The following is a 144,179-nucleotide window of genomic DNA, read 5'->3' as shown; positions in this document are numbered from 1 at the left end:
AGCATGGGAACTCACAAAATGTAATAGAGCCTGGAAACATGGAAACTCACCCAATGTAATAGAGACCGAGAAAATGGAAAGTCTGCCAATGTAATAGAGACTGAGAAAATGGAAACTCGCCCAATGTATTAGAGTCAGAGAACATGGGAACTCTCCCAATGTAATAGAGTTAGAGAACATGGAAATCTGCCCAATGTAATTAAGTCAGAGAACATAGAAAATCAGCCAATGTAATAGGGTCAGAGAACATGGAAACTCACCAATGTAATAGACCCCGAGAATTTGGAAACTCACATAATGTAATAGAGACCGAGAACATGGAAACTTACCCAATGTAATATAGACCGAGAACAAGGAAACTCACCCAATGTAAAAGAGACTGAGAACATGGAAACTCGTCCAAAGTAATAGAGACTGAGAACATGGAAATTCACACAGTGTAATAGAGACAGACAACATGGAAACTCGCCCAATGTCAAAGAGTCTGAGAACATGAAAACTCACGCAATTTAACAGACAAACAACATGGAAACTCACACAATGTAATATAGTCCGAGAACATGGAAACTTGTACAATGTAATAGAGTCCGAGAACATGTAAACTTGTCCAGTGTAATAGAGACTGATAAATTGGAAACTCTCCCAAAGTAACAGAGCCAGAGAACATGGAAACTCTCCCAATGTAATAGAGTCAGAGAACATGGAAACTCTGCTAATGGAATATAGCCCGAGAATATGGAAACTCACCCAATGTAATAGAGTCTCAGAACATGGAAACTCACCAAATGAAATGGTCCGAGAATATGGGATCTCTCCCAATGTAAAAGAGTCAGAGAACATTAAAACTCGCCCAATGTAATAGAGACCGAGAACATGGAAACTCACCCAATGAAATGGTTCGAGAATATGGGATCTCTCCCAATGTAAAAGAGTCAGGGAACATTAAAACTCACCCAATGTAATAGAGACCGAGAACATGGAAACTCACCCAATGTAATAGAGAACATGGAAATTCACCCAATGTAATAGAGACAGAAAACATGGACACTCTCCAAATGTAATAGAGCCCGAGAACATGGAAACTCACCCAATGTAATAGAGACAGAGAAAATGGAAAATCGTCCAATGTAATAGAGCCAGAGAACATGGAAACTCTTCCATTGTAATATGGTCCGAGTACCTGGAAATTGTCCTAATGTACTAGAGTCTGAGAAAATGGAAAGTCTCCCAATGTAAAAGAGCCCGAGAACAAGGAAACTTGCCCAATGTATAGAGTCAGAGAACATGGAAACTCGCCAAATGTATAAAGCCCGAGAACATGGAAACTCTCCCAATGTAATAGAGTCTGAGACCATGGAAACTCACCAAATGTATTAGAGCCCGAGAACATGGAAACTCAATCAGTTTAACAGAGCCCGAGAACATGGAAATTTGCATAATGTAATAGAGCCTGATAACATGGAAACTCATCCAATGTAATATAGCCAAGGAACATGGAAACTCACCCAATGTAATAGAGACCGAGAACATGGAAACTCTCCAAATGTAATAGAGACCGAGAACATGGAAACTCACCCGATGTAATAGAGACCGAGAACATGGTATCTCGCCCAATGTAATAAAGAACGGGAACAAGGGAACTCGCCCAATGTAATACAGCCTGGGAACATGGAATCTCACCCAATGTAATAGAGACTGGGAACATGGAAACTCACAACATGCAATAGAGCCTAGGAACATGAAAACTTGCCCAATGTAATAGATTCAGAGAACATGGAAACTCACCCAATGTAACACTCAGAAACATGGAAACTCACCCAATGTAATAGAGACTGGGAACATGGGAACTACCCAAAGAAATAGAGACAGGGAAAATGGACAATCTCCAAATGTAACAGAGTTGGAGAACATGGGAACTCTCCTAATGTAATACAGTCAGAGAACACGGAAACTTGACCAATGTAATAGATTCCGAGAACATGGAAACTTGCCCAATGTAATAGATTCCGAGAATAGGGAAAGAGTCAAAATGTAACAGAACCCGAGAACATGCAAACTCGCCCAATGTAATAGAGCCTGGGAACAAGGGAACTTACCCAATGTAATAGAGCCTGGGAACATGGAAACTCACCCAATGTAACAGAGTCAGAGAACATGAAAACTCGCCCAATGTAATAGAGCCTGGGAACATGTGAACTCACCCAATGTAACAGAGCCTTGGAACATGGAAACTCACCCAGTGTAATAGAGACCAAGAACATGGAAACTCTCACCATGTAATAGAGTCAGAGAACATGGAAACTCGCCCAATGTAATAGAGACAGAGAACATGGAATCTCATCCAATGTAATAGTCAGAGAACATGGAAACTCATCCAATGTAATAGAGCCTGGGAACATGGGAACTCACAAATAGTAATAGAGCCTGGGAACATGGAAACTCAATCAATGTAATAGAGACCGAGAACATGGAAACTCACCCAATGTAATACAGACTCAGATCATGAAAACTCGTCCAATGTAATAGAGACTGAGAACATGGAAACTCGCCCAATGTAATAGAGACAGACAACAGGGAAACTCGCACAATGTCAAAGAGTCCGAGAACATGGAACCTCACCCAATGCAATAGAGACCGAGAACATGGAAACTCACCCAAAGTAATAGAGCCAGAGAACATGGAAACTCTCCCAATGTAATAGTGTCTGAGAACATGGAGAATCTCCCAATGTAATAGAGTCTGAGAACATGGAAACTCTGCCATTGTAATAGAGCCCGAGAATATGGAAACTCACCCAATGTAATAGAGTCTGAGAACATGGAAACTAACCCTATGTAATAGTCAGATAATATGTGAACTCTCCCAATGTAAAAGTGTCAGAGAACATTAAAACTCGGCCAATATAATAGAGACCGAGAACATGGAAACTCACCCAATGTAATAGAAACTGAGAACATGGAAACACCCAATGTAATAGAGACCGAGAACATGGAAACTCATCCAATGTAATAGAGACTGAGAACATGGAAAATCACACAATGTAATAGAGACAGACAACATGGAAACTCACCCATTGTCATAAAGTCTGACAACATGGAAACTCACACAATGTAATAGAGCCTGGGAACAAGGGAACTAACCCAATGTAATAGAGCCTGGGAACATGGAAACTCACCCAATGTAATAGATCCTGGGAACATGGGAACTCACAAAATGTAATAGAGCCTGGGAACATGGAAACTCTCTCAATGTAATAGAGACCGAGAACATGGAAACTCTCCCAATGTAACACAGTCAGAAAACATGGAAACTGGGCCAATGTAATAGAGCCTGGGAACATGTGAACTCACCCAATGTAATAGAGCCTGGAAACCCGGAAACTCACCCAATGTAATAGAGACTGAGAAAATGGAAACTCTCCCGATGTAATAGAGACTGAGAACATGGAAACTCACCCAATGTAATAGAGCCTGGGAACATGGAAACCCACCCAAAGTAATAGAGACAGGGAAAATGGTAAGTCACCAAATATAATAGGGTCTGAGAACATGGAAACTCGCCAATGTAATAAAGTACGAGAACATGGAAACTCACATAATGTAATGGAGTCTGAGAACAAGGAAACTTTCCCAATGTAATAGAGTCAGAGAACATTAAAACTCGCCCAATATATTAGAGACAGAGAACATGGAAACTCACCCAAGTAATAGAGCCAAGGAACATGGAAACTCACCCAATGTAATAGAGCCTTTGAACATGGGAACTCACCCAATGTAAGAGAGACTGAGAACATGGAAACTCACTCAATGTAATAGAGACCGAGAACATGGAAACTCACCCAATGTAATAGAGACCGAGAACAAGGAATCTCTCCCAATGTAATAGAAACTGGGAACATGGAAACTCACACAATGTAATATAGTCTGAGAACATGGAAACTTGTCCAATGTAATAGAGACCGAGAACATGGAAACTCTGCCAATGTAATAGAGCTTGAAAATATGGGAACTCTCCCAATGTAAAAGAGTCAGAGAACATTAAAACTCACCCAATGTAATGGAGACCGAGAACATGGAAACTCACATAATGTAATAGAGACAAACACCATGGAAACTCTCCCAATGTCATACAGTCCGAGATCATGGAAACTCACACAATGCAATAGAGACAGACAATATCGAATCTCAAACAATGTAATAGAGTCTGAGAACATGGAAACTCAACTAAAGTAATATAGCTGGAGAACATGGAAACTAACCCAATGTAATAGAACCTGGGAATATGAGAACTCACCCAATATACTCGAGCCTGGGAACATAGAAACTCACCCAATGTAATAGAGACAGAGAACATGGAAACTGACCCAATGTAATGGAGACGGAGAACATGGAAACTCACTCAATGTAATAGAGACAGAGAACATGGAAACTAACCCAATGTAATGGAGACTGAGAACATGGAAACTCTCCCAATTTAATAGAGTCAGAGAACATAGAAACTAGGCCAATGTAATAGAGCCTGGGAATATGTGAACTCTCCCAAAGTAATAGAGACAAAGAACATGGAAACTCACCCAATGTAATAGAGACCGAGAACATGGAAACTCTCCAAATGTAATAGAGACCGAGAACATGGAAACTCACCCAATGCAATAGAGACCGAGAACATGGAATCTCGCCCAATGCAATAGAGCCTGGGAACTTGCCCAATGTAATACAGCTTGGGAACATGGGAACTCACCCAAAGTAATAGAGACAGGGAAAATGGACAATTTCCAAATGTAACAGAGTTGGAGGACATGCGAACTCTCCCAATGTGAGAACAAGGAAACTTGACCAATGTAATAGATTCCGAGATTATGGAAAGAGACAAAATGTAACAGAACCGAGAACATGGAAACTCGCCCAATGCAATAGTGCCCGAGAACATGGAAAGTCTACCAATGTAATAGAGCCAAGCAACATGGGTATTCACCCAATGTAATAGAGCCTGGGAACATGGTAACTCACCCAATGTAATCAAGACCGAGAACATGGAAACTCACTCAATGTAATAGAGACCGAGAACATGGAAACTCTCCCTATGTAACAGAGTCAGAGAACATGGAAACTTGGCCAATGTAATTGTGCCTGGAACATGTAAACTCACTCAATGTAATAGAGCCTGGGAACACGGAAACTCACTCAAAGTAATAGAGTCTGAGAAAATGGAAACTCTCCCAATGTAATAGAGCCTGGGAACATGGAAATTCACCCTATGTAATAGAGACAGAGAACATGGAAACTCATCCAATGTAATAGTCAAAGAACATGGAAACTCACCCAATGTAATATAGCCTGGGAAAATGAAAACTCACCCAATGTATTAGAGCCTGGGAACATGGAAACTCACAACATGTAATAGAGCCTTGGAACATGGAAACTTACCCAATGTAATAGAGTCAGAGAAAATGGAAACTCACCCAAAGTAACAGAGCCTGGGAGTATGGGAACTCACAAAATGTAATAGTGCCTGGAACATGTAAAACTCGCCCAATGTATTAGAGACCGAGAACATGGAAACTCACCCAAGTAATAGATCCAAGGAACATGGAAACTCACCCAATGTAATAGAGCCTTTGAACATGGGAACTCACCCAATGTAAGAGAGACCGAGAACATGGAAACTCACTCAATGTAATAGAGACCGAGAACATGGAAACTCACCAAATGTAATAGAGACCGAGAACATGGAAACTCTCCCAATGTAATAGAAACTGGGAACATGGAAACTCACACAATGTAATATAGTCCGAGAACATGGAAACTTGTCCAATGTAATAGAGACCGAGAACATTGAAACTCTGCCAATGTAATAGAGCTTGAAAATATGGAAACTCACCCAATGTAATAGAGTCTGAGAACATGGAAACTCACCAATGTAACAGTCAGAGTTTATGGGAACTCTCCCAATGTAAAAGAGTCAGAGAACATTAAAACTCACCCAATGTAATGGAGACCGAGAACATGGAAACTCACACAATGCAATAGAGACAGACACTGTGGAATCTCAAACAATGTAATAGAGTGCGAGAACATGGAAACTCAACTAAAGTAATATAGCTGGAGAACATGGAAACTAACCCAATGTAATAGAACCTGGGAATATAAGAACTCACCCAATATACTCGAGCCTGGGAACATAGAAACTCACCCAATGTAATAGAGACAGTGAACAAGGAAACTGTCCCAATGTAATGGAGACTGAGAACATGGAAACTCACTCAATGTAATAGAGACAGAGAACATGGAAACTGACCCAATGTAATGGAGACTGAGAACATGGAAACTCTCCCAATTTAATAGAGTCAGAGAACATAGAAACTAGGCCAATGTTATAGAGCCTGGGAATATGTGAACTCTCCCAAAGTAATAGAGACAAAGAACATGGAAACTCACCCAATGTAATAGAAACCGAGAACATGGAAACTCTCCAAATGTAATAGAGACCGAGATCATGGAAACTCACCCAATGCAATAGAGACCGAGAACATGGAATCTCGCCCAATGTAATAGAGCCTGGGAACTTGCCCAATGTAATACAGCTTGGGAACATGCAATCTCACCCAATGTAATAGAGACTGGGAACAAGGGAACTCACCCAATGTAACAGAGTCAGAGAACATGGAAACTTGGCCAATGTAATTGTGCCTGGAACATGTAAACTCACTCAATGTAATAGAGCCTGGGAACATGGAAACTCACTCAAAGTAATAGAGACCGAGAAAATGGAAACTCTCCCAATGTAATAGATCATGGGAACATGGAAATTCACCCTATGTAATAGAGACAGAGAACATGGAAAATCATCCAATGTAATAGTCAGAGAACATTGAAACTCACCCAATATAATAGCGCCTGGGAAAATGGAAACTCACCCAATATAATACAGTCTGGGAACATGGAAACTCACAATATGTAATAGAGCCTTGGAACATGGAAACGTGCCCAATGTAATAGAGTCAGAGAAAATGGAAACTCACCCAATGTAACAGAGCCCTTGAGCATGGGAACTCACAAAATGTAATAGAGCCTGGAAACATGGAAACTCACCCAATGTAATAGAGACCGAGAAAATGGAAAGTCTGCCAATGTAATAGAGACTGAGAAAATGGAAACTCGCCCAATGTATTAGAGTCAGAGAACATGGGAACTCTCCCAATGTAATAGAGTTAGAGAACATGGAAATCTGCCCAATGTAATTAAGTCAGAGAACATAGAAAATCAGCCAATGTAATAGGGTCAGAGAACATGGAAACTCACCAATGTAATAGACCCCGAGAATTTGGAAACTCACATAATGTAATAGAGACCGAGAACATGGAAACTTACCCAATGTAATATAGACCGAGAACAAGGAAACTCACCCAATGTAAAAGAGACTGAGAACATGGAAACTCGTCCAAAGTAATAGAGACTGAGAACATGGAAATTCACACAGTGTAATAGAGACAGACAACATGGAAACTCACCCAATGTCAAAGAGTCTGAGAACATGAAAACTCACGCAATGTAACAGACAAACAACATGGAAACTCACACAATGTAATATAGTCCGAGAACATGTAAACTTGTACAATGTAATAGAGTCCGAGAACATGTAAACTTGTCCAGTGTAATAGAGACTGATAAATTGGAAACTCGCCCAAAGTAATAGAGCCAGAGAACATGGAAACTCTCCCAATGTAATAGAGTCAGAGAACATGGAAACTCTGCTAATGGAATATAGCCTGAGAATATGGAAACTCACCCAATGTAATAGAGTCTCAGAACATGGAAACTCACCCAATGTAATAGAGTCTCAGAACATGGAAACTCACCCAATGAAATGGTCCGAGAATATGGGATCTCTCCCAATGTAAAAGAGTCAGAGAACATTAAAACTCGCCCAATGTAATAGAGACCGAGAACATGGAAACTCACCCAATGTAATAGAGATCGAGAACATGGAAACTCGCCCAATGTAATAGAGACAGAGAACATGGAAACTCGCCCAATGTCATAGAGCCAGAGAACATGGAAACTCTCCCATTGTAAAATGGTCCGAGTACATGGAAATTGTCCTAATGTACTAGAGTCTGAGAACTTGGAAAGTCTCCCAATGTAAAAGAGCCCGAGAACAAGGAAACTTGCCCAATGTATAGAGACAGAGAACATGGAAACTCGCCAAATGTATAAAGCCTGAGAACATGGAACCTCTCCCAATGTAATCGAGTCTGAGACCATGGAAACTCACCCAATGTATTAGAGCCCGAGAACATGGAAACTCAATCAGTGTAACAGAGCCCGAGAACATGGAAATTTGCATAATGTAATAGAACCTGATAATTTGGAAACTCATCCAATGTAATATAGCCTAGGAACATGAAAACTCACCCAATGTAATAGAGACCGAGAACATGGAAACTCTCCAAATGTAATAGAGACCAAAAACATGGAAATTCACTCAAAGTAATAGAGATCGATAAATTGGAAACTCTCCCAATGTAATAGAGTCCGAGAACATGGAGAATCTCCCAATGTAATAGAGTCTGAGAACATGGAAACTCACCCAATGAAATGGTTCGAGAATATGGGATCTCTCCCAATGTATAAGAGTCAGGGAACATTAAAACTCGCCCAATGTAATAGAGACCGAGAACATGGAAACCCACCCAATGTAATAGAGAACATGGAAATTCACCCAATGTAATAGAGATCGAGAACATGGAAAATTGCCCAATGTCATAGAGTCCGAGAACATGGAAACTCACACAATATAATAGAGACAGAAAACATGGACACTCTCCAAATGTAATAGAGCCCGAGAACATGGAAACTCACCCAATGTAATAGAGACAGAGAAAATGGAAAATCGTCCAATGTAATAGAGCCAGAGAACATGGAAACTCTTCCATTGTAATATGGTCCGAGTACCTGGAAATTGTCCTAATGTAATAGAGTCTGAGAAAATGGAAAGTCTCCCAATGTAAAAGAGCCCGAGAACAAGGAATCTTGCCCAATGTATAGAGTCAGAGAACATGGAAACTCGCCAAATGTATAAAGCCAGAGAACATGGAAACTCTCCCAATGTAATCGAGTCTGAGACCATGGAAACTCACCCAATGTATTAGAGCCCGACAACATGGAAACTCAATCAGTGTAACAGAGCCCGAGAACATGGAAATTTGCATAATGTAATAGAGCCTGATAACATGGAAACTCATCCAATGTAATATAGCCAAGGAACATGGAAACTCACCCAATGTAATAGAGACCGAGAACATGGAAACTCTCCAAATGTAATAGAGACCGAGAACATGGAAACTCACCTGATGTAATAGAGACCGAGAACATGGAATCTCGCCCAATGTAATAAAGAACGGGAACATGGGAACTCGCCCAATGTAATACAGCCTGGGAACATGGAATCTCACCCAATGTAATAGAGACTGGGAACATGGAAACTCACAACATGCAATAGAGCCTAGGAACATGAAAACTTGCCCAATGTAATAGATTCAGAGAACATGGAAACTCACCCAATGTAACACTCAGAAACATGGAAACTCACCCAATGTAATAGAGACTGGGAACATGGGAACTACCCAAAGAAATAGAGACAGGGAAAATGGACAATCTCCAAATGTAACAGAGTTGGAGAACATGGGAACTCTCCTAATGTAATACAGTCAGAGAACAAGGAAACTTGACCAATGTAATAGATTCCGAGAACATGGAAACTTGCCCAATGTAATAGATTCCGAGAATAGGGAAAGAGTCAAAATGTAACAGAACCCGAGAACATGCAAACTCGCCCAATGTAATAGAGCCTGGGAACAAGGGAACTTACCCAATGTAACAGAGCCTTGGAACATGGAAACTCACCCAGTGTAATAGAGACCAAGAACATGGAAACTCTCACCATGTAATAGAGTCAGAGAACATGGAAACTCGCCCAATGTAATAGAGACAGAGAACATGGAATCTCATCCAATGTAATAGTCAGAGAACAAGGAAACTCATCCAATGTAATAGAGCCTGGGAACATGGGAACTCACAAAATGTAATAGAGCCTGGGAACATGGAAACTCACCCAATGTAATAGAGACCGAGAACATGGAAACTCACCCAATGTAATACAGACTCAGAACATGGAAACTCGTCCAATGTAATAGAGACTGAGAACATGGAAACTCGCCCAATGTAATAGAGACAGACAACAGGGAAACTCGCCCAATGTCAAAGAGTCCGAGAACATGGAACCTCACCCAATGCAATAGAGACCGAGAACATGGAAACTCACCCAAAGTAATAGAGCCAGAGAACATGGAAACTCTCCCAATGTAATAGTGTCTGAGAATATGGAAACTCACCCAATGTAATAGAGTCTGAGAACATGGAAACTCACCCTATGTAATAGTCAGATAATATGTGAACTCTCCCAATGTAAAAGTGTCAGAGAACATTAAAACTCGGCCAATATAATAGAGACCGAGAACATGGAAACTCACCCAATGTAACAGAAACTGAGAACATGGAAACACCCAATGTAATAGAGACCGAGAACATGGAAACTCATCCAATGTAATAGAGACTGAGAACATTGAAAATCACACAATGTAATAGAGACAGACAACATGGAAACTCACCCATTGTCATAAAGTCTGAGAACATGGAAACTCACACAATGCAATAGAGACAGACAACATGGAAACTCACACAATGTAATAGAGCCTGGGAACAAGGGAACTCACCCAATGTAATAGAGCCTGGGAACATGGAAACTCACCCAATGTAACAGAGTCAGAGAACATGAAAACTGGGCCAATGTAATAGAGCCTGGGAACATGTGAACTCACCCAATGTAATAGAGCATGGGAACATGGGAACTCACCCAATGTAATAGAGACCAAGAAAATGGAAACTCACCCGATGTAATAGAGACAGAGAACATGGAATCTCATCCAATGTAATAGTCAGAGAACATGGAAACTCACCCAATGTAATAGATCCTGGGAACATGGGAACTCACAAAATGTAATAGAGCCTGGGAACATGGAAACTCACTCAATGTAATAGAGACCGAGAACATGGAAACTCTCCCAATGTAACACAGTCAGAAAACATGGAAACTGGGCCAATGTAATAGAGCCTGGGAACATGTGAACTCACCAAATGTAATAGAGCCTGGGAACCCGGAAACTCACCCAAAGTAATAGAGCCAGAGAACATGGAAACTCTCCCAATGTAATAGAGACAGAGAAAATGGAAAATCGTCCAATGTAATAGAGCCAGAGAACATGGAAACTCTTCCATTGTAATATGGTCCGAGTACCTGGAAATTGTCCTAATGTAATAGAGTCTGAGAAAATGGAAAGTCTCCCAATGTAAAAGAGCCCGAGAACAAGGAATCTTGCCCAATGTATAGAGTCAGAGAACATGGAAACTCGCCAAATGTATAAAGCCAGAGAACATGGAAACTCTCCCAATGTAATCGAGTCTGAGACCATGGAAACTCACCCAATGTATTAGAGCCCGACAACATGGAAACTCAATCAGTGTAACAGAGCCCGAGAACATGGAAATTTGCATAATGTAATAGAGCCTGATAACATGGAAACTCATCCAATGTAATATAGCCAAGGAACATGGAAACTCACCCAATGTAATAGAGACCGAGAACATGGAAACTCTCCAAATGTAATAGAGACCGAGAACATGGAAACTCACCTGATGTAATAGAGACCGAGAACATGGAATCTCGCCCAATGTAATAAAGAACGGGAACATGGGAACTCGCCCAATGTAATACAGCCTGGGAACATGGAATCTCACCCAATGTAATAGAGACTGGGAACATGGAAACTCACAACATGCAATAGAGCCTAGGAACATGAAAACTTGCCCAATGTAATAGATTCAGAGAACATGGAAACTCACCCAATGTAACACTCAGAAACATGGAAACTCACCCAATGTAATAGAGACTGGGAACATGGGAACTACCCAAAGAAATAGAGACAGGGAAAATGGACAATCTCCAAATGTAACAGAGTTGGAGAACATGGGAACTCTCCTAATGTAATACAGTCAGAGAACAAGGAAACTTGACCAATGTAATAGATTCCGAGAACATGGAAACTTGCCCAATGTAATAGATTCCGAGAATAGGGAAAGAGTCAAAATGTAACAGAACCCGAGAACATGCAAACTCGCCCAATGTAATAGAGCCTGGGAACAAGGGAACTTACCCAATGTAACAGAGCCTTGGAACATGGAAACTCACCCAGTGTAATAGAGACCAAGAACATGGAAACTCTCACCATGTAATAGAGTCAGAGAACATGGAAACTCGCCCAATGTAATAGAGACAGAGAACATGGAATCTCATCCAATGTAATAGTCAGAGAACAAGGAAACTCATCCAATGTAATAGAGCCTGGGAACATGGGAACTCACAAAATGTAATAGAGCCTGGGAACATGGAAACTCACCCAATGTAATAGAGACCGAGAACATGGAAACTCACCCAATGTAATACAGACTCAGAACATGGAAACTCGTCCAATGTAATAGAGACTGAGAACATGGAAACTCGCCCAATGTAATAGAGACAGACAACAGGGAAACTCGCCCAATGTCAAAGAGTCCGAGAACATGGAACCTCACCCAATGCAATAGAGACCGAGAACATGGAAACTCACCCAAAGTAATAGAGCCAGAGAACATGGAAACTCTCCCAATGTAATAGTGTCTGAGAACATGGAGAATCTCCCAATGTAATAGAGTCTGAGAACATGGAAACTCTGCCATTGTAATAGAGCCCGAGAATATGGAAACTCACCCAATGTAATAGAGTCTGAGAACATGGAAACTCACCCTATGTAATAGTCAGATAATATGTGAACTCTCCCAATGTAAAAGTGTCAGAGAACATTAAAACTCGGCCAATATAATAGAGACCGAGAACATGGAAACTCACCCAATGTAATAGAAACTGAGAACATGGAAACACCCAATGTAATAGAGACCGAGAACATGGAAACTCATCCAATGTAATAGAGACTGAGAACATTGAAAATCACACAATGTAATAGAGACAGACAACATGGAAACTCACCCATTGTCATAAAGTCTGAGAACATGGAAACTCACACAATGCAATAGAGACAGACAACATGGAAACTCACACAATGTAATAGAGCCTGGGAACAAGGGAACTCACCCAATGTAATAGAGCCTGGGAACATGGAAACTCACCCAATGTAACAGAGTCAGAGAACATGAAAACTGGGCCAATGTAATAGAGCCTGGGAACATGTGAACTCACCCAATGTAATAGAGCATGGGAACATGGGAACTCACCCAATGTAATAGAGACCAAGAAAATGGAAACTCACCCGATGTAATAGAGACAGAGAACATGGAATCTCATCCAATGTAATAGTCAGAGAACATGGAAACTCACCCAATGTAATAGATCCTGGGAACATGGGAACTCACAAAATGTAATAGAGCCTGGGAACATGGAAACTCACTCAATGTAATAGAGACCGAGAACATGGAAACTCTCCCAATGTAACACAGTCAGAAAACATGGAAACTGGGCCAATGTAATAGAGCCTGGGAACATGTGAACTCACCAAATGTAATAGAGCCTGGGAACCCGGAAACTCACCCAATGTAATAGAGACTGAGAAAATGGAAACTCACCCGATGTAATAGAGACTGAGAACATGGAAACTCACCCAATGTAATAGAGCCTGGGAACATGGGAACTCACCCAATGTAATAGAGCCTGGGAACATGGAAACCCACCCAAAGTAATAGAGACAGGGAAAATGGTAAGTCACCCAATATAATAGGTCTGAGAACATGGAAACTCACCAATGTAATAAAGTATGAGGACATGGAAACTCACATAATGTAATGGAGTCTGAGAACAAGGAAACTTTCCCAATGTAATAGAGTCAGAGAACATTAAAACTCGACCAATGTAATAGAGACTGAGAACATGTAAACTCACCCAATGTAATAGAGCCTTTGAACTTGGGAACTCACCAAATGTAAGAGAGACCGAGAACATGGAAACTCACTCAATGTAATAGAGACCGAGAACATGGAAACTCACCCAATGTAATAGAAACTGAGAACATGGAAACTCACACAATGTAATATAGTCCGAGAACATGGAAACTTGTCCAATGTAATAGAGACCGAGAACATGGAAACACACCAATGTAATAGTCAGAGTTTATGGGAACTCTCCCAATGTAAAAGAGTCAGAGAACATTAAAACTCACCCAATGTAATGGAGACCGAGAACATGGAAACACATAATGTAATAGAGACAAACACCATGGAAACTCTCCCAAAGTCATTGAGTCCGAGATCATGGAAACTCACACAATGCAATAGAGACAGACACTATGGAATCTCAAACAATGTAATAGAGTCCGAGAACATGGAAACTCAACTAAAGTAATATAGCTGGAGAACATGGAAACTAACCCAATGTAATAGAACCTGGGAATATGAGAACTCACCCAATATACTCGAGCCTGGGAACAAAGAAACTCACCCAATGTAATAGAGACAGAGAACATGGAAACTGACCCAATGTAATGGAGACTGAGAACATGGAAACTCACTCAATGTAATAGAGGCAGAGAACATGGAAACTGACCCAATGTAATGGAGACTGAGAACATGGAAACTCTCCCAATTTAATAGAGTCAGAGAACATAGAAACTAGGCCAATGTAATAGAGCCTGGGAATATGTGAACTCTCCCAATGTAATAGAGACAAAGAACATGGATACTCACCCAATGTAATAGAGACCGAGAACATGGAAACTCTCCAAATGTAATAGAGACCGAGAACATGGAAACTCACCCAATGCAATAGAGCCTGGGAACTTGCCCAATGTAATACAGCTTGGGAAAATGGAATCTCACCCAATGTAATAGAGACTGGGAACATGGGAACTCACCCAAAGTAATAGAGACAGGGAAAATGGACAATTTCCAAATGTAACAGAGTTGGAGGACATGCGAACTCTCCCAATGTAATACAGTCAGAGAACAAGGAAACTTGACCAATGTAATAGATTCCGAGATTATATAAAAGAGACAAAATGTAACAGAACCGAGAACATGGAAACTCGCCCAATGCAATAGTGCCCGAGAACATGGAAAGTCAACCAATGTAATAGAGCCAAGCAACATGGGTATTCACCCAATGTAATAGAGCCTGGGAACATGGAAACTCACCCAATGTAATCAAGACCGAGAACATGGAAACTCACTCAATGTAATAGAGACCGAGAACATGGAAACTCTCCCAATGTAACAGAGTCAGAGAACATGGAAACTTGGCCAATGTAATTGTGCCTGGAACATGTAAACTCACTCAATATAATAGAGCCTGTGAACATGGAAACTCACCCAATGTAATATAGCCTGGGAAAATGAAAACTCACCCAATGTATTAGAGCCTGGAAACATGGAAACTCACAACATGTAATAGAGCCTTGGAACATGGAAACTTACCCAATGTAATAGAGTCAGAGAAAATGGAAACACACCCAAAGTAACAGAGCCTGGGAGTAAGGGAACTCACAAAATGTAATAGAGCCTGGAAACTTTGAAAATCACCCAATGTAAAAGAGAATGGGAACAAGGGAACTCACCCAAAGTAATAGAGACAGGGAAAATGGAAACTCTCCCAATGTAACAGAGTCAGAGAACATGGAAACTTGGCCAATGTAATTGTGCCTGGAACATGTAAACTCACTCAATGTAATAGAGCCTGGGAACATGGAAACTCACTCAAAGTAATAGAGACCGAGAAAATGGAAACTCTCCCAATGTAATAGATCATGGGAACATGGAAATTCACCCTATGTAATAGAGACAGAGAACATGGAAAATCATCCAATGTAATAGTCAGAGAACATTGAAACTCACCCAATGTAATAGAGCCTGGGAAAATGGAAACTCACCCAATATAATAGAGTCTGGGAACATGGAAACTCACAATATGTAATAGAGCCTTGGAACATGGAAACTTGCCCAATGTAATAGAGTCAGAGAAAATGGAAACTCACCCAATGTAACAGAGCCCTTGAGCATGGGAACTCACAAAATGTAATAGAGCCTGGAAACATGGAAACTCACCCAATGTAATAGAGACCGAGAAAATGGAAAGTCTGCCAATGTAATAGAGACTGAGAAAATGGAAACTCACCCAATGTGTTAGAGTCAGAGAACATGGGAACTCTCCCAATGTAATAGAGTTAGAGAACATGGAAATCTGCCCAATGTAATTAATTCAGAGAACATAGAAAATCAGCCAATGTAATAGGGTCAGAGAACATGGAAACTCACCAATGTAATCGACCCCGAGAATTTGGAAACTCACATAATGTAATAGAGACCGAGAACATGGAAACTCACCCAATGTAAAAGAGACTGAGAACATGGAAACTCGTCCAAAGTAATAGAGACTGAGAACATGGAAATTCACACAGTGTAAAAGAGACAGACAACATGGAAACTCGCCCAATGTCAAAGAGTCTGAGAACATGAAAAATCACGCAATGTAACAGACAAACAACATGGAAACTCACACAATGTAATTTAGTCCGAGAACATGGAAACTTGTACAATGTAATAGAGTCCGAGAACATGTAAACTTGTCCAGTGTAATAGAGACTGATAAATTGGAAACTCCCCCAAAGTAATAGAGCCAGAGAACATGGAAACTCTCCCAATGTAATAGAGTCAGAGAACATGGAAACTCTGCTAATGGAATATAGCCCGAGAATATGGAAACTCACCCAATGTAATAGAGTCTCAGAACATGGAAACTCACCCAATGAAATGGTCCGAGAATATGGGATCTCTCCCAATGTAAAAGAGTCAGAGAACATTAAAACTCGCCCAATGTAATAGAGACCGAGAACATGGAAACTCACCCAATGTAATAGAGAACATGGAAACTCACCCAATGTAATAGAGATCGAGAACATGGAAACTCGCCCAATGTAATAGAGACAGAGAACATGGAAACTCGCCCAATGTCATAGAGCCAGAGAACATGGAAACTCTCCCATTGTAAAATGGTCCGAGTACATGGAAATTGTCCTAATGTACTAGAGTCTGAGAACTTGGAAAGTCTCCCAAAGTAAAAGAGCCCGAGAACAAGGAAACTTGCCCAATGTATAGAGACAGAGAACATGGAAACTCACCAAATGTATAAAGCCTGAGAACATGGAACCTCTCCCAATGTAATCGAGTCTGAGACCATGGAAACTCACCCAATGTATTTGAGCCCGAGAACATGGAAACTCAATCAGTGTAACAGAGCCCGAGAACATGGAAATTTGCATAATATAATAGAGCCTGATAACATGGAAACTCATCCAATGTAATATAGCCTAGGAACATGAAAACTCACCCAATGTAATAGAGACCGAGAACATGGAAACTCTCCAAATGTAATAGAGACCGAAAACATGGAAATTCACTCAAAGTAATAGAGATCGATAAATTGGAAACTCTCCCAATGTAATAGAGTCCGAGAACATGGAGAATCTCCCAATGTAATAGAGTCTGAGAACATGGAAACTCACCCAATGAAATGGTTCGAGAATATGGGATCTCTCCCAATGTAAAAGAGTCAGGGAACATTAAAACTCGCCCAATGTATTAGAGACCGAGAACATGGAAACCCACCCAATGTAATAGAGAACATGGAAATTCAACCAATGTAATAGAGATCGAGAACATGGAAAATCGCCCAATGTCATAGAGTCCGAGAACATGGAAACTCACACAATATAATAGAGACAGAAAACATGGACACTCTCCAAATGTAATAGAGCCCGAGAACATGGAAACTCACCCAATGTAATAGAGACAGAGAAAATGGAAAATCGTCCAATGTAATAGAGCCAGAGAACATGGAAACTCTTCCATTGTTATATGGTCCGAGTACCTGGAAATTGTCCTAATGTACTAGAGTCTGAGAAAATGGAAAGTCTCCCAATGTAAAAGAGCCCGAGAACAAGGAAATTTGCCCAATGTATAGAGTCAGAGAACATGGAAACTCGCCAAATGTATAAAGCCAGAGAACATGGAAACTCTCCCAATGTAATCGAGTCTGAGACCATGGAAACTCACCCAATGTATTAGAGCCCGACAACATGGAAACTCAATCAGTGTAACAGAGCCCGAGAACATGGAAATTTGCATAATGTAATAGAGCCTGATAACATGGAAACTCATCCAATGTAATATAGCCAAGGAACATGGAAACTCACCCAATGTAATAGAGACCGAGAACATGGAAACTCTCCAAATGTAATAGAGACAGAGAACATGGAAACTCACCCGATGTAATAGAGACCGAGAACATGGAATCTCGCCCAATGTAATAAAGAACGGGAACATGGGAACTCGCCCAATGTAATACAGCCTGGGAACATGGAATCTCACCCAATGCAATAGAGCCTAGGAACATGAAAACTTGCCCAATGTAATAGATTCAGAGAACATGGAAACTCACCCAATGTAATAGAGACTGGGAACATGGGAACTACCCAAAGAAATAGAGACAGGGAAAATGGACAATCTCCAAATGTAACAGAGTTGGAGAACATGGGAACTCTCCTAATGTAATACAGTCAGAGAACAAGGAAACTTGACCAATGTAATAGATTCCGAGAACATGGAAACTTGCCCAATGTAATAGATTCCGAGAATATGGAAAGAGTCAAAATGGAACAGAACCCGAGAACATGCAAACTCGCCCAATGTAATAGAGCCTGGGAACAAGGGAACTTACCCAATGTAATAGAGCCTGGGAACATGGAAACTCACCCAATGTAACAGAGTCAGAGAACATGAAAACTCGCCCAATGTAATAGAGCCTGGGAACATGTGAACTCACCCAATGTAACAGAGCCTTGGAACATGGAAACTCACCCAGTGTAATAGAGACCAAGAACATGGAAACTCTCACCATGTAATAGAGTCAGAGAACATGGAAACTCACCCAATGTAATAGAGACAGAGAACATGGAATCTCATCCAATGTAATAGTCAGAGAACAAGGAAACTCATCCAATGTAATAGAGCCTGGGAACATGGGAACTCACAAAATGTAATAGAGCCTGGGAACATGTAAACTCACCCAATGTAATAGAGACCGAGAACATGGAAACTCACCCAATGTAATACAGACTCAGAACATGGAAACTCGTCCAATGTAATAGAGACTGAGAACATGGAAACTCGCCCAATGTAATAGAGACAGACAACAGGGAAACTCGCCCAATGTCAAAGAGTCCGAGAACATGGAACCTCACCCAATGCAATAGAGACCGAGAACATGGAAACTCACCCAAAGTAATAGAGCCAGAGAACATGGAAACTCTCCCAATGTAATAGTGTCTGAGAACATGGAGAATCTCCCAATGTAATAGAGTCTGAGAACATGGAAACTGTGCCATTGTAATAGAGCCCAAGAATATGGAAACTCACCCAATGTAATAGAGTCTGAGAACATGGAAACTCACCCTATGTAATAGTCAGATAATATGTGAACTCTCCCAATGTAAAAGTGTCAGAGAACATTAAAACTCGGCCAATATAATAGAGACCGAGAACATGGAAACTCACCCAATGTAATAGAAACTGAGAACATGGAAACACCCAATGTAATAGAGACCGAGAACATGGAAACTCATCCAATGTAATAGAGACTGATAACATGGAAAATCACACAATGTAATAGAGACAGACAACATGGAAACTCACCCATTGTCATAAAGTCTGAAAACATGGAAACTCACACAATGTAATAGAGCCAGGGAACAAGGTAACTCACCCAATGTAATAGAGCCTGGGAACATGGAAACTCACCCAATGTAACAGAGTCAGAGAACATGAAAACTGGGTCAATGTAATAGAGCCTGGGAACATGTGAACTCACCCAATGTAATAGAGCATGGGAACATGGGAACTCACCCAATGTAATAGAGACCGAGAAAATGGAAACTCACCCGATGTAATAGAGACAGAGAACATGGAATCTCATCCAATGTAATAGTCAGAGAACATGGAAACTCACCCAATGTAATAGATCCTGGGAAGAAGGGAACTCACAAAATGTAGTAGAGCCTGGGAACATGGAAACTCACTCAATGTAATAGAGACCGAGAACATGGAAACTCTCCCAATGTAACACAGTCAGAAAACATGGAAACTGGGCCAATGTAATAGAGCCTGGGAACATGTGAACTCACCCAATGTAATAGAGCCTGGGAACCCGGAAACTCACCCAATGTAAAAGAGACTGAGAAAATGGAAACTCACCCGATGTAATAGAGACTGAGAACATGGAAACTCACCCAATGTAATAGAGCCTGGGAACATGGGAACTCACCCAATGTAATAGAGCCTGGGAACATGGAAACCCACCCAAAGTAATAGAGACAGGGAAAATGGTAAGTCACCCAATATAATAGGGTCTGAGAACATGGAAACTCGCCAATGTAATAAAGTATGAGGACATGGAAACTCACATAATGTAATGGAGTCTGAGAACAAGGAAACTTTCCCAATGTAATAGAGTCAGAGAACATTAAAACTCGCCCTATGTAATAGAGACTGAGAACATGGAAACTCACCCAATGTAATAGAGTCTTTGAACATGGGAACTCACCAAATGTAAGAGAGACCGAGAACATGGAAACTCACTCAATGTAATAGAGACCGAGAACATGGAAACTCACCCAAAGTAATAGAGACCGAGAACATGGAAACTCTCCCAATGTAATAGAAACTGAGAACATGGAAACTCACACAATGTAATATAGTCCGAGAACATGGAAACTTGTCCAATGTAATAGAGACCGAGAACATGGAAACTCTTCCAATGTAATAGAGCTTGAAAATATGGAAACTCACCCAATGTAATAGAGTCTGAGAACATGGAAACTCACCAATGTAATAGTCAGAGTTTATGGGAACTCTCCCAATGTAAAAGAGTCAGAGAACATTAAAACTCACCCAATGTAATGGAGACCGAGAACATGGAAACTCACATAATGTAATAGAGACAAACACCATGGAAACTCTCCCAATGTCATAGAGTCCGAGATCATGGAAACTCACACAATGCAATAGAGACAGACACTATGGAATCTCAAACAATGTAATAGAGTCAGAGAACATGGAAACTCAACTAAAGTAATATAGCTGGAGAACATGGAAACTAACCCAATGTAATAGAACATGGGAATATGAGAACTCACCCAATATACTCGAGCCTGGGAACATAGAAACTCACCCAATGTAATAGAGACAGAGAACATGGAAACTGACCCAATGTAATGGAGACTGAGAACATGGAAACTCAATGTAATAGAGACAGAGAACATGGAAACTGACCCAATGTAATGGATACTGAGAACATGGAAACTCTCCCAATTTAATAGTCAGAGAACATAGAAACTAGGCCAATGTAATAGAGCCTGGGAATATGTGAACTCTCCCAATGTAATAGAGACAAAGAACATGGAAACTCACCCAATGTAATAGAGACCGAGAACATGGAAACTCTCCAAATGTAATAGAGACCGAGAACATGGAAACTCACCCAATGCAATAGAGACCGAGAACATGGAATCTCACCCAATGTAATAGAGACTGGGAACATGGGAACTCACCCAAAGTAATAGATACAGGGAAAATGGACAATTTCCAAATGTAACAGAGTTGGAGGACATGCGAACTCTCCCAATGTAATACAGTCAGAGAACAAGGAAACTTGACCAATGTAATAGATTCCGAGATTATATAAAAGAGACAAAATGTAACAGAACCGAGAACATGGAAACTCGCCCAATGCAATAGTGCCCGAGAACATGGAAAGTCAACCAATGTAATAGAGCCAAGCAACATGGGTACTCACTCAATGTAATAGAGACCGAGAACATGGAAACTCTCCCAATGTAACAGAGTCAGAGAACATGGAAACTTGGCCAATGTAATTGTGCCTGGAACATGTAAACTCAATTAATGTAATAGAGCCTGGGAACATGGAAACTCACTCAAAGTAATAGAGACCGAGAAAATGGAAACTCTTTCAATGTAATAGAGCCTGGGAACATGGAAATTCATCCTATGTAATAGAGACAGAGAACATGGAAACTCATCCATGTATTAGTCAGAGAACATGGAAACTCACCCAATGTAATATAGCCTGGGAAAATGAAAACTCACCCAATGTATTAGAGCCTGGGAACATGGAAACTCACAACATGTAATAGAGCCTTGGAACATGGAAACTTACCCAATGTAATAGAGTCAGAGAAAATGGAAACACACCCAAAGTAACAGAGCCTGGGAGTATGGGAACTCACAAAATGTAATAGAGCCTGGAAACTTTGAAACTCACCCAATGTAAAAGAGACTGAGAAAATGGAAAGTCACCCAATGTAATAGAGACTGAGAACATGCAATCTCGCCCCATGTAATAGAGTCAGAGAACATGGGAACTCTCCCAATGTAATAGAGTTAGAGAACATGGAAACTCACCAATGTAATAGAGCCCGAAAACAAGGAAACTCACATAATGTAATGGAGTCTGAGAACATGGAAACTTGCCCAATGTAATAGATTCAGAGAATATGGGAATTCTCCCAATGTAATAGAGTCAGAGAACAATAAAGCTCACCCAATGTAATAGAGACCGAGAAATTGGAAACTCTCCCAATGTAATAGAGCCTGGGAACATGGAAATTCACCCTATGTAATAGAGACAGAGAACATGGAAACTCATCCAATGTAATAGTCAGAGAACATGGAAACTCACCCAATGTAATATAGCCTGGGAAAATTAAAACTCACCCAATGTAATAGAGCCTGGGAACATGGAAACTCACAACATGTAATAGAGCCCAATGTCAAAGTGTCCGAGAACATGGAAACTCACACAATGCAACAGAGACAGACAACATGGAAACTCACACAATGTAATATCGTCCGAGAACATGGAAACTTGTCCACTGTAATTGAGACCATGAGCATGGAAACTCACCCAAAGTAATAGAGCCAGAGAGCATGGAAACTCGTCCAATGTAATAGAGACTGATAAAATGGAAACTCACACAATGCAATAGAGACAGACAACATGGAAACTCACACAATGTCATAGAGCCCGAGAAAATGGAAACTAGATATCGATAAATTGGAAACTCTCCCAATGTAATAGAGTCCTAGAACATGGAGAATCTCCCAATGTAATAGAGTCAGAGAACATAGAAACTCTGCCAATGGAATATAGCCAGAGAATATGGAAACTCACACAATGTCATAGTGTCCGAGAACATGGAAACTCACACAATGTAATAGAGACAGAAAACATGGACACTCTCCAAATGTAATAGAGCCCGAGAACATGGAAACTCACCCAATGTAATAGAGAGAGAGAAAATGGAAAATCGTCCAATGTAATAAAGCCAGAGAACTTGGAAACTCTCCCAATGTAGTATGGTCCGAGTATATGGAAATTGTCCCAATGTACTAGAGACTGAGAATATGGAAACTCATCCAATGTGATAGAGTCTGAGAACATGGAAAGTTTCCCAATGTAAAAGAGCCCAAGAACAAGGAAACTTGACAAAAGTATAAAGCCCGAGAACATGGAAACTCTCCCAATGTAATCGAGTCTGAGACCATGGAAACTCACCCAATGTATTAGAGCCCAAGAACATGGAATATCTATCAATGTAACAGAGCCCGAGAACATGGAAATTCGCATAATGTAATAGAGCCTGATAACATGGAAACTCACATAATGTAATATAGCCTAGGAACATGGGAACTCACACAATGTAATACAGCCTGGGAACATGGAAACTCACCCAATGTAATATATCCTAGGAACATGTGAACTCACCCAATGTAATACAGCCTGGGAACATGGAAACTCACACAATGTAATAGAGCCTGGGAACATGGTAACTCACCCAATGTAATAGAGATAGAGAACTTGGAAACTCATCCAATATAATAGTCAGAGAACATGTAAACTCACCCAATCTAATAGAGCCTGGGAACATGGAAAATCGCCCAATGTAATAGAGCCTTGGACCATGGAAACTCACAACATGTAATAGAGCCTTGGAACATGGAAACTTTCCCAATGTATTAGAGTCAGAGAACATGGAAACTCTGCCAATGTAATAGTCAGAGAACATGGGAACTCACAAAATGTAATAGAGCCTTGAAACTTGGAAACCCACCCAATATAATTGAGACCGAGAAAATGGAAAGTCAACCAATGTAATAGAAAATGAGAACATGGAGACTCACCCAATGTAATAGATTCAGAGAACATGGAAAATCACTCAAAGTAATAGTGTTCGAGAACATGGAAAATCGCCAATGTAATAGAGTACGAGGACATGGAAACTCACATAATGTAATAGAGTCTGAGAACATGGAAACTTGCCCAATGTAAAAGATTCAGAGAATAAGGGAACTTTCCCAATGTAATAGATTCAGAGAACATTAAAACTCACCCAATATAATAGAGACCGAGAACATGGAAACTCACTCAATGTAACAGAGACAGAGAACATGGAAACTCACCCAATGTAATGGAGACCGAGAACTTTGAAAGTCTCCCAATGTAATAGAGTCAGAGAACATAGAAACTCGGCCAATGTAATAGACCCTGGGAACATGGGAACTGTCCCAATGTAATAGAGACAAAGAACATGGAAACTCACCCAATGTAATAGAGACTGACAACATGGAAACTCTCCAAATGTAATAGAGACCGAGAACATGGTATCTCGCTCAATGTAATAAAGCCTGGGAATATGGGAACTCACCCAATGTAATACAGCCTGGGAACATGGAATCTCACCCAGTGTAATAGAGACTGCGAACATGGAAACTCACAACATGCAATAGAGCCTAGGAACATGAAAACTTGACCAATGTAATAGACTCCGAGAACATGGAAACTTGCAAAATGTAATAGATTCCCAGAATAAGGAAAGAGACACAATGTAACAGAACCTGAGAACATGCAATCTCGCCCAATGTAATAGAGCCCGAGAACAAGAAAACTCGCCCAATGTAATAGAGCCTGGGAACATGGAAACTCACCTAACGTAATAGAGACCGAGAACATGGAAACTCACCCAATTTAATAGAGACCGAGAACATGGAAACTCACTCAATGTAATAGAGACCGAGAACATGGAAACTCTCCCAATGTAACAGAGTCAGAGAACATGAAAAACTCGGCCAATGTAATTGTGCCTGGGAACATAACTCACCCAATGTAATAGAGCCTGGGAACATGGAAACTCACCCAATGTAATAGAGACCGAGAACATGGAAACTCATCCAATGTAATAGTCAGAAAACATGGAAACTCACCCAATGTTATAGAGCCTGGGAAAATGGAAACACATCCAATGTAATAGAGCCTGGGAACATGGAAACTCACAACATGTAATAGAGCCTTGGAACATGGAAACTCACCCAATGTAATAGAGACCGAGACAATGGAAAGTCAACCAATGTAATAGAGACTGAGAACATGGAAACTCGCCCAATGTATTAGAGTGAGAGAAAATGGGAACTCTCCCAATGTAATACAGTTAGAGAACATGGAAACCTGCCCAATTTAATTGAGTCAGAGAACATAGAAAATCACCCAATGTAATAGGGTCAGAGAACATGGAAACTCACCAATGTAATAGAGCCCGAGAACATGGAAACTCACATAATGTAATGGAGTCTGAGAACATGGAAACTTGCCCAATGTAATAGATTCAGAGAATATGGGAATTCTCCCAATGTAATAGAGTCAGAGAACATTAAAACTCACCCAATGTAATAGAGACCGAGAACATGGAAACTTACCCATTGTATTAGAGACCGAGAACATGGAAACTCACCCAATGTAATAGAGAATGAGAACATGGTATCTCGTCCAATGTAATAAAGCCTGGGAATATGGGAACTCACCCAATGTAATACAGCCTGGGAACATGGAATCTCACCCAGTGTAATAGAGACTGCAAACATGGAAACTCACAACATGCAATAGAGCCTAGGAACCTGGAAACTTGCAAAATGTAATAGATTCAGAGAACATGGAAACTCACCCAATGTTAAGGCCCCCATACATCAGAGAAGGATTGCAGCAAACGTGCAATTTGCAAATGATTGTGTATCAAAATCTGCAATGTATGGGCTTCACAGATCGCAGATTGCAACCAAAATGTGATTGGAATTGTTTAATCAGATTGTCCAACATTTTGGATTTCACAGATGGGTTGGGGCTGTAGATTGCTAGAGTATGGACATAATCAGCTGATTTGCAGACTGTTTCTAGCAAAATGATGGGCCTTTCAAGATTGCCAGATCTGTGTTTGCTGCAAGCGATCTGCAAATCACTGAAAAAGATCTGAAGTGTATGGGCGCAGATTGCTCGATTGGGAAATCCTAAGATCAGGCAATAAATCTTCAAATTGTTCATTTGTGGTTTTCAGATTGCTGATGTATGGGGGCCTTAACAGTCAGAAACATGGAAACTCACCCAATGAAATAGAGACTGGGAACATGGGAACTCACCAAAAGTAATAGAGACAGGGAAAATGGACAATCTCCAAATGTAACAGAGTTGGAGAACATGGGTTCTCTCCTAATGTAATACAGTCAGAGAACAAGGAAACTTGACCAATGTAATAGATTCCGAGAACATGGAAACTTGCCCAATGTAACAGATTCCGAGAATAAGGAAAGAGACAAAATGTAACAGAACCTGAGAACATGCAATCTCGCCCAATGTAATAGAGCCCGAGAACAAGAAAACTCACCAAATGTAATAGAGCCTGGGAACATGGAAACTCACCTAATGTAATAGAGACCGAGAACATGGAAACTCACCCAATGTAATAGAGACCGAGAACATGGAAACTCACTCAATGTAATAGAGACCGAGAACATGGAAACTCTCCCAATGTAACAGAGTCAGAGAACATGAAAAACTCGGCCAATGTAATTGTGCCAGGGAACATGTGAACTCACCCAATGTAATAGAGACCGAGAACATGGAAACTCATCCAATGTAATAGTCAGAGAACATGGAAACTCACCCAATGTTATAGAGCCTGGGAAAATGGAAACACACCCAATGTAATAGAGCCTGGGAACATGGAAACTCACAACATGTAATAGAGTCTTGGAACATGGAAATTCACCCAATATAATAGAGACCGAGACAATGGAAAGTCAACCAATGTAATAGAGACTGAGAACATGGAAACTCGCCCAATGTATTAGAGTGAGAGAAAATGGGAACTCTCCCAATGTAATACCGTTAGAGAGCATGGAAACAAGCCCAATGTATTAGAGTGAGAGAAAATGGGAACTCTCCCAATGTAATACAGTTAGAGAACATGGAAACCTGCCCAATGTAATTGAGTCAGAGAACATAGAAAATCACCCAATGTAATAGGGTCAGAGAACATGGAAACTCACCAATGTAATAGAGCCCGAGAACATGGAAACTCACATAATGTAATGGAGTCTGAGAACATGGAAACTTGCCCAATGTAATAGATTCAGAGGATATGGGAATTCTCCCAATTTAAAAGAGTCAGAGAACATTAAAACTCACCCAATGTAATAGAGACCGAGAACATAGAGACTTACCCAATGTATTAGAGACCGAGAACATGGAAACTCACCCAATGTAATAGAGAATGAGAACATGGAAACTCGTCCAATGTAATAGAGACTGAGAACATTGAAACTCGTCCAATGTAATAGAGACTGAGAACATGGAAACTCACACAATGTAATATAGTCCGAGAACATGGAAACTTGTCCACTGTAATAGAGACCGAGAACATGGAAACTAACACAAAGTAATAGAGCCAAAGAACATGGAATCTCTCCCAATGTAATAGAGTCTGAGAACATGGAGAATCTCCAAATGTAATAGAGTCAGAGAACATAGAATCTCTGCCAATGAAAAAGAGCCAGAGAATATGGAAACTCACCCAATGCAATAGAGTCTGAGAACATGGAAACTCACCCTATGTAATAGTCAGAGAATATGGGAACTCTCGCAATGTAAAAGTGTCAGAGATCATTAAAACTTGGCCAATGTAATAGAGACGTAGAAGATGTAAACTCACCCAATGTAATAGAAACCGAGAACATGGAAGCACCCAATGTAATAGAGACCGAGAACATGGAAACTCATCCAATGTAATAGAGACTGAGAGCATGGAAACTCACACAATGTAATAGAGACAGACAACATGGAAACTCGAACAATGCCATAAAGTCCGAGAACATGGAAAGTCACACAATGCAATAGAGACAGAAAACATGAAAACTCACCCAATGTAATAGAGCATGGGAACATTGAAACTTGCCCAATGTAATAGAGACAGAGAACATGGAATCTCATCCAATGTAATAGTCAGAGAACATTGAAACTCACCCAATGTAATAGAGCCTGGGAACATGGGAATTCACAAAATGTAATAGAGCCTGGGAACATGGGAACTCACCTAATGTAATAGAGACAGAGAACATGGAAACTCACACAATGTAAAAGAGCCTGGAAACATGGGAACTCACTAAATGAAAAAGAGCCTGGAAACTTTGAATCTCACCCAATATAATAGAGACCTAGAAAATGGAAAGTCACCCAATGTAATAGAGACCGAGAACATGGAAACTCGCCCAATGTAATAGAGTCTGAGAACATGGAAAATCACCCAATGTAATAGGGTCCGAGAACATGGAAACTCGCAAATGTAATAGAGTACGAGGATATGTAAACTCACATAATGTAATGGAGTCTGAGAACATGGAAACTAGCCCAATGTAATGGATTCAGAGAATATGGGAACTTTCCCAATGTAATAGAGCCAGAGAACATGGAAACTCACCCAATGTAATAGAGACTGAGAACATGGAAACTCGTCCAATGTAATAGAGACTGAGCACATGGAAGCTCACACAATGTAATAGAGACAGACAACATGGAAACTCGCCCAATGTCAAAGAGTCCGATAAAATGGAAACTCACACAATGCAACAGGGACAGACAACATGGAAACTCACACAATGTAATATTGTCCGAGAAAATGGAAACTCGCCAATGTAATAGAGTACCAGGACATGTAAACTCACATAATGTATTGGAGTTTGAGAACATGGAAACTAGCCCAATGTAATAGATTCAGAGAATATGGGATCTTTCCCAATGTAATAAAGCCAGAGAAGATGGAAACTCTTCCAATGTAATAGAGATGAGAAAATGGAAACTAACCCAACGTAATAGACCCTGGGAACATGGGAACACTCCCAATGTAATAGAGACCCACAACATGGAAACTCTCCAAATGTAATATAGACAGAGAACATGGAAACTCATCCAATGTAATAGAGACCGCGAACATGATATCTCGCCCAATGTAATAAAGCCTGGGAACATGGAATCTCACCCAATGTAATAGAGACTGGGAACATGGAAACTCACAACATGCAATAGAGCCTAGATACATGGAAACTTGCCCAATGTAATAGATTCAGAGAACATGGAAACTCACCCAATGTAACAGTCAGAGACATGGAAACTCACCCAATGTAATAGAGACTGGGAACATGGGAACTCACCCAAAGTAATAGACACAGGGAAAATGGACAATCTCCAAATGTAACAGAGTTGGAGAACATGGGAACTCTCCTAATGTAATACAGTCAGAAAACAAGGAAACTTGACCAATGTAATAGATTCCGAGAACATGGAAACTTGCCCAATGAAATAGATTCCGAGAATATGGAAAGAGCCAAAATGTAACACAACCCGAGAATATGGAAACTCACCCAATGTAATAGAGCCCGAGAACATGGAAACTCACTCAATGTAATAGAGCCAAGGAACATGGGAACTCACCCAATGTAATAGAGACCGAGAAGATGGAAACTCACTCAATGTAATAGAGACCGAGAACATGAAAACTCTCCCAATGTAACAGCATCAGAGAACATGGAAATTTGCCCAATGTAATTGAGTCAGAGAACATAGAAAATCACCCAATGTAACAGAGCCTGGGAGCATAGGAACTCACAAAATGCAATAGAACCTGGAAACATGGAAAGTCACCCAATGTAATAGAGACTGAGAACATGGAAACTTGCCCAATGTAATTGATTCAGAGAACATAGAAAATCACCCAATGTAATATGATAAGAGAACACGGAAACTCACCAATGTAATAGAGCCCGAGAACATGGAAACTCACATAATGTAATGGAGTCTGAGAACATGGAAACTTTCCCAATGTAATAGATTCAGAGAATATGGGAATTCTCCTAATGTAATAGAGTCCAAGAACATTATAACTCACCCAATGTAATACAGACCGAGAACATGGAAACTTACCCAATGTAATAGAGACCGAGAACATGGAAACTCACCCAATGTAATAGAGACCAAGAACATGAAAACTCTCCCAATGTAATAGAGCATGGGAACATGGGAACTCACAAAACGTAATAGAGACAGAGAACATGGAATCTCATCCAATGTAATAGTCTGAGAACATAGAAACTCACCCAATGTAATAGAGCCTGGGAACATGGGAGGTCTCAAAATGTAATAGAGCATGGGAACATGGAAACGCACCCAATGTAATAGAGACCCGAGAAAATGGAAACTCACCCGATGTAATAGAGACTGAGAACATGGAAACTCACCCAATGTAATAGAGCCTGGGAACATGGGAACTCACCAAATGTAATAGAGCCTGGGAAAATGGAAACTCACCCAATGTAATAAAGACAGAGAACTTGGAAACTCGCCCAATGTAATAGAGCATGGGAACATGGGAACTCACAAAATGAAATAGAGCCTGGAAACTTGGAATCTCACCCAATAAAATAGAGACCTAGCAAATGGAAAGTCACCCAATGTAATAGAGGCAGAGAACATGGAAACTCGCCCAATGTAACAGAGTCTGAGAACATGGAAACTCACCTAATTGTGATAGGATCATTGGTAAAGTGGTCTGTGGCTGGTACATTTGTCCCAGATTCCTGTCTTATGTGTATTAAACCCCCAGGAGAAAGTCTGCATTGTAGCAGGCTTGAGTCTCAGCTTTTTGAAAAGCCGGTTTGGGACCTGGGGGTTGTGGGTGAGAGGAGAGGGAGGGCTCCACCCATGGCCACTCCAGGTTTTGGTTCTTGCAGCCTGGTAACAGGCTTGTTAGGGTTTCCACCTGAGAGTGGCCAATATAAGCCTAGTGTGTTGAGGGCTGATTGTCTCACCTGGGAGAGCAGACAGGGAGTTTGCTCAGAGACACTTGAAAACCTAACTGTAAGTGTTGTGCTGTGCCCTTGTTGCTGTTGAGGTCATTAGGCCCTGCCAGGTTCTGGTAGAGAGGGAACTACCTGTGAAGTTAGTGCCCCGACAGGGCTAGGATTTATGTTTATATTTTCATTATGTTTGTTTCTGACATTGTACAATAAAGACTGGTGCCGACCAGATTGTACTTGCATCCAGTCTGGCATACTGTTTCCCAGCTGCTGTGTGTGAAAGGAAGGAGTCCTCTACCCAGGAGATGGACCACCTAACCATTCTGTGTCACAATGTAATAGAGACTGAGAAAATGGAAACTCACCCGATGTAATAGAGACTGAGAACATGGAAACTCACCCAATGTAATAGAGCCTGGGAACATGGGAACTCACCAAATGTAACAGAGCCTGGGAACATGGAAACTCACTCAATGTAATAGAGACAGAGAACATGGAAAATCACCCAAAGAAATAGAGCATGGGAACATGGGAACTCACAAAATGAAATAGAGCCTGGAAACTTGGAATCTCACCCAATATAATAGAGACCTAGCAAATGGAAAGTCACCCAATGTAATAGAGACAGAGAACATGGAAACTCACCCAATGTAACAAAGTCTGAGAACATGGAAAATCACCCAATGTAATAGGGTCCGAGAACATGGAAACTCGCCAATGTAATAGAGTACGAGGACATGTAAACTCACATAATGTAATGGAGTCTGAGAACCTGGAAACGAGCCCAATGTAATAGAGTCAGAGAAAACTGAAACTCACCCAATGTAACAGAGCCTGGGAGCATAGGAACTCACAAAATGTAATAGAGCCTGGAAACATGGAAACTCACCCAATGTAATAGAGACCAAGAAAATGGAAAGTCATCCAATGTAATAGAGACTGAGAACACAGAAACTCACCAATGTAATACAGCAAGAGAACATGGAAACTCACAAAATGTAATGGAGTCTGAGAAAATGGAAACGTTCCCAATGAAATAGATTCAGAGAATATGAGATTTCTCCCAATGTAATAGAGTCAGAGAACATTAAAACTCACCCATTGTAATAGAGACTGAGAACATGGAAACTTACCCATTGTAATAGAGACCGAGAACATGGAAACTCACCCAATGTAATACATACTGAGAACATGGAAACTCGTACAATGTAATAGAGTCCGAGAACATGGAAACTCACACAATGTAATATAGTCCGAGAACATGGAAACTTGTCCACTGTAATAGAGACTGAGAACATGGAAAATCACCCAAAGTAATAGAGCCAGAGAACATGGAAACTCTCCCAATGTAATAGAGTCTGATAACATGGATAATCTCCCAATGTAATAGAGTCAGAGAACATGGAAACTCTGCCAATGTAATAGAGTCTGAGAACATGGAAACTCACCCTATGTAATAGTCAGAGAATATGTGAACTCTCCCAATGTAAAAGTGTCAGAGAACATTAAAACTCGTCCAAAGTAATAGAGACGGAGAACATGGAAACTCACCCAATGTAATAGAAACCGAGAACATGGAAACTCGCCCAATGTAACAGAGTCTGAGAACATGGAAACTCACCCAATTGTGATAGGATCATTGGTAAAGTGGTCTGTGGCAGGTACATTTGTCCCAGATTCCTGTCTTATACGTTTTAAACCCCCAGGAGAAAGTCTACATTGTAGAAGGCTTGAGTCTTGGCTTTTTGAAAAGCCGGTTTGGGACCTGAGGGTTGTGGGTGAGAGAAGAGGGAGGGCTCCACCCATGGCCACTCCAGGTTTTGGTTCTCGCAGCCTGGTAACAGGCTTGTTAGGATTTCCACCGGAGAGTGGCCAATATAAGCCTAGTGTGTTGAGGGCTGATTGTCTCACCTGGGAGAGCAGACAGGGAGTTTGCTCAGAGACACTTGAAAACCTAACTGTAAGTGTTGTTCTGTGCCCTTGTTGCTGGTGAGGGCATTAGGCCTTGTCAGGTTCTGGTAGAGAGGGAACTACCTGTGAAGTTAATGCCCCAACAGGGCTAGGATTTATGTTTATGTTTTCTTTATGTTTGTTTCTGACATTGTACAATAAAGACTGGTGCCGACCAGATTGTACTTGCATCCAGTCTGGCATACTGTTTCCCAGCTGCTGTGTGTGAAAAGAAGGAGTCCTCTACCCAGGAGAAGGACCACCTAACCATTCTGTGTCACAATGTAATAGAGACCGAGAAAATGGAAACTCACCCGATGTAATAGAGACTGAGAACATGGAAACTCACCCAATGTAATAGAGCATGGGAACATGGGAACTCACCAAATGTAACAGAGCCTGGGAACATGGAAACTCACCCAATGTAATAGAGACAGAGAACATGGAAAATCACCCAAAGAAATAGAGCCTGGGAGCATAGGAACTCACAAAATGTAATAGAGCCTGGAAACATGGAAACTCACCCAATGTAATAGAGACCAAGAAAATGGAAAGTCATCCAATGTAATAGAGACTGAGAACACAGAAACTCACCAATGTAATAGAGCAAGAGAACATGGAAACTCACATAATGTAATGGAGTCTGAGAAAATGGAAACTTTCCCAATGGTATAGATTCAGAGAATATGAGATTTCTCCCAATGTAATAGAGTCAGAGAACATTAAAACTCACCCATTGTAATAGAGACTGAGAACATGGAAACTTACCCAATGTAATAGAGACTGAGAACATGGAAACTCACCCAATGTAATACAGACTGAGAAAATGGAAACTTGTCCAATGTAATAGAGACTGAGAACATGGAAACTCACACATTGAAATAGAGACAGACAACAGGGAAACTCGCCCAATGTCAAAGAGTCCGAGAACATGGAAACTCACACAATGTAATATAGTCCGAGAACATGGAAACTTGTCCACTGTAATAGAGACTGAGAACATGGAAAATCACCCAAAGTAATAGAGCCAGAGAACGTGGAAACTCTTCCAATGTAATAGAGACAGACACCATGGAAATTCGCTCATTGTCATAAAGTCCGAAACATGGAAACTCACACAATGCAATAGAGACAGACAACATGGAAACTCACACAATGTAAAAGAGCCTGGGAACAAGGGAACTCACCCAATGTTACAGAGTCAGAGAACATGGAAACTCACCCAATGTAATAGAGACCAAGAACATGGAAACTCTCAACATGTAATAGAGTCAGAGAACATGAAAACTAACCCAAAGTAACGGAGCATGGGAACATGGAAACTCGCGCAATGAAATAGAGACAGAGAACATGGAATCTCATCCAATGTAATAGTCAGAGAACATGGAAAATCACCCAATGTAATAGAGCCTGGGAACATTGGAACTCACAAAATGTAATAGAGCCTGGGAAAATGGAAACTTACCCGATGTAATAGAGACTGAGAACATGGAAACTCACCCAATGTAATAGAGCCTGGGAACATGGAAACTCACCCAATGTAATAGAGACAGAGAACATGGAAACTCACACAATGCAAAAGAGCCTGGGAACATGGGAACTCACAAAATGAAATAGAGCCTGGAAACTTGGAATCTCACCCAATATAATAGAGACCTAGCAAATGGAAAGTCACCCAATGTAATAGAGACCGAGAACATGGAAACTCGCCCAATGTAACAGAGACTGAGAACATGGAAATTCACCCAATGTAATATGATAAGAGAACACGGAAACTCACCAATGTAATAGAGCCCGAGAACATGGAAACTCACATAATGTAATGGAGTCTGAGAACATGGAAACTTTCCCAATGTAATAGATTCAGAGAATATGGGAATTCTCCTAATGTAATAGAGTCCAAGAACATTATAACTCACCCAATGTAATACAGACCGAGAACATGGAAACTTACCCAATGTAATAGAGACCGAGAACATGGAAACTCACCCAATGTAATAGAGACCAAGAACATGAAAACTCTCCCAATGTAATAGAGCATGGGAACATGGGAACTCACAAAACGTAATAGAGACAGAGAACATGGAATCTCATCCAATGTAATAGTCTGAGAACATAGAAACTCACCCAATGTAATAGAGCCTGGGAACATGGGAGGTCTCAAAATGTAATAGAGCATGGGAACATGGAAACGCACCCAATGTAATAGAGACCCGAGAAAATGGAAACTCACCCGATGTAATAGAGACTGAGAACATGGAAACTCACCCAATGTAATAGAGCCTGGGAACATGGGAACTCACCAAATGTAATAGAGCCTGGGAAAATGGAAACTCACCCAATGTAATAAAGACAGAGAACTTGGAAACTCGCCCAATGTAATAGAGCATGGGAACATGGGAACTCACAAAATGAAATAGAGCCTGGAAACTTGGAATCTCACCCAATAAAATAGAGACCTAGCAAATGGAAAGTCACCCAATGTAATAGAGGCAGAGAACATGGAAACTCGCCCAATGTAACAGAGTCTGAGAACATGGAAACTCACCTAATTGTGATAGGATCATTGGTAAAGTGGTCTGTGGCTGGTACATTTGTCCCAGATTCCTGTCTTATGTGTATTAAACCCCCAGGAGAAAGTCTGCATTGTAGCAGGCTTGAGTCTCAGCTTTTTGAAAAGCCGGTTTGGGACCTGGGGGTTGTGGGTGAGAGGAGAGGGAGGGCTCCACCCATGGCCACTCCAGGTTTTGGTTCTTGCAGCCTGGTAACAGGCTTGTTAGGGTTTCCACCTGAGAGTGGCCAATATAAGCCTAGTGTGTTGAGGGCTGATTGTCTCACCTGGGAGAGCAGACAGGGAGTTTGCTCAGAGACACTTGAAAACCTAACTGTAAGTGTTGTGCTGTGCCCTTGTTGCTGTTGAGGTCATTAGGCCCTGCCAGGTTCTGGTAGAGAGGGAACTACCTGTGAAGTTAGTGCCCCGACAGGGCTAGGATTTATGTTTATATTTTCATTATGTTTGTTTCTGACATTGTACAATAAAGACTGGTGCCGACCAGATTGTACTTGCATCCAGTCTGGCATACTGTTTCCCAGCTGCTGTGTGTGAAAGGAAGGAGTCCTCTACCCAGGAGATGGACCACCTAACCATTCTGTGTCACAATGTAATAGAGACTGAGAAAATGGAAACTCACCCGATGTAATAGAGACTGAGAACATGGAAACTCACCCAATGTAATAGAGCCTGGGAACATGGGAACTCACCAAATGTAACAGAGCCTGGGAACATGGAAACTCACTCAATGTAATAGAGACAGAGAACATGGAAAATCACCCAAAGAAATAGAGCATGGGAACATGGGAACTCACAAAATGAAATAGAGCCTGGAAACTTGGAATCTCACCCAATATAATAGAGACCTAGCAAATGGAAAGTCACCCAATGTAATAGAGACAGAGAACATGGAAACTCACCCAATGTAACAAAGTCTGAGAACATGGAAAATCACCCAATGTAATAGGGTCCGAGAACATGGAAACTCGCCAATGTAATAGAGTACGAGGACATGTAAACTCACATAATGTAATGGAGTCTGAGAACCTGGAAACGAGCCCAATGTAATAGAGTCAGAGAAAACTGAAACTCACCCAATGTAACAGAGCCTGGGAGCATAGGAACTCACAAAATGTAATAGAGCCTGGAAACATGGAAACTCACCCAATGTAATAGAGACCAAGAAAATGGAAAGTCATCCAATGTAATAGAGACTGAGAACACAGAAACTCACCAATGTAATACAGCAAGAGAACATGGAAACTCACAAAATGTAATGGAGTCTGAGAAAATGGAAACGTTCCCAATGAAATAGATTCAGAGAATATGAGATTTCTCCCAATGTAATAGAGTCAGAGAACATTAAAACTCACCCATTGTAATAGAGACTGAGAACATGGAAACTTACCCATTGTAATAGAGACCGAGAACATGGAAACTCACCCAATGTAATACATACTGAGAACATGGAAACTCGTACAATGTAATAGAGTCCGAGAACATGGAAACTCACACAATGTAATATAGTCCGAGAACATGGAAACTTGTCCACTGTAATAGAGACTGAGAACATGGAAAATCACCCAAAGTAATAGAGCCAGAGAACATGGAAACTCTCCCAATGTAATAGAGTCTGATAACATGGATAATCTCCCAATGTAATAGAGTCAGAGAACATGGAAACTCTGCCAATGTAATAGAGTCTGAGAACATGGAAACTCACCCTATGTAATAGTCAGAGAATATGTGAACTCTCCCAATGTAAAAGTGTCAGAGAACATTAAAACTCGTCCAAAGTAATAGAGACGGAGAACATGGAAACTCACCCAATGTAATAGAAACCGAGAACATGGAAACTCGCCCAATGTAACAGAGTCTGAGAACATGGAAACTCACCCAATTGTGATAGGATCATTGGTAAAGTGGTCTGTGGCAGGTACATTTGTCCCAGATTCCTGTCTTATACGTTTTAAACCCCCAGGAGAAAGTCTACATTGTAGAAGGCTTGAGTCTTGGCTTTTTGAAAAGCCGGTTTGGGACCTGAGGGTTGTGGGTGAGAGAAGAGGGAGGGCTCCACCCATGGCCACTCCAGGTTTTGGTTCTCGCAGCCTGGTAACAGGCTTGTTAGGATTTCCACCGGAGAGTGGCCAATATAAGCCTAGTGTGTTGAGGGCTGATTGTCTCACCTGGGAGAGCAGACAGGGAGTTTGCTCAGAGACACTTGAAAACCTAACTGTAAGTGTTGTTCTGTGCCCTTGTTGCTGGTGAGGGCATTAGGCCTTGTCAGGTTCTGGTAGAGAGGGAACTACCTGTGAAGTTAATGCCCCAACAGGGCTAGGATTTATGTTTATGTTTTCTTTATGTTTGTTTCTGACATTGTACAATAAAGACTGGTGCCGACCAGATTGTACTTGCATCCAGTCTGGCATACTGTTTCCCAGCTGCTGTGTGTGAAAAGAAGGAGTCCTCTACCCAGGAGAAGGACCACCTAACCATTCTGTGTCACAATGTAATAGAGACCGAGAAAATGGAAACTCACCCGATGTAATAGAGACTGAGAACATGGAAACTCACCCAATGTAATAGAGCATGGGAACATGGGAACTCACCAAATGTAACAGAGCCTGGGAACATGGAAACTCACCCAATGTAATAGAGACAGAGAACATGGAAAATCACCCAAAGAAATAGAGCCTGGGAGCATAGGAACTCACAAAATGTAATAGAGCCTGGAAACATGGAAACTCACCCAATGTAATAGAGACCAAGAAAATGGAAAGTCATCCAATGTAATAGAGACTGAGAACACAGAAACTCACCAATGTAATAGAGCAAGAGAACATGGAAACTCACATAATGTAATGGAGTCTGAGAAAATGGAAACTTTCCCAATGGTATAGATTCAGAGAATATGAGATTTCTCCCAATGTAATAGAGTCAGAGAACATTAAAACTCACCCATTGTAATAGAGACTGAGAACATGGAAACTTACCCAATGTAATAGAGACTGAGAACATGGAAACTCACCCAATGTAATACAGACTGAGAAAATGGAAACTTGTCCAATGTAATAGAGACTGAGAACATGGAAACTCACACATTGAAATAGAGACAGACAACAGGGAAACTCGCCCAATGTCAAAGAGTCCGAGAACATGGAAACTCACACAATGTAATATAGTCCGAGAACATGGAAACTTGTCCACTGTAATAGAGACTGAGAACATGGAAAATCACCCAAAGTAATAGAGCCAGAGAACGTGGAAACTCTTCCAATGTAATAGAGACAGACACCATGGAAATTCGCTCATTGTCATAAAGTCCGAAACATGGAAACTCACACAATGCAATAGAGACAGACAACATGGAAACTCACACAATGTAAAAGAGCCTGGGAACAAGGGAACTCACCCAATGTTACAGAGTCAGAGAACATGGAAACTCACCCAATGTAATAGAGACCAAGAACATGGAAACTCTCAACATGTAATAGAGTCAGAGAACATGAAAACTAACCCAAAGTAACGGAGCATGGGAACATGGAAACTCGCGCAATGAAATAGAGACAGAGAACATGGAATCTCATCCAATGTAATAGTCAGAGAACATGGAAAATCACCCAATGTAATAGAGCCTGGGAACATTGGAACTCACAAAATGTAATAGAGCCTGGGAAAATGGAAACTTACCCGATGTAATAGAGACTGAGAACATGGAAACTCACCCAATGTAATAGAGCCTGGGAACATGGAAACTCACCCAATGTAATAGAGACAGAGAACATGGAAACTCACACAATGCAAAAGAGCCTGGGAACATGGGAACTCACAAAATGAAATAGAGCCTGGAAACTTGGAATCTCACCCAATATAATAGAGACCTAGCAAATGGAAAGTCACCCAATGTAATAGAGACCGAGAACATGGAAACTCGCCCAATGTAACAGAGACTGAGAACATGGAAATTCACCCAATGTAATAGGTCCGAGAACATGGAAACTCGCCAATGTTATAGAATACGAGGATATGTAAACTCACATAATGTAATGGAGTCTGAGAACATGGAGAATAGCCCAATGTAATAGATTCAGAGGATATGTGAACTCACCCAATGTAATAGAGACCGAAATCATGGAAACTCACCTAATGTAATAGAGACTGAGAACATGGAAACTCATCCAATGTAATAGAGACTGAGAACATGGAAACTCACACAATGTAATAGAGACTGACAACATGGAAACTCGCCCAATGTCATAGAGTCTGAGAAAATGGAAACTCACACAATGCAACAGGGACAGACAACATGGAAACTCACACAATGTAATAGAGTACGAGTACATGTAAACTAACATAATGTAATGGAGTCTGAGAACATGGAAACTAGCCCAATGTAATAGATTCAGAGAATATGGGAAATCTCCCAATGTAATAGAGACAGAGCCTGGGAACATGGAAACTCACCTAATGTAATATAGTCTGAGAACATGGAAACATGGAACATGGAAAGCAAGAGAGAAACAGATGTAGACACAGAGTAGGAGCTTGAGAGAAACAGAAGTAGACGTGGAGGAGCAGGATTGAAACATATGTAGACACAGAGGAGGAGCAGGAGAGAAAAAGACGTAGATACAGAAGAGCAGGAGAGAAACAGACGTAGACGCAGAGGAGCAGGAGAGAAACAGTCATAGGCAAAGAGGAGGAGCAGGAGAGAACCAGACAGACACAGAGGAGGAGCAGGAGAGAACACCCATAAACACAGAGGAGCAGGAGAGAAACTGATATAGACACAGAGAAAGAGCTGTTAAGAAACAGGCGTAGACACAGAGGAGGATCAGGAGAGAAATAGACTTAGACACAGAGGAGCAGAAGAGAAACAGATGTAGAAACGGAGGAGCAGGAGGGAAACAGACATAGACACACACAGAGGAGGAGCAGTAGAGAATCAGATGTAAATACAGAGGAGGAGCAGTAGAGAATCAGACGTAAACACAGAGGAGGAGCAGGAGAGAAAAAGACATAGACAAAAAGGAGGAGCAGGAAAGAACCAGACATAGACACAGAGGAGCAGGAGAGAATTAGATGAAGACATGGAAGAGCATGATAGAAATAGATGTAGAAACAGAGGAGGAGCAGGAGAGAAACAACCGTAGACACAGAGTAGCAGTAAAGAAATAGACATAGACACAGAGGAGCAGGTGAGAAACAGATGTAGACAACAAGGATCAGGAGAGAAATGGACATAGACACAGAGGAGCAGAAGACAGACATAGACAAAGAGGAGAAGCAGGACAGAAACAGATGTAGAAACAGGAGGAGTAGGAGAGAAATAGACCAAGGCACAGAGAAGAAGAAAAGAAACAGACGTATGCGCGGAAGAGGAGCAGGATAGAAACACATGTAGACACAGAGGAGGAGCAGGAGAGAAACAGACGTAGACACAGAGGAGCAGGAGAGAAACAGACGTAAATGCAGAGCAGCAGGAGAGAAACAGACATAGACAAAGAGGAGGAGCAGGAGAGAATCAGACGCAGACACAGAGGAGGAGCAGGAGAGAAACAGACATAGACACAGAGGAGCAGGAGAGAAATAGACAGACACAGAGGAGGACCAGGAGAGAAACAGACGTAAATACAGAGGAGTAGGAAAGAAACAGATGTAGATACGGAAGAGTGGGATAGAAACAGATGTAGACACAGAGGAGCATTAGAGAAACAGACATAGACACAGAAGAGGAGAAGGAGAGAAACAGTCATAGACACAAAAGAGGAGCAGGAGAGAAATAGACGTAGACACAGAGGAGCAGGAGAGAAACATACGTAGACACAGAGGAGGAGTAGGAGAGAAATAGACAGACACAGAGGAGGACCAGAAGAGAAACAGATGTAAATACAGAGGAGTAGGAAAGAAACAGATGTAGATACGGAAGAGTGGGATAGAAACAGATGTAGACACAGAGGAGCATTAGAGAAACAGACATAGACACAGAAGAGGAGCAGGATAGTAACAGATGTAGACATAGAAGGAGCAGGAGAGAAATAGATGTAGACACAGAGGAGGAGAAGGAGAGGAACAGACATTGACACGGAAGAGGAGCAGGAGAGAAACAGACGCAGACATAGAGTAGCAGGAGAGAAACAGATGTAAACACAGAAGAGCAGAATAGAAACAGACGTAGACACAGATGAGCAGCAGGAGAGAAACAGATGTAGACACGGAGGAGGAGCAAGAGAGAAACACGTAGACACAGAGGAGGAGCAGGAGAGAAACAGACATAGACACAGAGGAGGAGCAGGAGAGAACTAGACAGACACAGAGGAGGAGCAGGAGAGAAAAAGACGTAGTCACAGAGGAGGAGGAGCAGGAGAGAAAAAGAAGTAGACATGGAGGAGCATGAAAGAAACGGATGCAGACAAAGAGGAGGAGCAGGAGAGAAACAGAAATAGACACAGAGCAGTAGGAGGTGAGAAACAGATTTAAACACGGAAGAGCAGGAGAGAAACAGCCTTAGACACAGATTAGGAGCAGGAGAGTAACAGACGGAGACACAATGGAGGAGCAGAAGAGAAACAGACGTAGACACAGTGGAGGAGCAGTAGAGAAACAGACGAAGACACAGAGGAGGAGCAGTAGAGAAACAGACGAAGACACAGAGGAGGAGCAGGAGAGAAACAGATATTGACATAGAGGAAGAGCAGGAGAGAAACAGACATAGACATCGACGAGGAAATGGAGAGAAACAGACGTTGACAAGGAGGAGCAGGAGAGACATAGACGTAGACACGAAGGAGGACCAGGAGAGAAACAGACGTAGACAGAGGAGGAGCAGGAGAGAAACACACGTAGACACGGAGGAGCAGGAGAGAAACAGACAGACACGAAAGACCAGTAGAGAAACACACGGAGACACGGAGTAGCAGGAGACAAACAGTCGTAGACACAGAGTAGGAGGAGAGAAACAGACGTAGATGAGGAGCAGGAACGAAATGGGCGCAGGCACAGAGGAGGAGCAGGAGAGAAACAGACATAGACACAGAGTAGGAGCAGGAGAGTAACAGACGTAGACACAGAGCAGGATCAGGAAGGTATCATACACAGAGGAGGAGCAGGAGAGAAACAGACGTAGACTAGGAGGAGCAGGAGAGAAACAGACGTAGACTAGGAGGAGTAGGAGAGAAACAGACAGATACAGAGGAGGAGCAGGAGAGAAACAAACGAAGATACAGAGGAGGAGCAGGAGAGAAACAGACGTAGACGCGGAGGAGCAGGAGAAAAACAGACATAGACACAGAGAAGGAGCAGGAGAGAAACAGAAATAGACACAGAGGAGGAGCAGGAGAGAAACAGACGTTGACAAGGAGGAGCAGGAAAGAGATAGACGTAGACACGAAGGAGGAACAGGATAGAAACATATGTATACAGAGAGGAGGAGCAAGAGAGAAACAGAAGTAGACACAGAGGAGGAGCAAGAGAGAAACAGACATAGACACAGAGGAGGAGCAGGAGAGAAACAGACATAGACACAGAGGAGGAGCAGGAGAGAAACAGACATAGACACAGAGGAGAAGCAAGAGAGAAACAGACATAGACACAGAGGAGGAGCAGGAGAGAAACAGACATAGACACAGAGGAGGAGCAGGTGAGAAACAGACATAGACACAGAGGAGGAGCAAGAGAGAAACAGAAGAAGACACAAAGGAGGAGCAAGAGAGAAACAGACATAGACACAGAGGAGGAGCAGGAGAGAAACAGACATAGACACCGAGGAGGAGCAAGAGAGAAACAGACATAGACACAGAGGAGGAGCAGGAGAGAAATAGACATAGACACAGAGGAGGAGCAAGAGAGAAACAGACATAGACACAGAGGAGGAGCAGGAGAGAAACAGACATAGACACAGAGGAGGAGCAAGAGAGAAACAGAAGTAGACACAGAGTAGGAGCAGGAGAGAAACAGACGTTGACAAGGAGGAGCAGGAAAGAGATAGACGTAGACATGAAGGAGGAACAGGATAGAAACAGACGTAGACACAGAGGAGGAGCCGGAGAGAAACATACGTAGACACGGAGGAGCAGGTGAGAAACAGACGTAGATATGAAAGACCAGTAGAGAAACAGACGCATACACGGAGTAGCAGGAGACAAATAGTCGTAGACACAGAGTAGGAGGAGAAGAAACAGACGTAGACACAGAGGAAGAGCAGTAGAGAAACAGATGTAGATGAGGAGCAGGAACAAAATGGGCGCAGACACAGAGGAGGAGCAGGAGAGAAACAGACATAGACACAGAGGAGGAGCAGGAGAGTAACATACACAGAGTAGGAGCAGGAGAGAAACAGACATAGAAACAGGAGGAGTAGGAGAGAAACAGACCTAGACACAGAGGAGCAGGAGAGAATCAGACGTAGATGCAGAGGAGGAGCAAGAGTGATACTGAAGTAGACACAGAGGAGGAGCAATAGAGAAACAGACGTAGACTAGGAGGAGTAGAAGAGAAAAAGATGTAGACACAGAGGAGGAGCAGGAGGGAAACTGATGTAGACGAAGAGGAGCAGGAGAGAAACAGACAGACACAGAGGAGGAGCAGGAGAGAAACAGATGTAGATGAGGAGCAGGAACAAAATGGGCGCAGACACAGAGGAGGAGCAGGAGAGTCACAGACGTAGACTAGGAGGAGTAGGAGAGAAACAGACAAAGACACACAGGAGGAGGAGAGAAACAGATGTAAACATAGAGGAGGAGCAGAAGAGAAACAGATGTAGACACAGAGGAGCTGGAGAGAAACAGACATAGACACGGAGGAGCAGGAAAGAAACAGACGTAGACACGAAAGAGCAGGAGAGAAACATACGTAGATGCGGAGTAGAAGGAGACAAACAGACGTAGACACAGAGGAGCAGGAGAGAACCAGAAATAGACACAGAGGAGGAGCAGGAGAGAAACAGAAGTAGACATGGAGGAGCATGAAAGAAGCGGATGCAGACAGAGGAGGAGCAAGAGAGAAATAGACGTAGACGAGGAGAAGCAGGAAATAAACAGACATAGACACAGAGGAGGAGCAGTAGAGAAACAGACAGACACAGAGGAGGAGCAGGAAAGAAACAGACGTAGACACAAAAGAGCAGGAGAGAAACATACGTAGACTCAGAGTAGAAGGAGACAAACAGACGAAGACACAGAGGAGCAGGAGAGAAACAGACATAGACACAGAGGAGGACCAGGAGATAAACAGAAATAGACACAGAGGAGGAGCAGTAGAGAAACAGACAGACACAGAGGAGGAGCAGGAAAGAAACAGACGTAGACACGAAAGAGTAGGAGAGAAACATACGTAGACTCAGAGTAGAAGGAGACAAACAGACGAAGACACAGAGGAGCTGGAGAGAAACAGACATAGACACAGAGGAGGACCAGGAGATAAACAGAAATAGACACAGAGGAAGAGCAGAAGAGAAACAGACATAGACACAGAGGAGGAGCAGGAGAGTAACAGACGGAGACACAGAGGAGGAGCAGGAGAGAAACAGATGTAGACACAGTGGAGGAGCAGGAGAAAAACAGACGTAGACGCGGAAGAGAAAGAGAAGAGAAACAGACATAGACACGGAGGAGGAGCAGGAGAGAATCACACATGGAGGAGGAGCAGGAGAGAAATAGATGTAGACACAGAAAAGGACCAGGAGAGAAACAGACATACACACAGAGGATCAGTAGAGAAACAGACGTAGTCACAGAGGAGGAGCAGAAGAGAAACAGACACAGACACGAAGGTGGAGCAGGAGACAAACAGATGTATACATAGAGGAGGAGCAGGACATAGACATAATTGAGGAGCTGGAGAGAAACAGATGTGTACACGAAAGAGCAGGAGAGAAACAGACGTAGATGCGAAGGAGGAGCAGGAGAAAAACACGTAGACACAGAGGAGGAGCTGTAGAGAAATAGACATGAAGGAGGAGAAGGAGACAAACAGACATAGACACAGAGGAGGAGCAGGAGAGAAACAGACGTAGACGCGGAGGAGCAGGAATGAAACAGAAAAAAGACACAGAGGAGGAGCAGGAGAGAAATAGACATAGACACAGAGGAGGAGCAGTAGAGAAATAGACATAGACACTAAGGAGGAGCAGGATACAAGCAGACATAAACATAGAGGAGCAGGAGAGAAATAGACTTAGACACAGTGGAGGAGCAGTAGAGAAACAGACGAAGACACAGAGGAGGAGCAGTAGAGAAACAGACGAAGACACAGAGGAGGAGCAGGAGAGAAACAGATGTAGAAAGAGAGGAGGAGCAGGAGAGAAACAGATATTGACATTGAGGAAGAGCAGGAGAGAAACAGACATAGACATCGACGAGGAAATGGAGAGAAACAGACGTTGACAAGGAGGAGCAGGAGAGACATAGACGTAGACACGAAGGAGGACCAGGAGAGAAACAGACGTAGACAGAGGAGGAGCAGGAGAGAAACACACGTAGACACGGAGGAGCAGGAGAGAAACAGACAGACACGAAAGACCAGTAGAGAAACACACGGAGACACGGAGTAGCAGGAGACAAACAGTCGTAGACACAGAGTAGGAGGAGAGAAACAGACGTAGATGAGGAGCAGGAACGAAATGGGCGCAGGCACAGAGGAGGAGCAGGAGAGAAACAGACATAGACACAGAGGAGGAGCAGGAGAGAAACAGATGTAGACACAGTGGAGGAGCAGGAGAAAAACAGACGTAGACGCGGAAGAGAAAGAGAAGAGAAACAGACATAGACACGGAGGAGGAGCAGGAGAGAATCACACATGGAGGAGGAGCAGGAGAGAAATAGATGTAGACACAGAAAAGGACCAGGAGAGAAACAGACATACACACAGAGGATCAGTAGAGAAACAGACGTAGTCACAGAGGAGGAGCAGAAGAGAAACAGACACAGACACGAAGGTGGAGCAGGAGACAAACAGATGTATACATAGAGGAGGAGCAGGACATAGACATAGTTGAGGAGCTGGAGAGAAACAGATGTGTACACGAAAGAGCAGGAGAGAAACAGACGTAGATGCGAAGGAGGAGCAGGAGAAAAACACATAGACACAGAGGAGGAGCTGTAGAGAAATAGACATGAAGGAGGAGAAGGAGACAAACAGACATAGACACAGAGGAGGAGCAGGAGAGAAACAGACGTAGACGCGGAGGAGCAGGAATAAAACAGAAAAAAGACACAGAGGAGGAGCAGGAGAGAAATAGACATAGACACAGAGGAGGAGCAGTAGAGAAATAGACATAGACACTAAGGAGGAGCAGGATACAAGCAGACATAAACATAGAGGAGCAGGAGAGAAATAGACTTAGACACAGTGGAGGAGCAGTAGAGAAACAGACGAAGACACAGAGGAGGAGCAGTAGAGAAACAGACGAAGACACAGAGGAGGAGCAGGAGAGAAACAGACGTAGAAAGAGAGGAGGAGCAGGAGAGAAACAGATATTGACATTGAGGAAGAGCAGGAGAGAAACAGACATAGACATCGACGAGGAAATGGAGAGAAACAGACGTTGACAAGGAGGAGCAGGAGAGACATAGACGTAGACACGAAGGAGGACCAGGAGAGAAACAGACGTAGACAGAGGAGGAGCAGGAGAGAAACACACGTAGACACGGAGGAGCAGGAGAGAAACAGACAGACACGAAAGACCAGTAGAGAAACACACGGAGACACGGAGTAGCAGGAGACAAACAGTCGTAGACACAGAGTAGGAGGAGAGAAACAGACGTAGATGAGGAGCAGGAACGAAATGTGCACAGGCACAGAGGAGGAGCAGGAGAGAAACAGACATAGACACAGAGTAGGAGCAGGAGAGTAACAGACGTAGACACAGAGCAGGATCAGGAGAGTATCATACACAGAGGAGGAGCAGGAGATAAACAGACATAGACTAGGAGGAGCAGGAGAGAAACAGACGTAGACTAGGAGGAGTAGGAGAGAAACAGACAGATACAGAGGAGGAGCAGGAGAGAAACAAACGAAGAAACAGAGGAGAAGCAGGAGAGAAACAGACGTAGACGCGGAGGAGCAGGAGAAAAACAGACATAGACACAGAGAAGGAGCAGGAGAGAAACAGAAATAGACACAGAGGAGGAGCAGTGGAGAAACAGACGTTGACAAGGAGGAGCAGGAAAGATATAGACGTAGACACGAAGAAGGAACAGGATAGAAACATACGTATACAGAGAGGAGGAGCAAGAGAGAAACAGAAGTAGACACAGAGGAGGAGCAAGAGAGAAACAGACATAGACACAGAGCAGTAGAGAAACAGATGTAGATGAGGAGCAGGAACGAAATGGGCGCAGACACAGAGGAGGAGCAGGAGAGAAACAGACATAGACACAGAGGAGGAGCAGGAGAGTAACATACACAGAGGAGGAGCAGGAGAGAAACAGACATAGAAACAGGAGGAGTAGGAGAGAAACAGACCTAGACACAGAGGAGCAGGTGAGAAAAAGACATAGACACAGAGGAGGAGCAGGAGAGAAACAGACATAGACACAGAGGAGAAGCAAGAGAGAAACAGACATAGACACAGAGGAGGAGCAGGAGAGAAACAGACATAGACACAGAGGAGGAGCAGGTGAGAAACAGACATAGACACAGAGGAGGAGCAAGAGAGAAACAGAAGAAGACACAAAGGAGGAGCAAGAGAGAAACAGACATAGACACAGAGGAGGAGCAGGAGAGAAACAGACATAGACACCGAGGAGGAGCAAGAGAGAAACAGACATAGACACAGAGGAGGAGCAGGAGAGAAACAGACATAGACACAGAGGAGGAGCAAGAGAGAAACAGACATAGACACAGAGGAGGAGCAGGAGAGTAACAGACATAGACACAGAGGAGGAGCAAGAGAGCAACAGAAGTAGACACAGAGTAGGAGCAGGAGAGAAACAGACGTTGACAAGGAGGAGCAGGAAAGAGATAGACGTAGACATGAAGGAGGAACAGGATAGAAACAGACATAGACACAGAGGAGAAGCCGGAGAGAAATAGACATAAACAATGAGCAGCTGGAAAAAGCAGATGTAGATACACAGGAGGAGCAGGAGAGAAACATACGTAGACACGGAGGAGCAGGTGAGAAACAGACGTAGACATGAAAGACCAGTAGAGAAACAGACGCATGCACGGAGTAGCAGGAGACAAATAGTCGTAGACACAGAGTAGGAGGAGAGGAACAGACGTAGACACAGAGGAAGAGCAGTAGAGAAACAAATGTAGATGAGGAGCAGGAACGAAATGGGCGCAGACACAGAGGAGGAGCAGGAGAGAAACAGACATAGACACAGAGGAGGAGCAGGAGAGTAACATACACAGAGGAGGAGCAGGAGAGAAACAGACATAGAAACAGGAGGAGTAGGAGAGAAACAGACCTAGACACAGAGGAGCAGGAGAGAAACAGACGTAGATGCAGAGGAGGAGCAAGAGTGATACTGAAGTAGACACAGAGGAGGAGCAATAGAGAAACAGACGTAGACTAGGAGGAGTAGAAGAGAAAAAGATGTAGACACAGAGGAGGAGCAGGAGGGAAACAGATGTAGACGAAGAGGAGCAGGAGAGAAACAGACAGACACAGAGGAGGAGCAGGAGAGAAACAGATGTAGATGAGGAGCAGGAACAAAATGGGCGCAGACACAGAGGAGGAGCAGGAGAGTAACAGACGTAGACTAGGAGGAGTAGGAGAGAAACAGACAAAGACACACAGGAGGAGCAGGAGAGAAACAGATGTAAACATAGAGGAGGAGCAGAAGAGAAACAGATGTAGACACAGAGGAGCAGGCGAGAAACAGACATAGACACGGAGGAGCAGGAAAGAAACAGATGTAGACACGAAAGAGCAGGAGAGAAACATACGTAGATGCGTAGTAGAAGGAGACAAACAGACATAGACACAGAGGAGCAGGAGAGAACCAGAAATAGACACAGAGGAGGAGCAGGAGAGAAGCAGAAGTAGACATGGAGGAGCATGAAAGAAGCGGATGCAGACAGAGGAGGAGCAAGAGAGAAATAGACGTAGACGAGGAGAAGCAGGAAATAAACAGACATAGACACAGAGGAGGAGCAGTAGAGAAACAGACAGACACAGAGGAGGAGCAGGAAAGAAACAGACGTAGACACGACAGAGCAGGAGAGAAACATACGTAGACTCAGAGTAGAAGGAGACAAACAGACGAAGACACAGAGGAGCAGGAGAGAAACAGACATAGACACAGAGGAGGACCAGGAGATAAACAGAAATAGACACAGAGGAGGAGCAGTAGAGAAACAGACAGACACAGAGGAGGAGCAGGAAAGAAACAGACGTAGACATGAAAGAGCAGGTGAGAAACATACGTAGACTCAGAGTAGAAGGAGACAAACAGACGAAGACACAGAGGAGCTGGAGAGAAACAGACATAGACATAGAGGAGGACCAGGAGATAAACAGAAATAGACACAGAGGAAGAGCAGAAGAGAAACAGACATAGACACAGAGGAGGAGCAGTATAGAAAAAGACGAAGACACAGAGGAGGAGCAGTAAAGAATAAGATGAAGACACAGAGGAGGGGCAGGAGAGAAACAGACGTAGAAAGAGAGGAAGAGCAGGAGAGAAACAGACATAGACAGGGAGGAGCAGGAGAGAAACAGACATAGACACAGAGGAGGAGCAGGAGAGAAACAGAAATAGACACAGAGGAAGAGCAGAAGAGAAACAGACATAGAAACAGAGGAGGAGCAGGAGAGTAACAGACGGAGACACAGAGGAGTAGCAGGAGAGAAACAGATGTAGACACAGTGGAGGAGCAGGAGAAAAACAGACGTAGACACGGAAGAGAAAGAGAAGAGAAACAGACATAGACACGGAGGAGGAGCATGAGAGAATCACACATGGAGGAGGAGCAGGAGAGAAATAGATGTAGACACAGAGAAGGTCCAGGAGAGAAACAGACATACACACAGAGGATCAGTAGAGAAACAGACGTAGTCACAGAGGAGGAGCAGAAGAGAAACAGACACAGACACGAAGGTGGAGCAGGAGACAAACTGATGTATACATAGAGGAGGAGCAGGACATAGACATAGTTGAGGAGCTGGAGAGAAACAGATGTGTACACGAAAGAGCAGGAGAGAAACAGACGTAGATGCGAAGGAGGAGCAGGAGAAAAACAGACATAGACACAGAGGAGGAGCTGTAGAGAAATAGACATGAAGGAGGAGAAGGAGACAAACAGACATAGACACAGAGGAGGAGCAGGAGAGAAACAGACGTAGACGCGGAGGAGCAGGAATGAAGCAGAAAAAAGACACAGAGGAGGAGCAGGAGAGAAATAGACATAGACACTGAGGAGGAGCCGGAGAGATTCAGACGTAGACGCAGAGGAGGAGCAGTAGAGAAATAGACATAGACACTAAGGAGGAGCAGGATACCAACAGACATAAACATAGAGAAGCAGGAGTTAAATAGACTTAGCACAGAGGAGGAGCAAGAGAGAAACAGAAGTAGACACAGAGGAGGAGCAGGAGAGAGACAGACGTAGATACAGAGGAGCAGGAGAGAAACAGACATGGACACAGAGGAGGAGCAAGAGAGATACAGACATGGACACAGAAGAGGAGCAGGAGAGAAACAGAAGTAGACAAAGAGGAGGAAAAGGAGAGAAACAGAAGTAGACACAGAGGAAGAGCAGGAGAGAGACAGACGTAGATACAGAGGAGCAGGAGAGAAACAGACATGGACACAGAGGAGGAGCAAGAGAGAAATAGACATGGACACAGAGGAGGAGCAGGAGAGATACAGACATGGACACAGAGGAGGAGCAGGAGAGAAACAGAAGTAGACAAAGAGGAGGAAAAGGAGAGAAACAGAAGTAGGCACAGAGGAGGAAAAGGAGAGAAACAGAAGTAGACACAGAGGAGGAGCAGTAGAGAAACAGACATAGACACGAAGGAGGAGCAAGAGACAAACAGACATAGACATAGAGTAGGAGGAGAGATACAGACATAGACGCAGAGGAGCAGGAACGAAACGGACGTGGACATAGAGGAGGATCAGGAGAGAAACAGACAGACACAGAGGAGGAGAAAGAGATAAACAGAAATAAACAAAGAGGAGGAGCAGGAGAGAAACAGACGTAGTCGAGGAGAAGCAGGAGAGAAACAGACATAGACACAGAGGAGGAGCAGGAGATAAACAGACAGACACAGAGGAGGAGCAAGAGAGAAACAGAAGTAGACACAGAGGAGGACAGGAGAGAAACAGATGTAGACACAGAGGAGCAGGAGAGGAAAAGACCTAGACACAGAGTAGGAGCAGGAGAGAAACAGATGTAGGCACAGAGGAGGAGCAGGAGAGAAACACATGTAGGCACGGAGGGGCAAGAGAGAAACAGAAGTAGACACAGAGGAGGATAAGGAGAGAAACAGACGTAGACACAGAGGAGAAGCAGGCGAGAAACATACGTAGATGCGGAGTAGAAGGAGAGAAACAGACATAGACATAGAGGAGGAACAGGAGAGAAACAGAAGTAGACATGGAGGAGCATGAAAGAAACGGATGCAGACAAAGAGGAGGAGCAGGAGAGAAACAGAAATAGACACAGAGGAGTAGGAGGTGAGAAACAGACATAGACATGGAAGAGCCGGAGAGAAACAGACTTAGACACAGAGTAGGAGCAGGAGAGTAACAGACGGAGACACAGAGGAGGAGCAGGTGAGAAACAGACGTAGACACAGTCGAGGAGCAAGATAGAAGTAGATGTAGACGCGTAAGAGAAACAAGTGAGAAACAGACACAGATGCGGAGGAGGAGCAGGAGAGAAACAGACATAGACACAGAGGAGAAGCAGGAGAGAAACAGACGAAGACAAATAGGAGGAGCAGGAGAGTAACAAATGTAGACGTGGAGTAGAAGGAGAGATACAGATGTAGACATAGAGGAGGAGCTGGAGAGAAACAGAAATAGACACAGAGGAGTAGGAGGTGAGAAACAGACATAGACACAGAGGAGGAGCAGTAGAGAAAAAGACGAAGACACAGAGGAGGAGCAGTAAAGAATCAGATGTAGACACAGAGGAGGGGCAGGAGAGAAACAGACGTAGAAAGAGAGGAAGAGCAGGAGAGAAACAGACATAGACAAGGAGGAGCAGGAGAGAAACAGACATAGACACAGAGGAGGAGCAGGAGAGATACAGAAATAGACACAGAGGAAGAGCAGAAGAGAAACAGACATAGACACAGAGGAGGAGCAGGAGAGTAACAGACGGAGACACAGAGGAGGAGCAGGAGAGAAACAGATGTAGACACAGTGGAGGAGCAGGAGAAAAACAGACATAGATGCGGAAGAGAAAGAGAAGAGAAACAGACATAGACATGGAGGAGGAGCAGGAGAGAATCAGACATGGAGGAGGAGCAGGAGATAAATAGATGTAGACACAGAGAAGGACCAGGAGAGAAACAGACATACACACAGAGGATCAGTAGAGAAACAGACGTAGTCACAGAGGAGGAGCAGAAGAGAAACAGACACAGACACGAAGGTGGAGCAGGAGACAAACAGATGTATACATAGAGGAGGAGCAGGACATAGACATAGTTGAGGAGCAGGAGAGAAACAGATGTGGACACGAAAGAGCAGGAGAGAAACAGACGTAGATGTGAAGGAGGAGCAGGAGAAAAACAGACATAGACACAGAGGAGGAGCAGTAGAGAAATAGACATGAAGGAGGAGAAGGAGACAAACAGACATAGACACAGATGAGGAGCAGGAGAGAAACAGACGTAGACGCGGAGGAGCAGGAATGAAGCAGAAAAAAGACACAGAGGAGGAGCAGGAGAGAAATAGACATAGACACAGAGGAGGAGCCGGAGAGATTCAGACGTAGACACAGAGGAGGAGCAGTAGAGAAATAGACATAGACACTAAGGAGGAGCAGAATACAAACAGACATAAACATAGAGGAGCAGGAGAGAAATAGACTTAGACACAGAGGAGGAGCAAGAGAGAAACAGAAGTAGACACAGAGGAGGAGCAGGAGAGAGACAGACGTAGACACAGAGGAGCAGAAGAGAAACAGACATGGACACAGAGGAGTAGCAAGAGAGAAATAGACATGGACACAGAGGAGGAGCAGGAGAGATACAGACATGGACACAGAGGAGGAGCAGGAGAGAAACAGAAGTAGACACAGAGGAGGAAAAGGAGAGAAACAGAAGTAGACACAGAGGAGGAGCAGTAGAGAAACAGACATAGACACGAAGGAGGAGCAAGAGACAAACAGACATAGACATAGAGTAGGAGGAGAGATACAGACGTAGACCCAGAGGAGCAGGAACGAAACAGACGTGGACACAGAGGAGGATCAGGAGAGAAACAGACAGACACAGAGGAGGAGCAAGAGAGAAACAGAAATAAACAAGGAGGAGGAGCAGGAGAGAAACAGACGTAGTCGAGGAGAAGCAGGAGAGAAACAGACATAGACACAGAGGAGGAGAAGGAGAGAAACAGACAGACACAGATGAGGAGCAAGAGAGAAACAGAAGTAGACACAAAGGAGGAGCAGGAGAGAAACAGATGTAGACACAGAGGAGCAGGAGAGGAAAAGACCTAGACACAGAGGAGGAGCAGGAGAGAAACAGACATAGGCACAGAGGAGGAGCAGGAGAGAAACACATGTAGACACGGAGATGCAAGAGAGAAACAGAAGTAGACACAGAGGAGGAGCAGGAAAGAAACAGACGTAGACACAGAGGAGAAGCAGGAGAGAAACAGACGTAGACACAGAGGAGGAGCAGGTGAGAAACAGACATAGACACAGAGGAGGAGCAAGAGAGAAACAGAAGAAGACACAAAGGAGGAGCAAGAGAGAAACAGACATAGACACAGAGGAGGAGCAGGAGAGAAACAGACATAGACACCGAGGAGGAGCAAGAGAGAAACAGACATAGACACAGAGGAGGAGCAGGAGAGAAACAGACATAGACACAGAGGAGGAGCAAGAGAGAAACAGACATAGACACAGAGGAGGAGCAGGAGAGTAACAGACATAGACACAGAGGAGGAGCAAGAGAGCAACAGAAGTAGACACAGAGTAGGAGCAGGAGAGAAACAGACGTTGACAAGGAGGAGCAGGAAAGAGATAGACGTAGACATGAAGGAGGAACAGGATAGAAACAGACATAGACACAGAGGAGAAGCCGGAGAGAAATAGACATAAACAATGAGCAGCTGGAAAAAGCAGATGTAGACACACAGGAGGAGCAGGAGAGAAACATACGTAGACACGGAGGAGCAGGTGAGAAACAGACGTAGACATGAAAGACCAGTAGAGAAACAGACGCATACACGGAGTAGCAGGAGACAAATAGTCGTAGACACAGAGTAGGAGGAGAGGAACAGACATAGACACAGAGGAAGAGCAGTAGAGAAACAGATGTAGATGAGGAGCAGGAACGAAATGGGCGCAGACACAGAGGAGGAGCAGGAGAGAAACAGACATAGACACAGAGGAGGAGCAGGAGAGTAACATACACAGAGGAGGAGCAGGAGAGAAACAGACATAGAAACAGGAGGAGTAGGAGAGAAACAGACCTAGACACAGAGGAGCAGGAGAGATACAGACGTAGATGCAGAGGAGGAGCAAGAGTGATACTGAAGTAGACACAGAGGAGGAGCAATAGAGAAACAGACGTAGACTAGGAGGAGTAGAAGAGAAAAAGATGTAGACACAGAGGAGGAGCAGGAGGGAAACAGATGTAGACGAAGAGGAGCAGGAGAGAAACAGACAGACACAGAGGAGGAGCAGGAGAGAAACAGATGTAGATGAGGAGCAGGAACAAAATGGGCGCAGACACAGAGGAGGAGCAGGAGAGTAACAGACGTAGACTAGGAGGAGTAGGAGAGAAACAGACAAAGACACACAGGAGGAGCAGGAGAGAAACAGATGTAAACATAGAGGAGGAGCAGAAGAGAAACAGATGTAGACACAGAGGAGCAGGCGAGAAACAGACATAGACACGGAGGAGCAGGAAAGAAACAGATGTAGACACGAAAGAGCAGGAGAGAAACATACGTAGATGCGTAGTAGAAGGAGACAAACAGACATAGACACAGAGGAGCAGGAGAGAACCAGAAATAGACACAGAGGAGGAGCAGGAGAGAAGCAGAAGTAGACATGGAGGAGCATGAAAGAAGCGGATGCAGACAGAGGAGGAGCAAGAGAGAAATAGACGTAGACGAGGAGAAGCAGGAAATAAACAGACATAGACACAGAGGAGGAGCAGTAGAGAAACAGACAGACACAGAGGAGGAGCAGGAAAGAAACAGACGTAGACACGACAGAGCAGGAGAGAAACATACGTAGACTCAGAGTAGAAGGAGACAAACAGACGAAGACACAGAGGAGCAGGAGAGAAACAGACATAGACACAGAGGAGGACCAGGAGATAAACAGAAATAGACACAGAGGAGGAGCAGTAGATAAACAGACAGACACAGAGGAGGAGCAGGAAAGAAACAGACGTAGACATGAAAGAGCAGGTGAGAAACATACGTAGACTCAGAGTAGAAGGAGACAAACAGACGAAGACACAGAGGAGCTGGAGAGAAACAGACATAGACACAGAGGAGGACCAGGAGATAAACAGAAATAGACACAGAGGAAGAGCAGAAGAGAAACAGACATAGACACAGAGGAGGAGCAGTATAGAAAAAGACGAAGACACAGAGGAGGAGCAGTAAAGAATAAGATGAAGACACAGAGGAGGGGCAGGAGAGAAACAGACGTAGAAAGAGAGGAAGAGCAGGAGAGAAACAGACATAGACAGGGAGGAGCAGGAGAGAAACAGACATAGACACAGAGGAGGAGCAGGAGAGAAACAGAAATAGACACAGAGGAAGAGCAGAAGAGAAACAGACATAGAAACAGAGGAGGAGCAGGAGAGTAACAGACGGAGACACAGAGGAGGAGCAGGAGAGAAACAGATGTAGACACAGTGGAGGAGCAGGAGAAAAACAGACGTAGACACGGAAGAGAAAGAGAAGAGAAACAGACATAGACACGGAGGAGGAGCATGAGAGAATCACACATGGAGGAGGAGCAGGAGAGAAATAGATGTAGACACAGAGAAGGTCCAGGAGAGAAACAGACATACACACAGAGGATCAGTAGAGAAACAGACGTAGTCACAGAGGAGGAGCAGAAGAGAAACAGACACAGACACGAAGGTGGAGCAGGAGACAAACTGATGTATACATAGAGGAGGAGCAGGACATAGACATAGTTGAGGAGCTGGAGAGAAACAGATGTGTACACGAAAGAGCAGGAGAGAAACAGACGTAGATGCGAAGGAGGAGCAGGAGAAAAACAGACGTAGACACAGAGGAGGAGCTGTAGAGAAATAGACATGAAGGAGGAGAAGGAGACAAACAGACATAGACACAGAGGAGGAGCAGGAGAGAAACAGACGTAGACGCGGAGGAGCAGGAATGAAGCAGAAAAAAGACACAGAGGAGGAGCAGGAGAGAAATAGACATAGACACTGAGGAGGAGCCGGAGAGATTCAGACGTAGACGCAGAGGAGGAGCAGTAGAGAAATAGACATAGACACTAAGGAGGAGCAGGATACCAACAGACATAAACATAGAGAAGCAGGAGAGAAATAGACTTAGCACAGAGGAGGAGCAAGAGAGAAACAGAAGTAGACACAGAGGAGGAGCAGGAGAGAGACAGACGTAGATACAGAGGAGCAGGAGAGAAACAGACATGGACACAGAGGAGGAGCAAGAGAGATACAGACATGGACACAGAAGAGGAGCAGGAGAGAAACAGAAGTAGACAAAGAGGAGGAAAAGGAGAGAAACAGAAGTAGACACAGAGGAAGAGCAGGAGAGAGACAGACGTAGATACAGAGGAGCAGGAGAGAAACAGACATGGACACAGAGGAGGAGCAAGAGAGAAATAGACATGGACACAGAGGAGGAGCAGGAGAGATACAGACATGGACACAGAGGAGGAGCAGGAGAGAAACAGAAGTAGACAAAGAGGAGGAAAAGGAGAGAAACAGAAGTAGGCACAGAGGAGGAAAAGGAGAGAAACAGAAGTAGACACAGAGGAGGAGCAGTAGAGAAACAGACATAGACACGAAGGAGGAGCAAGAGACAAACAGACATAGACATAGAGTAGGAGGAGAGATACAGACATAGACGCAGAGGAGCAGGAACGAAACGGACGTGGACATAGAGGAGGATCAGGAGAGAAACAGACAGACACAGAGGAGGAGAAAGAGATAAACAGAAATAAACAAAGAGGAGGAGCAGGAGAGAAACAGACGTAGTCGAGGAGAAGCAGGAGAGAAACAGACATAGACACAGAGGAGGAGCAGGAGATAAACAGACAGACACAGAGGAGGAGCAAGAGAGAAACAGAAGTAGACACAGAGGAGGAGCAGGAGAGAAACAGATGTAGACACAGAGGAGCAGGAGAGGAAAAGACCTAGACACAGAGTAGGAGCAGGAGAGAAACAGATGTAGGCACAGAGGAGGAGCAGGAGAGAAACACATGTAGGCACGGAGGGGCAAGAGAGAAACAGAAGTAGACACAGAGGAGGATAAGGAGAGAAACAGACGTAGACACAGAGGAGAAGCAGGCGAGAAACATACGTAGATGCGGAGTAGAAGGAGAGAAACAGACATAGACATAGAGGAGGAACAGGAGAGAAACAGAAGTAGACATGGAGGAGCATGAAAGAAACGGATGCAGACAAAGAGGAGGAGCAGGAGAGAAACAGAAATTGACACAGAGGAGTAGGAGGTGAGAAACAGACATAGACATGGAAGAGCCGGAGAGAAACAGACTTAGACACAGAGTAGGAGCAGGAGAGTAACAGACGGAGACACAGAGGAGGAGCAGGTGAGAAACAGACGTAGACACAGTCGAGGAGCAAGATAGAAATAGATGTAGACGCGTAAGAGAAACAAGTGAGAAACAGACACAGATGCGGAGGAGGAGCAGGAGAGAAACAGACATAGACACAGAGGAGAAGCAGGAGAGAAACAGACGAAGACAAATAGGAGGAGCAGGAGAGTAACAAATGTAGACGTGGAGTAGAAGGAGAGATACAGACGTAGACATAGAGGAGGAGCTGGAGAGAAACAGAAATAGACACAGAGGAGTAGGAGGTGAGAAACAGACATAGACACAGAGGAGGAGCAGTAGAGAAAAAGACGAAGACACAGAGGAGGAGCAGTAAAGAATCAGATGTAGACACAGAGGAGGGGCAGGAGAGAAACAGACGTAGAAAGAGAGGAAGAGCAGGAGAGAAACAGACATAGACAAGGAGGAGCAGGAGAGAAACAGACATAGACACAGAGGAGGAGCAGGAGAGATACAGAAATAGACACAGAGGAAGAGCAGAAGAGAAACAGACATAGACACAGAGGAGGAGCAGGAGAGTAACAGACGGAGACACAGAGGAGGAGCAGGAGAGAAACAGATGTAGACACAGTGGAGGAGCAGGAGAAAAACAGACATAGATGCGGAAGAGAAAGAGAAGAGAAACAGACATAGACATGGAGGAGGAGCAGGAGAGAATCAGACATGGAGGAGGAGCAGGAGATAAATAGATGTAGACACAGAGAAGGACCAGGAGAGAAACAGACATACACACAGAGGATCAGTAGAGAAACAGACGTAGTCACAGAGGAGGAGCAGAAGAGAAACAGACACAGACACGAAGGTGGAGCAGGAGACAAACAGATGTATACATAGAGGAGGAGCAGGACATAGACATAGTTGAGGAGCAGGAGAGAAACAGATGTGGACACGAAAGAGCAGGAGAGAAACAGACGTAGATGTGAAGGAGGAGCAGGAGAAAAACAGACGTAGACACAGAGGAGGAGCAGTAGAGAAATAGACATGAAGGAGGAGAAGGAGACAAACAGACATAGACACAGATGAGGAGCAGGAGAGAAACAGACGTAGACGCGGAGGAGCAGGAATGAAGCAGAAAAAAGACACAGAGGAGGAGCAGGAGAGAAATAGACATAGACACAGAGGAGGAGCCGGAGAGATTCAGACGTAGACACAGAGGAGGAGCAGTAGAGAAATAGACATAGACACTAAGGAGGAGCAGAATACAAACAGACATAAACATAGAGGAGCAGGAGAGAAATAGACTTAGACACAGAGGAGGAGCAAGAGAGAAACAGAAGTAGACACAGAGGAGGAGCAGGAGAGAGACAGACGTAGACACAGAGGAGCAGAAGAGAAACAGACATGGACACAGAGGAGTAGCAAGAGAGAAATAGACATGGACACAGAGGAGGAGCAGGAGAGATACAGACATGGACACAGAGGAGGAGCAGGAGAGAAACAGAAGTAGACACAGAGGAGGAAAAGGAGAGAAACAGAAGTAGACACAGAGGAGGAGCAGTAGAGAAACAGACATAGACACGAAGGAGGAGCAAGAGACAAACAGACATAGACATAGAGTAGGAGGAGAGATACAGACGTAGACCCAGAGGAGCAGGAACGAAACAGACGTGGACACAGAGGAGGATCAGGAGAGAAACAGACAGACACAGAGGAGGAGCAAGAGAGAAACAGAAATAAACAAGGAGGAGGAGCAGGAGAGAAACAGACGTAGTCGAGGAGAAGCAGGAGAGAAACAGACATAGACACAGAGGAGGAGAAGGAGAGAAACAGACAGACACAGAGGAGGAGCAAGAGAGAAACAGAAGTAGACACAAAGGAGGAGCAGGAGAGAAACAGATGTAGACACAGAGGAGCAGGAGAGGAAAAGACCTAGACACAGAGGAGGAGCAGGAGAGAAACAGACATAGGCACAGAGGAGGAGCAGGAGAGAAACACATGTAGACACGGAGATGCAAGAGAGAAACAGAAGTAGACACAGAGGAGGAGCAGGAAAGAAACAGACGTAGACACAGAGGAGAAGCAGGAGAGAAACAGACGTAGACACAGAGGAGGAGCAGGAGAGAAACAGAAGTACACACAGAGGAGGAGTAGGAGAGAAACAGATGTAGACACAGAGGAGAAGCAGGAGAGAAACAGATGTAGACACAGAGGAGGAGCTGGAGAGAAACATACATAGATGCGAAGTAGAAGGAGAGAAACAGACGTAGACATAGAGGAGGTGCAGGAGAGAAACAGAAGTAGACAGGGATGAGCAGGAAAGAAATGGATGCAGACAAAGAGGAGGAGCAGGAGTGAAACAGAAATAGACACAGAGGAGTAGGAGGGGAGAAACCGACATAGACATGGAAGAGCAGGAGAGAAACAGACTTAGACACAGAGTAGGAGCAGAAGAGAAACATTCACAGACACGAAGGAGGAGCAGGAGACAAACAGATGTATACATAGAGGAGGAGCAGGACATAGACATAGTGGAGGAGCAGGAGAGAAACAGATGTGGACACGAAAGAGCCGAAGAGAAACAGACGTAGATGCGAAGGAGGAGCAGGAGAAAAACACGTAGACACAGAGGAGGAGCTGTAGAGAAATAGACATGAAGGAGGAGAAGGAGACAAACAGACATAGACACAGAGGAGGAGCAGGAGAGAAACAGACGTAGACGCGGAGGAGCAGGAACGAAACAGAAAAAAGACACAGAGGAGGAGCAGGAGAGAAATAGACATAGACACAGAGGAGCAGGAGAGAAACAGACGTAAATGCAGAGCAGCAGGAGAGAAACAGACATAGACAAAGAGGAGGAGCAGGAGAGAATCGGACGCAGACACAGAGGAGGAGCAGGAGAGAAACAGACATAGACACAGAGGAGCAGGAGAGAAATAGACAGACACAGAGGAGGACCAGGAGAGAAACAGACGTAAATACAGAGGAGTAGGAAAGAAACAGATGTAGATACGGAAGAGTGGGATAGAAACAGATGTAGACACAGAGGAGCATTAGAGAAACAGACATAGACACAGAAGAGGAGAAGGAGAGAAACAGTCATAGACACAAAAGAGGAGCAGGAGAGAAATAGACGTAGACACAGAGGAGCAGGAGAGAAACATACGTAGACACAGAGGAGGAGTAGGAGAGAAATAGACAGACACAGAGGAGGACCAGGAGAGAAACAGATGTAAATACAGAGGAGTAGGAAAGAAACAGATGTAGATACGGAAGAGTGGGATAGAAACAGATGTAGACACAGAGGAGCATTAGAGAAACAGACATAGACACAGAAGAGGAGCAGGATAGTAACAGATGTAGACATAGAAGGAGCAGGAGAGAAATAGATGTAGACACAGAGGAGGAGAAGGAGAGGAACAGACATTGACACGGAAGAGGAGCAGGAGAGAAACAGACGCAGACATAGAGTAGCAGGAGAGAAACAGATGTAAACACAGAAGAACAGAATAGAAACAGATGTAGACACAGAGGAGCAGCAGGAGAGAAACAGATGTAGACACGGAGGAGGAGCAAGAGAGAAACATGTAGACACAGAGGAGGAGCAGGAGAGAAACAGACATAGACACAGAGGAGGAGGAGCAGGAGAGAAACAGACGTAGACACAGAGGAGAAGCAGGCGAGAAACATACGTAGATGCGGAGTAGAAGGAGAGAAACAGACATAGACATAGAGGAGGAGCAGGAGAGAAACAGAAGTAGACATGGAGGAGCATGAAAGAAACGGATGCAGACAAAGAGGAGGAGCAGGAGAGAAACAGAAATAGACACAGAGGAGTAGGAGGTGAGAAACAGACATAGACATGGAAGAGCCGGAGAGAAACAGACTTAGACACAGAGTAGGAGCAGGAGAGTAACAGACGGAGACACAGAGGAGGAGCAGGTGAGAAACAGACGTAGACACAGTCGAGGAGCAAGATAGAAATAGATGTAGACGCGTAAGAGAAACAAGTGAGAAACAGACACAGATGCGGAGGAGGAGCAGGAGAGAAACAGACGAAGAAAAATAGGAGGAGCAGGAGAGTAACAAATGTAGACGTGGAGAAGAAGGAGAGATACAGACGTAGACATAGAGGAGGAGCTGGAGAGAAACAGAAATAGACACAGAGGAGAAGGAGGTGAGAAACAGACATAGACACAGAGGAGGAGCAGTAGAGAAAAAGACGAAGACACAGAGGAGGAGCAGTAAAGAATCAGATGTAGACACAGAGGAGGGGCAGGAGAGAAACAGACGTAGAAAGAGAGGAAGAGCAGGAGAGAAACAGACATAGACAGGGAGGAGCAGGAGAGAAACAGACATAGACACAGAGGAGGAGCAGGAGAGATACAGAAATAGACACAGAGGAAGAGCAGAAGAGAAACAGACATAGACACAGAGGAGGAGCAGGAGAGTAACAGACGGAGACACAGAGGAGGAGCAGGAGAGAAACAGATGTAGACACAGTGGAGGAGCAGGAGAAAAACAGACATAGACGCGGAAGAGAAAGAGAAGAGAAACAGACATAGACATGGAGGAGGAGCAGGAGAGAATCAGACATGGAGGAGGAGCAGGAGAGAAATAGATGTAGACACAGAGAAGGACCAGGAGAGAAACAGACATACACACAGAGGATCAGTAGAGAAACAGACGTAGTCACAGAGGAGGAGCAGAAGAGAAACAGACACAGACACGAAGGTGGAGCAGGAGACAAACAGATGTATACATAGAGGAGGAGCAGGACATAGACATAGTTGAGGAGCAGGAGAGAAACAGATGTGGACACGAAAGAGCAGGAGAGAAACAGACGTAGATGCGAAGGAGGAGCAGGAGAAAAACAGACGTAGACACAGAGGAGGAGCAGTAGAGAAATAGACATGAAGGAGGAGAAGGAGACAAACAGACATAGACACAGATGAGGAGCAGGAGAGAAACAGACGTAGACGCGGAGGAGCAGGAATGAAGCAGAAAAAAGACACAGAGGAGGAGCAGGAGAGAAATAGACATAGACACAGAGGAGGAGCCGGAGAGATTCAGACGTAGACACAGAGGAGCAGCAGTAGAGAAATAGACATAGACACTGAGGAGGAGCAGAATACAAACAGACATAAACATAGAGGAGCAGGAGAGAAATAGACTTAGACACAGAGGAGGAGCAAGAGAGAAACAGAAGTAGACACAGAGGAGGAGCAGGAGAGAGACAGACGTAGACACAGAGGAGCAGAAGAGAAACAGACATGGACACAGAGGAGTAGCAAGAGAGAAATAGACATGGACACAGAGGAGGAGCAGGAGAGATACAGACATGGACACAGAGAAGGAGCAGGAGAGAAACAGAAGTAGACACAGAGGAGGAAAAGGAGAGAAACAGAAGTAGACACAGAGGAGGAGCAGTAGAGAAACAGACATAGACACGAAGGAGGAGCAAGAGACAAACAGACATAGACATAGAGTAGGAGGAGAGATACAGACGTAGACCCAGAGGAGCAGGAACGAAACAGACGTGGACACAGAGGAGGATCAGGAGAGAAACAGACAGACACAGAGGAGGAGCAAGAGAGAAACAGAAATAAACAAGGAGGAGGAGCAGGAGAGAAACAGACGTAGTCGAGGAGAAGCAGGAGAGAAACAGACATAGACACAGAGGAGGAGAAGGAGAGAAACAGACAGACACAGAGGAGGAGCAAGAGAGAAACAGAAGTAGACACAAAGGAGGAGCAGGAGAGAAACAGATGTAGACACAGAGGAGCAGGAGAGGAAAAGACATAGGCACAGAGGAGGAGCAGGAGAGAAACACATGTAGACACGGAGATGCAAGAGAGAAACAGAAGTAGACACAGAGGAGGAGCAGGAGAGAAACAGACATAGGCACAGAGGAGGAGCAGGAGAGAAACACATGTAGACACGGAGATGCAAGAGAGAAACAGAAGTAGACACAGAGGAGGAGCAGGAAAGAAACAGACGTAGACACAGAGGAGAAGCAGGAGAGAAACAGACGTAGACACAGAGGAGGAGCAGGAGAGAAACAGAAGTACACACAGAGGAGGAGTAGGAGAGAAACAGATGTAGACACAGAGGAGAAGCAGGAGAGAAACAGACATAGACACAGAGGAGGAGCTGGAGAGAAACATACATAGATGCGAAGTAGAAGGAGAGAAACAGACGTAGACATAGAGGAGGTGCAGGAGAGAAACAGAAGTAGACAGGGATGAGCAGGAAAGAAACGGATGCAGACAAAGAGGAGGAGCAGGAGTGAAACAGAAATAGACACAGAGGAGTAGGAGGGGAGAAACCGACATAGACATGGAAGAGCAGGAGAGAAACAGACTTAGACACAGAGTAGGAGCAGAAGAGAAACATACACAGACACGAAGGAGGAGCAGGAGACAAACAGATGTATACATAGAGGAGGAGCAGGACATAGACATAGTGGAGGAGCAGGAGAGAAACAGATGTGGACACGAAAGAGCCAAAGAGAAACAGACGTAGATGCGAAGGAGGAGCAGGATAAAAACACGTAGACACAGAGGAGGAGCTGTAGAGAAATAGACATGAAGGAGGAGAAGGAGACAAACAGACATAGACACAGAGGAGGAGCAGGAGAGAAACAGACGTAGACGCGGAGGAGCAGGAACGAAACAGAAAAAAGACACAGAGGAGGAGCAGGAGAGAAATAGACATAGACACAGAGGAGCAGGAGAGAAACAGACGTAAATGCAGAGCAGCAGGAGAGAAACAGACATAGACAAAGAGGAGGCGCAGGAGAGAATCGGACGCAGACACAGAGGAGGAGCAGGAGAGAAACAGACATAGACACAGAGGAGCAGGAGAGAAATAGACAGACACAGAGGAGGACCAGGAGAGAAACAGACGTAAATACAGAGGAGTAGGAAAGAAACAGATGTAGATACGGAAGAGTGGGATAGAAACAGATGTAGACACAGAGGAGCATTAGAGAAACAGACATAGACACAGAAGAGGAGAAGGAGAGAAACAGTCATAGACACAAAAGAGGAGCAGGAGAGAAATAGACGTAGACACAGAGGAGCAGGAGAGAAACATACGTAGACACAGAGGAGGAGTAGGAGAGAAATAGACAGACATAGAGGAGGACCAGGAGAGAAACAGATGTAAATACAGAGGAGTAGGAAAGAAACAGATGTAGATACGGAAGAGTGGGATAGAAACAGATGTAGACACAGAGGAGCATTAGAGAAACAGACATAGACACAGAAGAGGAGCAGGAGAGAAATAGATGTAGACACAGAGGAGGAGAAGGAGAGGAACAGACATTGACACGGAAGAGGAGCAGGAGAGAAACAGACGCAGACATAGAGTAGCAGGAGAGAAACAGATGTAAACACAGAAGAGCAGAATAGAAACAGACGTAGACACAGAGGAGCAGCAGGAGAGAAACAGATGTAGACACGGAGGAGGAGCAAGAGAGAAACACGTAGACACAGAGGAGGAGCAGGAGAGAAACAGACATAGACACAGAGGAGGAGGAGCAGGAGAGAAACAGAAGTAGACATGGAGGAGCATGAAAGAAACGGATGCAGACACAGAGGAGGAGCAGGAGAGAAACAGAAATAGACACAGAGCAGTAGGAGGTGAGAAACAGATTTAAACACGGAAGAGCAGGAGAGAAACAGCCTTAGACACAGATTAGGAGCAGGAGAGTAACAGACGGAGACACAATGGAGGAGCAGGAGAGAAACAGACGTAGACACAGTGGAGGAGCAGTAGAGAAACAGACGAAGACACAGAGGAGGAGCAGTAGAGAAACAGACGAAGACACAGAGGAGGAGCAGGAGAGAAACAGACGTAGAAAGAGAGGAGGAGCAGGAGAGAAACAGATATTGACATAGAGGAAGAGCAGGAGAGAAACAGACATAGACATCGACGAGGAAATGGAGAGAAACAGACGTTGACAAGGAGGAGCAGGAGAGACATAGACGTAGACACGAAGGAGGACCAGGAGAGAAACAGACGTAGACAGCGGAGGAGCAGGAGAGAAACACACGTAGACACGGAGGAGCAGGAGAGAAACAGACAAACACGAAAGACCAGTAGAGAAACACACGGAGACACGGAGTAGCAGGAGACAAACAGTCATAGACACAGAGTAGGAGGAGAGAAACAGACGTAGATGAGGTGCAGGAACAAAATTGGCGCAGGCACAGAGGAGGAGCAGGAGAGAAACAGACATAGACACAGAGTAGGAGCAGGAGAGTAACAGACGTAGACACAGAGCAGGATTAGGAGAGTATCATACACAGAGGAGGAGCAGGAGAGAAACAGACGTAGACTAGGAGGAGCAGGAGAGAAACAGACGTAGACTAGGAGGAGCAGGAGAGAAACAGACGTAGACTAGGAGGAGTAGGAGAGAAACAGACAGATACAGAGGAGGAGCAGGAGAGAAACAAACGAAGAAACAGAGGAGGAGCAGGAGAGAAACAGACGTAGACGCGGAGGAGCAGGAGAAAAACAGATATAGACACAGAGAAGGAGCAGGAGAGAAACAGAAATAGACACAGAGGAGGAGCAGGAGAGAAACAGACGTTGACAAGGAGGAGCAGGAAAGAGATAGACGTAGACACGAAGGAGGAACAGGATAGAAACATACGTATACAGAGAGGAGGAGCAAGAGAGAAACAGAAGTACACACAGAGGAGGAGCAAGAGAGAAACAGACATAGACACAGAGGAGGAGCAGGAGAGAAACAGACATAGACACCGTGGAGGAGCAAGAGAGAAACAGACATAGACACAGAGGAGGAGCAGGAGAGAAACAGACATAGACACAGAGGAGGAGCAAGAGAGAAACAGACATAGACACAGAGGAGGAGCAGGAGAGAAACAGACATAGACACAGATGAGGAGCAAGAGAGAAACAGAAGTAGACACAGAGTAGGAGCAGGAGAGAAACAGACGTTGACAAGGAGGAGCAGGAAAGAGATAGACGTAGACATGAAGGAGGAACAGGATAGAAACAGACATAGACACAGAGGAGGAGCCGGAGAGAAATAGACATAAACAATGAGCAGCTGGAAAAAGCAGACGTAGACACACAGGAGGAGCAGGAGAGAAACATACGTAGACACGGAGGAGCAGGTGAGAAACAGACGTAGACATGAAAGACAAGTAGAGAAACAGACGCATACACGGAGTAGCAGGAGACAAATAGTCTTAGACACAGAGTAGGAGGAGAGGAACAGACGTAGACACAGAGGAAGAGCAGTAGAGAAACAGATGTAGATGAGGAGCAGGAACGAAATGGGCGCAGACACAGAGGAGGAGCAGGAGAGAAACAGACATAGACACAGAGGAGGAGCAGGAGAGTAACATACACAGAGGAGGAGCAGGAGAGAAACAGACATAGAAACAGGAGGAGTAGGAGAGAAACAGACCTAGACACAGAGGAGCAGGAGAGAAACAGACGTAGATGCAGAGGAGGAGCAAGAGTGATACTGAAGTAGACACAGAGGAGGAGCAATAGAGAAACAGACGTAGACTAGGAGGAGTAGAAGAGAAAAAGATGTAGACACAGAGGAGGAGCAGGAGGGAAACAGATATAGACGAAGAGGAGCAGGAGAGAAACAGACAGACACAGAGGAGGAGCAGGAGAGAAACAGATGTAGATGAGGAGCAGGAACAAAATGGGCGCAGACACAGAGGAGGAGCAGGAGAGTAACAGACGTAGACGAGGAGGAGTAGGAGAGAAACAGACAAAGACACACAGGAGGAGCAGGAGAGAAACAGATGTAAACATAGAGGAGGAGCAGAAGAGAAACAGATGTAGACACAGAGGAGCAGGAGAGAAACAGACATAGACACGGAGGAGCATGAAAGAAACAGACGTAGACATGAAAGAGCAGGAGAGAAACATACGTAGATGCGGAGTAGAAGGAGACAAACAGACGTAGACACAGAGGAGCAGGAGAGAACCAGAAATAGACACAGAGGAGGAGCAGGAGAGAAACAGAAGTAGACATGGAGGAGCATGAAAGAAGCGGATGCAGACAGAGGAGGAGCAAGAGAGAAATAGACGTAGACGAGGAGAAGCAGGAAATAAACAGACATAGACACAGAGGAGGAGCAGTAGAGAAACAGACAGACACAGAGGAGGAGCAGGAAAGAAACAGACGTAAACACAAAAGAGCAAGAGAGAAACATACGTAGACTCAGAGTAGAAGGAGACAAACAGACGAAGACACAGAGGAGCTGAAGAGAAACAGACATAGACACAGAGGAGGACCAGGAGATAAACAGAAATAGACACAGAGGAAGAGCAGAAGAGAAACAGACATAGACACAGAGGAGGAGCAGGAGAGTAACAGACGGAGACACAGAGGAGGAGCAGGAGAGAAACAGATGTAGACACAGTGGAGGAGCAGGAGAAAAACAGACGAAGACGCGGAAGAGAAAGAGAAGAGAAACAGACGTAGACACGGAGGAGGAGCTGGAGAGAATCACACATGGAGGAGGAGCAGGAGAGAAATAGATGTAGACACAGAGAAGGACCAGGAGAGAAACAGACATACACACAGAGGATCAGTAGAGAAACAGACGTAGTCACAGAGGAGGAGCAGAAGAGAAACAGACACAGACACGAAGGTGGAGCAGGAGACAAACAGATGTATACATAGAGGAGGAGCAGGACATAGACATAGTTGAGGAGCTGGAGAGAAACAGATGTGTACACGAAAGAGCAGGAGAGAAACAGACGTAGATGCGAAGGAGGAGCAGGAGAAAAACAGACGTAGACACAGAGGAGGAGCTGTAGAGAAATAGACATGAAGGAGGAGAAGGAGACAAACAGACATAGACACAGAGGAGGAGCAGGAGAGAAACAGACGTAGACGCAAAGGAGGAGCAGGAGAGAAACAGACGTAGATGCGGAGGAGCAGGAATGAAACAGAAAAAAGACACAGAGGAGGAGCCGGAGAGATTCAGACGTAGACACAGAGGAGGAGCAGTAGAGAAATAGACATAGACACAGAGGAGGAGCCGGAGAGATTCAGACGTAGACACAGAGGAGGAGCAGTAGAGAAATAGACATAGACACAGAGGAGGAGCCGGAGAGATTCAGAAGTAGACACAGAGGAGGAGCAGTAGAGAAATAGACATAGACACTAAGGAGGAGCAGGATACAAACAGACATAAACATAGAGGAGCAGGAGAGAAATAGACTTAGACACTGTGGAGGAGCAGTAGAGAAACAGACGAAGACACAGAGGAGGAGCAGTAGAGAAACAGACGAAGACACAGAGGAGGAGCAGGAGAGAAACAGACGTAGAAAGAGAGGAGGAGCAGGAGAGAAACAGATATTGACATAGAGGAAGAGCAGGAGAGAAACAGACATAGACATCGACGAGGAAATGGAGAGAAACAGACGTTGACAAGGAGGAGCAGGAGAGACATAGACGTAGACACGAAGGAGGACCAGGAGAGAAACAGACGTAGACAGAGGAGGAGCAGGAGAGAAACAGACGTAGACAGAGGAGGATCAGGAGAGAAACACACGTAGACACGGAGGAGCAGGAGAGAAACAGACAGACACGAAAGACCAGTAGAGAAACACACGGAGACACGGAGTAGCAGGAGACAAACAGTCGTAGACACAGAGTAGGAGGAGAGAAACAGACGTAGACGAGGAGCAGGAACGAAATGGGCGCAGGCACAGAGGAGGAGCAGGAGAGAAACAGACATAGACACAGAGTAGGAGCAGGAGAGTAACAGACGTAGACACAGAGCAGGATCAGGAGAGTATCATACACAGAGGAGGAGCAGGAGAGAAACAGACGTAGACTAGGAGGAGCAGGAGAGAAACAGACGTAGACTAGGAGGAGTAGGAGAGAAACAGACAGATACAGAGGAGGAGCAGGAGAGAAACAAACGAAGAAACAGAGGAGGAGCAGGAGGGAAACAGACGTAGACGCAGAGGAGCAGGAGAAAAACAGACAAAGACACAGAGAAGGAGCAGGAGAGAAACAGAAATAGACACAGAGGAGGAGCAGGAGAGAAACAGACGTTGACAAGGAGGAGCAGGAAAGAGATAGACGTAGACACGAAGGAGGAACAGGATAGAAACATACGTATACAGAGAGGAGGAGCAAGAGAGAAACAGATGTAAACATAGAGGAGGAGCAGAAGAGATACAGATGTAGACACAGAGGAGCAGGCGAGAAACAGACATAGACACGGAGGAGCAGGAAAGAAACAGACGTAGACACGAACGAGCAGGAGAGAAACATACGTAGATGCGGAGTAGAAGGAGACAAACAGACGTAGACACAGAGGAGCAGGAGAGAACCAGAAATAGACACAGAGGAGGAGCAGGAGAGAAACAGAAGTAGACATGGAGGAGCATGAAAGAAGCGGATGCAGACAGAGGAGGAGAAAGAGAGAAATAGACGTAGACGAGGAGAAGCAGGAAATAAACAGACATAGACACAGAGGAGGAGCATTAGAGAAACAGACAGACACAGAGGAGGAGCAGGAGAGAAACAAACATAGACACAGAGGAGGAGCAGGAGAGAAACAGACATAGACACAGAGGAGAAGCAAGAGAGAAACAGACATAGACACAGAGGAGGGGCAGGAGAGAAACAGACATAGACACAGAGGAGGAGCAGGTGAGAAACAGACATAGACACAGAGGAGGAGCAAGAGAGAAACAGAAGAAGACACAAAGGAGGAGCAAGAGAGAAACAGACATAGACACAGAGGAGGAGCAGGAGAGAAACAGACATAGACACCGTGGAGGAGCAAGAGAGAAACAGACATAGACACAGAGGAGGAGCAGGAGAGAAACAGACATAGACACAGAGGAGGAGCAAGAGAGAAACAGACATAGACACAGAGGAGGAGCAGGAGAGAAACAGACATAGACACAGATGAGGAGCAAGAGAGAAACAGAAGTAGACACAGAGTAGGAGCAGGAGAGAAACAGACGTTGACAAGGAGGAGCAGGAAAGAGATAGACGTAGACATGAAGGAGGAACAGGATAGAAACAGACATAGACACAGAGGAGGAGCCGGAGAGAAATAGACATAAACAATGAGCAGCTGGAAAAAGCAGACGTAGACACACAGGAGGAGCAGGAGAGAAACATACGTAGACACGGAGGAGCAGGTGAGAAACAGACGTAGACATGAAAGACAAGTAGAGAAACAGACGCATACACGGAGTAGCAGGAGACAAATAGTCTTAGACACAGAGTAGGAGGAGAGGAACAGACGTAGACACAGAGGAAGAGCAGTAGAGAAACAGATGTAGATGAGGAGCAGGAACGAAATGGGCGCAGACACAGAGGAGGAGCAGGAGAGAAACAGACATAGACACAGAGGAGGAGCAGGAGAGTAACATACACAGAGGAGGAGCAGGAGAGAAACAGACATAGAAACAGGAGGAGTAGGAGAGAAACAGACCTAGACACAGAGGAGCAGGAGAGAAACAGACGTAGATGCAGAGGAGGAGCAAGAGTGATACTGAAGTAGACACAGAGGAGGAGCAATAGAGAAACAGACGTAGACTAGGAGGAGTAGAAGAGAAAAAGATGTAGACACAGAGGAGGAGCAGGAGGGAAACAGATGTAGACGAAGAGGAGCAGGAGAGAAACAGACAGACAGAGGAGGAGCAGGAGAGAAACAGATGTAGATGAGGAGCAGGAACAAAATGGGCGCAGACACAGAGGAGGAGCAGGAGAGTAACAGACGTAGACTAGGAGGAGTAGGAGAGAAACAGACAAAGACACACAGGAGGAGCAGGAGAGAAACAGATGTAAACAGAGGAGGAGCAGAAGAGATACAGATGTAGACACAGAGGAGCAGGCGAGAAACAGACATAGACACGGAGGAGCAGGAAAGAAACAGACGTAGACACGAAAGAGCAGGAGAGAAACATACGTAGATGCGGAGTAGAAGGAGACAAACAGACGTAGACACAGAGGAGCAGGAGAGAACCAGAAATAGACACAGAGGAGGAGCAGGAGAGAAACAGAAGTAGACATGGAGGAGCATGAAAGAAGCGGATGCAGACAGAGGAGGAGCAAGAGAGAAATAGACGTAGACGAGGAGAAGCAGGAAATAAACAGACATAGACACAGAGGAGGAGCATTAGAGAAACAGACAGACACAGAGGAGGAGCAGGAAAGAAACAGACGTAGACACGAAAGAGCAGGAGAGAAACATACGTAGACTCAGAGTAGAAGGAGACAAACAGACGAAGACACAGATGAGCTGGAGAGAAACAGACATAGACACAGAGGAGGACCAGGAGATAAACAGAAATAGACACAGAGGAAGAGCAGAAGAGAAACAGACATAGACACAGAGGAGGAGCAGGAGAGTAACAGACGGAGACACAGAGGAGCAGAAGGAGAGAAACAGATGTAGACACAGTGGAGGAGCAGGAGGAAAACAGACGTAGATGCGGAAGAGAAAGAGAAGAGAAACAGACATAGACACGGAGGAGGAGCAGGAGAGAATCACACATGGAGGAGGAGAAGGAGAGAAATAGATGTAGACACAGAGAAGGACCTGGAGAGAAACAGACATACACACAGAGGATCAGTAGAGAAACAGACGTAGTCACAGAGGAGGAGCAGAAGAGAAACAGACACAGACACGAAGGTGGAGCAGGAGACAAACAGATGTATACATAGAGGAGGAGCAGGACATAGACATAGTTGAGGAGCAGGAGAGAAACAGACACAGACACAAAGGAGGAGCAGGAGACAAACAGATGTATACATAGAGGAGGAGCAGGACATAGACATAGTGGAGAAGCAGGAGAGAAACAGATGTGGACACGAAAGAGCAGGAGAGAAACAGACGTAGGTGCGAAGGAGGAGCAGGAGAAAAACAGACGTAGACACAGAGGAGGAGCAGTAGAGAAATAGACATGAAGGAGGAGAAGGAGACAAACAGACATAGACACAGAGGAGGAGCAGGAGAGAAACAGACGTAGACGCGGAGGAGCAGGAACGAAACAGAAAAAAGACACAGAGGAGGAGCAGGAGAGAAATAGACATAGACACAGAGGAGGAGCCAGAGAGATTCAGACGTAGACACAGAGGAGGAGCAGTAGTGAAATAGACATAGACACTAAGGAGGAGCAGGATACAAACAGACATAAACATAGAGGAGCAGGAGAGAAATAGACTTAGACACAGAGTAGGAGCAAGAGAGAAACAGAAGTAGACACAGAGGAGGAGCAGGAGAGATACAGACATGGACACAGAGGAGGAGCAGGAGAGAAACAGACATGGACACAGAGGAGGAGCAAGAGAGAAATAGACATGGACACAGAGGAGGAGCAGGAGAGATACAGACATGGACACAGAGGAGGAGCAGGAGAGAAACAGAAGTAGACAAAGAGGAGGAAAAGGAGAGAAACAGAAGTAGGCACAGAGGAGGAAAAGGAGAGAAACAGAAGTAGACACAGAGGAGGAGCAGTAGAGAAACAGACATAGACACGAAGGAGGAGCAAGAGACAAACAGACATAGACATAGAGTAGGAGGAGAGATACAGACGTAGACGCAGAGGAGCAGGAACGAAATGGACGTGGACACAGAGGAGGATCAGGAGAGAAACAGACAGACACAGAGGAGGAGAAAGAGATAAACAGAAATAAACAAAGAGGAGGAGCAGGAGAGAAACAGACGTAGTCGAGGAGAAGCAGGAGAGAAACAGACAGACACAGAGGAGGAGCAGGAGAGAAACAGACAGACACAGAGGAGGAGCAAGAGAGAAACAGAAGTAGACACAGAGGAGGAGCAGGAGAGAAACAGATGTAGACACAGAGGAGCAGGAGAGGAAAAGACCTAGACACAGAGGAGCAGGAGAGAAACAGACGTAGGCACAGAGGAGGAGCAGGAGAGAAACACATGTAGGCACGGAGGGGCAAGAGAGAAACAGAAGTAGACACAGAGTAGGATAAGGAGAGAAACAGACGTAGACACAGAGGAGAAGCAGGCGAGAAACATACGTAGACGCGGAGTAGAAGGAGAGAAACAGACATAGACATAGAGGAGGAGCAGGAGAGAAACAGAAGTAGACATGGAGGAGCATGAACTAAACGGATGCAGACAAAGAGGAGGAGCAGGAGAGAAACAGAAATAGACACAGAGGAGTAGGAGGTGAGAAACAGACATAGACATGGAAGAGCCGGAGAGAAACAGACTTAGACACAGAGTAGGAGCAGGAGAGTAACAGACGGAGACACAGAGGAGGAGCAGGAGAGAAACAGACGTAGACACAGTCGAGGAGCAAGATAGAAATAGATGTAGACGCGTAAGAGAAACAAGTGAGAAACAGACACAGATGCGGAGGAGGAGCAGGAGAGAAACAGACATAGACACAGAGGAGGAGCAGGAGAGAAACAGACGAAGACAAATAGGAGGAGCAGGAGAGTAACAAATGTAGACGTGGAGTAGAAGGAGAGATACAGACGTAGACATAGAGGAGGAGCTGGAGAGAAACAGAAATAGACACAGAGGAGTAGGAGGTGAGAAACAGACATAGACACAGAGGAAGAGCAGTAGAGAAAAAGACGAAGACACAGAGGAGGAGCAGTAAAGAATCAGATGTAGACACAGAGGAGGGGCAGGAGAGAAACAGACGTAGAAAGAGAGGAAGAGCAGGAGAGAAACAGACATAGACAGGGAGGAGCAGGAGAGAAACAGACATAGACAAAGAGGAGGAGCAGGAGAGAAACAGAAATAGACACAGAGGAAGAGCAGAAGAGAAACAGACATAGACACAGAGGAGGAGCAGGAGAGTAACAGACGGAGACACAGAGGAGGAGCAGGAGAGAAACAGATGTAGACACAGTGGAGGAGCAGGAGAAAAACAGACATAGACGCGGAAGAGAAAGAGAAGAGAAACAGACATAGACATGGAGGAGGAGCAGGAGAGAATCAGACATGGAGGAGGAGCAGGAGAGAAATAGATGTAGACACAGAGAAGGACCAGGAGAGAAACAGACATACACACAGAGGATCAGTAGAGAAACAGACGTAGTCACAGAGGAGGAGCAGAAGAGAAACAGACACAGACACGAAGGTGGAGCAGGAGACAAACAGATGTATACATAGAGGAGGAGCAGGACATAGACATAGTTGAGGAGCAGGAGAGAAACAGATGTGGACACAAAAGAGCAGGAGAGAAACAGACGTAGATGCGAAGGAGGAGCAGGAGAAAAACAGACGTAGACACAGAGGAGGAGCAGTAGAGAAATAGACATGAAGGAGGAGAAGGAGTCAAACAGACATAGACACAGATGAGGAGCAGGAGAGAAACAGACGTAGACGCGGAGGAGCAGGAATGAAGCAGAAAAAAGACACAGAGGAGGAGCAGGAGAGAAATAGACATAGACACAGAGGAGGAGCCGGAGAGATTCAGACGTAGACACAGAGGAGGAGCAGTAGAGAAATAGACATAGACACTAAGGAGGAGCAGAATACAAACAGACATAAACATAGAGGAGCAGGAGAGAAATAGACTTAGACACAGAGGAGGAGCAAGAGAGAAACAGAAGTAGACACAGAGGAGGAGCAGGAGAGAGACAGACGTAGACACAGAGGAGCAGGAGAGAAACAGACATGGACACAGAGGAGTAGCAAGAGAGAAATAGACATGGACACAGAGGAGGAGCAGGAGAGATACAGACATGGACACAGAGGAGGAGCAGGAGAGAAACAGAAGTAGACACAGAGGAGGAAAAGGAGAGAAACAGAAGTAGACACAGAGGAGGAGCAGTAGAGAAACAGACATAGACACGAAGGAGGAGCAAGAGACAAACAGACATAGACATAGAGTAGGAGGAGAGATACAGACGTAGACGCAGAGGAGCAGGAACGAAACAGACGTGGACACATAGGAGGATCAGGAGAGAAACAGACAGACACAGAGGAGGAGCAAGAGAGAAACAGAAATAAACAAAGAGGAGGAGCAGGAGAGAAACAGACGTAGTCGAGGAGAAGCATGAGAGAAACAGACATAGACACAGAGGAGGAGAAGGAGAGAAACAGACAGACACAGAGGAGGAGCAAGAGAGAAACAGAAGTAGACACAGAGGAGGAGCAGGAGAGAAACAGATGTAGACACAGAGGAGCAGGAGAGGAAAAGACCTAGACACAGAGGAGGAGCAGGAGAGAAACAGACATAGGAACAGAGGAGGAGCAGGAGAGAAACACATGTAGACACGGAGATGCAAGAGAGAAACAGAAGTAGACACAGAGGAGGAGCAGGAAAGAAACAGACGTAGACACAGAAGAGAAGCAGGAGAGAAACAGACGTAGACACAGAGGAGGAGCAGGAGAGAAACAGAAGTACACACAGAGGAGGAGTAGGAGAGAAACAGACGTAGACACAGAGGAGAAGCAGGAGAGAAACAGACGTAGACACAGAGGAGGAGCTGGAGAGAAACATACGTAGATGCGAAGTAGAAGGAGAGAAACAGACGTAGACATAGAGGAGGTGCAGGAGAGAAACAGAAGTAGACAGGGATGAGCATGAAAGAAACGGATGCAGACAAAGAGGAGGAGCAGGAGTGAAACAGAAATAGACACAGAGGAGTAGGAGGTGAGAAACAGACATAGACATAGAAGAGCAGGAGAGAAACAGACTTAGACACAGAGTAGGAGCAGAAGAGAAACATACACAGACACGAAGGAGGAGCAGGAGACAAACAGATGTATACATAGAGGAGGAGCAGGACATAGACATAGAGGAGGAGCAGGAGAGAAACAGATGTGGACACGAAAGAGCAGAAGAGAAACAGACTTAGATGCGAAGGAGAAGCAGGAGAAAAACACGTAGACACAGAGGAGGAGCTGTAGAGAAATAGACATGAAGGAGGAGAAGGAGACAAACAGACATAGACACAGAGGAGGAGCAGGAGAGAAACAGACGTAGACGCGGAGGAGCAGGAACGAAACAGAAAAAAGACACAGAGGAGGAGCAGGAGAGAAATAGACATAGACACAGAGGAGGAGCCGGAGAGATTCAGACGTAGACACAGAGGAGGAGCAGTAGAGAAATAGACATAGACACTAAGGAGGAGCAGGATACAAACAGACATAAACATAGAGGAGCAGGAGAGAAACAGACATAGTCGAGGAGAAGCAGGAGAGAAACAGACATAGACACAGAGGAGGAGCAAGAGAGAAACAGAAGTAGACACAGAGGAGGAGCAGGAGAGAAACAGATGTAGACACAGAGGAGCAGGAGAGGAAAAGACCTAGACACAGAGGAGGAGCAGGAGAGAAACAGACGAAGGCACAGAGGAGGAGCAAGAGAGAAACACATGTAGGCACGGTGGGGCAAGAGAGAAACAGAAGTAGACAAAAAGGAGGATAAGGAGAGAAACAGACGTAGACACAGAGGAGAAGCAGGAGAGAAACAGATGTAGACACAGAGGAGGAGCAGGAGAGAAACATACGTAGACGCGGAGTAGAAGGAAAGAAACAGACATAGACATAGAGGAGGAGCAGGAGAGAAACAGAAGTAGACATGGAGGAGCATGAAAGAAACGGATGCAGACAAAGAGGAGGAGCAGGAGAGAAACAGAAATAGACACAGAGGAGTAGGAGGTGAGAAACAGACATAGACATGGAAGAGCAGGAGAGAAACAGACTTAGACACAGAGTAGGAGCAGGAGAGTAACAGACGGAGACACAGAGGAGGAGCAGGAGAGAAACAGACGTAGACACATTCGAGGAGCAAGATAGAAATAGATGTAGACGCGTAAGAGAAACAAATGAGAAACAGACATAGATGCGGAGGAGGAGCAGGAGAGAAAAAGACAGACACAGAGGAGGAGCAGGAGAGAAACAGACGAAGACAAATAGGAGGAGCAGGAGAGAAACAGATGTAGACGCAGAGTAGAAGGAGAGAAACAGACGTAGACATAGAGGAGGAGCAGGAGAGAAACAGAAATAGACACAGAGGAGTAGGAGGTGAGAAACAGACATAGACATGGAAGAGCAGGAGAGAAACAGACTTAGACACAGAGTAGGAGCAGGAGAGTAACAGACGGAGACACAGAGGAGGAGCAGGAGAGAAACAGACGTACACAAAGTGGAGGAGCAGGATAGAAACAGAAGTAGACGCGGAAGAGAAACAGGAGAGAAACAGACATAGATGCAGAGGAGGAGCAGGAGAGAAACAGACATAGACACAGAGGAGGAGCAGTAGAGAAACAGACGAAGACACAGAGGAGGAGCAGTAAAGAATAAGATGAAGACACAGAGGAGGGGCAGTAGAGAAACAGACGTAGAAAGAGAGGAAGAGCAGGAGAGAAACAGACATAGACAGGGAGGAGCAGGAGAGAAAGAGACATTGACACAGAGGAGCAGGAGAGAAACAGACATAGACAAAGAGGAGGACCAGGAGAGAAACAGGAATAGACACAGTGGAAGAGCAGGAGAGAAACAGACATAGACACAGAGGAGGAGCAGGAGAGTAACAGACGGAGACACAGAGGAGGAGCAGAAGAGAAACAGATGTAGACACGGAAGAGAAAGAGAAGAGAAACAGACATAGACACGGAGGAGGAGCAGGAGAGAATCAGACATGGAGGAGGAGCAGGAGAGAAATAGATGTAGACACAGAGTTGGACCAGGAGAGAAACAGACGTACTCACAGGATCAGTAGAGAAACAGACGTAGACACAGAGGAGGAGCAGTAGAGAAACAGACACAGACACGAAGGAGGAGCAGAAGACAAACAGATGTATACATAGAGGAGGAGCAGGACAAAGACATAGTGGAGGAGCAGGAGAGAAACTGATGTAGACACGAAAGAGCAGGAGAGAAACAGACGTAGATCCGAAGGTGGAGCAGGAAACAAACAGAAGTAGACACGGAGGAGCAGGAGAAAAACAGACGTAGACACAGAAGAGGAGCAGTAGAGAAACAGACATAGACATGAAGGAGGAGAAGGAGACAAACAGATGTAGACATAGAGGAGGAGGAGAGAAACAGACATAGACACAGAGGAGGAGCAGGAACGAAACAGAAAAAAGACACAGAGGAGGAGCAGGAGAGAAATAGACGAAGACACAGAGGAGGAGCAAGAGAGAAACAGACAGACACAGAGGAGGAGCAGGAGAGAAACAGACATAGACACAGAGGAGGAGCAGGAGAGAAACAGACATAGACACAGAGGAGGAGCAAGAGAGAAACAGAAGAAGACACAGAGGAGGAGCAAGAGAGAAACAGACATAGACACAGAGGAAGAGCAGGAGAGAAACAGACATAGACACAGAGGAGGAGCAAGAGAGAAACAGACATAGACACAGAGGAGGAGCAGGAGAGAAACAGACATAGACACAGAGGAGGAGCAGGAGGGAAACAGACATAGACACAGAGGAGGAGCAGGAGAGAAACAGACATAGACACAGAGGAGGAGCAAGAGAGAAACAGAAGTAGACACAGAGTAGGAGCAGGAGAGAAACAGACGTTGACAAGGAGGAGCAGGAAAGAGATAGACGTAGACATGAAGGAGGAACAGGATAGAAACAGACGTAGATACAGAGGAGGAGCAGGAAAGAAATAGAAATAAACAATGAGCAGCGGGAAAAAGCAGACGTAGACTCACAGGAGGAGCAGGAGAGAAACATACGTAGACACAGAGGAGCAGGAGAGAAACAGACATAGACATGAAAGACAAGTAGAGAAACAGACGCAGACACGGAGTAGCAGGAGACAAACAGTCGTAGACACAGAGTAGGAGGAGAGGAACAGACGTAGACACAGAGGAGGAGCAGTAGAGAAACAGATGTAGATGAGGAGCAGGAACGAAATGGGCGCAGACACAGAGGAGGAGCAGGAGAGAAACAGACAGACACACAGGAGGAGCAGGAGAGTAACATACACAGAGGAGGAGCAGGAGAGAAACAGACATAGAAACAGGAGAAGTAGGAGAGAAACAGACATAGACACAGAGGAGCAGGAGAGAAACAGACGTAGATGCAGAGGAGGAGCAAGAGTGATACTGAAGTAGACACAGAGGAGGAGCAATAGAGAAACAGACGTAGACTAGGAGGAGTAGGAGAGAAAAAGATGTAGACACAGAGGAGGAGCTGGAGGGAAACAGATGTAGACGAAGAGGAGCAGGAGAGAAACAGACATAGACACAGAGGAGGAGCAGGAGAGAAGCAGATGTAGATGACGAGCAGGAACAAAATAGGCGCAGACACAGAGGAGGAGCAGGAGAGTAACAGACGTAGACTAGGAGGAGTAGGAGAGAAACAGACAAAGACACACAGGAGGAGCAGGAGAGAAACAGATGTAAACATAGAGGAGGAGCAGAAGAGAAACAGATGTAGACACAGAGGAGCAGGAGAGAAACAGACATAGACACGGAGGAGCAGGAAAGAAACAGACGTAGACATGAAAGAACAGGAGAGAAACATACGTAGATGCGGAGTAGAAGGACACAAACAGACGTAGACACAGAGGAGCAGGAGAGAACCAGAAATAGACACAGAGGAGGAGCAGGAGAGAAACAGAAGTAGACATGGAGGAGCATGAAAGAAGCAGATGCAGACAGAGGAGGAGCAAGAGAGAAACAGACGTAGACGAGGTGAAGCAGGAAATAAACAGACATATACACAGAGGAGGAGCAGGAGAGAAACAGACAGACACAGAGGAGGAGCAGGAAAGAAACATACGTAGACACGAAAGAGCAGGAGAGAAACATACGTAGACTCAGAGTAGAAGGAGACAAACAGACGAAGACGCGGAAGAGAAAGAGAAGAGAAACAGACATAGACACGGAGGAGGAGCAGGAGAGAATCAGACGTGGAGGAGGAGCAGGAGAGAAATAGATGTAGACACAGAGAAGGACCAGGAGAGAAACAGACATACACACAGAGGATCAGTAGAGAAACAGACGTAGACACAGAGGAGGAGCAGAAGAGAAACAGACACAGACACAAAGGAGGAGCAGGAGACAAACAGATGTATACATAGAGGAGGAGCAGGACATAGACATAGTGGAGAAGCAGGAGAGAAACAGATGTGGACACGAAAGAGCAGGAGAGAAACAGACGTAGGTGCGAAGGAGGAGCAGGAGAAAAACAGACGTAGACACAGAGGAGGAGCAGTAGAGAAATAGACATGAAGGAGAAGAAGGAGACAAACAGACATAGACACAGAGGAGGAGCAGGAGAGAAACAGACGTAGACGCGGAGGAGCAGGAACGAAACAGAAAAAAGACACAGAGGAGGAGCAGGAACGAAACAGAAAAAAGACACAGAGGAGGAGCAGGAGAGAAATAGACATAGACACAGAGGAGGAGCCAGAGAGATTCAGACGTAGACACAGAGGAGGAGCAGTAGTGAAATAGACATAGACACTAAGGAGGAGCAGGATACAAACAGACATAAACATAGAGGAGCAGGAGAGAAATAGACTTAGACACAGAGTAGGAGCAAGAGAGAAACAGAAGTAGACACAGAGGAGGAGCAGGAGAGAGACAGACGTAGACATAGAGGAGCAGGAGAGAAACAGACATGGACACAGAGGAGGAGCAAGAGAGAAATAGACATGGACACAGAGGAGGAGCAGGAGAGATACAGACATGGACACAGAGGAGGAGCAGGAGAGAAACAGAAGTAGACAAAGAGGAGGAAAAGGAGAGAAACAGAAGTAGGCACAGAGGAGGAAAAGGAGAGAAACAGAAGTAGACACAGAGGAGGAGCAGTAGAGAAACAGACATAGACACGAAGGAGGAGCAAGAGACAAACAGACATAGACATAGAGTAGGAGGAGAGATACAGACGTAGACGCAGAGGAGCAGGAACGAAACGGACGTGGACACAGAGGAGGATCAGGAGAGAAACAGACAGACACAGAGGAGGAGAAAGAGATAAACAGAAATAAACAAAGAGGAGGAGCAGGAGAGAAACAGACGTAGTCGAGGAGAAGCAGGAGAGAAACAGACATAGACACAGAGGAGGAGCAGGAGAGAAACAGACAGACACAGAGGAGGAGCAAGAGAGAAACAGAAGTAGACACAGAGGAGGAGCAGGAGAGAAACAGATGTAGACACAGAGGAGCAGGAGAGGAAAAGACCTAGACACAGAGGAGCAGGAGAGAAACAGACGTAGGCACAGAGGAGGAGCAGGAGAGAAACACATGTAGGCACGGAGGGGCAAGAGAGAAACAGAAGTAGACACAGAGTAGGATAAGGAGAGAAACAGACGTAGACACAGAGGAGAAGCAGGCGAGAAACATACGTAGACGTGGAGTAGAAGGAGAGAAACAGACATAGACATAGAGGAGGAGCAGGAGAGAAACAGAAGTAGACATGGAGGAGCATGAAATAAACGGATGCAGACAAAGAGGAGGAGCAGGAGAGAAACAGAAATAGACACAGAGGAGTAGGAGGTGAGAAACAGACATAGACATGGAAGAGCCGGAGAGAAACAGACTTAGACACAGAGTAGGAGCAGGAGAGTAACAGACGGAGACACAGAGGAGGAGCAGGAGAGAAACAGACGTAGACACAGTCGAGGAGCAAGATAGAAATAGATGTAGACGCGTAAGAGAAACAAGTGAGAAACAGACACAGATGCGGAGGAGGAGCTTGAGAGAAACAGACATAGACACAGAGGAGGAGCAGGAGAGAAACAGACGAAGACAAATAGGAGGAGCAGGAGAGTAACAAATGTAGACGTGGAGTAGAAGGAGAGATACAGACGTAGACATAGAGGAGGAGCTGGAGAGAAACAGAAATAGACACAGAGGAGTAGGAGGTGAGAAACAGACATAGACACAGAGGAAGAGCAGTAGAGAAAAAGACGAAGACACAGAGGAGGAGCAGTAAAGAATCAGATGTAGACACAGAGGAGGGGCAGGAGAGAAACAGACGTAGAAAGAGAGGAAGAGCAGGAGAGAAACAGACATAGACAGGGAGGAGCAGGAGAGAAACAGACATAGACAAAGAGGAGGAGCAGGAGAGAAACAGAAATAGACACAGAGGAAGAGCAGAAGAGAAACAGACATAGACACAGAGGAGGAGCAGGAGAGTAACAGACGGAGACACAGAGGAGGAGCAGGAGAGAAACAGATGTAGACACAGTGGAGGAGCAGGAGAAAAACAGACATAGACGCGGAAGAGAAAGAGAAGAGAAACAGACATAGACATGGAGGAGGAGCAGGAGAGAATCAGACATGGAGGAGGAGCAGGAGAGAAATAGATGTAGACACAGAGAAGGACCAGGAGAGAAACAGACATACACACAGAGGATCAGTAGAGAAACAGACGTAGTCACAGAGGAGGAGCAGAAGAGAAACAGACACAGACACGAAGGTGGAGCAGGAGACAAACAGATGTATACATAGAGGAGGAGCAGGACATAGACATAGTTGAGGAGCAGGAGAGAAACAGATGTGGACACAAAAGAGCAGGAGAGAAACAGACGTAGATGCGAAGGAGGAGCAGGAGAAAAACAGATGTAGACACAGAGGAGGAGCAGTAGAGAAATAGACATGAAGGAGGAGAAGGAGTCAAACAGACATAGACACAGATGAGGAGCAGGAGAGAAAAAGACGTAGACGCGGAGGAGCAGGAATGAAGCAGAAAAAAGACACAGAGGAGGAGCAGGAGAGAAATAGACATAGACACAGAGGAGGAGCCGGAGAGATTCAGACGTAGACACAGAGGAGGAGAAGTAGAGAAATAGACATAGACACTAAGGAGGAGCAGAATACAAACAGACATAAACATAGAGGAGCAGGAGAGAAATAGACTTAGACACAGAGGAGGAGCAAGAGAGAAACAGAAGTAGACACAGAGGAGGAGCAGGAGAGAGACAGACGTAGACACAGAGGAGCAGGAGAGAAACAGACATGGACACAGAGGAGTAGCAAGAGAGAAATAGACATGGACACAGAGGAGGAGCAGGAGAGATACAGACATGGACACAGAGGAGGAGCAGGAGAGAAACAGAAGTAGACACAGAGGAGGAAAAGGAGAGAAACAGAAGTAGACACAGAGGAGGAGCAGTAGAGAAACAGACATAGACACGAAGGAGGAGCAAGAGACAAACAGACATAGACATAGAGTAGGAGGAGAGATACAGACGTAGACGCAGAGGAGCAGGAACGAAACAGACGTGGACACATAGGAGGATCAGGAGAGAAACAGACAGACACAGAGGAGGAGCAAGAGAGAAACAGAAATAAACAAAGAGGAGGAGCAGGAGAGAAACAGACGTAGTCGAGGAGAAGCATGAGAGAAACAGACATAGACACAGAGGAGGAGAAGGAGAGAAACAGACAGACACAGAGGAGGAGCAAGAGAGAAACAGAAGTAGACACAGAGGAGGAGCAGGAGAGAAACAGATGTAGACACAGAGGAGCAGGAGAGGAAAAGACCTAGACACAGAGGAGGAGCAGGAGAGAAACAGACATAGGAACAGAGGAGGAGCAGGAGAGAAACACATGTAGACACGGAGATGCAAGAGAGAAACAGAAGTAGACACAGAGGAGGAGCAGGAAAGAAACAGACGTAGACACAGAAGAGAAGCAGGAGAGAAACAGACGTAGACACAGAGGAGGAGCAGGAGAGAAACAGAAGTACACACAGAGGAGGAGTAGGAGAGAAACAGACGTAGACACAGAGGAGAAGCAGGAGAGAAACAGACGTAGACACAGAGGAGGAGCTGGAGAGAAACATACGTAGATGCGAAGTAGAAGGAGAGAAACAGACGTAGACATAGATGAGGTGCAGGAGAGAAACAGAAGTAGACAGGGATGAGCATGAAAGAAACGGATGCAGACAAAGAGGAGGAGCAGGAGTGAAACAGAAATAGACACAGAGGAGTAGGAGGTGAGAAACAGACATAGACATGGAAGAGCAGGAGAGAAACAGACTTAGACACAGAGTAGGAGCAGAAGAGAAACATACGCAGACACGAAGGAGGAGCAGGAGACAAACAGATGTATACATAGAGGAGGAGCAGGACATAGACATAGAGGAGGAGCAGGAGAGAAACAGATGTGGACACGAAAGAGCAGAAGAGAAACAGACTTAGATGCGAAGGAGAAGCAGGAGAAAAACACGTAGACACAGAGGAGGAGCTGTAGAGAAATAGACATGAAGGAGGAGAAGGAGACAAACAGACATAGACACAGAGGAGGAGCAGGAGAGAAACAGACGTAGACGCGGAGGAGCAGGAACGAAACAGAAAAAAGACACAGAGGAGGAGCAGGAGAGAAATAGACATAGACACAGAGGAGGAGCCGGAGAGATTCAGACGTAGACACAGAGGAGGAGCAGTAGAGAAATAGACATAGACACTAAGGAGGAGCAGGATACAAACAGACATAAACATAGAGGAGCAGGAGAGAAACAGACGTAGTCGAGGAGAAGCAGGAGAGAAACAGACATAGACACAGAGGAGGAGCAAGAGAGAAACAGAAGTAGACACAGAGGAGGAGCAGGAGAGAAACAGATGTAGACACAGAGGAGCAGGAGAGGAAAAGACCTAGACACAGAGGAGGAGCAGGAGAGAAACAGACGAAGGCACAGAGGAGGAGCAAGAGAGAAACACATGTAGGCACGGTGGGGCAAGAGAGAAACAGAAGTAGACAAAAATGAGGATAAGGAGAGAAACAGACGTAGACACAGAGGAGAAGCAGGAGAGAAACAGATGTAGACACAGAGGAGGAGCAGGAGAGAAACATACGTAGACGCGGAGTAGAAGGAAAGAAACAGACATAGACATAGAGGAGGAGCAGGAGAGAAACAGAAGTAGACATGGAGGAGCATGAAAGAAACGGATGCAGACAAAGAGGAGGAGCAGGAGAGAAACAGAAATAGACACAGAGGAGTAGGAGGTGAGAAACAGACATAGACATGGAAGAGCAGGAGAGAAACAGACTTAGACACAGAGTAGGAGCAGGAGAGTAACAGACGGAGACACAGAGGAGGAGCAGGAGAGAAACAGACGTAGACACATTCGAGGAGCAAGATAGAAATAGATGTAGACGCGTAAGAGAAACAAATGAGAAACAGACATAGATGCGGAGGAGGAGCAGGAGAGAAAAAGACAGACACAGAGGAGGAGCAGGAGAGAAACAGACGAAGACAAATAGGAGGAGCAGGAGAGAAACAGATGTAGACGCGGAGTAGAAGGAGAGAAACAGACGTAGACATAGAGGAGGAGCAGGAGAGAAACAGAAATAGACACAGAGGAGTAGGAGGTGAGAAACAGACATAGACATGGAAGAGCAGGAGAGAAACAGACTTAGACACAGAGTAGGAGCAGGAGAGTAACAGACGGAGACACAGAGGAGGAGCAGGAGAGAAACAGACGTACACAAAGTGGAGGAGCAGGATAGAAACAGAAGTAGACGCGGAAGAGAAACAGGAGAGAAACAGACATAGATGCAGAGGAGGAGCAGGAGAGAAACAGACATAGACACAGAGGAGGAGCAGTAGAGAAACAGACGAAGACACAGAGGAGGAGCAGTAAAGAATAAGATGAAGACACAGAGGAGGGGCAGTAGAGAAACAGACGTAGAAAGAGAGGAAGAGCAGGAGAGAAACAGACATAGACAGGGAGGAGCAGGAGAGAAAGAGACATTGACACAGAGGAGCAGGAGAGAAACAGACATAGACAAAGAGGAGGACCAGGAGAGAAACAGGAATAGACACAGTGGAAGAGCAGGAGAGAAACAGACATAGACACAGAGGAGGAGCAGGAGAGTAACAGACGGAGACACAGAGGAGGAGCAGAAGAGAAACAGATGTAGACACGGAAGAGAAAGAGAAGAGAAACAGACATAGACACGGAGGAGGAGCAGGAGAGAATCAGACATGGAGGAGGAGCAGGAGAGAAATAGATGTAGACACAGAGTTGGACCAGGAGAGAAACAGACGTACTCACAGGATCAGTAGAGAAACAGACGTAGACACAGAGGAGGAGCAGTAGAGAAACAGACACAGACACGAAGGAGGAGCAGAAGACAAACAGATGTATACATAGAGGAGGAGCAGGACAAAGACATAGTGGAGGAGCAGGAGAGAAACTGATGTAGACACGAAAGAGCAGGAGAGAAACAGACGTAGATCCGAAGGTGGAGCAGGAAACAAACAGAAGTAGACACGGAGGAGCAGGAGAAAAACAGACGTAGACACAGAAGAGGAGCAGTAGAGAAACAGACATAGACATGAAGGAGGAGAAGGAGACAAACAGATGTAGACATAGAGGAGGAGGAGAGAAACAGACATAGACACAGAGGAGGAGCAGGAACGAAACAGAAAAAAGACACAGAGGAGGAGCAGGAGAGAAATAGATGAAGACACAGAGGAGGAGCAAGAGAGAAACAGACAGACACAGAGGAGGAGCAGGAGAGAAACAGACATAGACACAGAGGAGGAGCAGGAGAGAAACAGACATAGACACAGAGGAGGAGCAAGAGAGAAACAGAAGAAGACACAGAGGAGGAGCAAGAGAGAAACAGACATAGACACAGAGGAAGAGCAGGAGAGAAACAGACATAGACACAGAGGAGGAGCAAGAGAGAAACAGACATAGACACAGAGGAGGAGCAGGAGAGAAACAGACATAGACACAGAGGAGGAGCAGGAGGGAAACAGACATAGACACAGAGGAGGAGCAGGAGAGAAACAGACATAGACACAGAGGAGGAGCAAGAGAGAAACAGAAGTAGACACAGAGTAGGAGCAGGAGAGAAACAGACGTTGACAAGGAGGAGCAGGAAAGAGATAGACGTAGACATGAAGGAGGAACAGGATAGAAACAGATGTAGATACAGAGGAGGAGCAGGAAAGAAATAGACATAAACAATGAGCAGCGGGAAAAAGCAGACGTAGACTCACAGGAGGAGCAGGAGAGAAACATACGTAGACACAGAGTAGGAGGAGAGGAACAGACGTAGACACAGAGGAGGAGCAGTAGAGAAACAGATGTAGATGAGGAGCAGGAACGAAATGGGCGCAGACACAGAGGAGGAGCAGGAGACAAACAGACAGACACACAGGAGGAGCAGGAGAGTAACATACACAGAGGAGGAGCAGGAGAGAAACAGACATAGAAACAGGAGAAGTAGGAGAGAAACAGACATAGACACAGAGGAGCAGGAGAGAAACAGACGTAGATGCAGAGGAGGAGCAAGAGTGATACTGAAGTAGACACAGAGGAGGAGCAATAGAGAAACAGACGTAGACTAGGAGGAGTAGGAGAGAAAAAGATGTAGACACAGAGGAGGAGCTGGAGGGAAACAGATGTAGACGAAGAGGAGCAGGAGAGAAACAGACATAGACACAGAGGAGGAGCAGGAGAGAAGCAGATGTAGATGACGAGCAGGAACAAAATAGGCGCAGACACAGAGGAGGAGCAGGAGAGTAACAGACGTAGACTAGGAGGAGTAGGAGAGAAACAGACAAAGACACACAGGAGGAGCAGGAGAGAAACAGATGTAAACATAGAGGAGGAGCAGAAGAGAAACAGATGTAGACACAGAGGAGCAGGAGAGAAACAGACATAGACACGGAGGAGCAGGAAAGAAACAGACGTAGACATGAAAGAACAGGAGAGAAACATACGTAGATGCAGAGTAGAAGGACATAAACAGACGTAGACACAGAGGAGCAGGAGAGAACCAGAAATAGACACAGAGGAGGAGCAGGAGAGAAACAGAAGTAGACATGGAGGAGCATGAAAGAAGCAGATGCAGACAGAGGAGGAGCAAGAGAGAAACAGACGTAGACGAGGTGAAGCAGGAAATAAACACAGAGGAGGAGCAGGAGAGAAACAGACAGACACAGAGGAGGAGCAGGAAAGAAACATACGTAGACACGAAAGAGCAGGAGAGAAACATACGTAGACTCAGAGTAGAAAGAGACAAACAGACGAAGACACAGAGGAGCAGGAGAGAAACAGACATAGACACAGAGGAGGAGCAGGAGAGAAACAGAAATAGACACAGAGGAAGAGCAGAAGAGAAACAGACATAGACACAGAGGAGGAGCAGGAGAGTAACAGACAGAGACACAGAGGAGGAGCAGGAGAGAAACAGATGTAGACACAGTGGAGGAGCAGGAGAAAAACAGACATAGATGCGGAAGAGAAAGAGAAGAGAAACAGACATAGACACGGAGGAGGAGCAGGAGAGAATCAGACGTGGAGGAGGAGCAGGAGAGAAATAGATGTAGACACAGAGAAGGACCAGGAGAGAAACAGACATACACACAGAGGATCAGTAGAGAATCAGACGTAGACACAGAGGAGGAGCAGAAGAGAAACAGACACAGACACGAAGGAGGAGCAGGAGACAAACAGATGTATACATAGAGGAGGAGCAGGACATAGACATAGTGAAGGAGCAGGAGAGAAACAGATGTGGATACGAAAGAGCAGGTGAGAAACAGACATAGACGCGAAGGAGGAGCAGGAGAAAAACAGACGTAGACACAGAGGAGGAGCAGTAGAGAAATAGACATGAAGGAGGAGAAGGAGACAAACAGACATAGACACAGAGGAGGAGCAGGAGAGAATCAGACGTAGACACGGAGGAGCAGGAACGAAACAGAAAAAAGACACAGAGGAGGAGCAGGAGAGAAATAGACATAGACACAGAGGAGGAGCCGGAGAGATTCAGATGTAGACACAGAGGAGGAGCAGTAGAGAAATAGAGATAGACACTAAGGAGGAGCAGGATACAAACAGACATAACCATAGAGGAGCAGGAGAGAAATAGACTTAGACACAGAGGAGGAGCAAGAGAGAAACAGAAGTAGACACAGAGGAGGAGCAGGAGAGAGACAGACGTAGACACAGAGGAGCAGGAGAGAAACAGACATGGACACAGAGGAGGAGCAAGAGAGAAATAGACATGGACACAGAGGAGGAGCAGGAGAGAAACAGAAGTAGACAAAGAGGAGGAAAAGGAGAGAAACAGAAGTAGACACAGAGGAGGAAAAGGAGAGAAACAAAAGTAGACACAGAGGAGGAGCAGTAGAGAAACAGACATAGACACGAAGGAGGAGCAAGAGACAAACAGACATAGACATAGAGTAGGAGGAGAGATACAGACGTAGACGCAGAGGAGCAGGAACGAAACAGACGTGGACACAGAGGAGGATCAGGAGAGAAACAGACAGACTCAGAGGAGGAGCAAGAGAGAAACAGAAATAAATAAAGAGGAGGAGCAGGAAAGAAACAGACGTAGTCGAGGAGAAGCAGGAGAGAAACAGACATAGACACAGAGGAGGAGCAGGAGAGAAACAGAAGTAGACACAGAGGAGGAGCAGGAGAGAAACAGATGTAGACACAGAGGAGCAGGAGAGGAAATGACCTAGACACAGAGGAGGAGCAGGAGAGAAACAGACGTAGGCACAGAGGAGGAGCAGGAGAGAAACACATGTAGGCACGGAGGGGCAAGAGAGAAACAGACGTAGACATAGAGGAGGAGCAGGAGAGAAACAGAAGTAGGCATGGAGGAGCATGAAAGAAACGGATGCAGACAAAGAGGAGGAGCAGGAGAGAAACAGAAATAGACACAGAGGAGTAGGAGGTGAGAAACAGACATAGACACAGAAGAGCAGGAGAGCAACAGACTTAGAGACAGAGTAGGAGCAGGAGAGTAACAGAAGGAGACACAGAGGAGGAGCAGGAGAGAAACAGACATAGACACAGTCGAGGAGCAAGATAGAAATAGATGTAGACGCGTAAGAGAAACAGGTGAGAAACAGACATAGATGCGGAGGAGGAGCAGGAGAGAAACTGGCGTAGACACATAGGAGGAGCAGGAGACAAACAGACATAGACACAGAGGAGGAGCAGGAGAGAAACAGACGAAGACAAATAGGAGGAGCAGGAGAGAAACAGATGTAGACGGGGAGTAGAAGGAGAGAAACAGATGTAGACATAGAGGAGGAGCAGGAGAGAAACAGAAATAGACACAGAGGAGTAGGAGGTGAGAAACAGACATAGACATGGAAGAGCAGGAGAGAAATAGACTTATACACAGAGTAGGAGCAGGAGAGTAACAGACGGAGACACAGAGGAGGAGCAGGAGAGAAACAGATGTAGACGCGGAAGAGAAACAGGAGAGAAACAGACATAGATGCAGAGGAGGAGCAGGAGAGAAACAGACATAGACACAGAGGAGGAGCAGTAGAGAAACAGACAAAGACACAGAGGAGGAGCAGTAAAGAAACAGATGAAGACACTGAGGAGGGGCAGGAGAGAAACAGACGTAGAAAGAGAGGAAGAGCAGGAGAGAAACAGACATAGACAGGGAGGAGCAGGAGAGAAACAGACATTGACACAGAGGAGCAGGAGAGAAACAGACATAGACAAAGAGGAGGACCAGGAGAGAAACAGGAATAGACACAGAGGAAGAGCAGGAGAGAAACAGACATAAACACAGAGGAGGAGCAGGAAAGTAACAGACGGAGACACAGAGGAGGAGCAGGAGAGAAACAGATGTAGACGCGGAAGAGAAAGAGAAGAGAAACAGACATAGACACGGAGGAGGAGCAGGAGAGAATCAGACGTGGAGGAGGAGCAGGAGAGAAATAGATGTAGACACAGAGTTGGACCAGGAGAGAAACAGACGTACACACAGGATCAGTAGAGAAACAGACGTAGACACAGACGAGGAGCAGTAGAGAAACAGACACAGACACGAAGGAGGAGCAGAAGACAAACAGATGTATGCATAGAATAGGAGCAGGACAAAGACATAGTGGAGGAGCAGGAGAGAAACTGATGTGGACACGAAAGAGCAGGAGAGAAACAGACGTAGATGCGATGGTGGAGCAGGAAACAAACAGACGTAGACACGGAGGAGCAGGAGAAAAACAGACGTAGACACAGAAGTGGAGCAGTAGAGAAACAGACATAGACATGAAGGAGGAGAAGGAGACAAACAGATGTAGACATAGAGGAGGAGGAGAGAAACAGACATAGACACATAGGAGGAGCAGGAACGAAACAGAAAAAAGACACAGAGGAGGAGCAGGAGAGAAATAGACGTAGACACAGAGAAGGAGCCAGAGAGAAACAGACGTAGACACAGAGTAGGAGCAGTAGAGAAACAGACATAGGGCCTGATTCAGAGCCGTTCGCTATTTGTGGTCATTCGTTCAAAAACAAGGGGTGGCTATTCAAATGATCCGTTCGCAAATTGTAGTCTGTTCCCACCTCTAAGTCTGAACGAGCGAGCAAAACATACGCTCGTTTATTTGATAAAAACGCCCCCTGGCCGCACGCACCATACGTCATGTCCGCTATTTATTAGATTAATCGAGTACATCGTACAGCGTATGAACTGCTCGCTATTCTTGTGGTTGGTGTTTTCAACCGCTATTTTGCAAGCAGTTCTGAGTTAAAAAAAACCAAGTGACGTGGTCAATGACGCTGCTGTATTAATTATGCACTCCCTTAAAACGCCCATTTTGACCTTTAAGCACGCCTGCGTTCGGATCTCCACTCCCCGTTTTCAAGCACCTTCCCCTGTTACCACCCACATACGCCTCATTCTGTCACTCAAAATAGCAGGCCCTCGCTATATTGCGTACCAACGATTTTCAGCCGCACTGACTGGTTCGCGCATGCGTACTAAAAACCGTACGCATGCGCAGATTTGCGAACATCGCTCGGAACGAGCGTACTGCCGCTAGCGAGTGGCTCTGAATGAGGGCCATAGACACTAAGGATGAGCAGGATACAAACAGACATAAACATAGAGGAGCAGGAGAGAAATAGACATAGACACAGAGGAGGAGCAGGAGAGAGACAGACGTAGACACAGAGGAGCAGGAGAGAAACAGACATGTACACAGAGGAGGAGCAAGAGAGAAACAGACATGGACACAGAGGAGGAGCAGGAGAGAAACAGACATGGACACAGAGGAGGAGCAGGAGAGAAACAGAAGTAGACACAGAGGAGGAGAAGGAGAGAAACAGAAGTAGACACAGAGGAGGAGCAGTAGAGAAACAGACATAGACACGAAGGAGGAGCAAGAGAAAAACAGACATAGACATAGAGTAGGAGGAGAGAAACAGACGTAGACACAGAGGAGGAGCAGAAGAGAAACAGAGGAGGAGCTGGAGAGAAACAGACGTAGAAAGAGAGGAAGAGCAGCAGAGAAACAGACATAGACAAGGAGGAGCAGGAGAGAAACAGACATTGACATAGAGGAAGAGCAGGAGAGAAACAGACAAACATGGAGGAGGAGCAGGAGAGAAACAGACGTTGACAAGGAGGAGCAGGAGAGAGATAGACATAGACACGAAGGAGAACCAGGAGAGAAACAGACGTAGACAGAAGAGGAGCAGGAACGAAACGGACATGAACACAGTGGAGGATCAGGAGAGAAACAGACAAACACAGAGGAGGAGCAAGAGAGAAACAGAAATAAATAAAGAGGAGGAGCAGGAGAGAAACAGACGTAGTCGAGGAGGAGCAGGAGAGAAACATATGTAGACACAGAGGAGCAGGAGAGGAACAGACGTAGGCACAGAGGAGGAGCAGGAGAGAAACACATGTTGGCACGGAGGCGCAAGAGATAAACAGAAGTAGACACAGAGGAGGAGCAGGAGAGAAACAGACGTAGACACAGAGGAGGTACAGGAGAGAAACATACGTAGACGCGGAATAGAAGGAGAGAAACAGACGTAGACACAGTGGAGGAGCAGGATAGAAACAGATGTAGACACGGAAGAGAAACAGGTGAGAAACAGACATAGATGCGGAGGAGGAGCAGGAGAGAAACTGGCCTAGACAAAGCGGAGGAGCGGGAGAGAAACTGGCCTAGACACAGAGGAGGAGCAGGAGAGAAACAGACGAAGACACATAGGAGGAGCAGGAGAGAAACAGATGTAGACGCGGAGTAGAAGGAGAGAAACAGACGTAGACATAGAGGAGGAGCAGGAGAGAAACACAAATAGATACAGAGGAGTAGGAGGTGTGAAACAGACAAAGACACTGAAGAGCAGGAGAGAAACAGACTTAGACACAGAGGAGGAGCAGTAGAGAAACAGAGGAGGAGCTGGAGAGAAACAGACGTAGAAAGAGAGGAAGAGCAGGAGAGAAACAGACATAGACAAGGAGGAGCAGGAGAGAAACAGACATTGACACAGAGGAGGAGCAGGAGAGTAACAGACGGAGACACAGAGGAGGAGCAGAAGAGAAACAGATGTAGACGCGGAAGAGAAAGAGAAGAGAAACAGACATAGACACGGAGGAGGAGCAGGAGAGAATCAGACGTGGAGGAGGAGCAGGAGAGAAATAGATGTAGACACAGAGTTGGACCAGAAGAGAAACAGACGTACACACAGGATCAGTAGAGAAACAGACGTAGACAGAGACGAGGAGCAGTAGAGAAACAGACACAGACACGAAGGAGGAGCAGAAGACAAACAGATGTATGCATAGAATAGGAGCAGGACAAAGACATAGTGGAGGAGCAGGAGTGAAACAGATGTGGACACGAAAGAGCAGGAGAGAAACAGACGTAGAAAGAGAGGAAGAGCAGGAGAGAAACAGACATAGACAAGGAGGAGCAGGAGAGAAACAGACATTGACATAGAGGAAGAGCAGGAGAGAAACAGATGAAGACACAGAGGAGGAGCAGAAGAGAAACAGAGGAGGAGCTGGAGAGAAACAGACGTAGAAAGAGAGGAAGAGCAGCAGAGAAACAGACATAGACAAGGAGGAGCAGGAGAGAAACAGACATTGACATAGAGGAAGAGCAGGAGAGAAACAGACAAACATGGAGGAGGAGCAGGAGAGAAACAGACGTTGACAAGGAGGAGCAGGAGAGAGATAGACGTAGACACGAAGGAGAACCAGGAGAGAAACAGACGTAGACAGAAGAGGAGCAGGAGAGAAATAGACATAGAAACTGAGCAGCTGAAAGAAGCAGACGAAGACACAGAGGAGGAGCAGGAGAGAAACAAACGTAGAAACGGAGGAGCAGGAGAGAAACACACGGAGACATGGAGTAGCAGGAGACAAACAGTTGTAGACACAGAGTAGGAGGAGAGGAACAGACGTAGACACAGAGGAGGAGCAGTAGAGAAACAGACGTAGATGAGGAGCAGGAACGAAATGGGCACAGACACAGAGGAAGAGCAGGAGAGAAACAGACATACACACAGAGTAGGAGCAGGAGAGTAACAGATGTAGACACAGAGGAGGAGCAGGAGAGAAACAGACATAGACTAGGAGGAGCAGGAGAGAAACAGACGTAGACAAGGAGGAGTAGGAGAGAAAAAGATGTAGACACAGAGGAGGCGCAAGAGAGAAACAGAAGTAGACACAGAGGAGGAGCAGGAGGGAAACAGATGTAGACGAAGAGGAGCAGGAGAGACAAAGACACAGAGGAGTAGGAGAGAAACAGACAGACACAGAGGAGGAGCAGGAGAGAAACAAACAAAGAAACAGAGGAGGAGTAGGAGAGAAACAGACGTAGACACAGAAGAGGAGGAAGAGAGAAACAGAAGTAGACACAGAGGAGGAGCAGGAGGGAAACAGATGTAGACGAAGAGTAGCAGGAGAGACAAAGACACAGAGGAGTAGGAGAGAAACAGACAGACACAGAGGAGGAGCAGGAGAGAAACAAACAAAGAAACAGAGGAGGAGTAGGAGAGAAACAGACGTAGACACAGAAGAGGAGGAAGAGAGAAACAGAAGTAGACACAGAGGAGGAGCAGGAGAGAAACAAACAAAGAAACAGAGGAGGAGCAGGAGAGAACTAGACAGACACAGAGGAGGAGCAGGAGAGAAAAAGACGTAGACACAGAGGAGGAACAGGAGAGAAACAGAAGTAGACACAGAGGAGTAGGAGGTGAGAAACAGTCATAGACACGGAAGAGCATGAGAGAAACAGCCTTAGACACAGAGTAGGAGCAGGAGAGTAACAGACGGAGACACAGTGGAGGAGTAGGAGAGAAACACATGTAGACACAGTGGAGGAGCAGGATAGAAACAGATGTAGATGCGGAAGAGAAACAGGTGAGAAACAGACATAGATGCGGAGGAGGAGCAGGAGAGAAACTTGCGTAGACACAGAGGAGGAGCATGAGAGAAACAGACATAGACACAGACGAGGAGCATTAGAGAAACAGACGAAGACACATAGGAGGAGCAGGAGAGAAACAGACGTAGACGCGGAGTAGAAGGAGAGAAACAGACGTAGACATAGAGGAGGAGCAGGAGACAAACAGAAGTAGACATGGAGGAGCATGAAAGAAACGGATGCAGACACAGAGGAGGAGCAGGAGAGAAATAGAAATAGACACAGAGGAGTAGGAGGTGAGAAACAGACATAGACATGGAAGAGCAGGAGAGAAACAGACTTAGACACAGAGTAGGAGCAGGAGAGTAACATACGGAGACACAGAGGAGGAGCAGGAGAGAAACAGACGTAGACACAGTGGAGGAGCAGTAGAGAAACAGACGAAGACACAGAGGAGGAGCAGTAGAGAAACAGACGAAGACACAGAGGAGGAGCAGGAGAGAAACAGACGTAGAAAGAGAGGAAGAGCAGGAGAGAAACAGACATTGACATAGAGGAAGAGCAGGAGAGAAACAGACATAGACATGGAGGAGGAGCAGGAGAGAAAGACGTTGACAAGGAGTAGCAGGAGAGAGATAGACGTAGACATGAAGGAGGACCAGGAGAGAAACAGACGTAGACAGAGGAGGAGCAGGAGAGAAATAGACAAAGAAACTGAGCAGCAGAAAAAAGCAGACGAAGATACAGAGGAGGAGCAGGAGAGAAACACACGTAGACACAGAGGAGCAGGAGAGAAACAGACAGACACAAAAGACCAGTAGAGAAACACACGGAGACACGGAGTAGCAGGAGACAAACAGTCGTAGACACAGAGTAGGAAGAGAGGAACAGACGGAGACACAGAGGAGGAGCAGTAGAGAAACAGACGTAGATGAGGAGCAGGAACGAAATGGGCGCAGACATAGAGGAGGAGCAGGAGAGAAACAGACATAGACACAGAGTAGGAGCAGGAGAGTAACAGACGTAGACACAGAGCAGGATCAGGAGAGTATCATACACAGAGCAGGAGAGAAACAGACGTAGACTAGGAGGAGCAGGAGAGAAACAGACATAGACTAGGAGGAGTAGGAGAGAAAAAGACGCAGACACAGAGGAGGAGCAGGAGGACAGAGGAGGCACAAGAGAAAAACATACGTAGACTCAGAGTAGAAGGAGACAAACAGACAAAGACACAGAGGAGCAGGAGAGAAACAGACATAGACACAGAGGAGCAGGAGAGAAACAGACATAGACACAGAGGAGGACCAGGAGAGAAACAGAAATAGACACAGAGGAAGAGCAGAAGAGAAACAGACATAGACACAGAGGAGGAGCAGGAAAGTAACAGACGGAGACACAGAGGAGGAGCAGGAGAGAAACAGATGTAGACACAGTGGAGGAGCAGGAGAAAAACAGACGTAGACGTGGAAGAGAAAGAGAAGAGAAACAGACATAGACACGGAGGAGGAGCATGAGAGAATCTGACGTGGAGGAGGAGCAGGAGAGAAATAGAAGTAGACACAGAGAAGGACCTGGAGATAAACAGACATACACACAGAGGATCAGTAGAGAAACAGACGTAGACACAGAGGAGGAGCAGAAGAGAAACAGACACAGACACGAAGGAGGAACAGGAGACAAACAGATGTATACATAGAGGAGGAGCAGGACATAGACATAGTGGAGGAGCAGGAGAGAAACAGATGTGGACACGAAAGAGCAGGAGAGAAAAAGACATAGACGCGAAGGAGGAGCAGGAAACAAACAGACGTAGACACGGAGGAGCAGGAGAAAAACAGACGTAGACACAGGAGGAGCAGTAGAGAAACAGACATAGACATGAAGGAGGAGAAGGAGACAAACAGACATAGACACAGAGGAGGAGCAAAAGAGAAACAGACGTAGACGCGGAGGAGCAGGAACGGAACAGAAAAAAGACACAGAGTAGGAGCAGGAGAGAAGTAGACATAGACACAGAGGAGGAGCCGGAGAGATTCAGACATAGACACAGAGGAGGAGCAGTAGAGAAATAGACATAGACTCTAAGGAGGAGCAGGACACAAACAGACATAGACACAGAGGAGGAGCAGGAGAGAAAAAGACGTAGACGCGGAGGAGCAGGAACAAAACAGAAAAAAGACACAGAGGAGGAGCAGGAGAGAAATAGACATAGACACAGAGGAGGAGCAAGAAAGAAACAGAAGTAGACACAGAGGAGAAGCAGGAGAGAGACAGACGTAGACACAGAGGAGCAGGAGAGAAACAGACATGGACACAGAGGAGGAGCAAGAGAGAAATAGACATGGATACAGAGGAGGAGCAGGAGAGAAACAGACATGGACACAGAGGAGGAGCAGGAGAGAAACAGAAGTAGACACAGAGGAGGAAAAAGAGAGAAACAGAAGTAGACACAGAGGAGGAAAAGTAGAGAAACAGAAGTAGATAAAGAGGAGGAGCAGTAGAGAAACAGACATAGACACGAAGGAGGAGCTAGAGACAAACAGACATAGACATAGAGTAGGAGGAGAGATACAGACATAGACGCAGAGAAGCAGGAACGAAATGGACGTGGACACAGAGGAGGATCAGGAGAGAAACAGACAGACACAGAGGAGGAGCAAGAGAGAAACAGAAATAAGCAAAGAGGAGGAGCAGGAGAGAAACAGAAGTAGACACAGAGGAGGAGCAGGAGAGAAACAGATGTAGACACAGAGGAGGGGCAGGAGAGAAACACATGTAGGCACGGAGGGGCAAGAGAGAAACAGAAGTAGACACAGAGGAGGAGCAGGAGAGAAACTGACGTAGACACAGAGGAGAAGCAGGAGAGAAACAGACGTAGACACAGAGGTGGAGCTGGAGAGAAACATACGTAGACGCGGAGTAGAAGGAGAGAAACAGACGTAGACATAGAGGAGGAGCAGGAGAGAAACAGAAGTAGACATGGAGGAGCATGAAAGAAACGGATGCAGACAAAGAGGCGGAGCAGGAGAGAAACAGAAATAGACACAGAGGAGTAGGAGGTGAGAAACAGACATAGACACGGAAGAGCAGGAGACAAACACACTTAGACACAGAGTAGGAGCAGGAGAGTAACAAACGGAGACACAGAGGAGGAGCAGGAGAGAAACAGACATAGACACAGTGGAGGAGCAGGATAGAAATAGATGTAGACGCGTAAGAGAAACAGGTGAGAAGCTGTAATGTTACCTCAGTATACCATAGTAATATCTGACACTTATGTAATGCTGGTAATGTTACCTCAGTATACCATAGTAACATCTGACACTTATGTAATGCTGTAATTTTTTGTTCGTATACCATAGTAACATCTGAAACTTATGTAATGCTGGTAATGTTACCTCAGTATACCATAGTAACATCTGACACTTATGTAATTCTGTAATGTAACCTCAGTATACCATAGTAACATCTGACACTTATCTTAAGCTGTAATGTTACCTCAGTATACCATAGTAACATCTGAAATATATGTAATGCTGTAATATTACCCCAGTATACCATAGCAACATCTGACACTTATGTAATGCTTTAATTTTATATAGGTATACCATAGTAATATCTGACACTTATATAATGCTGTAATGTTACCTCAGTATACAATAGTAACATCTGACACTTATGTAATGCTGTAATATTACCTCGGTATACCATAGTAACATCTGACATTTATGTAATGCTGTAATGTTAGCTCAGTATACCATAGTAACATGTGAATCTTATGTAATGCTGTACTATTACCTCAGTATACCATAGTAACATGTGACACTTATGTAATACTGTAATGTTATATTGGTATACCATAGTAATATCTGACACTTATACAATGCTGTAATGTTACCTCAGCATACCATAGTAACATCTGACACTTATGTAATGCTGTAATGTTATATCGGTATACCATAGTAACATCTGACACTTATGTAATGCTGTAATGTTACCTCAGTATACCATAGTAACATCTGTCACTTATGAAATGCTGTAATGATACCTCATTATACCAAAGTAACATCTGACATATATGTCATTCTGTAGTGTTACCTTAGAATACCATAGTAACAACTGACACTTCTGTAATTCTGTAAAGTAACCTCTGTATAACATAGTAACATCTGACACTTATGTAATGCCACCTCAGTATACCATAATAGCATCTGATGCTTATGAAATGCTGTAATGTTACTTCAGTATACCATAGTAACATCTGACACTAATGTAATGCTGTAATGTTACCTCAGTATACCATAGTAACATCTGACACTTAAGTAATGCTGTAATATTACCACAGAATATCATAGTAACATCTGACACTTATGTCATGCTGTAATGTTACCTCAGTATACCATAGTAACATGTGACACTTATCTAATGCTGTAATGTTACCTCAGTATACCATAGTAACATCTGAAACTTATGTAATCCTCTAATGTTACCTCAGTATACCATAGTAGCATCTGACATTTGTGTAATGCTGTAATGTTACCTTAGTATACCATAGTAACATCTGACACTTATGTAATTCTGTAAAGTAACCTCAGTATAACATAGTAACATCTGACACTTATGTAATCCTGTAATGTTACCTCAGTACACCATAATAGCATCTGTTGCTTATGAAATGCTGTAATGTAACTTCAGTATACCAAAGTAACATCTGACACTTATGTAATGCTGTAATATTACCTCAGTATACCATAGTAACATCTGACACTTATATAATCCTGTAATGTTACCTCAGTATACCATAGTAACTTCTGACACTTATGTAATGCTGGTAAAGTTACCTCAGTATACCATAGTAACATCTGACACTTATGTAATGCTGTAATTTTTTGTTCGTATACCATAGTAACTTCTGACACTTATGTAATGCTGGTAATGATTCCTCAGTATACCATAGTAACATCTGACACTTATGTAATTCTGTAATGTAACCTCAGTATCCCATAGTAACATCTAACACTTATCTTATGCTGTAATGTTACCTCAGTATACCATAGTAACATCTGACACTTATGTAATGCTTTAATGTTATATCGGTATACCATAGTAACATCTGACACTTATCTTATGCTGTAATTTTACCTCAGTATACCATAGTAACATCTGAAACTTATGTAATGCTGTAATATTACCCCAGTATACCATAGCAACATCTGACACTTATGTAATGCTTTAATGTTATATCAGTATACCATAGTAACATCTGACTTTTATGTAATGCTGTAATGTTAGCTCAGTATACCATAGTAACATCTGAAACTTATGTAATGCTGTAATATTACCTCAGTATACCATAGTAACATGTGACACTTATGTAATGCTGTAATGTTATATTGGTATACCATAGTAATATCTGACAATTATACAATGCTGTAATGTTACCTCAGTATATCATAGTAACATCTGACACTTATTTAATGCTGTAATGTTACCTCAGTATACCATAGTAACATCTGACAATTATGTAATGCTGTAATGTTACCTCAGTATACCATAGTAACATCTGACACTTATGTAATGCTGTAATGTTATACCGGTATACTATAGTAACATCTGACAATTATGTAATGCTGTATTGTTACCTCAATATACCATAGTAACATCTTACTCTTATGTAATGCTGTAACATTACTTCAGTATACCATAGTTACATCTGACACTTATCTAATGCTATAATGTCATATCAGTATAATACAGTAACATATGATACTTATGAAATGCTATAATGTTACTTCAGTATACAAAAGAAACATCTGACACTTATGTAATGCTGTAATATTACCTCAGTATACCATAGTAACATCTGACACTTATGTAATGCTGTAATATTACCTCAGTATACCATAGTAACATCTGACTCTTATGTAATGCTGTAATTGTATATCAGTATACCATAGTAAGATCTGACACTAATGTAATGTTACCTCAGAATACCATAGTAACTTCTGACACTTATGTAATGCTGTAATATTACCTCAGTATACCATAGTAACATCTGAATCTTATGTAATGCTGTAATGTTACCTCAGTATACCATAGTAACATCTGACACTTATGTAATTCTGTAAAGTTACCTCAGTATAAAATAGTAACATCTGACACTTATGTAATGCCACCTCAGTATACCATAATAGCATCTGATGCTTATGAAATGTTGTAATGTTACTCAAGTATACCAAAGTAACATCTGACACTTATGTAATGCTGTAATATTACCTCAGTATACCATAGTAACATCTGACACTTATGTAATGCTGTAATGTTACCTCAGTATACCATTGTAACATCTTACACTTATGTATTGCTGTAATGTTACCTCAGTATACCACAGTAACATCTGACACATTTGTAATGCTATAATGTTACCTCAGTATACCACAGTAACATCTGACATGTATGTAATGATGTAATGTTACCTCAGTATGCCACAATAACATCTGACACGTATGTAATGCTGTAATCTTACCTCAGTATACCATATTAACATCTGACACTTATGTAATGCTACCTCAGTATACCATAGTAACATCTGACACTTATGTAATGCTGTAATGTTACCTCAGTATACCACAGTAACATCTGACACGTATGTAACGCTGTAATTTTACCTCAGTATGCCATAGTAGCATCTGATGCATATGAAATTCAGTAATGGTACTACAGTATACCAAAGTAATGTCTGACACTCATGTAATGCTGTAATATTACCTCAGTATACCACAGTAACATCTGACACTAATGTAATGCTGTAAAGTAACCTCAGTATAACATAATAGCATCTGATGCTTACGATATGCTGTAATGTTATTTCAGTATACCATAGTAACATCTGACACTAATGTAATGCTGTATTGTTTCCCCAGTATACCATAGTAACATCTGACACTTATGTAATGCTGTAATGTTACCTCAGTATACCATAGTAACATCTGACACTAATGTAATGTTTCATAAGTATACCATAGTAACATCTGACACTTATGTCATGCTGTAATGTTACGTCAGTATACCATAGTAACATCTGTCACTTCTGTAATGCTATAATGTTACCTCATTATACCATAGTAACATCTGACATTTACGTAATGCTGTAATGTTTCCTTAGTATACCATAGTAACATCTGGCACTTATGTAATGCTGTAATGTTACCTCAGTGTACCAAAGTAACATCTGACACATGTAATGCTGTAATATTACCTCAGTATACCATAGTAACATCTGACACTTATGTAATGCTGTAATGTTACTTCAGAAAACCATAGTAACATCTGTCACTTATGTAATACTGTAATGTTACCTCAGTACACCATAGTAACCTCTGACACTTAAGTAATGCTGTAATCTTACCTCACTATACCATAGTAACATCTGACACTTACGTCATGCTGTAATGTTACGTAAGTATACCATAGTAACATTTGACACTTATGTCATGCTGTAATTTTACATCAGTATACCATATTCACATCTGACACTTATTTAATGCTGTAATGTTACCTCAGTATACCAAAGGAAAATCTGACATGTATGTAATGCTGTAATGTTACCTCAGTATACCACAGTAACATCTGACACTTATATAATACTGTAATGTTACCTCAGTATACCATAGTAACATCTGACACTTATGAAATGCTGTAATGTTACCTCAGTATACCACAGTAACATCTGACACTTATGTAATAATGTAATGTTACCTCAGTATACCATAGTAACATCTGACACTTATCTAATACTGTAATGTTACCTCAGTATACCAAAGAAACATGTGACACATATGTAATGCTGTAATGTTAACTCAGTATACCATACAAACATCTGACGCTTATGTATTACTGTAATGTTTCCTCAGTATTCCATAGAAACATCTGACATTTATGTAATGCTGTAATGTTACCTTAGTATACCATAGTAAAACCTGACACTTATGTAATTCTGTAATGTAACCTCAGTATACCATAGTTACATCTAACACTTATGAAATGCTGTAATGTTATCTCAGTAAACCATAGTAACATCTGATTCTTATGAAAAGCTGTAATGTTACTTCAGTATACCAAACAAACATCTGACACTTATGTAATGCTGTAATATTACCTCAGTATACAATAGTAACATCTGACACTTATGTAATGCTGTAACGTTACTTCAGTAAACCATAATTACATCTGACACTTATTTAATGCTGGTAATGTTACCTAAGTATACCATAGTAACATCTGACACTTATGTAATGCTGTAATGTTATGTCACTATACCATAGTAACATCTGACACTTATGTAATGCTGCTAATGTTACCTCAGTATACCATAGTAACATCTGACACGTATGTAATGCTGTGATGTTACCTCAGTATATCATAGTAACCTCTCACACGAATGTAATGCTGTAATGTTATATCGGTATACCATAGTAACATCTGACAATTATGAAATGCTGTATTGTTACCTCAGTATACCATAGTAACATCTGACAATTATGTAATGCTGTAATGTTACCTCAGTATACCATAGTAACATCTGCCACTTATGTAATGCTGTAATGTTACCACAGTATACCATAGTAACATTTGACACATATGTAATGTTACCTCAGTATACCATAGGAACGTCTGGCACTTATGTAATCCTGTAATGTTACCTCAGTAAAACATAGTAACATCTGACACTTTTGAAATACTGTAATTTTACTTCAGTTTAACATAGTAACATTTGACACTTAAGTAATGGTGTAATGATACCTCAGTATATAATAGTAAACTCTGACTCTTATGTAGTGCTGTAATGTTACCTCAGTATACCATAGTAACATCTGACACTAAAGTAATGCTGTAATGTTACCTCAGTTTACCATAGTAACATCTAACTTATGTAATGCTGTAATGTTACCTCAGTATACCACACTAACATCTAAAACACATATTAAGTGCTGTAATGTTACCTCAGTATACAATAGTAACATCTGACACTTATGTAATGCCGTAACGTTACTTCAGTAAACCATAGTTACATCTGACACTTATTTAATGCTGGTAGTGTTACCTAAGTATACAACAGTAACATCTGACACTTATGTAATGCTGTAATGTTATGTCACTATACCATAGTAACATCTGACACTTATGTAATGCTGCTAATGTTACCTCAGTATACCATAGTAACATCTGACACATATGTAATGCTGTGATGTTAACTCAGTATATCATAGTAACCTCTCACAGTTATGTAATGCTGTAATGTTATGTCACTATACCATAGTAACATCTGACACTTATGTAATGCTGCTAATGTTACCTCAGTATACCATAGTAACATCTGACAATTATGTAATGCTGTAATGTTACCTCAGTATACCATAGCAACATCTGACAATTAAGTAATGCTGTAATGTTACCTCAGTATACCATAGTAACATCTCACACTTATGTAATGCTGTAATGTTACCTCAGTATACCATAGTAACAATTGACACATATGTAGTGTTACCTCAGTATACCATAGGAACATCTGGCACTTATTTAATCCTCTAATGTTACCTCAGTATAACATAGTAACATCTGATGCTTATGAATTGCTGTAATGTTACTTCAGTATACCAAAGTAACATTGACACTTATGTAATGCTGTAATATTACCTCAGAATACCATATTAACCTCTTGCAGTTATGTAATGCTGTAATATTACCTAAGTATACCATAGTAACATCTGTCACTTCTGTAATGCTATAATGTTACCTCATTATACCATAGTAACATCTGACATTTACGTAATGCTGTAATGTTTCCTTAGAATACCATAGTAACATCTGACACTTATGTAATGCTGTAATGTTACCTCAGTGTACCAAAGTAACATCTGACACTTATGTAATGCTGTTATATTACCTCAGTATACCATAGTAACATCTGACACTTACGTCATGCTGTAATGTTATGTAAGTATACCATAGTAACATCTGACACTTATGTCATGCTGTAATTTTACATCAGTATACTATAGTAACATCTGACACTTATTTAATGCTGTAATGTTACCTAAGTATTCCAAAGTAACATCTGACATGTATGTAATGCTGTAATGTTACCTCAGAATACCATACTAACATCTGACACTAATGTAATGCTGTAATGTTATATCGGTAAACCATATTAACATCTGAAACTTATGTAATGCTGTAATGTTACCTTAGTATACCATAGTAACATCTGACACCGATGTAATGCTGTTATGTTACCTCAGTATACCACAGTAACATCTGACATGAATGTAATGATGTAATGTTACCTCAGTATAACACAGTAACATCTGACATGTATGTAATGATGTAATGTTACCTCAGTATACCATATTAACATCTGACACTTATGTAATGCTACCTCAGTATACCACAGTAACATCTGACACTTATGTAATGCTGTAATGTTACCTCAGTATACCATAGTAACATCTGACACTTATGTAATGCTATAATGTTACCTCAGTATACCCCAGTAACATCTGACACGTATGTAATCCTGTAATGTTGTCTCAGTATACCATAGTAACATCTGACACTTATGTAATGCTGTAATGTTACCGTAGTATACCATAGTAACATCTTGGACTTATGTAATGCTGTAATGTTACCTCAGTATACCATAGTAACATCTGACACTTATGTAATGCTGTAATGTTATGTTCGTATACCATAGTAACATCTGACACTTATGTAATGCTGGTAATGTTACCTCAGATTAATATAGTAACATCTGACACTTATGTAATGCTGTAATGATATGTCCGTATACCATAGTAACGTCTGACACTTATTTAATGCTTTCTAATGTTACCTAAGAATACCATAGTAACATCTGACACTTAGGTAATGCTGTAATGTTATGTCACTATATCATAGTAACATCTGACACTTATGTAATGCTGCTAATGTTACCTCAGTATTCCATAGTAACATCTGACACATATATAATGCTGTGATGTTACCTCAGTATATCATAGTAACCTCTCACACTTATGTAATGCTGTAATGTTATATCGGTATGCCATAGTAACATCTGACAATTATGTAATGCTGTAATGTCACCTCAGTATACCATAGAAACATCTGACAATTATGTATTGCTGTAATGTTACCTCAGTATACCATAGCAACATCTAACACTTATGTACTTCTGTAATGTTACCTCAGTATACCATAGTAACATTTGACACATATGTAATGTTACCTCAGCATACCATTGGAACATCTGGCACTTATGTAATCCAGTAATATTACCTCAGTAAACCATAGCAACAACTGACACTTTTGAAATGCTGTAATGTTACTTCAGTATAACATAGTAACATCTGACACTTATGTAATGCTGTAATGATACCTCAGTATACCATAGTTACATCTGACACTAATGTAATGCTGTAATGCTACCTCAGTATACCATAGTAACATCAAACACTTATGTAATGCTGTAATGTTACCTCTGTATACCATAGTAACATCTGACACTAAAGTAATGCTGTAATGTTACCTCAGTATACCTTAGTTACATCTGACACTAATGTAATGCTGTAATGTTACCTCAGTATACCATAGTAACATCTGACACTTATGTAATGCTGTAATGTTACCTCTGTATACGATAGTAACATCTGACACTTATGTAATGTTGTAATGTTACATCAGTATACCAAAGTAACATCTGACACTTATATAATGCTGTAATGATATGTCCGTATACCATAGTAACATCTGACATTTATGTAATGCTGTAATGTTATCTTATTATACCATAGTAACATCTGACATTTATGTAATGCTGTAATGTTATGTTCGTATACCATAGTAACTTCTGACAACTTATGTAATGCTGTAATGTTACCTCAGTATAAGAAAGTAACATCTGACACTTATGTAATGCTGGTAATGTTACCTCAGTATAATATAGTAACATCTGACACTAAAGTAATGCTGTTATGTTACCTAAGTATACCATAGTATCATCTGACACATATGTAATGCTGTAATGTTACCTCAGTATACCATAGTAACATTTGAGATTTATGTAATGCTCTAATGTTACCTTAGTATACCACAGTAACATCTGACACTTATACAATGCTGTAATGTTATGGTCGTTTACCATAGTAACATCTGACACTTATGTAATGCTGTAACTGTTACCTCAGTATACCACAGTAACATCTTAAACACATATGAAATGCTGTAATGTTACCTCAGCATACCATAGTAACATCTGACACTTATGTAATGCTGTAATGTTACCTCAGAATACCATAGTAACATCTGACACTTATGAAATGCTGCAATATTACCTTAGTAAACCATAGTAACATCTGACTCTTATGTAATCCTGTAATGTTACCTCAGTATACCATAGTAACATTTGACACCTATGTAATGGTGTAATTTTACCTCACTATAAAATAGTAACCTCTGACACTTATGTAATGCTTTAATGTTAACCTCAGTATACCATAGCAACATCTGACACTTATGTAATGCTGTAATGTTACCGTAGTATACCATAGTAACATCTGACACTTATATAATGCTGTAATGTTATGCTCGTATACCATAGTAATATCTGATACTTATGTAATGCTGTAATGTTATCTCAGGTTACTGTGAAACACATGTGAAATGCTGTACTGTTACCTCAGTATACCATAGTAACATCTGACACTTATATAATGCTGTAATTTTACCTCAGTATACCATAGTAACATTGACACTTATGTAATGCTGTAATGTTACCTAAGTATACCATAGTAACATCTGACACTTATGTAATGTTGTAATGTTACATCAGTATACCAAAGTAACATCTGACACTTATGTAATGCTGTAATGATATGTCCGTATACCATAGTAACATCTGACATTTATGTAATGCTGTAATGTTATCTTAGTATACCATAGTAACATCTGACACTTATGTAATGCTGTAATGTTATGTTCGTATACCATAGTAACATCTGACAACTTATGTAATGCTGTAAGTTTACCTCAGAATACCATAGTAACATCTGACACTTATGTAATGCTGTAATGTTGCCTCAGTATACCAAAGTAACATCTGACACTTATGTAATGCTTGTAATGTTACCTCAGTATTATATAGTAACATCTGACACTTATGTAATGCTGTTATGTTACCTAAGTATACCATAGTATCATCTGACACTTATGTAATGCTGTAATGTTACCTCAGTATACCATAGTAACATTTGAGATTTATGTAATGCTCTAATGTTACCCTAGTATACCACAGTAACGTTTGACACTTATACAATGCTGTAATGTTATGTTCGTTTACCATAGTAACATCTGACACTTATGTAATGCTGTAACTGTTACCTCAGTATACCACAGTAACATCTAAAACACATATGAAATGCTGTAATGTTACCTCAGTATACCATAGTAACATCTGGCTCTTATGTAATCCTGTAATGTTACCTCAGTGTACCATAGTAACATTTGACACCTATGTAATGGTGTAATTTTACCTCACTATACCATATTAACATCTGACACTTATGTAATGCTACCTCAGTATACTATAGTAACCTCTGACACTAATGTAGTGCTGTAATGTTACCTCAGTATACCATAGTAACATCTGACACTTATGTAATGCTGTAATGATACCTCAGTATACTATAGTAACATCTGACACTTATGTAATGCTGTAATGTTACCGTAGTGTACCATAGTAACATCTGACACTTATATAATGCTGTAATGTTATGCTCGTATACCATAGTAACATCTGATACTTATGTAATGCTGTAATGTTACCTCAGGTTACTGTGAAACACATATGAAATGCTGTAATGTTACCTCAGTATACCATAGTAACATCTGACACTTATATAATGCTGTAATTTTACCTCAGTATACCATAGTAACATTGACACTTATGTAATGCTGTAATGTTACCTAAGTATACCATAGTAACATCTGACACTTGTGAAATTCTGTAATCTAACCTCAGTATAACATAGTAACATCTGACACTTATGTAATGCTGTAATGTCACCTCAGTATACCTTAGTTACATCTGACACTAATGTAATGCTGTATTGTTACCTCAGTATACCATAGTAACATCTGACACTTATGTAATGCTGTAATGTTACCTCTGTATACCATAGTAACATCTGACACTTATGTAATGTTGTAATGTTACATCAGTATACCAAATTAACATCTGACACTTATGTAATGCTGTAATGATATGTCCGTATACCATAGTAACATCTGACAATTATATAATGCTGTAATGTTACCTCAGTACACCATAGTAACATCTGACACTTGTGAAATGCTGTAATGTTACCTCAGTATACCATAGTAACATTTGACACATATGTAATGTTACCTCAGTATACCATAGGAACATCTGGCACTTATGTAATCCTCTAATGTTACCTCAGTAAACAATAGTAACATCTGACACTATTGAAATGCTGTAATGTTACTTCAGTATAACATAGAAACATCTGACACTTATGTAATGCTGTAATGATACCTCAGTATACTATAGTAACCTCTGACACTAATGTAGTGCTGTAATGTTACCTCAGTATACCATAGTAACATCTGACACTTATGTAATGCTGTAATGTTACCTCAGTATACCATAGTAACATCTGACACTTATGTAATGCTGTAAATGTTATATCGTTATACCATATTAACATCTGAAACTTATGTAATGCTGTAATGTTACCTCAGTATACCATGGTAACATCTGACACTTATGTAATGCTGTAATGTTACCTGAGTATACCACATTAACATTTGACACGTATGTAATGCTGTAATGTTACCTCAGTATACCACAGTAACATCTGACATGTATGTAATGATGTAATGTTACCTCAGTATAACACAGTAACATCTGACACGTATGTAATGATGTAATGTTACCTCAGTATACCATATTAACATCTGACACTTATGAAATGCTACCTCAGTATACCACAGTAAGATCTGACACTTATGTAATGCTGTAATGTTACCTCAGTATACCATAGTAACATCTGACACTCATGTAATGCTATAATGTTACCTCAGTATACCCCAGTAACATCTGACACGTATGTAATCCTGTAATGTTGTCTCAGTATACCATAGTAACATCTGACACTTATGTAATGCTGTATTGTTACCGTAGTATACCATAGTAACATCTTGGACTTATGTAATGCTGTAATGTTACCTCAGTATACCATAGTAACATCTGACACTTATGTAATGCTGTAATGTTATGTTCGTATACCATAGTAACATCTGACACTTATGTAATGCTGTAATGTTACCTCAGTATACCATAGTAACATCTGACACTTATGTAATGCTGGTAATGTTACCTCAGGTTAATATAGTAACATCTGACACATATGTAATGCTGTAATGATATGTCCGCATACCATCGTAACGTCTGACACTTATTTAATGCTTTCTAGGGTTACCTAAGAATACCATAGTAACATCTGACACTTAAGTAATGCTGTAATGTTATGTCACTATACCATAGTAACATCTGACACTTATGTAATGCTGCTAATGTTACCTCAGTATACCATAGTAACATCTGACACGTATATAATGCTGTGATGTTACCTCAGTATATCATAGTAACCTCTCACACTTATGTAATGCTGTAATGTTATATCGGTATGCCATAGTAACCTCTGACAATTATGTAATCCTGTAATATTACCTCAGTAAACCATAGCAACAACTGACACTTTTGAAATGCTGTAATGTTACTTCAGTATAACATAGTAACATCTGACACTTATGTAATGCTGTAATGATACCTCAGTATACCATAGTTACATCTGACACTAATGTAATGCTGTAATGCTACCTCAGTATACCATAGTAACATCTAACACTTATGTAATGCTGTAATGTTATCTCTGTATACCATAGTAACATCTGACACTAAAGTAATGCTGTAATGTTACCTCAGTATACCTTAGTTACATCTGACACTAATGTAATGATGTAATGTTACCTCAGTATACCATAGTAACATCTGACACTTATGTAATGCTGTAATGTTACCTAAGTATACCATAGTATCATCTGACACTTATGTAATGCTGTAATATTACCTCAATAAACCATAGCAACAACTGACACTTTTGAAATGCTGTAATGTTACTTCAGTATAACAAAGTAACATCTGACACTTATGTAATGCTGTAATGATACCTCAGTATACCATAGTAACATCTGACACTAAAGTAATGCTGTAATGTTACCTCAGTATACCTTAGTTACATCTGACACTAATGTAATCCTGTAATGTTACCTCAGTATACCATAGTAACATTTGACACCTATGTAATGGTGTAATTTTACCTCACTATACCATAGTAACCTCTGACACTTATGTAATGCTTTAATGTTAAACTCAGTATACCATAGTAACATCTGACACTTATGTAATGCTGTAATGTTACCGTAGTATACCATAGTAACATTTGAGATTTATGTAATGCTCTAATGTTACCTTAGTATACCACAGTAACATCTGACACTTATACAATGCTGTAATGTTATGGTCGTTTACCATAGTAACATCTGACACTTATGTAATGCTGTAACTGTTACCTCAGTATACCACAGTAACATCTTAAACACATATGAAATGCTGTAATGTTACCTCAGCATACCATAGTAACATCTGACACTTATGTAATGCTGTAATGTTACCTCAGAATACCATAGTAACATCTGACACTTATGAAATGCTGCAATATTACCTTAGTAAACCATAGTAACATCTGACTCTTATGTAATCCTGTAATGTTACCTCAGTATACCATAGTAACATCTGACACTTATGTAATGCTGTAATGTTACCGTAGTATACCATAGTAACATCTGACACTTATATAATGCTGTAATGTTATGCTCGTATACCATAGTAACATCTGATACTTATGTAATGCTGTAATGTTATCTCAGGTTACTGTGAAACACATGTGAAATGCTGTACTGTTACCTCAGTATACCATAGTAACATCTGACACTTATATAATGCTGTAATTTTACCTCAGTATACCATAGTAACATTGACACTTATGTAATGCTGTAATGTTACCTAAGTATACCATAGTAACATCTGACACTTATGTAATGTTACATCAGTATACCAAAGTAACATCTGACACTTATGTAATGCTGTAATGATATGTCCGTATACCATAGTAACATCTGACATTTATGTAATGCTGTAATGTTATCTTAGTATACCATAGTAACATCTGACACTTATGTAATGCTGTAATGTTATGTTCGTATACTATAGTAACATCTGACAACTTATGTAATGCTGTAAGGTTACCTCAGTATACCATAGTAACATCTGACACTTATGTAATGCTGTAATGTTGCCTCAGTATACCAAAGTAACATCTGACACTTATGTAAAGCTGGTAATGTTACCTCAGTATTATATAGTAACATCTGACACTTATGTAATGCTGTTATGTCACCTAAGTATACCATAGTATCATCTGACACTTATGTAATGCTGTAATGTTACCTCAGTATACCATAGTAACATTTGAGATTTATGTAATGCTCTAATGTTACCCTAGTATACCACAGTAACGTCTGACACTTATACAATGCTGTAATGTTATGTTCGTTTACCATAGTAACATCTGACACTCATGTAATGCTGTAACTGTTACCTCAGTATACCACAGTAACATCTAAAACACATATGAAATGCTGTAATGTTACCTCAGTATACCATAGTAACATCTGACACTTATGTAATGCTGTAATGTTACCTCAGAATACCATAGTAACATCTGACACTTATGAAATGCTGCAATATTACCTTAGTAAACCATAGTAACATCTGACTCTTACATAATCCTGTAATGTTACCTCAGTATACCATAGTAACATTTGACACCTATGTAATGGTGTAATTTTACCTCACTATACCATAGTAACCTCTGACATGTATGTAATGATGTAATGTTACCTCAGTATAACACAGTAACATCTGACATGTATGTAATGATGTAATGTTACCTCAGTATACCATATTAACATCTGACACTTATGTAATGCTACCTCAGTATACTATAGTAACCTCTGACACTAATGTAGTGCTGTAATGTTACCTCAGTATACCATAGTAACATCTGACACTTATGTAATGCTGTAATGATACCTCAGTATACTATAGTAACCTCTGACACTAATGTAGTGCTGTAATGTTACCTCAGTATACCATAGTAACATCTGACACTTATGTAATGCTTTAATGTTAACCTCAGTATACCATAGTAACATCTGACACTTATGTAATGCTGTAATGTTACCGTAGTATACCATAGTAACATCTGACACTTATATAATGCTGTAATGTTATGCTCGTATACCATAGTAACATCTGATACTTATGTAATGCTGTAATGTTACCTCAGGTTACTGTGAAACACATATGAAATGCTGTAATGTTACCTCAGTATACCATAGTAACATCTGACACTTATATAATGCTGTAATTTTACCTCAGTATACCATAGTAACATTGACACTTATGTAATGCTGTAATGTTACCTAAGTATACCATAGTAACATCTGACACTTGTGTAATTCTGTAATCTAACCTCAGTATAACATAGTAACATCTGACACTTATGTAATGCTGTAATGTCAACTCAGTATACCTTAGTTACATCTGACACTAATGTAATGCTGTAATGTTACCTCAGTATACCATAGTAACATCTGACACTTATGTAATGCTGTAATGTTACGTCTGTATACCATAGTAACATCTGACACTTATGTAATGTTGTAATGTTACATCAGTATACCAAATTAACATCTGACACTTATGTAATGCTGTAATGTTATGTCCGTATACCATAGTAACATCTGACAATTATATAATGCTGTAATGTTACCTCAGTATACCATAGTAACATCTGACACTTGTGAAATGCTGTAATGTTACCTCAGTATACCATAGTAACATTTGACACATATGTAATGTTACCTCAGTATACCATAGGAACATCTGGCACTTATGTAATCCTCTAATGTTACGTCAGTAAACAATAGTAACATCTGACACTTTTGAAATGCTGTAATGTTACTTCAGTATAACATAGAAACATCTGACACTTATGTAATGCTGTAATGATACCTCAGTATACTATAGTAACCTCTGACACTTATGTAATGCTGTAATGTTACCTCAGTATACCATAGTAACATCTGACACTTATGTAATGCTGTAAATGTTATATCGTTATACCATATTAACATCTGAAACTTATGTAATGCTGTAATGTTACCTCAGTATACCATGGTAACATCTGACACTTATGTAATGCTGTAATGTTACCTGAGTATACCACATTAACATTTGACACGTATGTAATGCTGTAATGTTACCTCAGTATACCACAGTAACATCTGACATGTATGTAATGATGTAATGTTACCTCAGTATAACACAGTAACATCTGACACGTATGTAATGATGTAATGTTACCTCAGTATAAAATATTAACATCTGACACTTATGTAATGCTACCTCAGTATACCACAGTAACATCTGACACTTATGTAATGCTGTAATGTTACCTCAGTATACCATAGTAACATCTGACACTCATGTAATGCTATAATGTTACCTCAGTATACCCCAGTAACATCTGACACGTATGTAATCCTGTAATGTTGTCTCAGTATACCATAGTAACATCTGACACTTATGTAATGCTGTATTGTTACCGTAGTATACCATAGTAACATCTTGAACTTATGTAATGCTGTAATGTTACCTCAGTATACCATAGTAACATCTGACACTTATGGAATGCTGTAATGTTATGTTCGTATACCATAGTAACATCTGACACTTATGTAATGCTGTAATGTTACCTCAGTATACCATAGTAACATCTGACACTTATGTAATGCTGTAAATGTTACCTCAGTATACCATAGTAACATCTGACACTTATGTAATGCTGGTAATGTTACCTCAGATTAATATAGTAACATCTGACACATATGTAATGCTGTAATGATATGTCCGCATACCATAGTAACGTCTGACACTTATTTAATGCTTTCTAGGGTTACCTAAGAATACCATAGTAACATCTGACACTTAAGTAATGCTGTAATGTTATGTCACTATACCATAGTAACATCTGACACTTATGTAATGCTGCTAATGTTACCTCAGTATACCATAGTAACATCTGACACGTATATAATGCTGTGATGTTACCTCAGTATATCTTAGTAACCTCTCACACTTATGTAATGCTGTAATGTTATATCGGTATGCCATAGTAACCTCTGACAATTATGTACTGCTGTAATGTCACCTCAGTATACCATAGTAACATTTGACACATACATAATGTTACCTCAGCATACCATAGGAACATCTGGCACTTATGTAATCCTGTAATATTACCTCAGTAAACCATAGCAACAACTGACACTTTTGAAATGCTGTAATGTTACTTCAGTATAACATAGTAACATCTGACACTTATGTAATGCTGTAATGATACCTCAGTATACCATAGTTACATCTGACACTAATGTAATGCTGTAATGCTACCTCAGTATACCATAGTAACATCTAACACTTATGTAATGCTGTAATGTTATCTCTGTATACCATAGTAACATCTGACACTTATGTAATGCTGTAATGTTACCTCAGAATACCATAGTAACATCTGACACTTATGAAATGCTGCAATATTACCTTAGTAAACCATAGTAACATCTGACACTTTTGAAATGCTGTAATGTTACTTCAGTATAACATAGTAACATCTGACACTTATGTAATGCTGTAATGATACCTCAGTATACCATAGTTACATCTGACACTAATGTAATCCTGTAATGTTACCTCAGTATACCATAGTAACATTTGACACCTATGTAATGGTGTAATTTTACCTTTCTATACCATAGTAACCTCTGACACTTATGTAATGCTTTAATGTTAACCTCAGTATACCATAGTAACATCTGACACTTATGTAATGTTGTAATGTTACATCAGTATACCAAAGTAACATCTGACACTTATATAATGCTGTAATGATATGTCCGTATACCATAGTAACATCTGACATTTATGTAATGCTGTAATGTTATCTTAGTATACCATAGTAACATCTGACACTTATGTAATTCTGTAATGTTACCTAAGTATACCATAGTATCATCTAACACTTATGTAATGCTGTAATATTACCTCAGTAAACCATAGCAACAACTGACACTTTTGAAATGCTGTAATGTTACTTCAGTATAACAAAGTAACATCTGACACTTATGTAATGCTGTAATGATACCTCAGTATACCATAGTAACATCTAACACTTATGTAATGCTGTAATGTTACCTCTATATACCATAGTAACATCTGACACTAAAGTAATGCTGTAATGTTACCTCAGTATACCTTAGTTACATCTGACACTAATGTAATGCTGTAATGTTACCTCAGTATACATAGTAACATCTGACACTTATGTAATGCTGTAATGTTACTTCTGTATACCATAGTAACATCTGACACTTATGTAATGTTGTAATGTTACATCAGTATACCAAAGTAATATCTGACACTTATATAATGCTGTAATGATATGTCCGTATACCATAGTAACATCTGACATTTATGTAATGCTGTAATGTTATCTTAGTATACCATAGTAACATCTGACACTTATGTAATGCTGTAATGTTATGTTTGTATACCATAGTAACATCTGACAACTTATGTAATGCTGTAAGGTTATCTCAGTATACCATAGTAACATCTGACACTTATGTAATGCTGTAATGTTACCTCTGTATACCATAGTAACATCTGACACTAAAGTAATGCTGTAATGTTACCTCAGAATACCTTAGTTACATCTGACACTAATGTAATCCTGTAATGTTACCTCAGTATACCATAGTAACATTTGACACCTATGTAATGGTGTAATTTTACCTCACTATACCATAGTAACCTCTGACACTTATGTAATGCTTTAATGTTAACCTCAGTATACCATAGTAACATCTGACACTTATGTAATGCTGTAATGTTACCGTAGTATACCATAGTAACATTTGAGATTTATGTAATGCTCTAATGTTACCTTAGTATACCACAGTAACATCTGACACTTATACAATGCTGTAATGTTATGGTCGTTTACCATAGTAACATCTGACACTTATGTAATGCTGTAACTGTTACCTCAGTATACCACAGTAACATCTTAAACACATATGAAATGCTGTAATGTTACCTCAGCATACCATAGTAACATCTGACACTTATGTAATGCTGTAATGTTACCTCAGAATACCATAGTAACATCTGACACTTATGAAATGCTGCAATATTACCTTAGTAAACCATAGTAACATCTGACTCTTATGTAATCCTGTAATGTTACCTCAGTATACCATAGTAACATTTGACACCTATGTAATGGTGTAATTTTACCTCACTATACCATAGTAACCTCTGACACTTATGTAATGCTTTAATGTTAACCTCAGTATACCATAGTAACATCTGACACTTATGTAATGCTGTAATGTTACCGTAGTATACCATAGTAACATCTGACACTTATATAATGCTGTAATTTTATGCTCGTATACCATAGTAACATCTGATACTTATGTAATGCTGTAACGTTATCTCAGGTTACTGTGAAACACATGTGAAATGCTGTACTGTTACCTCAGTATACCATAGTAACATCTGACACTTATATAATGCTGTAATTTTACCTCAGTATAACATAGTAACATTGACACTTATGTAATGCTGTAATGTTACCTAAGTATACCATAGTAACATCTGACACTTATGTAATGTTGTAATGTTACATCAGTATACCAAAGTAACATCTGACACTTATGTAATGCTGTAATGATATGTCCGTATACCATAGTAACATCTGACATTTATGTAATGCTGTAATGTTATCTTAGTATACCATAGTAACATCTGACACTTATGTAATGCTGTAATGTTATGTTCGTATACCATAGTAACATCTGACACTTATGTAATGCTGTAATGTTGCCTCAGTATACCAAAGTAACATCTGACACTTATGTAATGCTGGTAATGTTACCTCAGTATTATATAGTAACATCTGACACTTATGTAATGCTGTTATGTTACCTAAGTATACCATAGTATCATCTGACACTTATGTAATGCTGTAATGTTACCTCAGTATACCATAGTAACATTTGAGATTTATGTAATGCTCTAATGTTACCCTAGTATACCACAGTAACGTCTGACACTTATACAATGCTGTTATGTTATGTTCGTTTACCATAGTAACATCTGACAATTATGTAATGCTGTAACTGTTACCTCAGTATACCACAGTAACATCTGACACGTATGTAATGATGTAATGTTACCTCAGTATACCATACTAACATCTGACACTTATGTAATGCTACCTCAGTATACCACAGTAACATCTGACATGTATGTAATCCTGTAATGTTGTCTCAGTATACCATAGTAACATCTGACACTTATATAATGCTGTAATTTTACCTCAGTATACCATAGTAACATTGACACTTATGTAATGCTGTAATGTTACCTAAGTATACCATAGTAACATCTGACACTTGTGTAATTCTGTAATCTAACCTCAGTATAACATAGTAACATCTGACACTTATGTAATGCTGTAATGTCAACTCAGTATACCTTAGTTACATCTGACACTAATGTAATGCTGTAATGTTACCTCAGTATACCATAGTAACATCTGACACTTATGTAATGCTGTAATGTTACGTCTGTATACCATAGTAACATCTGACACTTATGTAATGTTGTAATGTTACATCAGTATACCAAATTAACATCTGACACTTATGTAATGCTGTAATGTTATGTCCGTATACCATAGTAACATCTGACAATTATATAATGCTGTAATGTTACCTCAGTATACCATAGTAACATCTGACACTTGTGAAATGCTGTAATGTTACCTCAGTATACCATAGTAACATTTGACACATATGTAATGTTACCTCAGTATACCATAGGAACATCTGGCACTTATGTAATCCTCTAATGTTACGTCAGTAAACAATAGTAACATCTGACACTTTTGAAATGCTGTAATGTTACTTCAGTATAACATAGAAACATCTGACACTTATGTAATGCTGTAATGATACCTCAGTATACTATAGTAACCTCTGACACTTATGTAATGCTGTAATGTTACCTCAGTATACCATAGTAACATCTGACACTTATGTAATGCTGTAAATGTTATATCGTTATACCATATTAACATCTGAAACTTATGTAATGCTGTAATGTTACCTCAGTATACCATGGTAACATCTGACACTTATGTAATGCTGTAATGTTACCTGAGTATACCACATTAACATTTGACACGTATGTAATGCTGTAATGTTACCTCAGTATACCACAGTAACATCTGACATGTATGTAATGATGTAATGTTACCTCAGTATAACACAGTAACATCTGACACGTATGTAATGATGTAATGTTACCTCAGTATAAAATATTAACATCTGACACTTATGTAATGCTACCTCAGTATACCACAGTAACATCTGACACTTATGTAATGCTGTAATGTTACCTCAGTATACCATAGTAACATCTGACACTCATGTAATGCTATAATGTTACCTCAGTATACCCCAGTAACATCTGACACGTATGTAATCCTGTAATGTTGTCTCAGTATACCATAGTAACATCTGACACTTATGTAATGCTGTATTGTTACCGTAGTATACCATAGTAACATCTTGAACTTATGTAATGCTGTAATGTTACCTCAGTATACCATAGTAACATCTGACACTTATGGAATGCTGTAATGTTATGTTCGTATACCATAGTAACATCTGACACTTATGTAATGCTGTAATGTTACCTCAGTATACCATAGTAACATCTGACACTTATGTAATGCTGTAAATGTTACCTCAGTATACCATAGTAACATCTGACACTTATGTAATGCTGGTAATGTTACCTCAGATTAATATAGTAACATCTGACACATATGTAATGCTGTAATGATATGTCCGCATACCATAGTAACGTCTGACACTTATTTAATGCTTTCTAGGGTTACCTAAGAATACCATAGTAACATCTGACACTTAAGTAATGCTGTAATGTTATGTCACTATACCATAGTAACATCTGACACTTATGTAATGCTGCTAATGTTACCTCAGTATACCATAGTAACATCTGACACGTATATAATGCTGTGATGTTACCTCAGTATATCTTAGTAACCTCTCACACTTATGTAATGCTGTAATGTTATATCGGTATGCCATAGTAACCTCTGACAATTATGTACTGCTGAAATGTCACCTCAGTATACCATAGTAACATTTGACACATACATAATGTTACCTCAGCATACCATAGGAACATCTGGCACTTATGTAATCCTGTAATATTACCTCAGTAAACCATAGCAACAACTGACACTTTTGAAATGCTGTAATGTTACTTCAGTATAACATAGTAACATCTGACACTTATGTAATGCTGTAATGATACCTCAGTATACCATAGTTACATCTGACACTAATGTAATGCTGTAATGCTACCTCAGTATACCATAGTAACATCTAACACTTATGTAATGCTGTAATGTTATCTCTGTATACCATAGTAACATCTGACACTTATGTAATGCTGTAATGTTACCTCAGAATACCATAGTAACATCTGACACTTATGAAATGCTGCAATATTACCTTAGTAAACCATAGTAACATCTGACACTTTTGAAATGCTGTAATGTTACTTCAGTATAACATAGTAACATCTGACACTTATGTAATGCTGTAATGATACCTCAGTATACCATAGTTACATCTGACACTAATGTAATCCTGTAATGTTACCTCAGTATACCATAGTAACATTTGACACCTATGTAATGGTGTAATTTTACCTTTCTATACCATAGTAACCTCTGACACTTATGTAATGCTTTAATGTTAACCTCAGTATACCATAGTAACATCTGACACTTATGTAATGTTGTAATGTTACATCAGTATACCAAAGTAACATCTGACACTTATATAATGCTGTAATGATATGTCCGTATACCATAGTAACATCTGACATTTATGTAATGCTGTAATGTTATCTTAGTATACCATAGTAACATCTGACACTTATGTAATTCTGTAATGTTACCTAAGTATACCATAGTATCATCTAACACTTATGTAATGCTGTAATATTACCTCAGTAAACCATAGCAACAACTGACACTTTTGAAATGCTGTAATGTTACTTCAGTATAACAAAGTAACATCTGACACTTATGTAATGCTGTAATGATACCTCAGTATACCATAGTAACATCTAACACTTATGTAATGCTGTAATGTTACCTCTATATACCATAGTAACATCTGACACTAAAGTAATGCTGTAATGTTACCTCAGTATACCTTAGTTACATCTGACACTAATGTAATGCTGTAATGTTACCTCAGTATACATAGTAACATCTGACACTTATGTAATGCTGTAATGTTACTTCTGTATACCATAGTAACATCTGACACTTATGTAATGTTGTAATGTTACATCAGTATACCAAAGTAACATCTGACACTTATATAATGCTGTAATGATATGTCCGTATACCATAGTAACATCTGACATTTATGTAATGCTGTAATGTTATCTTAGTATACCATAGTAACATCTGACACTTATGTAATGCTGTAATGTTATGTTTGTATACCATAGTAACATCTGACAACTTATGTAATGCTGTAAGGTTATCTCAGTATACCATAGTAACATCTGACACTTATGTAATGCTGTAATGTTACCTCTGTATACCATAGTAACATCTGACACTAAAGTAATGCTGTAATGTTACCTCAGAATACCTTAGTTACATCTGACACTAATGTAATCCTGTAATGTTACCTCAGTATACCATAGTAACATTTGACACCTATGTAATGGTGTAATTTTACCTCACTATACCATAGTAACCTCTGACACTTATGTAATGCTTTAATGTTAACCTCAGTATACCATAGTAACATCTGACACTTATGTAATGCTGTAATGTTACCGTAGTATACCATAGTAACATTTGAGATTTATGTAATGCTCTAATGTTACCTTAGTATACCACAGTAACATCTTACACTTATACAATGCTGTAATGTTATGGTCGTTTACCATAGTAACATCTGACACTTATGTAATGCTGTAACTGTTACCTCAGTATACCACAGTAACATCTTAAACACATATGAAATGCTGTAATGTTACCTCAGCATACCATAGTAACATCTGACACTTATGTAATGCTGTAATGTTACCTCAGAATACCATAGTAACATCTGACACTTATGAAATGCTGCAATATTACCTTAGTAAACCATAGTAACATCTGACTCTTATGTAATCCTGTAATGTTACCTCAGTATACCATAGTAACATTTGACACCTATGTAATGGTGTAATTTTACCTCACTATACCATAGTAACCTCTGACACTTATGTAATGCTTTAATGTTAACCTCAGTATACCATAGTAACATCTGACACTTATGTAATGCTGTAATGTTACCGTAGTATACCATAGTAACATCTGACACTTATATAATGCTGTAATTTTATGCTCGTATACCATAGTAACATCTGATACTTATGTAATGCTGTAACGTTATCTCAGGTTACTGTGAAACACATGTGAAATGCTGTACTGTTACCTCAGTATACCATAGTAACATCTGACACTTATATAATGCTGTAATTTTACCTCAGTATAACATAGTAACATTGACACTTATGTAATGCTGTAATGTTACCTAAGTATACCATAGTAACATCTGACACTTATGTAATGTTGTAATGTTACATCAGTATACCAAAGTAACATCTGACACTTATGTAATGCTGTAATGATATGTCCGTATACCATAGTAACATCTGACATTTATGTAATGCTGTAATGTTATCTTAGTATACCATAGTAACATCTGACACTTATGTAATGCTGTAATGTTATGTTCGTATACCATAGTAACATCTGACACTTATGTAATGCTGTAATGTTGCCTCAGTATACCAAAGTAACATCTGACACTTATGTAATGCTGGTAATGTTACCTCAGTATTATATAGTAACATCTGACACTTATGTAATGCTGTTATGTTACCTAAGTATACCATAGTATCATCTGACACTTATGTAATGCTGTAATGTTACCTCAGTATACCATAGTAACATTTGAGATTTATGTAATGCTCTAATGTTACCCTAGTATACCACAGTAACGTCTGACACTTATACAATGCTGTTATGTTATGTTCGTTTACCATAGTAACATCTGACAATTATGTAATGCTGTAACTGTTACCTCAGTATACCACAGTAACATCTGACACGTATGTAATGATGTAATGTTACCTCAGTATACCATACTAACATCTGACACTTATGTAATGCTACCTCAGTATACCACAGTAACATCTGACATGTATGTAATCCTGTAATGTTGTCTCAGTATACCATAGTAACATCTGACACTTATGTAATGCTGTAATGTTACCGTTGTATACCATAGTAACATCTTGGACTTATGTAATGCTGTAATGTTACCTGAGTATACCATAGTAACATCTGACCCTTATGTAATGCTGTAATGTTATGTTCGTATACCATAGTAACATCTGACACTTATGTAATGCTGTAATGTTACCTCAGTATACCATAGTAACATCTGACACTTATGTAATGCTGTAAATGTTACCTCAGTATACCATAGTAACATCTGACACTTATGTAATGCTGGTAATTTTACCTCTGATTAATATAGTAACATCTGACACTTATGTAATGCTGTAATGATATGTCCGTATACCATAGTAACATCTGACACTTATTTAATACTTTTTAATGTTACCTAAGTATACCATAGTAACATCTGACACTTAGGTAATGCTGTAATGTTATGTCACTATACCATAGTAACATCTGACACTTATGTAATGCTGCTAATGTTACCTCAGTATACCATAGTAACATCTGACACGTATATAATGCTGTGATGTTACCTCAGTATATCATAGTAACCTCTCACACTTATGTAATGCTGTAATGTTATATCGGTATGCCATAGTAACATCTGACAATTATGTAATGCTGTAATGTCACCTCAGTATACCATAGAAACATCTGACAATTATGTAATGCTGTAATGTTACCTCAGTATACCATAGCAAGATCTAACACTTATGTACTGCTGTAATGTTACCTCAGTATACCATAGTAACATTTGACACATATGTAATGTTACCTCAGCATACCATAGGAACATCTGGCACTTATGTAATCCTGTAATATTACCTCAGTAAACCATAGCAACATCTGACACTTTTGAAATGCTGTAATGTTACTTCAGTATACCATAGTTACATCTGACACTAATGTAATGGTGTAGTGCTACCTCAGTATACCATAGTAACATCTAACACTTAAGTAATGCTGTAATGTTACCTCTGTATACCATGGTAACATCTGACACTAAAGTAATGCTGTAATGTTACCTCAGTATACCTTAGTTACATCTGACACTAATGTAATGCTGTAATGTTACCTCAGTATACCATAGTAACATCTGACACTTATGTAATGCTGTAATGTTACCTCTGTATACCATAGTAACATCTGACACTTATGTAATGTTGTAATGTTACATCAGTATACCAAATTAACATCTGACACTTATGTAATGCTGTAATGATATGTCCGTATACCATAGTAACATCTGACACTTATGTAATGCTGTAATGTTATGTTCGTATACCATAGTAACATCTGACAACTTATGTAATGCTGTAAGGTTACCTCAGTATACCATAGTAACATCTGACACTTATGTAATGCTGTAATGTTACCTCAGTATACCAAAGTAACATCTGACACTTATGTAATGCTGGTAATGTTACCTCAGTATAATATAGTAACATCTGACACTTATGTAATGCTGTTAAGTTACCTAAGTATACCATAGTATCATCTGACACTTATGTAATGCTGTAATGTTACCTCAGTATACCATAGTAACATTTGAGATTTATGTAATGCTCTAATGTTACCTTAGTATACCACAGTAACATCTGACACTTATACAATGCTGTAATGTTATGGTCGTTTACCATAGTAACATCTGACACTTATGTAATGCTGTAATGTTACCTCAGAATACCATAGTAACATCTGACACTTATGAAATGCTGCAATATTACCTTAGTAAACCATAGTAACATCTGACTCTTATGTAATCCTGTAATGTTACCTCAGTATACCATAGTAACATTTGACACCTATGTAATGGTGTAATTTTACCTCACTATACCATAGTAACCTCTGACACTTATGTAATGCTTTAATGTTAACCTCAGTATACCATAGTAACATCTGACACTTATATAATGCTGTAATGTTACCGTAGTATACCATAGTAACATCTGACACTTATATAATGCTGTAATGTTATGCTCGTATACCATAGTAACATCTGATACTTATGTAATGCTGTAATGTTACCTCAGGTTACTGTAATACACATGTGAAATGCTGTAATGTTACCTCAGTATACCATAGTAACATCTGACACTTATATAATGCTGTAATTTTACCTCAGTATACCAAAGTAACATTGACACTTATGTAATGCTGTAATGTTACCTAAGTATACCATAGTAACATCTGACACTTACGTAATGTTGTAATGTTACATCAGTATACCAAAGTAACATCTGACACTTATGTAATGCTGTAATGATATGTCCGTATACCATAGTAACATCTGACATTTATGTAATGCTGTAATGTTATCTTAGTATACCATAGTAACATCTGCCACTTATTTTATGCTGTAATGTTATGTTCGTATACCATAGTAACATCTGACACTTATGTAATGCTGGTAATGTTACCTCAGTATTATATAGTAACATCTGACACTTATGTAATGCTGTTATGTTACCTAAGTATACCATAGTATCATCTGACACTTATGTAATGCTGTAATGTTACCTCAGTATACCATAGTAACATTTGAGATTTATGTAATGCTCTAATGTTACCTTAGTATACCACAGTAACATCTGACACTTATACAATGCTGTAATGTTATGTTCGTTTACCATAGTAACATCTGACACTTATGTAATGCTGTAACTGTTACCTCAGTATACCACAGTAACATCTAAAACACATATGAAATGCTGCAATATTACCTTAGTAAACCATAGTAACATCTGACTCTTATGTAATCCTGTAATGTTACCTCAGTATACCATAGTAACATTTGACACCTATGTAATGGTGTAATTTTACCTCACTATACCATAGTAACCTCTGACACTTATGTAATGCTTTAATGTTAACCTCAGTATACCATAGTAACATCTGACACTTATGTAATGCTGTAATGTTACCGTAGTATACCATAGTAACATCTGACACTTATATAATGCTGTAATGTTATGCTCGTATACCATAGTAACATCTGATACTTATGTAATGCTGTAATGTTACCTCAGGTTACTGTGAAACACATATGAAATGCTGTAATGTTACCTCAGTATACCATAGTAACATCTGACACTTATATAATGCTGTAATTTTACCTCAGTATACCATAGTAACATTGACACTTATGTAATGCTGTAATGTTACCTAAGTATACCATAGTAACATCTGACACTTGTGTAATTCTGTCATCTAACCTCAGTATAACATAGTAACATCTGACACTTATGTAATGCTGTAATGTCACCTCAGTATAACAAAGTAACATCTGATGCTTATGAAATGCTGTAATGTTACCTCAGAATACCATATTAACCTCTGACACTTATGTAATGCTGTAATATTACCTCAGTATACCATAGTAACATCTGACTCTTATGTAATGCTTTAATGTTATATCGGTATACCATAGTAACATCTGACACTTATGTAATGCTGTAATGTTCCCTCAGTATACCATAGTAACATTTGATACTTATGTAATGCTGTAATGTTACCTCAGCATACCATAGTAACATTGGAAACTTAAGTAATGCTGTAAGGTTACCTCAGTATACCATAGTAACATCTGACACCTATGTAATGCTGTAATGTTACCTCAGAAAACCATAGTAACATCTGACGCTTATGTATTGCCGTAATGTTACCTCAGTATACCATAGTAACATCTGTCACTTATGTAATGCTGTAATGTTATATCGGTATACCATATTAACTTCTGAAACTTATGTAATGCTGTAATGTTACCTCAGTATACCATAGTAACATCTGACACTTATGTAATGCTGTAATGTTACCTCAGTATACCACAGTAACATTTGACAAGTATGTAATGCTGCAATGTTACCACAGTATACCACAGTAACATCTGACACGTATGTAATGCTGTAATGTTACCTCAGTACACCATAGTAACATCTGACACTTATTTAATGCTGGTAATGTTATCTAAGTATACAATAGTAACATCTGACACTTAAGTAATGCAGTAATGATACCTCAGTATACCATAGTAACCTCTGACACTTATGTAGTGCTGTAATGCTACCTCAGTATACCATAGTAACATCTAACACTTATGTAATAATGTAATGTTACCTCTGTATACCATAGTAACATCTGACACTAAAGTAATGCTGTAATGTTACCTCAGTATACCTTAGTTACATCTGACACTAATGTAATGCAGTAATGTTACCTCAGTATACCATAGTAACATCTGACACTTAAGTAATGCTGTAATGATACATCAGTATACCATAGTAACATCTGACACTTAAGTAATGCTGTAATGATACCTCAGTATACCATAGTAACCTCTGACACTTATGTAGTGCTGTAATGTTACCTCAGTATACCATAGTAACATCTGACACTAAAGTAATGCTGTAATGTTACCTCAGTTTACCATAGTAACATCTAACTTATGTAATGCTGTAATGTTACCTCAGTATACCATTGTAACATCTGACACTTTTGTAATGCTGTAATGTTACCTCAGTATACCTCACTAACATATAAAACACATATGAAATGCTGTGATGTTACCTTGGTATACAATAGAAACATCTGACACTTATGTAATGCTGTAACGTTACTTCAGTAAACCATAGTTACATCTGACACTTATGTAATGCTGTAATGTTACCTCAGTATACCACAGTAACATTTGACAAGTATGTAATGCTGCAATGTTACCACAGTATACCACAGTAACATCTGACACGTATGTAATGCTGTAATGTTACCTCAGTACACCATAGTAACATCTGACACTTATTTAATGCTGGTAATGTTATCTAAGTATACAATAGTAACATCTGACACTTAAGTAATGCAGTAATGATACCTCAGTATACCATAGTAACCTCTGACACTTATGTAGTGCTGTAATGCTACCTCAGTATACCATAGTAACATCTAACACTTATGTAATACAGTAATGTTACCTCTGTATACCATAGTAACATCTGACACTAAAGTAATGCTGTAATGTTACCTCAGTATACCTTAGTTACATCTGACACTAATGTAATGCTGTAATGTTACCTCAGTATACCATAGTAACATCTGACACTTAAGTAATGCTGTAATGATACATCAGTATACCATAGTAACATCTGACACTTAAGTAATGCTGTAATGATACCTCAGTATACCATAGTAACCTCTGACACTTATGTAGTGCTGTAATGTTACCTCAGTATACCATAGTAACATCTGACACTAAAGTAATGCTGTAATGTTACCTCAGTTTACCATAGTAACATCTAACTTATGTAATGCTGTAATGTTACCTCAGAATACCATTGTAACATCTGACACTTATGTAATGCTGTAATGTTACCTCAGTATACCTCACTAACATATAAAACACATATGAAATGCTGTGATGTTACCTTGGTATACAATAGAAACATCTGACACTTATGTAATGCTGTAACGTTACTTCAGTAAACCATAGTTACATCTGACACTTATTTAATGCTGGTAATGTTACCTAAGTTTACAATAGTTACATATGACACTTATGTAATGCTGTAATGTTATGTCACTATACCATAGTAACATCTGACACTTATGTAATGCTGCTAATGATACCTCAGTATACCATAGTAACATCTGACACGTATGTAATGCTGTGATGTTACCTCAGTATATCTTAGTAACCTCTCACGTATGTAATGCTGTATTGTTATATCGGTATACCATAGTAACATCTGACAATTATGTAATGCTGTAATGTTAACTCAGTATACCATAGTAACATCTGACAATTATGTAATGCTGTATTGTTACCTAAGTATACCATAGTAACTTTGACACATATGTAATGTTACCTCAGTATACCATAGGAACATCTGGCACTTATGTAATCCTCTAATGTTACCTCAGTAAACAATAGTAACATCTGACACTTTTGAAATGCTGTAATGTTACTTCAGTATAACATAGAAACATCTGACACTAATGTAATGCTGTAATGATACCTCAGTATACTATAGTAACCTCTGACACTAATGTAGTGCTGTAATGTTACCTCTGTATGCCATAGTAACATCTGACACTTATGTAATGCTGTAATATTACCTCAGTATACCATAGTAACATTTGAGATTTATGTAATGCTCTAATGTTACCTTAGTATACCACAGTAACATCTGACACTTATGTAATGCTGTAACTGTTACCTCAGTATACCACAGTAACATCTAAAACACATATGAAATGCTGTAATGTAACCTCAGTATACCATAGTAACTTCTGACACTTATGTAATGCTGTAATTTTACCTCAGAATACCATAGTAACATCTGACACTTATGAAATGCTGTAATGTTACCGTAGTATACCATAGTAACATTTGACACATATGTAATGGTGTAATTTTACCTCACTATACCATAGTAACCTCTGACACTTATGTAATGCTTTAATGTTAACCTCAGTATACCATAGTAACATCTGACACTTATGTAATGCTGTAATGTTACCGTAGTATACCATAGTAACATCTGACACTAATCTAATGCGGTAATGTTATGCTCGTATACCATAGTAACATCAGATACTTATGTAATGCTGTAATGTTACCTCAGGTTACTGTGAAACACATAAGAAATGCTGTAAAGTTACCTCAGTATACCATAGTAACATCTGACACTTATATAATGCTGTAATTTTACCTCAGTATACCATAGTAACATTGACACTTATGTAATGCTGTAATGTTACCTAAGTATACCATAGTAACATCTGACACTTGTATAATTCTATAATCTAACCTCAGTATAACATAGTAACATACGACACTTATGTAATGCTGTAATGTCACCTCAGTATAACATAGTAACATCTGACAATTATGTAATGCTGTAATGTTACCTCAGTATACCATAGTAACTTTGACACATATGTAATGTTACCTCAGTATACCATAGGAACATCTGGCACTTATGTAATCCTCTAATGTTACCTCAGTAAACAATGGTAACATCTGACACTTTTGAAATGCTGTAATGTTACTTCAGTATAACATAGAAACATCTGTCACTTATGTAATGATACCTCAATATACTATAGTAACCTCTGACACTTATGTAGTGCTGTAATGTTACCTCTGTATGCCACAGTAACATCTGACACTTATGTAATGCTGTATTGTCACCTCAGTAAACCATAGAAACATCTGACGCTTATGTATTGCTGTAATGTTCCCTCAGTATACCATAGTAACATCTGACACTTATGTAATGCTGTAATGTTATATCGTTATACCATATTAACATCTGAAACTTATGTAATGCTGTAATGTTACCTCAGTATACCATAGTAACATCTGACACTTATGTAATGCTGTAATGTTACCTCAGTATACCACAGTAACATTTGACACGTATGTAATGCTGTAATGTTACCTCAGTATACCACAGTAACATCTGACACTTATGTAATGATGTACTGTTACCTCAGTATACCATACTAACATCTGACACTTATGTAATGCTACCTCAGTATACCACAGAAACATCTGACACGTATGTAATCCTGTAATGTTGTCTCAGTATACCATAGTAACATCTGACACTTATGTAATGCTGTAATGTTACCTCAGTATACCATAGTAACATCTTGGACTTATGTAATGCTGTAATGTTACCTCAGTATACCATAGTAACATCTGACCCTTATGTAATGCTGTAATGTTATGTTCGTATACCATAGTAACATCTGACACTTATGTAATGCTGTAATGTTACCTCAGTATACCATAGTAACATCTGACACTTATGTAATGCTGTAAATGTTACCTCAGTATACAATAGTAACATCTAACACTTATGTAATGCTGGTAATTTTACCTCTGATTAATATAGTAACATCTGACACTTATGTAATGCTGTAATGATATGTCCGTATACCATAGTAACATCTGACACTTATTTAATACTTTTTAATGTTACCTAAGTATACCATAGTAACATCTGACACTTAGGTAATGCTGTAATGTTATGTCACTATACCATAGTAACATCTGACACTTATGTAATGCTGCTAATGTTAACTCAGTATACCATAGTAACATCTGACACGTATATAATGCTGTGATGTTACCTCAGTATATCATAGTAACCTCTCACACTTATGTAATGCTGTAATGTTATATTGGTATGCCATAGTAACATCTGACAATTATGTAATGCTGTAATGTCACCTCAGTATACCATAGTAACTTCTGACAATTATGTAATGCTGTAATGTTACCTCAGTATACCATAGCAATATCTAACACTTATGTACTGCTGTAATGTTACCTCAGTATACCATAGTAACATTTGACACATATGTAATGTTACCTCAGCATACCATAGTTACATCTGACACTAATGTAATGCTGTAATGCTACCTCAGTATACCATATTAACATCTAACACTTATGTAATGCTGTAATGTTACCTCTGTATACCATAGTAACATCTGACACTAAAGTAATGCTGTAATGTTACCTCAGTATACCTTAGTTACATCTGACACTAATGTAATGCTGTAATGTTACCTTAGTATACCATAGTAACATCTGACACTTATGTAATGCTCTAATTTTACCTCTGTATACCATAGTAACATCTGACACTTATGTAATGTTGTAATATTACATCAGTATACCAAAGTAACATCTGACACTTATGTAATGCTGGTAATGTTACCTTAGTATAATATAGTAACATCTGACACTTATGTAATGCTGTTATGTTACCTAAGTATACCATAGTATCATCTGACACTTATGTAATGCTGTAATATTACCTCAGTATACCATAGTAACATTTGAGATTTGGGTAATGCTCTAATGTTACCTTAGTATACCACAGTAACATCTGACACTTAAACAATGCTGTAATGTTATGTTCATTTACCATAGTAACATCTGACACTTATGTAATGCTGTAACTGTTACCTCAGTATACCACAGTAACATCTAAAACACATATGAAATGCTGTAATGTAACCTCAGTATACCATAGTAACATCTGACACTTATGTAATGCTGTAACTGTTACCTCAGTATACCACAGTAACATCTAAAACACATATGAAATGCTGTAATGTAACCTCAGTATACCATAGTAACATCTGACACTTATGTAATGCTGTAATGTTACCTCAGAATACCATAGTAACATCTGACACTTATGAAATGCTGTAATGTTACCGTAGTATACCATAGTATCATTTGACACATATGTAATGGTGTAATTTTACCTCACTATACCATAGTAACCTCTGACACTTATGTAATGCTTTAATGTTAACCTCAGTATACCATAGTAACATCTGACACTTATGTAATGCTGTAATGTTACCGTAGTATACCATAGTAACATCTGACACTAATATAATGCGGTAATGTTATGCTCGAATACCATAGTAACATCAGATACTTATGTAATGCTGTAATGTTACCTCAGGTTACTGTGAAACACATAAGAAATGCTGTAAAGTTACCTCAGTATACCATAGTAACATCTGACACTTATATAATGCTGTAATTTTACCTCAGTATACCATAGTAACATTGACACTTATGTAATGCTGTAATGTTACCTAAGTATACCATAGTAACATCTGACACTTGTGTAATTCTATAATCTAACCTCAGTATAACATAGTAACATACGACACTTATGTAATGCTGTAATGTCACCTCAGTATAACATAGTAACATCTGATGCTTATGAAATGCTGTAATGTTACTTCAGTATACCAAAGTAACATTGACACTTAGGTAATGCTGTAATATTACCTCAGAATACCATATTAACCTCTGACACTTATGTAATGCTGTAATATTACCTCAGTATACCATAGTAACATCTGACTCTTATGTAATGCTTTAATGTTATATCGGTATACCATAGTAACATCTGACACTTATGTAATGCTGTAATGTTACCTCAGTATACCATATTAACATCTGAAACTAATGTAATGTTACCTCAGTTTACCATACTAACATCTTACACTTAAGTAATGTTACCTCAGTATACAATAGTAACATCTGTCACTTATGTAATGCTGTAATGTTATATCGGTAAACCATATTAACATCTGAAACTTATGTAATGCTGTAATGTTACCTCAGAATACCATAGTAACATCTGATACTTATGTAATGCTGTAATGTTACCTCAGTATACCACAGTGACATTTGACAAGTATGTAATGCTGCAATGTTACCACAGTATACCACAGTAACATCTGACACATATGTAATGCTGTAATGTTACCTCAGTATACCTTAGTTACATCTGACACTTATGTAATGCTGTAATGTTACCTCAGTATACCATAGTAAAATCTTACACTTAAGTAATGTTACCTCAGTATACAATAGTAACATCTGACACTAATGTAATGCTGTAATGTTACCTCAGTATACCATAGTAACATCTGACACTTATGTAATGCTGCAATGTTACCTCTGTATACCATAGTAACATCTGACACTAAAGTAATGCTGTAATGTTACCTCAGTAAACCTTAGTTACATCTGACACTAATGTAATGCTGTAATGTTACCTCAGTATACCATAGTAACATCTGACACTTATGTAATCCTCTAATGTTACCTCAAAAAACAATAGTAACATCTGACACTTTTGAAATGCTGTAATGTTACTTCAGTATAACATAGAAACATCTGACACTTATGTAATGCTGTAATGATACCTCAGTATACTATAGTAACCTCTGACACTAATGTAGTGCTGTAATGTTACCTCTGTATGCCATAGTAACATCTGACACTTATGTAATGCTGTAATATTACCTCAGTATACCATAGTAACATTTGAGATTTATGTAATGCTCTAATGTTACCTTAGTATACCACAGTAACATCTGACACTTAAACAATGCTGTAATGTTATGTTCGTTTACCATAGTAACATCTGACACTTATGTAATGCTGTAACTGCTACCTCAGTATACCACAGTAACATCTAAAACACATATGAAATGCTGTAATGTAACCTCAGTATACCATAGTAACATCTGACACTTATGTAATGCTGTAATTTTACCTCAGAATACCATAGTAACATCTGACACTTATGAAATGCTGTAATGTTACCGTAGTATACCAATGTAACATTTGACACATATGTAATGGTGTAATTTTACCTCACTATACCATAGTAACCTCTGACACTTATGTAATGCTTTAATGTTAACCTCAGTATACCATAGTAACATCTGACACTTATGTAATGCTGTAATGTTACCGTAGTATACCATAGTAACATCTGACACTAATATAATGCGGTAATGTTATGCTCGTATACCATAGTAACATCAGATACTTATGTAATGCTGTAATGTTACCTCAGGTTACTGTGAAACACATAAGAAATGCTGTAAAGTTACCTCAGTATACCATAGTAACATCTGACACTTATATAATGCTGTAATTTTACCTCAGTATACCATAGTAACATTGACACTTATGTAATGCTGTAATGTTACCTAAGTATACCATAGTAACATCTGACACTTGTGTAATTCTATAATCTAACCTCAGTATAACATAGTAACATACGACACTTATGTAATGCTGTAATGTCACCTCAGTATAACATAGTAACATCTGACAATTATGTAATGCTGTAATGTTACCTCAGTATACCATAGTAACTTTGACACATATGTAATGTTACCTCAGTATACCATAGGAACATCTGGCACTTATGTAATCCTCTAATGTTACCTCAGTAAACAATAGTAACATCTGACACTTTTGAAATGCTGTAATGTTACTTCAGTATAACATAGAAACATCTGACACTTATGTAATGATACCTCAATATACTATAGTAACCTCTGACACTTATGTAGTGCTGTAATGTTACCTCTGTATGCCACAGTAACATCTGACACTTACGTAATGCTGTATTGTCACCTCAGTAAACCATAGAAACATCTGACGCTTATGTATTGCTGTAATGTTACCTCAGTATACCATAGTAACATCTGACACTTATGTAATGCTGTAATGTTATATCGTTATACCATATTAACATCTGAAACTTATGTAATGCTGTAATGTTACCTCAGTATACCATAGTAACATCTGACACTTATGTAATGCTGTAATGTTACCTCAGTATACCACAGTAACATTTGACACGTATGTAATGCTGTAATGTTACCTCAGTATACCACAGTAACATCTGACATCTATGTAATGATGTAATGTTACCTCAGTATACCACAGTAACATCTGACACGTATGTAATGATGTAATGTTACCTCAGTATACCATACTAACATCTGACACTTATGTAATGCTACCTCAGTATACCACAGAAACATCTGACACGTATGTAATCCTGTAATGTTGTCTCAGTATACCATAGTAACATCTGACACTTATGTAATGCTGTAATGTTACCTCAGTATACCATAGTAACATCTTGGACTTATGTAATGCTGTAATGTTACCTCAGTATACCATAGTAACATCTGACCCTTATGTAATGCTGTAATGTTATGTTCGTATACCATAGTAACATCTGACACTTATGTAATGCTGTAATGTTACCTCAGTATACCATAGTAACATCTGACACTTATGTAATGCTGTAAATGTTACCTCAGTATACAATAGTAACATCTAACACTTATGTAATGCTGGTAATTTTACCTCTGATTAATATAGTAACATCTGACACTTATGTAATGCTGTAATGACATGTCCGTATACCATAGTAACATCTGACACTTATTTAATACTTTTTAATGTTACCTAAGTATACCATAGTAACATCTGACACTTAGGTAATGCTGTAATGTTATGTCACTATACCATAGTAACACCTGACACTTATGTAATGCTGCTAATGTTAACTCAGTATACCATAGTAACATCTGACACGTATATAATGCTGTGATGTTACCTCAGTATATCATAGTAACCTCTCACACCTATGTAATGCTGTAATGTTATATCGGTATGCCATAGTAACATCTGACAATTATGTAATGCTGTAATGTCACCTCAGTATACCATAGTAACTTCTGACAATTATGTAATGCTGTACTGTTACCTCAGTATACCATAGCAATATCTAACACTTATGTACTGCTGTAATGTTACCTCAGTATACCATAGTAACATTTGACACATATGTAATGTTACCTCAGCATACCATAGGAACATCTGGCACTTATGTAATCCTGTAATGTTACCTCAGTAAACCATGGTAACATCTGACACTTTTGAAATGCTGCAATGTTACTTCAGTATAACATAGTAACATCTGACACTTATGTAATGCTGTACTGATACCTCAGTATACCATAGTTACATCTGACACTAATGTAATGCTGTAATGCTACCTCAGTATACCATAGTAACATCTAACACTTAAGTAATGCTGTAATGTTACCTCTGTATACCATAGTAACATCTGACACTAAAGTCATGCTGTAATGTTACCTCAGTATACCTTAGTTACATCTGACACTAATGTAATGCTGTAATGTTACCTTAGTATACCATTGTAACATCTGACACTTATGTACTGCTCTAATTTTACCTCTGTATACCATAGTAACATCTGACACTTATGTAATGTTGTAATATTACATCAGTATACCAAAGTAACATCTGACACTTATGTAATGCTGGTAATGTTACCTTAGTATAATATAGTAACATCTGACACTTATGTAATGCTGTTATGTTACCTAAGTATACCATAGTATCATCTGACACTTATGTAATGCTGTAATATTACCTCAGTATACCATAGTAACATTTGAGATTTGTGTAATGCTCTAATGTTACCTTAGTATACCACAGTAACATCTGACACTTAAACAATGCTGTAATGTTATGTTCATTTACCATAGTAACATCTGACACTTATGTAATGCTGTAACTGTTACCTCAGTATACCACAGTAACATCTAAAACACATATGAAATGCTGTAATGTAACCTCAGTATACCATAGTAACATCTGACACTTATGAAATGCTGTAACTGTTACCTCAGTATACCACAGTAACATCTAAAACACATATGAAATGCTGTAATGTAACCTCAGTATACCATAGTAACATCTGACACTTATGTAATGCTGTAATGTTACCTCAGAATACCATAGTAACATCTGACACTTATGAAATGCTGTAATGTTACCGTAGTGTACCATAGTATCATTTGACACATATGTAATGGTGTAATTTTACCTCACTATACCATAGGAACCTCTGACACTTATGTAATGCTTTAATGTTAACCTCAGTATACCATAGTAACATCTGACACTTATGTAATGCTGTAATGTTACCGTAGTATACCATAGTAACATCTGACACTAATATAATGCGGTAATGTTATGCTCGAATACCATAGTAACATCAGATACTTATGTAATGCTGTAATGTTACCTCAGGTTACTGTGAAACACATAAGAAATGCTGTAAAGTTACCTCAGTATACCATAGTAACATCTGACACTTATATAATGCTGTAATTTTACCTCAGTATACCATAGTAACATTGACACTTATGTAATGCTGTAATGTTACCTGAGTATACCATAGTAACATCTGACACTTGTGTAATTCTATAATCTAACCTCAGTATAACATAGTAACATACGACACTTATGTAATGCTGTAATGTCACCTCAGTATAACATAGTAACATCTGATGCTTATGAAATGCTGTAATGTTACTTCAGTATACCAAAGTAACATTGACACTTAGGTAATGCTGTAATATTACCTCAGAATACCATATTAACCTCTGACACTTATGTAATGCTGTAATATTACCTCAGTATACCATAGTAACATCTGACTCTTATGTAATGCTTTAATGTTATATCGGTATACCATAGTAACACCTGACACTTATGTAATGCTGTAATGTTACCTCAGTATACCATATTAACATCTGAAACTAATGTAATGTTACCTCAGTTTACCATACTAACATCTTACACTTAAGTAATGTTACCTCAGTATACAATAGTAACATCTGTCACTTATGTAATGCTGTAATGTTATATCGGTAAACCATATTAACATCTGAAACTTTTGTAATGCTGTAATGTTACCTCAGAATACCATAGTAACATCTGATACTTATGTAATGCTGTAATGTTACCTCAGTATACCACAGTAACATTTGACAAGTATGTAATGCTGCAATGTTACCACAGTATACCACAGTAACATCTGACACATATGTAATGCTGTAATGTTACCTCAGTATACCTTAGTTACATCTGACACTTATGTAATGCTGTAATGTTACCTCAGTATACCATAGTAAAATCTTACACTTAAGTAATGTTACCTCAGTATACAATAGTAACATCTGACACTAATGTAATGCTGTAATGTTACCTCAGTATACCATAGTAACATCTGACACTTATGTAATGCTGCAATGTTACCTCTGTATACCATAGTAACATCTGACACTAAAGTAATGCTGTAATGTTACCTCAGTAAACCTTAGTTACATCTGACACTAATGTAATGCTGTAATGTTACCTCAGTATACCATAGTAACATCTGACACTTATGTAATGCTGTAATGTTACCTCTGTATACCGTAGTAACATCTGACACTTATGTAATGCTGTAATGATATGTCCGTATACCATAGTAACATCTGACATTTATGTAATGCTGTAATGTTAGCTTAGTATACCATAGTAACATCTGACACTTATTTAATGCCGTAATGTTATGTTCGTATACCATAGTAACATCTGACAACTTATGTAATGCTGTAAGGTTACCTCAGTATACCATAGTAACATCTGACACTTATGTAATGCTGGTAATGTTACCTCAGTATAATATAGTAACATCTGACACTTATGTAATGCTGTAATGTTACCTCAGCATACCATAGTAACATTTGACATTTATGTAATGCTTTAATGTTACCTTAGTATACCATAGTAACATCGGACACCTATGTAATATTACCTCACTATACCACAGTAACCTCTGACACTTATACAATGCTGTAATGTTATGTTCGTTTACCATAGTAACATCTGACACTTATGTAATGCTGTAACTGTTACCTCAGTATACCACAGTAACATCTAAAACATATATGAAATGCTGTAATGTTACCTCAGTATACCATAGTAACATCTGACACTTATGTAATGCTGTAATGTTACCTCAGAATACCATAGTAACATCTGACACTTATAAAATGCTGCAATATAACCTTAGTAAACCAGAGTAACATCTGACTCTTATGTAATCCTGTAATATTACCTCAATATACCATAGTAACATCTGACACCTATGTAATATTGTCATTTTACCTCACTATACCTTATTAACCTCTGACACTTATGTAATGCTTTAATGTTAACCTCAGTATACCATAGTAACATCTGACACTTATGTAATGCTGTAATGTTACAGTAGTATACCACAGTAACATCTGACACTTATATAATGCTGTAATGTTATGCTCGTATACCATAGTAACATCTGACACTTATGTAATGCTGTAATGTAACCTCAGGTTACTGTGAAACACATATGAAATGCTGTAATGTTACCTCAGTATACCATAGTAACATCTGACACTTATATAATGCTGTAATTTTACCTCAGTATACCATAGTAACATTGACACTTATGTAATGCTGTAATGTTACCTAAGTATACTATAGTGACATCTGACACTTGTGTAATTCTGTAATCTAACCTCAGTATAACATAGTAACATCTGAAACTAATGTAACGTTTCTTCAGTATACCATACTAACAACTTACACTTAAGTAATGTTACCTCAGTATATAGTAGTAACATCTTACACTTATGTCATGCTGTAATGTTACCTCAGTATACCATAGTAACATGTGACACTTATGTAATGCTGTAATGTAACCTCAGTATACCATAGTAACATCTGACACCTTTGTAATGCTGTAGTGTTACCTCAGAATACCATAGTAACATCTGACGCTTATGTATTGCCGAAATGTTACCTCAGTATACCATAGCAACATCTGACACTTATGTGATGCTGTAAAGTTATATAGGTATACCATATTAACATCTGAAACTTATGTAATGCTGTAATGTTACCTCAGTATACCACAGTAACATCTAAAACACATATGAAATGCTGTAATGTTACCTCAGTATACCATAGAAATATCTGATACTTATGAAATGCTGGTAATGTTACCTCAGTATAATATAGAAACATCTGACACTTATGTAATGCTGGTAATGTTACCTCAGTATAATATAGTAACATCTGACACTTATGTAATGCTGTAATGTTATGTCTGTATACCATAGTAACATCTGACACTTATTTAATGCTGTAATGTTACCTCAGTATACCATAGTAACATTTGACACTTATGTAATGCTGTATTGTTACCTCAGTATACCATAGTAACATCTGACACTAATGTAATGCTGTAATGTTATATCGGTATACCATATTAACATCTGAAACTTATGTAATGCTGTAATGTTACCTTAGTATACCATAGTAACAACTGAAACTTAAGTGATGCTGTAATGTTACCTCAGTATACCACAGTAACATTTGACACGTATGTAATGCTGTAATGTTACCTCAGTATACCACAGAAACATCTGACATGTATGTAATGATGTAGTGTTACCTCAGTATACCACAGTAACATCTGACTCGTATGTAATGAAATAATGTTACCTCAGTATACCATAGTAACATCTGACACTTATGTAATGCTACCTCAGTATACCACAGTAACATCTGACACTTATGTAATGCTGTAATGTTACCTCAGTATACCATAGTAACATGTGACACTGATGTAATGCTATAATGTTACCTCAGTATACCCCAGTAATATCTGACACTTATGTAATGCTGTAATGTTATCTCAGTATACCATAGTAACATCTGACACTTATGTAATGTTGGAATGTTACTCTAGTATACCATAGTAACATCTGACACTTTTGTAATGCTGTAATGTTACCTCAGTATACCATAGTAACATCTGACACTTGTGTAATGCTGTAATGTTATGTTCGTATACCATAGTAACATCTGACACTTATGTAATGCTGTAACGTTACTTCAGTAAACCATAGTTACATCTAAAACTTATGTAATGCTGCTGTTACCTCAGTATACCATAGTAACATCTGACACGTATGTAATGCTGTGATGTTACCTCAGTATATCATAGTAACCTCTCTCACTTATGTAATGCTGTAATATTATATTGGTATACCATAGTAACTTCTGACAATTATGTAATGCTGTAATGTTACCTCAGTATACCATAGTAACATCTGACAATTATGTAATGCTGTAATGTTACCTCAGTATACCATAGTAACATCTGACACGTATGTAATGCTGTGATGTTACCTCAGTATATCATAGTAACCTCTCTCACTTATGTAATGCTGTAATGTTATATCGGTATACCATAGTAACATCTGACAATTATGTAATGCTGTAATGTTACCTCAGTATACCGTAGTAACATCTGACAATTA

The sequence above is a fragment of the Taudactylus pleione genome, unplaced genomic scaffold, assembly GCF_031769625.1.
Source record: "Taudactylus pleione unplaced genomic scaffold, aTauple2 ptg001142l, whole genome shotgun sequence".
NCBI classification, from domain to species: domain Eukaryota; kingdom Metazoa; phylum Chordata; class Amphibia; order Anura; family Myobatrachidae; genus Taudactylus; species Taudactylus pleione.
The sequence above is the reverse complement of the archived record's forward strand: the minus strand, read 5'-3'. Positions refer to the sequence as shown.